Consider the following 142204-nt stretch of genomic DNA (forward strand, 5'->3'; position numbering starts at 1 on the left):
ATTATACAGAATAATTGTAATTTTTCTAAATGTATGTTCAAGTTGCATTGGCCTGTCCTGGACAGAAAGTCTCACCAGCTGTTCCAACCTTAGAATGGCAGATTTAGGCTTATTTCAATGGGAGAGGCTCATGTGAGGTGGACATTCTTTTACTTCGTGGCTCACTGTGAGGCCTTAAGCTGAGAAAGTACTGACATGTTATACATTTCCTGAATCCTCAGAGTCTAGAGAGTTTCCCAGTATCAACCATTTGTCTCTGTGATGTTCCTTGAAGAAACAGCGTTAAACATAGTAAAACTGTTTTTGTGAAAATGGTGAAAAAACGTCCTCAGGTTTGTGTTTGAGGAGCTATGGTTACCACGGTAATAGTCACAGAGTAGTACATTTGGGTTCAAATGAAACATGAAAATGTCTTCTTTACAATGATACCAAATACAATGTGTAAATCAGTATCTAATGGGCTGGAAATGGCCTAAACCAAAATATGGACCAGTGTCAAAAGCGACTTTTTTGACAAGGGGGTGGTTCGCTTCAACAGCTGAAAACTATGATAAAGCTGTAACTCTGAAAAGGCTATCATACAAAAATATAAACCTCAGACATGGACCTGCTTAAAAATCAATGATAGCCTTTGCCACCTTTTCGGTACCGATATGCCAGATTTTGGGGTTTGGCCCATGGACTATATAGGAATACATTGAGAGAGGCCAGCATCTTTGGTCATTTTGCGTGACTGAACGCACGCACAAAGACAAGACAGGTACATATCAACTCGTCTAAGTTCAGGTAAGAACATATCTCAGTATGTAAAAACGGTGGCTTGTTCCTTTTCAACTGCTTGCTTCAAAGCCTTGTTTAAGTGTAAGCCTAGCATAGGGGTGCCCTCAGACCAATTTTGGTTGGCCCTATGGCTTCTTCCTGAGTTGACACACACATCAAGGATTGTAGATTAATACAGTCTAGATGAATACAACCTCAATACCTAACATTTTAATGTGAGAAAGAGTTGCATTAAACTTCCAAACCTGAATAAAGGAAGGTGCATGGTTCAATCTCTGCGAAATGCTCCCAATTTAATATTTCACTGCATTGCCCCCCCTCTGCCGGATACACTTCAATACATGATTAAACTTCAGCTATTCAGAGGGCTTTGAAAATCATCACATCATCTCGCTTGTGTTTCTGAGTTTCTTTTCGATGAGAATGTATAAAAAACAATGGCCGGAATTGTATTCAAATCGAGTAAACAGTGCTTCAGACAGTGCTGGAACATTAACCCGCTGGAAACTGTTTCCATAGTGCTGGCTATGAAAACTATTTATTGGTTGTTTTGACAGCAGTTAGCAGCATTTGGTTTCTGGAGAACGTCTGTTACCTTTTCAGGTTTCAACGTAACTAACGTCTTTGTGTTTCCAACTTGTTTTTAGTCGTCTACAGTAAATGAGCCATAGCTATGTATTTCAGCAAATGACCTTAAGCGGCATATAGTTAGTCACGTATTTCTTTCTTCCATTCTTCAATAAGAGGTGGAAAATTCAGGCACTCACACTCAATCACCTGGCCTTTATGATGTCACAGGCTGTAATACCACTAAATGATGTTGCCAAAGCTCTGCTGAGGTCGTTTGCCACTGCGTAACATTTTTTGGAGGTACTGACAAGTATGCTAGAGACCCACCCCCACACCCCATTTGAAATTGTAAAAATGAAGCAGACCGTGCAGGGGCGTGCTACAGAACAGGCAGCCCTTGAGCTCCGCACGTAACACCATGGATAAAGCATGGAGGTTTGTTTTTCTTAAAGGAGGCCAACTGCATCTGAAGATTATTCGATTGCTACCCCTAAAGTTTGATTATGTAGTTGGTTGTAATGATGGTGGATTCTGAAGACATTTTTGTCAAAGGTCAGTAAAGGGCTAATGCTGTCTGTGGAAAACAAAAGTGTAATGTTGTCTGTAGAAAGGATATATATTCAGCTTTATGTTATGAGATTGGGATTGACTCATCCAAAGCTATTTAAAAAAAAAAAAAGTCTCAAAACTTTCTTAGCCCGCTGTCATCAAGCTTGACTTCCAACTCGGTCCCCTCTCCGCGGATGATGTGGCTGTCCTGTGAGTGACTGTGATGCTGTCCAGCGCTTGACCTTCACACATGGGACCGCCCCACACAGCTTCACACTTGTTTCCTCCACTTCCTGCCTCTATGTGGGCCTTGTACAAGTCCACAGAGTGTGTTTTGTCTGCACTATATTTACAGTAGATCTGACTAGCGCTGGGCCAGAAACGGACGCCTAATTGGTACAAGGTGGAAGTGTTACATGACCCCTCTCAGTATGAATGAGTTAAAATCACACTGGGAAGCTTCACAGGGGGAGCCAATGGAGATAAATCCTCCTCCACATTAGAAATAGCGCCATAAATGTAAATAACTGAACTGAACTGACATTAGTGTTTACTGAAAGAACATACGGAACATGTAATGAGTCACTTTTGGCTCAATAAGCACGTATTAGACTATTGCAGTCATTTTTTAGTTTTCATGTCACTCGGCTCATAATGTATCTTACACAATGGTTCTTGTCCTGTCTGCTTTTCAGTAGTTGAAAATTGATTCACCTTGCAGTATAACAGTGTTTTTTGGTTGTTGTTTTTTGCAACAGTGGGTAATACACATATTTGGTAATGTTCTTACTTTTTTTTTTAAAGCACTTGAGTGTCACAGAGATCTAAAAATGCAAAATCGGATCATTTAAAGGGGATGCAGAGGAGCCTGAATGAATGTGGATTGTAAAGTCCCTGTGTCATCCCAGGCCTGAGAGTTTACTGACAGTACATAAGAGACCGGAGCAGGTCTGGATAGTCTTCAGCCTGACGGCTCTTCCTCTTTGTTGACGGGAATCTGATGGTGCACTGGATACAGGTCAGCTGGACTGGAGCCATACTCCGCTCATTGTTTCCTTTTTTCTCCTCCAGATCAGAAGCGCTCACCATATATCCCTGGACAGTCTGCTTTTCTGATATCAACACTCTCAACAATACGCAGTTTTAGGAACAAACTATGAATAAGACCATTTAAAGTTGGAGAAAAAAAAGAGGCAAAACCGAACTACTTCCAGCCTTTAGGTTAGGGATGCTCAATTATTCCTCAAAATCAAATATGTCTTACTGTGGTCTGTGAATGACTTTACTGGAGTGACCCCTTGTGGCTGGACTTCATCGCAGGCATTTCACCAGTACATTTCTTTTTTTTTAAAGGGAAAAAAAAAATCACAGTGATATTTTTATTAGTACTTGATGCAGATGTCCCAGAACAAAAGTATTTATTGTCTCATTCAATAAACAAAAGACAACCAGCATACAATATACTCTACAGGATACAAGCATGGGCTTTTGGTCAGAGTTATACAGGAACATGTCATACGAACAACTGTGCAGCCTCTCTAGGCTTTTTGAAGTGATCCAAGAGCTTGCACAGTTTCCCATCTGTCAGGAGGCAGGTAGCAGTACAGGGAACAATAACAGAAATACTCAGGATCACTGGTCTGTGCAGCCTGTGTTGGGCGTTACAGTTGCAGCGTGTCTTTTACCATTTGTTTCCCATGAAAGCCACATGGAAGCATTTAGCTAGCCTAAAGCATATCAGTGCAGACCCACAACATTTGCTACTTGTTTTCAAAATCAAAGCTAATATTTTTTTAATCTGTAATGTGCACCTGTATGTGTAGACTTGAAAGGACAATGTCTTTAATCATTATTTCAACTGAACCATCACATATGAATGTGAAGAAAGAAATCGGTCTAGGACAAGGGTGTATGTGTCACAGGCAGTGTTGGGAACGTTACTTTTAAAAAGTAATTAGTTATAGTTACTCACTACTTGTTCCAAAAAGTAACTGAGTTAGTAACTGAATTACTCTATAATAAAAGTAACTCGTTACCAGGGAAAGTAACTATTTGTGTTGCTATATGTCAAAGAATTTTGTTTTTTTGTTGTTGCTGTTTTCACAAGTCAATTGAAATGGTTAGAACAGACAGGTGTTCAAAGATGTTCAAAGACGTTCATAGTAACTGAATGAACTGAATGGGGGGTGAGTGGGGGAGGCCCCTGTGACTGAGTGGTATTGTATTTGCGCCGCTGTTTTATTAATGTAGGAATATGGCCGTATTCAAAGAGAATGGGGAGGAACAAGAGTAACATGTGCCAACGATCAGGGCAGACTTTACGCACAAGCATGATGTCTCTCCGTGAAACAATCGACAGCAAATATAAGTTTACATGCCCCAGAAGGTTAGTGGCCTTGCACTGTTCTATGGAGCGGAGAGCGGGGAGAGAGGAAGAAGAAAGGCGCTGAGAGAGAGAGGGAGAAAGACGTGTCTCCACCGCGTCCACTGCGTCTTTGGGTTAAAAATAAGTTCCAACACTACTGATCAATGATCACCAACTTTATTCTCCCCTGCGGCTGCACCGCGCTGTGGGGATGACAAGCCGCGGGTCGGGGACACAAGTAGTTTATGGAGCAGAGAGCGCGATGCAGTACTCTGCACGGACAGTCAGATGTGCGTGTTCTGCTCCGTCAGACTCCGCCCACCCTCTCCACTGCTCTCCCCATGCTGACACCGCGGCGCTTCATTCAGCCCAATTGTAACGTGCCACTTTGTTTACCCAGTAACGATAACGGCGTTGTAACGACGAGGAGAGTAATGAACTAGATTACTCCGTTACTGAAAAAATAACGCCGTTACCTAACGCCGTTCTTTTAAACGGCGTTATTCCAAACACTGGTCACAGGTGAGTATGAAGGCTAAAGTAATTGACACAAATGCACAAAGCAAAGACACTGCAGTGAAGCCTCTTTACTAATACAAGTACAGACAAATAAAGTAATGGATGAAGTTGTACACTAACCCGCAGCTTGTAAAAGACATTGTTTTGATTTATCTGTATATATTTGCAACCACTAGGTTTTTATCGTCCTCATTATTACTTCCTGAATCAAATCTAATGTAAACAGTGGTGATCCGATAAGATACACCTCATACAGACAGTGGTCCCCAACTCTTTGGGACATCCTCAGTAGCGGTACTTGACCAACCACTAAAATCTTAGTTGATTTCTTGAATATACAGTCATTTCTGATCTTATAACTTATTATTTGTTAAAAAGCTTGAACGATGCAGTTAACAATTACAGGTTAATAGTGTTGATCTTTTGGACGCAGATATTTTTGGGGTATCCGTTGAATAGAATGCTGTTGAAGGTGCACTCAGCTCTAAAAAGGTTGGAAACTCCGATATTAAAAATACACAATCAGTTTTTAAACTCCGGTTTAACTTCAAAATATATATAGCACCTTCTAGTGGTTACTTCAAAAACACACACATGATTGTGTATAATGTAGCTTGATTTAGCAACAAAGCCAACAAATGAATTTACTGGTGATGAAAAGTTGAAACAGAACATACAGTATGTTCTGTAGGTATTTAATAAGCACATAAATACGACAAACGGTAGTAGATATCACCAGACATAAAAACATGAGCCTTTACAGCAGACAATTGGAATTGCTTGAGTAAGAAAAGACATTTGACTTGAACACATGTTCTTCATCTCCACCACTTCTATAACTTGATTTTAGTTCATTCATCCTCTGTGTACTGTGTATCAGTCAGTCAGTAAATATTCTCTTGAAAATCTTCTTAATAGTGTTGTTGGTCTCCAAGTCCTCACTCGTCTCCGGCTGGAAGGTTCTCCTCAATCCTCTTAATGAACCTCATACGGATTTCAGTCACATTGTCCCCTCTCAGAGTGTCCTGGGCAAACCTGACATCTACAGCCATTTGCACCTAGAACAACAAACATAGATGTATTTATACCATACACATCATACACTAAAGCACATAAATAAAACAAACGCATTATCACTGACAAAGCTGTGATGGCATCTGTTACTGAGCATGTAATATATAATTAGACAAGTGATTTTGTTCCCTTCTTAAAAGTTAATATTCATAGAATCTGGAAAACAAGGCAAATAGTGTGAGAAATGTGAAAGCCATATGTTGTTCTTGTAGGTTGACCCAGTCAAAACTGGTGAGTTTAAAACATGGTTGAAGAAGGTAAGAACTATAGCGATGTGGCGCCAGATGGAACAGGAGAGTAAACATATTATAACATTGTGACAACCATCAATCAAAAGGGTGATAATGCGATGCCTCGTCATGTTTAAAGGTGTTGGTAGAGTTTACCATTTCTAAAGCTCCTCTGAGGATGCCACAGAGCAGGCTGGAGTAGACGAGTGTGCTGTGGTTGTCCGGAAGCTCAACAAAATCCACCAGTGGGTTGCTCTCGAGGATCAGCGAGAACTCGTCACCAGCTGGGCTCCAGTTAGTCACACTTGGAGTTATCCCCAGATACATTTTAAATGCAACCTGCAACAACCGATCAACAAAAAAGTGAGAAATACAATCCACATCATGTTGGTGAGCTTCAAGATACAGTTCAGACACAGTTACTGCTGCTCCACTGAGACACAGAAAATCATAAATCAGCTTAGAATGAGCATCTAGACAGAAACAGAACCCCTGACCTCTTGCATGAAAAACATCCCAAGTCCTAGTTGTCTTCTCTCAATTGTGCGCGCTTTAATATAGCGTATATCTTGCTTTGATTAAATCCAATCTTGTCTATTTACCTTAGCGATGACATCAGCCGTTTCTCGGAAATCCTGACACCTGCCAATACTGGAGCGCGACAAAAAGTCCTCAATCAAACGGACGCCAATGTTATAACCCCTAGAAACAAGGAGGAGACAATGGAAAACAAGCCAGGACACATTACAACCTTTTACTTGCAGATGAACAAGAAAAAAGCTCCAATATTTGTTCCAATATTCTGTGACATAATGATGCAAATTGTTATCAAATATTTCCTAAAACAAGAACTGTATTCTTAGTGTCTCGCTGATTATTAGGAGCACATTTAGTATCCCTCACATGTTTATTAGTTTTTTTACTTTTATTTATTTTTGCTCCTGTGACATGGAAACAAGTAAATGTTTTGCAGTGTAGCTTTAACTTACAAAGGCACATACTTCATTACTGCTCTTAGTGTATACATACATTTTATCTAACTGTTTGTTGACTTCCTCATCATTCTCATAGTCTTTGCAGAGCTGTGTGACCAGGGCCCCATAGGTCAGAGTGAACAGTTCTGAGTTCTGCAAGAAGAAGAACAAGATCAACACAAATCCCATTCACAGTTGACAGGTTACTAACAAACACTGACAGAGTCCGATTGTCAGAGTTGCGTCAAATGGGAAAACTGCAGTATATGCTTCTGCAAAGGTCAACTACACGTTTGGTAACATTTAACTAAACGTGGACCAACAGTAACATTTATTCGGAGCAAATAGCAAATACAGTCTTCCATACAGCTTAGTATTATTAGCATGCTATCAGCTACACAGGCAAAGGCTCGTTTAAAGAGACTTCCTACCATTTTCTTGCTGTCTGTCGCCCGGTTGGATTGCCTGGACATTGTGGACTGTGTTGCAGGATTACAAGGTTTGAAAGATGAGAGGAAATGCTTTATTTATTTGCTGGCCACTGAATCTTCCGCAATCGCTGCGCTAATGCAGTTAAGAGCGTCACGCGCACGAGGAAGGGAAGTGTAGTGCTTCTGGTCTGACAAAATAAAGCCCAAAGACATGAGGTAAAAGTCAACAACACTTGACTATTTGTGGCAGGCTATTATTGAGGTGTTGCTCTTTATAATATGTAAGGCATTTGATAATAATATCAAACATTTACCCTTCCCAATGTCAATACATTGTGCGATTGTAATGGCACAAGACTTATTTTGAAAGAGTTGTGAGCTGCTTTTACAGACACTGAGCGCACCATTAAATTAAATGTTTTTCTTCTTTGAAGGAAAATGCTTTTTGACAAATTTCTACAGGTTCTCCGATGACCACAAGATTCTAATGAAAGATGTCAACAATAACATAACAATGTGTGGTTGGTTATTGTGCTCTACTGATGCGTGTGCGACCTCTGGTGGTAGTAAATTAAGTCACATCCTATCAGAAAAAAACAAACCAGGGATACTTGCGATTCCTACAATAGAACAGATATTGATTAAAAACATTCGCAATTAAATGCAAATAGGCTATTTTGTTGAAGCCTGTGTGTTGTGTGTGTGTTTATTTTTTGTTGGTAATCTCCACTCATAATTTGGTGACTCATAGATAGAGACATGAGTGGGTATTGAGGGGGGCAGAGAGAGAGGCTGGACAATACAATACACCGGGAGGATACGCCGTTTAAAGAAGACATTTTGAATCACGTTTCTTTTCACGTTTTGCCTGGATCAATCGGCTGCTTCTTGAGAAGCGCGCGCTGGTTGGTTGAAGGCGGCCGTCCCATTTGCGCGTGAGAAACGCGCACAGCTTTGTGGCGAGGCGAAGAGGAACAACGCACCGCAGTGGATCCCTGCTTCATTTTGAGAAACTATCGTCTGGATTGTGATAACAGAGGTGGAGGCGGAAGACTCGTGCTACAATGACGGGCAAATCTGTGAAAGACATTGACCGATACCAATCTGTCCTCAATTCTCTCCTAGCGCAGGAGGAGAATAAATTCTGCGCGGACTGCGAATCCAAAGGTAAAGGTACTAATTTGTATTGGTAAAAATGAACCGGTGTTGTCGTTTGCACAGTGATGCTTGTCCTCGACTGCTCAGTTTAGAAGCTACGCTCAGAATGAAGACATCGGCTAATGTCTCAACCAATAGGATCATAATGAGTACCGGGCTCGTGGCATGGCTACACCTGCCAAGCTGGAGTTAAGAAGCCTGGACGAGTTCATTCACTGGCACAATGAATACACGCGTAATGACAGTGTCTGTGAGTGACAATAAGTTAACGTGTCCTGGGGTTACACTTATACCTGACCAGACCGGTGGACAAACTGTTCTAGATTAGGTAGGCTCTATATTCAGAAGGCCAGCATCCTTGCATTTACAGCTGGTATCTAATATCTAGGCTATACATTTGGGGGTTTACTTGTACACTGTGAAGAGAGGCTAATAATGCTAATCTCATACATCCATGATCAGTCTGTATAAGCTTTATGAGATTTATTTCATGGGCGAGGCTATTTATTATTGTTTTGTGGGGATACTGCAGGAAATTAAAGTCTTCCCTGTTTCCTGTAGGCCTTGAACTGTATCATCAACTTAAAAGGCAGAACCTGTTCTGCTTGAGGCCTGTACAGGTGTAAACATTGCTGTTTTGAGATAAACAGTCATCTTTGCCAACACAGGTCATTTGCATGGACAAAAGGCAATATTTGCCAGTTTAGTTCTCAGAATAATACAGTTCCACAAGAAATAACAATAAACGTAACATGTATTTGCAAAATATCTTTTTATTTTTATTTAGATCTTTCAGTCTGTTATTTTCGGTACATGTGTGTTTTTCTTTTGAATCAGTTCACCTTGCCAAACTAGCAATCTTGATCCCCACCATATTATATTCTGGAGAGGAAAAGCTTTGAAAACTGCACGCCTGTCTAATGGACTTTCTTTTTTTGACCTCACACTTCGATAGTTTCACTGTGCTACAGTGAAATTTGATCTCAGACTGTCATCTTCCTGTTTTCATACTTCTCATTTAGTCTCTGTGGGTTCAGCAGATGGATGTTGAGTGCTGCAGCCAGGTCTAATCACTGCAGATGGGATTAAGTGGCTAAGAGAAGAAAATAGCCGCTATGCACATGTATGCCCCACAGTCAACAAAGTACTTCTGAGTCCAACTCACAGTACTGCACACCAAGCCCTTCCACTACCACAAATTACATTCTTCATACACATTCATTCAATATTTTCTTGTTTGAATTATCTGAGGATGTTTATCAAATTGCAAACTTAGTTCCATGTGCATACATTACAGAGGCAGGTTTGGGTTGTCTTGTTGACGAGACATGCAATAATGCTGCTAGAAAGGACCTTATTTAGCTTTATAGTTTACATGCACTTTTAGATCGCTTTATAAAACAGCCTTGACATTGCAGTAGCATCCGAGTAGCATATGCAGGCTGTTGACATTAGTGATGTGGCAAGTGTAGCAGGTGTATCCATCCTCCTGTCGTGCATGTGTACACACACCGCAATAATAGCGTCTCGTCCTGTATTTCCCATCATTGTAATTGTGTTTATGTGCTGCGGTTGCCATGGAGATATCGCCTGGCTACACCAAAACCTGAGTTGTGCTCCCATCCTGTCCAGAGCCGTCAGAGGAGCAGCAGGTCCCAGGGCTCAGCAGCAAAAAGTGACGAGTACGCAACACGTTGTTGGAAAGTACATTTTGTCATAGAGAGACATACAGGAACATTATAAATATTCTAGCAGAGACCGAGACAGTACAGTTCCACCTTTCCCCTGTTTATATTTTTCTTGACACTTCCTCTATCTTACCGTGTTGAAGGCCACTGGCAAAAAGTGAGGTGTGAAAGAAAAATGTATTTATTTGTTTACATACTCTGTTCTCTCAACATATTTAAAGATTCATCATTATCTCAGTAACATCTGCAATACTGGGGCGGAGCGATATAGAGGGGGAAGAATCCTCATGTAGGTCAATCTGTTTGTTTGTTTTGGTCTTTTTTGGCGTTGTTTTTTTGCCTGTTAATCTAAAATAAATATATGGCTTTGTACGGTTCCATATACTAGGTTGTGTGTGTGTGCCGTAATTGCTAGATAATTGGCAGTAGTAGACCATGTTGATAGTGATTTTGCTCAAATTGGATAAATTGCACACTCCTATTCTGTGATACTGTATCCACCAGACTCATTGTGGACTCTAAGTGAGGAACAGCTTTATGTACGGTAAAATGTAAATGATGTCTGTGAATATGATCTTTTATAACACTGAAAGAATGAACTGAATGTAATCCATAGGCAACTGCACACGTGTTATTATGTGTCTACTTGCGTGTGGAAACAAAATCAATTCCAAATTGACAGGCTGTTGAACAAAAACAAAACAAAAAATATAAAAAGTCACTACTGAATGTATACAGCATGAGGGTGATTAATAATGGTGAATGAGGGGTAGGCACTCATAAGCTCTGCTTCAGCCTACTCCTTTTGAGCCTAATTGTGATGAAATGTTTAAATAACTGTAAACATATGAATGTAAACAGCTCAAATAAACAGCTCAATCAATCAATCTTTTGTACATACATAGCAAAGGTTTACTTTGGAATCTCTTCATACATCACTTAACTTTACCAGTCATATTGTTTTCCCATATGGCCCTCTTTCTCACATCATATACCATCAAGCATGACTCAAGGCCTGGAGGACGACCGAGCCACTTCTCGAGAGCCGAACAGTCTGTAGTGGTCACATACTAAATAATGAGAAAGGTCCATCTGCTCATTGAGTCACTGTGGAGCAAGATGGCTGAATATGAACATTCTACTTCAGGGTAAGCTCTTGCATATGGCATGAGCTTTGAGATTAACCCGGACCGGTCACATTTATCCTTGTGGGAAATAGGCTAATGAGTGGCATGCACCTTCCTGTGTTCAATCAGTCATTATAACAATCATTCAAGTAAAGTGGCAAAGATGTAGAGCATACATTGTTTTGTTACAGGCGCTTCTTTATAAAGTTCATTGCAGGTCCCTGACATTATGTGTTGTGATGAATGCAGTGTAATTAGGCATCATGGACACTATCCAGGTCACCTTCACACAATAACTCATCAGCTTTATGCTGAGGCTAGTCTCTGCTTTTTATGACACCCTTTGAACCTAATGCTTTATAGTCTACCATAATGTTTGTGGTGTCCATTTTAACAGTCTTCAACAAATTTTGTTGTCAAAAGCGAGAAGTCGTTTTACGCTAGGACGTGACAACTCCCAGTGTTGACCCAGCCCAGAACAAAGACAATTCTTATTAGTGGAACTGTAAACAAGAAGTGAAGTGGTTTGGGTTTGGGCAGTTCTGACCACTTCCCTGACCCTGAGGAGTGGCCATAGTTTAAATAGGCTTCTAGCTTGTGTTAATAATGATAGTAGCAACCATAATGAACACATCCAATAATCCAATACGGCTATGTACAAACTTTGTATTTCAGTCGAGCAGTTGATTTAAATTGTAAATAACAAGAAAAATGACTTACACAAGCGTTTTAATTATTCATGTCTGAGAGATGCTAGCACTTACAGGCTGAAGTAATAATTAATGAAACATGTCAAATCATGGAGAGAAACATACTTGTGTGGTCAGCAGTGACAATATACTTAACTGTTGATTTAAAAAGACTGACTAAAAACTACAGTACTTTGTAGTGAGAACAACTGAAAGAGGAAGCCAAGAAATGTTACGGGTTCCTCACCGCAAATGTTGACTAACAGAGGTTAAGTTATTAAGTTATTAGTTTGAAGAAGGCTGTTGTTGGGTTGTATTTTCACCGTCTCCAGAACTTTCCATACCACCAACAGTTTATGGCAATAGTAAATCTTTATTTTCTCTCATCTGTTGAGAAAAGAATGTCTTGGATCCCTCTAGTGGGGCTGCAGGGCATCTGCATGAACAAGGTTAAAGCAAGTGTCTGAGGAAGATTAGCCAAGCTTAGAGACAAGTGGTTCTCCACTGTGTGTGGAGGACAATATAGAGAACAGAGGGTTAGACGGTCTGCCTTTAGGGAGTTGTAAATCTGCAGCATTGGCTTGAAGTACGATTGTTTTTATCTTGTTCCTGCAGATCATTGTTCTAGTTCAACATTGAGAACTAAATGTACTGTACATTGAATGGACACATTTGGTAATGCACTTATATTGCTTGTATGAATTGTACTCAGGGTCGGCAGTTCGATCTGTGAACCATTAGCACTGTTGTTGATGTACCCGTGTTAACTTTCTCCCGACCACATATTTACAATACATAATTTATATTTTACAGTTTTCTTTCTTTTTCTTTGCTACAGGACCACGATGGGCGTCTTGGAACCTGGGTGTGTTCGTTTGCATCAGATGCGCTGGAATCCATCGAAACCTGGGAGTTCACATCTCCAAAGTCAAGTCGGTCAATCTGGACCAGTGGACGGAGGAACAGGTCCAGGTGGGTCCGCACTATAATCAATCAATCAATCAATCAATCAATCAATCAATCAATCAATCAATCAATCAATCAATCAATCAATCAATCAATCAATCAATCAATCAATCAATCAATCAATCAATCAATCAATCAATCAATCAGTCAATCACTATTTACTGTACACTTAGAGCTCTGACGTAAAATATAAATATCTCATATATTTATGTATGAAACAAGGCAAGGCAAGTTTATTTGTAGAGTGCATTTCATACACAAGGCAATTCAAAGTGCTTCACAGTTGCATAAAATTACAAGAAAACAGATAAAATCAATAAAATAAATGGGATATTTTACGTCGGATCCAGACATGTGACCAGATGTGGGTGGGGCTGTCCAGCTCTATTCACCTTATTCCGTCCCGCCCCACTTTTGCCTCTTTTTACCACGGATCGGCACTTCTTTTGTATTGACACATTTGGTAGAGCATGAAGTCCGTTCGCCACTAAATGTTTGCTGCTAAAATATGATGCACAATAGAAGAAGAAGAAGAAGATCTTTATTTATATAGCGCTTCCCCCGCTCACTTCCGTCAATAACCTTTAGGAGTTACTGCGCGGACGTTTTACTCCTCGTATCAGACCGCCTCACAATATAGTCCCCCTTTTTATTTGCTTATAAAATCGACATGCTACATTTCTGGGTAAATATACTTCGCATGAAAACACTTCACATAACTTTATTTAAATAGGGAACACGTGGAAGAGCTTGGTAGCTTCTATCGTGAGCTTTTTTGGAGCTATGTGACATGTGGGAGAGGCTGCGTATGTGCTCCGTTTGCGTGACAGAGCGCACGGACAAAGACCAGACGGGGATATATTAACACGTCTAAGTGAGGTAAGAACATATTTTAGTATGTAAAAACGGTGGCCTATTCCTTTAACACGCACTGCCCCGACCAAATAAATAAACCAGGCTAATAGGTTTGTATCAGCTTCATGACTCAATTAAATAACAAGGTCATCTATAATTTTTAGCATCACTGGTCGTATCATGGTTGACTGACTAAGACTGCATTGTTTCAGTGTGTTCAAGAGATGGGAAATGCCAAAGCCAGACGTCTCTATGAAGCTTTCCTTCCCGAGTGTTTCCAGCGTCCAGAGACTGACCAGTCAGCAGAGATCTTTATCAGAGACAAGTATGAGAAGAAGAAGTACATGGATAAAGTCATCGACATACAGATGCTCAGGGTACGCACGGACATAGTTATAATGTCAAAGTTGTAAATAAAATAAAAAAAGATGTAAATGTAATTTTGCCAATGCAGCAATTTCATTTCTCTCCTTTCTTTTGTGGATGTGCAAATGCATTTTCATATTTTACAGAAAGAGAAAAGCTGTGACAATATACCAAAGGAGCCAGTGGTGTTTGAGAAGATGAAATTGGTAAGTCCATGATTCACTCATAGCCTGAAAAAGTTTGTTTTGACTGAGACATGTATTATCTTCGACAGAAAAAAGACACCAGCCCGAAAACTGATTCCCAGGCAGTGACAGACCTTCTGGGATTAGGTACAAATCTAAACTATTCTATGTAATTTATTGTATTGTACAGATATATTAGACTTATTATTGTGCAAATCTATGTCTCAGATGCCCCAGGTCCCTTTGTAATAAATGGTCAAGTTGCTCCTTCAGACAGTTTTGAGAGCCCAGCCTTAAACCACACAGGGCTGGATCTATTCAGTTCTTTACCACCATCCTCCACAAAAGCAACAGTAAGACCAACACTTCATTATTATGACATACAAAAGATCCTTTAAACATATCAGTGACTCTTTCCTCTCTTTGGCCCTCTTCAGCCCATCTCCAGCTCCCTGCCTCACAGTCGAGTGACTGCATCAGTGCCTGAAAACCTCAGTCTGTTTTTAGATCCTGCTCCAAAGAAAGAAGAGGTCAAGAAGCTCTCCAAGGACTCCATCCTGTCCCTGTATGCGTCAACTCCTTCAGTGCACGCCAACAGCATGGCTGCTCATGGTGAGGGTCGAAAAGTCACTTCTGCCACTGTTAGCCTAAAGAGAAATTACACAAAACATAAATAAACCCTCCTTTATCCACAAAGAATGACCTGGCTACACGTGTTTCTCATTTGATTTGCAAACAACCTCTCGTATTCAGTCATATGTTTGTGTAAGCTTACAGTGTATTCTCTCTCTTCCTGTTATGTGTCTGTGAAGGCTTGTACATGAACCAAATGGGCTACACTGCTCAGACATTCGGCTCGTACCATTCCCTTGTCCAGCATGCGCCGATGGGAGGGGGCGTGATGACGTCACAGATGCCCATGATGGGACAACAGCAGAGCGGGATGATAGCAGCTCAACAAAACATGCTGGGAGCGCAGAACAATCTAATAGGGCAGCAGAGCTGCCTTGTGGCAGGCCAGGGGGTCCTGCCACAGTCTAACTCAGCTCCATCGCCGTACATGAGCGGGATGGCCCACGGCATGGTGTCACAGCAGCAGAATGGGATGTTAGGGCAGCAGCAAATGTACGGACAGCAGGCCCAGCAGCTGCAGTGGAACATTGCACAGGTGAATTTTCTAATCTACCATTTCTGTAAGGCTTTAAAAAGGTGTATGTTGTTGTTTACTGAGCTTGTGGTATCTACTTGTTAAAATTACTTTTAATAATGTTTTGCAGATTTTTGTGTGTGTGTAGAATCCATACTAGCAATGCTAAGGATTTGATTGAACTTATTGTGTACATGATTCGCAGAGCCTGATAAAGAGCACTATTTGGGTCTTTGCACATCCAAAAATAGTGGTGGTGCTTTGATAAAAGATGTCTTTGGGGTTTTGATGTATAACAGAACATTGTATGCTGAAATTCCCAAAGCTTTACTGCGCAAGACAGGCGGAAGCGAGGCATGCCTGATCCATTTTGCCTCGTCAGAAATCCTGTCATGCAGTGCATATTCATTCTTTCTTTGCGCAAAAATTGGGTTCACACTGGCCCCAAAAGTGCCGCTCTCGGGTCAAGAGCCTGTGTGACAACACCCTCAGAGTCACCATTTCTATCGCATCTTCTGAGAGGAGAAAATACTCACAAATCCAAATAGTGTCTTTCTAATAGCACAGATGACAAACTCCAATCGACGTACTGATGGGTTGAAAGATGCAGTAAAGGAGTGTCTTTGTCTTTTTCTCAGCTCACTCAGCACATGGCAGGCCTCAACGCGTACCACAGTAACGACATGGGATACAACAACCAAGGTGGCTCAGCGGCGCCGAGCTCGGCGCACATGACCGCACATGTATGGAAATGATCTGTTTGGGCCGGGAAGCGACATCGTGGCACACAGGTAAACTAACTTTGTGATTCTACGGCTGAGACTCACCATCGGACAACACCAGAGGAGCAGGGCTAGAGGTGGGGTGTCCTCTCCTACCTCCACCATGAAACCTTTTAAACCTTGCAGTACTGCGTTTCTGGTCTGTCCACATTGTCCGCTGTGTTCTGCTGAACTCAGTGCTTGCCTTTGATAGTTTCAAATTATTATTTTTTTTCAAATGAACAAAATCATTTGGGACTTCACACTGTATTTTGCACAATGATTGAGATTTCTTTTTGCTTTGTTGTAACCTGTCAAACTGAAGAATATTATGGATGCATATGTACTTGAGTGGTTTGATGCAGCCTAGCCTAGCTTAACTCAATGTGTGCCTGAAGTGCAACGTTTTTTTTAGTATGACATGCAATACATCACTAACTAATTTTGTTGAATGCTTTTACTGTCCTGCATGTTGTTTCGTCTTAGTCCTTTTTTTTCTCTTTACGTTTTTGTTTTTGAGCTTTGCATGAATCTGTCTATGCAGCATTTCCTTAGTTTGCTGTAGCAAGTACTTTTCATAAGCAATACATTTTACTCAAAAATAATTGTCATTTCAATTCAATCTCCTTATTTGGTCTGTCTGTTCACAAAGCACTTTTAATATTTGTGTATAATACACAATACTAGGCTAGGTAAGGCTAAATCCACAAATCGTTAAAGGATTATAAATATTCTGAAACTACTATGCTATAACTCTTATATTTACTTTAAATTTATATGTGGATCCACAGCTTGCATTCTATGGGATCTAAAAGGGCTTGTCCTTAGTTCTCTATTAGCTATGTGTAATCCTGAAGTCAATTTGGCACGACCAAAGAGTCCTGGTTTTGCAGTATTCAAAAAATATTTATACTTTATAAGTTATAAGGTTAGCATATAAACATTTTGCTTTGCAGCGCTTTACCTCTAACCATAACCACTCACAGTTATGTCACTGTGCTGCTTCCATAAAGGGCCAGGCGCGTTGCTGAAAATGTTGAAATGTCTAACAATCTACCTGTCTAAAATGGAGACCTCATCCCCTGTTGAATGTGTGTAAATATCTAAAACAGGGCACAACGATGCAAAAATGAGGTATTTTCTGTGAATTGCATGAATGTAAATACCAATCTGACTGTGTCTCTGGAATGTGTATTTCTGAATGTCTTTTTGTGTCGAGACCAACTCTGGACATATCTTGAATGTGTACAGCGTAAAATTGTGATGCTTCTGTTTTTGAGATTTCTGTTTGATTGTCCTTTAAACATTTTCTACTGGTATGTGTCTTATAGTTAATATTATTACAAGGCATACTCTCACAAACAATTATTTATTCATTGCTGCAAATAAACAGACCCTGAAGACACAACCTTGTATGTTTGGGGACAAGACAAGTCTACATAATGGGCAATAATGCTTAAGTTGCCATTGTATGCTACAGCTTGACATGAAGGTAAACACAATGAATGTGTGCCTCTATTTAATGACAAAAACTGTGTTTTTTTTTCTTGGTCTTCACTTCCTTGGACCATCACTTGATGTGAATGTTTCTTACATTGGTTTCAGAAGGGTTATTTAAATTGTCTCTCACTTTCGCGGCATAACTGTACAAGTAATAATATTACAAATATATTATTTGGCTTTAACTTGACTGTGTGTGTGTTTTGTACTACAGGCAGCAAGACATGAGGTGCTGAGAACATATAATACTTCATAAACTATATTATGCCATATTTACTTCATCCCCCTCACATGGTTAAAACAAACACAGCACAAGATTGGTGATTGAAATAAACTTTATTGACATTGTGTCCAGATGTCCAAGGGCATGCAAATACAGGCTTTTGAATCCCCCGTTTTTCTGTTTGGTTCCATTTTCTTAGAAAACTACGTGCACCTTAGGTAATCAATTCTGCAGCGTACAAACCACAAAAATACCAGTTTTACATTATCAAATACTGCACATAGAAAACATTTACAAAGCACAGGTAAAAAATTACAGATTCCTGTTCCTTTTAGCCATAAACAACACCTGCATCAGTCTGCTTTGCTGTGCCATTGTAAACATGTCATAAAGACTTTTAAATGAAGTATCATAGCCAATTAGAAAGAAGCACAAAGACCAGGGTGAATCATCTGTGCCTACTTTTTGTCATTTTTGCTTGAGAAATAGTAATTTTTGTGCTTGGCTGGTTTCTTTTGAGCGTCTACAGAAATCACATTGGCCTGTAGTTTGTGCTGACATCACATGACATTTTAAGACATTTATAGTATAGACGAAATTATCATCAACAACAAGCAGCTCATGATTTAACAAAGCAACAATGAACTGGTGGCTGTTTTGATCATGTTTCAAGGCTGCTACATTGGTCAGAAAAGGCAAGTATTCTATTGAATGTTATGCCTGTAATAAGTTTGGAGCTGATAAGGCTCACCTAGTGTAGCCAAGCCCCCAGCTACGAAGCAAGGAAAAGGTCAATAATAACCGACAGTGAGAGGCTACAGCCGAGGCTTATTGCCACCATAAATATTTCAAAGAATGGAAGGCTAAGAGTATGCTACCGTAAATACAGCACTTTGTAGTGAGTACAATTGCATCATTAGAAACTCCACGTGGTTGTTCAATGTGTTATACTCATTGTCATATAATCTCAAAAATACTAAACTTCAACTGGAAAGTATGTTCATAAATAATAAATATGGTTATATGTTGGGAGTGTGCATCCTCCCGCTGCAAATGTGAAGTAATAAAATCATTGTTGCAGGACAGAAGTGATACTAGTTTCAGACTGAAATGGAAATATAGGACACACAAGTATAGTACAGTATATTTAAATTAGGGTCATACAGGACAGCCCCTTGAAAAAAGTCAGTAACAAACAATATGACAAAACCTCCTACATAGTCCTAGCTGAAGAATTAGTAAATACATTCAGAAAACTATGTACACACATATATATATATATATAGTTTATATAAGTTCATACAATATTTCAAGCAAAATATATTGGTCAGAAGAACCTTCAATTGTGTGCTACAATATTGAAACAATGTCCACACAAATAAGGCCATTGTAAACTGAAAAAGCCCTCAATTTTGCAGAAGGTTTGCCACCCTCGCCGTGCTCAAACATACACGCTCTAAATAGCTCTTCCTTTGTACAAAAATAAAACAGAGACAATTTTTTTTCTTTTCTTTTTTTTTTGCACGATAGAAGTTTCATAAGCAAGCGTTTTACATTCCAAGTACCCTCAGCATTTTAGAGGCCTCATCTTGCCACAGGTTGCTCTTTTGCAACGAAAGACCCGTCATCAACGCACGTCTCATGATCTGCACTTTCTCATAGACTGCAACCAGAGGTTTGTGTGCATTAAGCTTAAAAAACAAAGGTCAAATCACAAAGCGTTGAGCAGCAAAGTCTCTCAAGCTAAAACTGTAGTGATATATTTCTTTCACTGCAAATTGGACAAATGTCAAGAACTAAAATCACACAAAATCAAATGAGAAAATCATTCTATAAAAATCAGGAAATTACTTTGGGCAGCGAAATATAGTCTTCTATAAATAATTTGATTAAGCAAGTTATAGCTAAAAGCTTCCAGAGCTGTGCAAACATTTCAAATGAGAGCCTCACGTTTATAAGTATATTAGAATCAGACGCTAAATTGACATACTTGGCTCCATCATAAATCCATATATTAATCTAAACATACATCAGCAATTTCATTTTCTGTGGGCACATTAGCGGAGGAAACACATTTCATATTCACTCATTAATTCTGCCTTCTTCTTTTAAATTTTGCTATATAACTTCTTCCCGGGACTCGTGGAGAATGTAGTTATAGCATTTATTACATAGTCTGGAGACCCCTTATCATAAAGCAATCACTCAAAGCCCTGTGTTCAATTCTTTAACCAGAATCTCTCATTCCAACCTCAAAGCGTACACTACCTGCTGCTCTTTAGGAAACATACACACAATACAAAACGTTCTAGTGGTCTCTCCAACCATCGACTTTTTATATCTGCCCCATAAAATCCAACAGAACTCCTTCAGACAGCGTCTCTTCCTTTATGCAAATAAGTGTCGATATTTTTGGTGAACACTATACCACAAAGGGGCTCGCCTGCAAATACACCCCATAAAAAGTGACTTGTTCTTTAAATATTAAGTCAAATAATAATGATTCAGCATCAAACAGGTTGCCACTTGCAAGAATCAAGTTTGAAATCAAACGTGTACAGAGGTTTAAAATACCATGCCAGCTGCTCACAAAAATATACAGAGAGAGAGAGAGACAGACAGAGATATGTAGATAGATATAGATAATAGATAATAGAATAGGAAGGTTGAAACAACAGCAAGCTCCTTCCATAAGTTCAAGAATACCAGAGAGAATTCCCTTTGATTAAATTGTGTTAAGTGATATTTCGGTCTGAGTCATCCTTTTTTTCTTAAAGAAATGCAAAAGAACACGCTCCTGTAACTTGAAAATCAAAATCAGCTGAAATAATCATAATGTGAACCAAGTGGTTTCTCTTTTGATCTGGCACCATTAAAGAGATTTATATTCTGATGTTGAATGCTTTGACTCTGACTGTATTGTCCTTATTTACCACATAGTCACATGATCAGTAAAAAGCACAATGCATTGTGGCCAAACAGAACAAACATAATCTCTGCAGCAGCGTTTGTCATGGAAATACATTTACATAAAGTGCCTTTAAAAAAAAAAAACATCCAGGTGGTTTGATAGAAATGCTGTCATGCTGATACCCTGCTGGCCAGTTCACACTGACAGAAGTCAGAAACAATGTACAGTATATTCAAAAGGGCCTTAAAGGTTTGAGTTGGTGTAAACTTTGTGCATATCATCAGGTTAATCTGTCTAATACTTTCTTATTTCAGATTGTAGAGTACAAAAAGATAATGCCATTGGTGTAAAACTGAAGGCTACGCCTGAGAACCAAGGATTGTAAAAGCCTTCAGACTAGAGCTGCAAAAACCTTTGTTCTGTGCACAAGAACTCTTCTCATTGTCCTGCATGTGGCAATGCAATGGAGATATCTGCCATCATATCTTTTCAACACTCTTCACTAAAAATATTTCCAAAAGCAAAAGAAAGTGCTGCTATACACTTTTTACACTGATCAAGGCAAGCTAAAAATATTTAAAGCACTTAAGCACTTTCCAATGTCTCTAGGAGGATAGCAAGCAAACATGCAGAATTCAGCTGGTACATGTACAGCAACACAAATATCGAGTATATCCACTCTGTGGTGAGGAAATAATTCAATGGCAGAGCATGTGGCTACTTCACATAATATTCATTATGTGGATAAATATTTAAGCCATGCCCATGTTCTACCTGTTAGGGTAAAGAATGCTCTTCTTTTTTGCATTACATCTAAGTCACAGACTTTGCTACATATCCATTTTATACTACTACTCATCTACAATAGTAACAACAATGACAATTGCTTTGGTTTTAAAAAATAAAGTTTTCTTAGTTTGGCATAGAGTTTATAAATTGGCATTTGGACGGCCCTGGGATGAGATCTGAAAACTCATAATGTTGACATGGCATCAGGTGACTCCTTGTTCGAAATGGTGAAATGTTAATGCTACATCTAATTCAGTGTGACCGCTTTCAGAAGCGGCTTGTCAAAGTCAAGACAGTGTGATGTGTGAGACTTTAAACACATACAGTATAAATGTACAGTTCCAGATGGCAGTACATGACATGTGAGTGTGCATCTCCCTTTGCAGGCCCTACCACGGCACAAGTCTGTGTCGATGTCTAGGGGCAGGTCGGGCTGGTGGCACTCTCCAGAGATGACTGAGAGAGGCGTCTGGTCAGGGGACCGATGTTGGGGTCTGCCAGAGAGGAGGTAGGGAATAGCTTATACCAACCACTGACTGTGGCCGACAAGTCCAAGTCCTCCAGGAGGATCTGGGCCATTCCCATGAAGCACTTGTGGTCCATACGCCCATAGTCCCCCCATACTATTACCTGGCAACCACATATTTTATATAATTAGCCAACATAAAATGATCTCATTACATTTTAATGCAAACACATTTATTAGTAGGAAAAGGATAAATCTTTACCTGCACAACCTTGCCCTGAGGACTTTCATCAAACAGCAGAGTTTGCTGGTATGTGGGGTCCAGGTTTCTCTTTACTACTTTGGTTTTCTTCTTTGCCAAACACACTCCATTTTCCAATAGATATACCTTCACATAAGTTGCTGTGAAAACAACAACATAAAGTGAGCAGTAGTATCTGTTAGGGAATTTAGAAATCCTTTATTACCTGGTAAGTTCTTGGAGCCCTGTTTTGGGGTCAGGCTTCTGGCTTGAGTGACCTCCACCTCCAGTTGTCCTCCTCGGTCCACCATCCCAACATAGACGTCCCCTAAAGGAACAAAACACATCAATGAGCAACAATGTCTCATGCCCTGTCATCTTCAACAGCAGTGCTCCAGTACGATCCAATTCATAACCACCAGCAGAGGGAGACATAACAATTTCACACCACAAAGCTTTTTCTTCTCTATTTCTTTTTTTGGTTTGAAGTTGATAACCAATGTAATTTGTTTGGGTTTCATTTGGTGGATACATGAGTGTGCTTAAGGTGAACCTACACACTGCGGGAAGCTGTTTACACATCTCCCTTCTTGGTAAGATAAGAAAGAAAGCAAGATAAATAGAATGCGATACATAGGGTAGAATTACAAATAAAACTTGATTATTTTATTCAAAGCACAAGATAAAAAACATTGCTGTATTGATCATATAAATCAATACAAAAGACAAGACAAAGCTAGATGTCAAGTAGATGATTGGAAGTCTTTCATGACATACTTGTCATAAAAAAGAGCAGGACTTAGGGGCTCATTTGCCAAGCGTTTGCTTATGTGCAAAACAAGTAGAACGTGAAAAAGAGAATAAGCATCAGATCTGGGGCTCGAATAGAGTCATGCATGCTATTTCAAATGGTAAATTACGTGTCTGTGGTCAGTCTTTTGATTGCCTTCATGCAATTCTCCAGCTTGCACCCACTATTCAGCACTGATCTTTATAAATGGCCCACTAGTGTGTACAATATGTCAGAATGTGGTCAGTCTTACCTTCATGTCCTTAAATAGCTACAGATCTACTTTATCTGTTATTTGTTTTACTTGATGGGCCAGTTTGCTGTGACTTTGATGTAAAAAGAGTTTTTGCTGCCATGTTTAATATACGCACAAATGTTTACAGCCCATCTATGGCAGGAAGATTCTCGATTTGCAAGTCTTTGTTACCCATTGCAAAAGTTGGAGTGTGGTTGGATGCTTACCCATGGGGGGTGTAGCTAAAGTTTGCCGACCCACAATCTGGGCAGGACCTAGTCCATCCAGAAAGTCACTGAACTGCCGGTCTGGTGCCAGTCGTGGCGTAGGGAAGACAAACCTATGAGAGAGAGACAAACAGCGATCAGACATACCGGGAATAGCTGAAGAATTGTATAAATGTTTGGTTACTCACGTTCCATCTGAGCTGTTCGAGTTGGTGCTGCCATCAGTTGAATCCTTGCTGCCCTGCCGCGTCACTCTGCTCCTCATCTCCACTGCAAAACCAGTCTCTGTGCTCCGCCGGATGGTGCTACGTAGCTTCTTTGTCCCATTGTCTGTTGAAATGTCATGAATTAATAACATGAAGTGAAACAAAGCAACTTTTTAATCTTAAATTAATTATTTTGGAGTCATGTACACTCTTACTAGTATGAGCAATGAGTGTAGAAAAAGACCTGTTTTTAAGTTTGTTTTAGGTCAATATGCCACACAGGTAAGGTGAAATAAAGTCCAAATAAAAAGTAAGATGTGACATATCTTAGGTTTGAATGTGGGGCCTGCATGATAATATAACACAACCACATTTTGTATAAAAAGAAAGTGCACAAGCAAGTGCTGAGCCAAAAACTGAAAAATGACAGACACAGGGGGTGAGAAAGATACTCATGCAGCGTTCTATTTATAATCCGGCAGAGTGTGTGTCTGGACTGGCGCACGTGTGTTTGCAGCATCACATTGAGACAGACCACATGCACCCGCTGCCATGGCAACCCCCACCTCAGATCTGGACCAGACAATGCCACCTGAGCAATGGCGCCATGGTGACAGCAGTCTTGGCCGTCATCGTCTCAAAAAACACACTTAATGACACTGCGGTTTGCCATTAACTCACACTGGCGGTCTTAAAATGTTCCATGTTATTCAGAAAAAACTGAAAACCCTGCAGTTTGAAGTGTCCAGGTACACTAAAATCGTTTACAACAGGTGAATCCTCCAGCCAGGTGACACTGATCACCAGCATGGCTCCACATTGGAAATGGGCCCCCGGGCGGGCACTGCCGTCGCCCACTGCTCTTTATAGTTCGCCCCAGCGGCATCAAAGGATGGGTCAAATGCAGAGGACAAAATACCCTACCGGGACAGTAAAATTCACCTTCACCTTCACCTTCTCTCCAATGTTGATGCTCCTGGGTGTGTTTTTTTTATTTAACCAGGTAAGTCCCATTGAGATCTTAGATCTCTTTGACAAGAGAGACTAAGATGTGGCCAAGATGTGCAGCCAGCAACACTATACCAGCAACATACAACCAGTATGGTATGGTATGGTATGGTATGGTATGGTATGGTATGGTATGGTATGGTATGGTATGGTATGGTATGGTATGGTATGGTATGGTATGGTATGGTATGGTATGGTATGGTTTAGACAGGGACAGAGCACAATTTAATATTGACCAAAAGGAATGATGCATTGTTCCAGGTTGTAGCAAAAATGCTAATTTCCACCTGTAGTCCCTGGGTATGTTGATGGTACAGTACAGAAACTGATTTTAAATGTAGATGAATATTATATTATAACATTTTAACGTCATCATTAACATACATTTGATTTACATACGTTTGAAACATTATAACATTTTCTACCAATCCTTTTTCTAGGTGAACGGCCCTCATGACGTTGTTACAGAGTGCATGTTTGAATTTCTAGAAGCCATTATGTTTCCATTCATTTGAAAAAACATACACATCATTAGTTAAAACATTCACACACAAATGATCTGGACTGACCTCACAAGAGACTTGAAACTATTTTAAAAAATTAAGTGATTTTAAGTCCTTCTGCAGTAAGTTCCATGTAAATGGAGCTGAGTATCTGAAAGCAGTCTTTCCCAATTCAGTTCGTGCTTTAGGCACAACATAGTGCAAGTTGTCATTAGAACGAAGACTACGCTGACTCTGCTTCACTTTTAAAATACAAGATAAATAAGAAGGAAGCCTTCCAAGAAGCACCTTGTAAATAAAAACATACCAATGAGAGAGTCGACGAGCCTGAAGTGCAACCCTATTCACTTTAGAGCATAACAAACAGTGGTGAGTAAGAGGTCGACTGTTGCTTATGAAGCGCAGAGCCCCATGTATAAACTGTCCAACATCCCAAGACACTGTACAGGAGCATTCATATACAACACATCACCATAGTCAATAACAGGCAGGAATGTAGCTTCCACCAACCTCTTCTTTACAGTGAACGAAAAGCAAGGTTTATTTCTATAGTAACATCCTAGTGAAACTCTACACTTTTTGATGACATTTTGGATACAATTTAAAAGACAATCTATCATCAATTTTAAACCCAAATACATAAAACTCGATACCAATTTTCAGGCCAGATTTAGTGTAGATTGTCAAAAAAACAGATTTTGTCTTTCAACAAGGAGATAAACATCAGTTATGTTTTTGTATTCAGAAAAATCTCTACTGTATGGAAAAAGGAGAGGTTTACAACTCACGTCAGGATCGAGTTTTAGAGTAAAAAACTTAGCATGAGTTAAGTTCTCCTCATGCAGGTTCCAAGCCATTCCGAACCTTTGAAATGGTAAAATGTAGGAGTTAACAAAACTCTATTGTAGTGGCCATCCATCTTGTTATTGGACTTGATATGAACACTTGTTACTGGCCCCTCCCCTCTCACCCCCTCCGAACACAGTACGAAGCACCGCGAATCTGCTCCATCCTATTTATCCCCCTCCTCCTCATCGGCGCTCTCCCTCCGTGTGTTTCCATGGCAATCTGCTCTGCATTGCACCAAGAGCAGCGGCCGGTGCACAAGCCTTCTCCCCCTCTGTCTTCACCGCTGTGGCCTTTGAATGACTCTCACTTCTTAATCACACACTAGTCTGTTCTCTAACATGGAACTGGACCAATTAACAATCCCTTTTCCCTATATTATACCTTAACCTCGTATTGTATCGGACCGCCTCTATAGCTTTGTTCAGACAACTGCAAGTACCGTATATTAATGCATACTTACATAACATTATGTACCACTCAACAAGTTCAATAGGGGCGTCAACATTATTACGTAAGGTACTGCTTACTGCATTGGATGACATGTTTCTTTGGGCCAACAGTGCCACAAGGTTGTGTGCAGTGTCTTCTTGAAGTACAGTCGCTTTCTCATCACACAATAGCATGCAAATACATACACATATAGCAACAAAGCGAGGCTTGACATCAACATTAAACAAGAGTAATACACATTGCATATAAAAGGAATTAACTAATGCATACAGGGGCAATACTCGTGTGATATGCAGCAATGAGCGTATGTTTGTGAGGCTCGATTACCATAAAACATCCCTGACATTTTGGAGGGAGCACTGATGAAGCCCCTCTCATTATATCCTGTAATATAGAAAGCTGTTTTTAGACTCCCCGGTCGCGCTGACGTGCCTATTCGATGCACCGGTGACGGCAACAATCCGGCTAGCATAGCAACGGTAACCAGGCACGGGTGTTAGGGTTAGATAAAAGATCTGCTGTGGATCTGCGACAGTGGTACCTATGTTAAATATGGATAAAGAAGATGCAAGGTAGAGCGTTGGGATTAATCTGCGTCACAGAAGTGTGCTAATCCAAATAGCTTAACTGTGTAATTGACCAATGCAACTGTACAAATACATTGCAAAACACTCTATCCAAAATAAATATATCAGTTTTCATGATACTTGGTCTGAAAAGTTTAAAAGCCGCTGTTAAACTGAAGCTAGAAATATCTGTAGTGTTGGAGCTGTGAGACATTATCAGTCCATAATCAAAAAAGACAAATTTGCTTGGGTCGAATTCTGTCATAACTTTTACCAATTTTAATAGTCAACCACTGATTATTGATTTTGGTTAATTTTCTTGCCTGAACATAAATCAACCCGGTGGGACTCAAAAGAGAATTCAATTGAGAAATAAATATGGTGGATCTGATATCAAGTAATTAAGAGTCCAGGGCCAATGTCAAAGTTGTTTGCCCAGGACCGATGTTAGGGTAAGGGTTAGCGTTAGGCTGATTGGCTGGCTGTAACATTTGTCCTGGGCAAACAACTTTACTTTAGCCTTGGACTCTTAATTACTTGGTGATATCAGATCGACCAATAATTACGTGGTGGTGACAAAATGTATCAACTTTAGCACTGCAAGTGTCAGCAATAAAACAATGTTGGGGTGTCTCCCTCATGCTTGGAGATGAAGAAGAGGAGATGGAGATTCTGAGGAGGTTTATGGTTTTGCCGCTGCGGTGGTGTCAGGGCAGGATCAGGAGTGATTGGCACAGGCGTCAGATTCTTTTCAGATCAGGTTGGATGCATGCAGCTTTAAAAAAAAATTTTTTTGGAAAGATTCTTATCTAGAGTAAGTTATTCAAAACTGCTGTGCTGCCAATCAATGTTTGAACAGAAAAGCAATGGCTGTGTAAATGTACCACAGGAAATCTGTGAGGACTGTGGCACGCACGCTGCAGTCTATAGTGTAATCACATTCAGAGGTAATTTCGCTCTGATGAGCTCTGCAGCTAATGGGCTAATTCTGTTGGCAGGAATACTTCCCTGCTTCATTAATGTTGTTTATGCTTTATTTCAGAATAATAATGAGGGAAAAGGGTAAGGTTTGTTTCTTGAAAAACAGCATCAGCAGCTACGTATATTGAATATTGATTCTTATAATGAGGAAATAGATTATAGTAAGGATTTTCAAATATCATCAGCTGGACTGTGTTGATAATTGAGTTGAGAATGTTTTGCTTCTATTTTCAGAAGTTTCTTCTTCCTCTTGTAGTTTAAAAATGTTAAAATGATGTATTTTCCTCCTCCTACATGTTCCAGCCATATCCTAAGGTGTAGAATGAGCTCAGACCTATACCACAACTGTCACTCAAAAAGTTGTTAAAGGAATAGGCCACCGTTTTTACATACAAAGATATGTTCTTACCTCACTTTAGTCGAGTTAATATATCCCCGTCTGGTCTTTGTCCGCGCGCTCTGTCACGCAAACGGAGCACATACGCAGCCTCTCCCACATGTCACATAGCTCCGAAAAAGCTCACGATAGAAGCTACCAAGCTCTTCCACGTGTTCCCTATTTAAATAAAGTTACGTGAAGTGTTTTCATGCGAAGTATATTTACCCAGAAATGTAGCATGTCGATTTTATAAGCAAATAAAAAGGGGGACTATATTGTGAGGCGGTCTGATACGAGGAGTAAAACGTCCGCGTAGTAACTCCTAAAGACTTCCCCCGCTCACTTCCGTCAATAACCTTTAGGAGTTACTGCGCGGACGTTTTACTCCTCGTATCAGACCGCCTCACAACATAGTCCCCCTTTTTATTTGCTTATAAAATCGACATGCTACATTTCTGGGTAAATATACTTCGCATGAAAACACTTCACGTAACTTTATTTAAATAGGGAACACGTGGAAGAGCTTGGTAGCTTCTATCGTGAGCTTTTTTGGAGCTATGTGACATGTGGGAGAGGCTGCGTATGTGCTCCGTTTGCGTGACAGAGCGCACGGACAAAGACCAGACGGGGATATATTAACACGTCTAAAGTGAGGTAAGAACATATTTTAGTATGTAAAAACGGTGGCCTATTCCTTTAATTTGGGTCCGAAGTGCCGTCATGCACGAGCATGATATAGAAGCTGCAGTTACGTAAAAGACCTGAGGTGGCAGTAGAGAGTATAAAATGACCAACTTGCACCTAGTCCCTTAAAGACTGGTAACTCACAAGCTAGAGCCCTTTTAATGTCCCGTCCTGAAGGGAGAAGTCAGGACAGTCATGACTGCAACTATTTCTTATTTACACAAAGGAACAGTTTCATAAATGGAAAAAGTCTTGGTTCTGGGCTGGGGTAGTCATTGGGTACCATTTATTAACAAAGTGCAAAGTCCTGCTGCTCCTGTGATCATAGGAGTCAATTGTAAAGGGAACACAATTTATGTCTGAGCCCCCCACTCAGATGGACAAATACTGTATGAGTTCAGTTCACTATACAATAGTTTTGCACTGTTGATCAAAACTGGGTCAAGCCTTAACAAACACACTGAACCAAGATTTAAACAAAACCTGACCAGGAGTGAAACTCCTTTTCAGCTATTGGAAAAGTCTGTCTGTTTGTATTACAAAAACAATCCTTTGGTGGTGCACGACACGTAGAGGATAACATTAAATCGCTATTTATCGTACTGGGTCAAGCTGTTCAGTCGTACTATCTCTGTCATTGACTGTGGTGCTCAAGCGCCCACTCTCAGCCACAGAATATTTGCTTGCTTATCAGTATGACACTCTGAGAGGGTATTTATCCCTTTTTTGTGGAAGCATAGACAGACTTGAATGGTAGGACTAGCGCAATGTCTCGAGTTCACGTCCCCGGGTCTCGCACCGATGGTAAATAAACTTCTCCTGTATAAGACATCCAGACTGCTGCCTATTTTTCATCTATCCTCTCGAACACCATTGTTAATTCTCTAACAGTGCATAAAGCCTTACACAATGTTTTTTTCCTGGGAGCTAAGAAAGAGGAAAGTGTCATGGACTAAACATCAGGAGCCCAATGGCAGCAATAACACCGGTGCTATTTTTGGTTCCGTCAATGCTGGCACCGCAGCTTCCCTAACATCCACCGATCTGCAGGTACACTACAGTTCCAACAGCCAAAATAGCATCTTGTGTAATAGTTGTGTGTGTCCCTATCTGATGTACACGAAGAGGTAAGCCTTGTCTTTGCACTCGGAGATTATCCTGCTCAGGAGATAAAACCTGAGTGAGTCATCCATTAGACCTGAGATACTGCTGCGTTTTCCCTTTACCACAACTAATAATAGAGAGCAATAAATAGCACACACAGACAGCTTCAAAATACGCTCCACACTAGCACACGTCTGTTACAAAACAGGAAGACAGTGACACTCGCAATAAGACAGTGGCTGGTTGAATTGTACATAGAGATTGGACGTAACGATGACAATGGGCTTCCAGGTTAGAGACTTAAGTCATGAGCCCACTTGATGTGCTTCGCTGCTAGATACTGAAAGTCTTAGAGAATAAGTATACCTCACACCGTTATAAAAACAGCATCAATGAATAGCTCAAGTAAAATTTTGCCATAAAATGTAACATCAAATATGGTGAGAAGGTCAGCTTACTTCAGTATTTCAGGGGTGTTCAGTTGATTATATTAAAAAGGTTCACCACACAGGACAAATATTTCATGTTTAACCAAGTACAGTCTTCCATAATATTGACAATACAATGGGTTCTTGAAGTATTCATACCCCTCTATGTAACCCTCCAATGTTAAAATTATTATAAATATTTTCATTCTTAAAAAAAAAAAAAGAAAGAAAAACTGCTGTCCATGACACACTTTGAGGCAGTGACTTTTTTGTTTTGGAGAAATTTGCATATTTTGCCACAACCTAAACCTTTATGAATGTTTAAAAACAAAACAGGTAAAGTCAGTTTCTCCCGAGTCCCAATCCTCTGCTTATACCTGCAATACTTTAAAGTAATTCCTCCATTTAAGGCCATCATACCACAGTGTTGCTTTCATTGGAACACGCTCAACCAGAGCGCAGTGCCTTGGCCTGGTACAGAAGTGTCCATGGTGTTTTTGAAGCCACTAAACGTCACTGTGATGCTGCTCTAACGAAAGGTTTGATTAGGCTCCAGGAATCTGCCACACACTCCCAGAACAGAGGTGTCTCGCATCATGAGCTCCTCACTGCAGCAGCTCCGGCCAAAGCTACAGGCAACACGTCAGATGGACAATGCTAGTTGTTAACAGGTTTACTTTCCAACCCAATCTGCAGTGCTGAAAGAGGTGCTAGAACAACAAGTACATGGACTTTTTTCTGGTAAGAACGAAGAGATCTGAATATTTGAACTGGGTGGCCAAGCAGATTGGGTTGCACAATATATAACCAAATTACTGTTAATCGTGATAAATTATGACGCATTATCCACATCGCAAGAAGATGCAATTGCAACATCATTGAGGGCTCCTATCTGAGTTTAACACATTTAAAAATGTGCTTAGGTTCAGTTATGCCATGATTTTCCTCGTTTAGTTCCATTGTGTCTTGTTTTGGTTGTGAGTAAGCATTTTTAAAGTCCCTTTCAATCCTGAGCCGTCCTGTCCAATACAAAAAAAAGTCACACTGCATTAGCGCTCTCCAACAACAGTAGCATTTTGCGCAACAAAGGTATATCTTACTGTTTTGGATTTTGGTTAACATGGTGTTGTTTACTGTATCTTTCTTGAAGTCTGAAGTCAGTATTTCTGAACAGAGAGAACTGTATTGTCCATAATGGCTGATCAGATCACAGATTACTCTGAGCTCAAGCAAGACAACCATCAGCATGAACACACGTAACAACCAAGAGAGACATCAAGAAGCAGGAAGGCTAAAGACACACTGTTCTATAAAAGGTTATCCTTAAGTTCACTCCAGGACGAAACATCATGTCCAACAGGAATGTGCACAAGCTGACTAAAGAAAGAAGCAGTGAATTGAAGACTGAGAGACCATCAATACTTTTCAATGTATCAGAGATAAAACATGAGTGAACTTCAACACAATATATTTTCTATAAAAGAAGTATTTTAAACAAATAGAATTTAGGAATGTGAGGGGTCACAGTGACGACGGTCATCAGATCCACAAATCGCGGTCTTTAACCTAGATTTAAAGATATTCATATTTGGGACTGATCGTATTGCATTTACATGCAGCAGAGCGGCTCAATGTTGCTTTTCCATATTTAGTCTGAACTCTGGGCTTTACTAACAGAACATAAACACCAGAAATAAAACTTTAAAAATCTATTCGATGATGAACTGGAAGCCAATGTAATGTTTTGTGGACCTGTGTTATTTTCAGACCTTTTAACTCCGGTAAGTACTCGAGCCGTATTAGATGTATTATGTTTTGTTTTGTTTTTCACTGAGGCCTGTCAGTGGACCATTACAATAATCAAGCTTGCTTGAGATGAAAGCATGTATGAGCTTCTCCTGGTCGAAGGATGTTTAGAGACAGACTTTATATCATTATTGGATGCCAGGTAGGCTTATTTACATGTTACCTTTTTGAGGCACAAAAGAGATTGTGAATCCTTAAGTCACTGACCTTGTTGATTGAGCTGCTGTGTACTCTTGCTCCACTGGGATAGACCCACGATGGCCACCATTTTGGCTCCCAAGCTGGACCTCCTCTTCTTGTTTCCGGACAGCGAGGCTGTGTCGGGCCCTCCGCTGCTGGGGCTCTTCTCCAGGTTGTACATTGCCCCTGAGATACTGGAGGAGCGCACCACATTCAGACCGCCAACGCTGCTCATGGTGATGCTGGTGGAAGGCCGAAGAACAGAGGCAGCGCTGAAGGAGACAACAGAAGATTGATTTAGGTTCACGTGACATCATGACAGCCAATAGTTATGGTAGCTACTTTTAAACTGCTTATTAGTTTAGTTTGACCTGTTTTATGGTTCATATCTCTGCATTAAACTAAAAAAGGTGGTATAATTTTCTAAGAGATGTGTATTAGGAGGCAGTAGCGTCATTCAGGTATTTTCATTTGAAAGAACTTTAAAGGAACAGGCCACTGTTTTTCCATACTGAGATAATGTTCTTACTTGAGCTTAGACGAGTTGATGCAGTAAAGTGAAGTGCTCGTAAGGTGATATTACGCCTTACAATATAGTACCCCTTTTTATCCACTTAGAAAATGGACATGTTTAATTTTGTGTAACTACACTTGGATCGTGTAAACGCTCACGCAACCGTATTTAAATAGAGGAAACGTGGAAGAGCTTGGTCGCTTCTAACTTCACCCCCATTTGGCCCCATAGAGGAGAGGAGGAGAGGCTAAATGCTAACAACTTCTTTGTACACATCAACTCGTCTAAGCTCGGGTAAGAACATATCTCAGTATGAAAAAGCGGTGGCCTGTCCTTTAAACCATAAGTTTAACATGGCAGGTTTGTGGACCCAATCCCTCAGAAACAAAGTAACAGAGAGGAGGGAAAACATTTGAAATATATGTTTCTTTGAAAAATTATGCCACCTCTATAGAGTTACATAAGCCCTACACTAAATCTGACATGTTATTATCAGCAAATGATATAATGTGAACCCAACTTTATATCTTTATAATGTATGTTTGTAATATTTCTAACATATTTCTCTCCATTCACTTCTTAATATACGAAATACAACTAAGGTCAAGTGCTCGTATAACCCTGGTTCCACATTCTAGTTTTTTGCCCCCAATAACTGGAACAAGTGGCAAAAGTCACTGAAACTTCGAACCTTGATTACTTTTTTTGACCCTCAACTTCTCCCTAAGACCTGTGGTTACTGATGAGTGAATGTTTTTAAACATTATTTAAAATTTTCATGTACAAAAAGTATCCCATAAAAAGTATGATTACTTGCGCGTCCACCCACGTAATTTACATGTTGTGCTGTCCATGTGGTCTAACCTACATTGGAAAGACGACCAGGAAACTAAGTTCTATCCGCAGAAGTGATGGAGACTATCCAGTGGCTACGCCCTTTAATGATAACAACAATGATATTAGCTTCCTCAGATTTATTGGCATCGAGAAAGTTCCCCTACCGCCTAGAGGGAGTGACCAAGCACCTAAAACAGAGGGAAGCGTTTTGAATTTAAATGATGAAATAAACTTGAAAATTTTAATTCGAACAGAGATGTGTGTGTCGCAGATATTGCTGTATTCTTGAATGCATATGGTGGATCAGGTTCTTTGATTGTATTGCCTGTTTGCTATATTTAAGGCTTCAAGTAAGTGTGACTTTTAATAGAAATAGTATGACCCTCACATAATGGATTAAAGTCTACTTGATAGAAGTTCTGATGTCCCTCTGGTCATAGAAGCTTTTAAAGACAGATCTTAAAGGTTTGTTCACTGAGGTTTGCCCTTTTCTTTGTAGTACCAGCAACATTTCAAAGGAGGATGAGATCAAAAGCGCCAAGCCATAACTTTTTCACCAAACAATTTTGAAGTGCATGACCAGAGCATAAAGGTTAGGCTGTGTCTGTGTAGCTAGATGACTGTGGATGTGCGCCTCGCCAAAGCAAACCAGTAAACAGACCAGGCTACTTTCCCATTGAGCTGCTCTGTTTGTTTGTGTATGCATGTGTGCACATGTAGCCATCTGTTGGACCCTCACACCTCAGCATGAACTTGGCCTTTTCAGAGCGTTTGTGCAGGAGAGATGTTGCAAAAGCACTGAGCCTCTTCTGAGGCTGCCGAAGTACATCCTCACAACATCCAAACAACAGCGATATAATACTAGGGCTGCAGAATTATATCACGGAAATATGAATATATGCATAATTATACCAGCAGACATGCCATTGCAAAGAAATGTACCCGACCAAAATTATGTCAAACAAAAAAAAAATAACAAGTCTGCTGGAAAAGCCAAATGGGTTTTGTGGTTGTGGTGGACGGTGGTCGATAGCAGTGGTTCTCAAACTATTCTGTCTCACGTTTATTTATACTCCAAGTACCCCCTACCTCGAGGAGCTTGCCAATATTACAAAGTGACCAACTAAACTAAGATTATTCAGTATATATTAGTATTAAATCTTTTTTAATTCCCTGGTTGGAAAAAGCTAGTCAGGGCACTGTACTATTAACTGTAGGTGTACAAACTATCTGGTAAAAGACAAAATATGAATATGGAGATTGATTAGATGAATCATGTGGATCTTTGCTGAAATGACAACTGTATATGGAAGAACAATCGGACATGAAAAATAATACTAATAATAATAATGGCTTACACTTGTATTGCGCTTTACAAGCCTGTATTACCACGCTCCTCAAAGCGCTACACTGTCGTCATTATTCAATGTAGCCACAGCTGCCCTGGGGTAGACTGACAGAACCTGTGTGTGCCATCGACCCCTCCGACCACCACCACTCACTCACTCACTCACTCACTCACTCACTCACTCACTCACTCACTCACTCACTCACTCACTCACTCACTCACTCACTCACTCACTCACTCACTCACTCAATAAAAAAACATACAATATCTGTATTGCAAGAAGCCACAATATACCTCAAAACCACTAACGTCAACAATCTGACTGAGATCTACACAGAACTTATAAACATACAAAGGTTCAGTTTTAGCTCTAATTTTCCTAATTTAGTTCCATATTGGCCTAATTTTTAGTCCTGATTTTGTGTTTTTCAAAGTCTTGGTTCGAGACAATTTGCTGAATAACAAATGACCTATGATTTTTGTTTGAATTAAATGTAACACACCGTATTGAACTTTGAACTTTTATTGCTATTGTTCATATTGTGTATGAAATGAAATGCACAGTATAAATAAACATGCCTTGCCTTACAGCTATATTGCACAACCGTATCGCATATCGCAAGTTCTTTCCATATCGTGCAGCCCTACATATTTCCTTATCACTTTTCACACTAAAATCTAAATGTTTATAGTTTGCTATATTATGATGCTATGATGCTATATTATGATGAGAAGCATAAACTAATATTATGCTTCTCATCAAAGTATAACTACAAAGTCTAGCGTTATATTTATATTTGCATTTACATTTACTTACAAATGAAAAGGTAAAATGTAAGGACGGAGCTGTTAAACATTCATTCAGCCTCCCGTTAAAAGTTTTGCTCTCTTGAAAAAGGATTCTCAAATGCTCCCCTTAAATGCTACATTTGGGCCAAACACTGCAATGGAACTGAAAGTCATCTGGATGTTTGGGTCAGAGACATACAAATGAAATGATGATGATATAATAATAATAATAATAATAATAATAATAATAATAATAATAATAATAATAACAATAATAACAATAATAACAATAATAACAATAATGAGTGTTGCGTTTACTGATTAAATGGGGAGTTTAGGTAGGTGACCCAAACCTAATTTGCTTTCAAAAATACCTGCTGCTTTTACTTAAGTGCGTAGAGACTGATACATCATAATAGACTAGAATCTAGATCATAGACACAATCTTGGCTCGATCTTCAATTCGCAAAATAAAGTAAAACATTGCAAAAACCGTATGCATTTAAACAAAATGTTAGAAAAGAAAGGCCGGAAGAGAAATTAGAATGTGAAGTCAAGCAAACACACTGGAGATGCATACACTGTCAATGTATGGACGCTGCGACCTATGTGACATGATGACAAAAATTCATATGACGGAACATGACCAAAGACCTTTCACTGAGAATTGATGAAAATGCTTTACTCTGCAAATCCAGCTAATGTCTCTATTAAAAAAAAAATTTAAAAAAAAAAGAGCCTCCTTTTCTCAGCGAACAGGAAAGCAGAGCAGCAACTAGCAGAAACAGCCGTATAGCGCACCTTGTGCAATGAAAAAAGACACTCACCCGGGGAGCGGCGAGGCAGTGGGGAGCTCGGAGGTGGTCAGACAATACTTGGTTTCTGTGCTCTGAGTATTAATGTCATCGTTTATTCCTGATTTCACTGCCTGGTGTGGGGATGGTGGAGCTCTTGGTTACACTGCGTCCGAGGCGCGGCTGAGAGTGCAGAGTCAGACGCGGAGCTGAAGACAGGAGGACACAAGAGAGGAAGGAGGGGAGCGAAGGAACAGGGCGCCCACGTGTGGTGGCATGAGGGACGTGTATAACAGCAATAGAGCTGGATAGATTGATTTTAGACTAACCGTGAAAAAGATACATCAATATTTTAATATTTGCAGCATTTTGATCTAAACTGGTAACGTTTGAATTAGTTTAAAATCAGTTACCATCATTTTAGTTGGCTAAACAGAGCTTTTGAGGGGCCAATGTAGATAAACTAAACATGTGGTTTCTAGTTAAACAATAGTTTTTACCAATGTTTGTGTTGATACCTAGTGCAAGCATGAATGTGTTATAAAATCTATCCATCTTCTTCCACTTGTCCGTTGCCAGGTTGTGGATCACAAGCACCAGCCTGTTGGTCTCTCATGAGGGCCTTCAGAACCGCTCTTTGTCTGACCCGTCACCTAGGACATGTTTGCCATGGGAGACCCTACCGGGGGCACAAAGCCCCCGACAAGAGCTCCTAGGATCATTCAGTTAATCAAACCCCTCCACCACATGAAGGTGGCGGCTCCAGGAGCGTATAAAATGAATGCAAGTAATAGAATAGTAATCCTTACTTCTTAGGCACAGTATATTACGCAAAACACTTCAAGTTGTAAAAATAATTTATTGACTTAAAAACTAAATATTGTTTCAACAGATCATTATATTGTGCTATACATGGTTTGTTGCAACATGGTAAATAATTAATTGCACAGAATCACAAAACCAGCAGATTAGCAGGAGGAGGTTTCAGGGGAATTTGTCCAAGGGTGAATCTTTTGGCTTTAAACTGATTAATTTCTTCCGCAGTCAAACTGGTTTCAGTAGAAAACAAGTCCGAGGCTCCACCGGCAGGCGCAGTAGGGGCTGATACAGATGCACTTGGTTGCCCGAATGCATTGGTTGTTCCAGAAGGGGCGGGTGTTTGAGCCCCAAAACCAGTGCCAAATGCTCCTCCAGTGCCGGCAGAAAAACTAAAACCAGATGCCGAGCCAAAGCCTGAAGGAGCTACTGCTGTTGTTTTGTCTGAAGCAGCGAAGGTAAAGGAGGAAGCAGGAAGAGCAGGGGTGGCTCCAAAACCGGAGGGAGGCTGTGCTGTCTGGGCACTGCCAAAGCCAGACGGAGGAGGAGCTGACGCAGAACTAAACCCGGACGCTGGAGCTGCAAAGCTGAAACTGCTCAGTTGGTCAGATGCCCCAAAACCTAAAGATTCAAAAGACGTTTTAAAATGTAAATGTATTAAAAACACTCTACATAAGTATAACATAGCAATAGAGTAAGCCTACAGACATTAATCAAGACATCAGACAAGTGCCGTAAATAAAAATGAATATTTACTTTTGCTACCAAAGTCGCCTGTACATCCTGTGTTTGTTGAACCAAAGCCTGCTGAGGAGCCTTGTGATGAATCGTTATTTAGTTCTTGAAGCTGCGAAATAAAGATGGCAACTGATAAATTACAAAGTATTACAAACTATAGTATAAAATGGAGTTACATATTTAGTGTCTCACCAAAGCTGCTCTGGTTGTGGCATTCATTATTTTGAGCTCTTGAACTCTACTTCTCCACTGGCTGAGCAACTGATTCACACCATTGATCTAAAAGGCAAACAGAAAATAAATGTTTAGGAATTCATGAAAAATGCCAATAAGTCTTTTTTTTTTTTTTTTTTTTTAAGAATAAACAGAACAACTGTAGACCTACATAGCTCTCCAGATTTCCAGACGCTCTTGAGGTGTAATATTCCAGTCTTAGCTGTTCTGGGGAGAGATCTGTAAATCCTGCAAGGAATTTGACAGACCTGTAATTGTGATGTAATGCAACAATAACACATAAGTATTGACAAGAAAAGTGCAGTTGTACAAACCTGATAGTGGATTCTTAGAAGCGGAGTAGGTGGAAAAAGCCCATTGTCCTGAGCTGTCCCAGATCTCCATGTCGTTTTGAATCACTTCACTAAACAACATACACAAAGATCAATACTATGTTGCATTATAAATGTCCAGTTCGAAAACCTGAACAAACAAACCATTTTTTGTCATTGTCATCATCAGTTGTTGGTGTTGCTCTCGCTCCTTTATTAAATGTGCTTGGAGTGTCAAGAGCTGAAAATCGATTTTGTGAAAAGCTATAATCAGAGCTCTTGATGTTTTCTCTTCTCCCAAATCCTCCACCACCTCTGCCACCCCAGTCAGAGCCACCACCGTCTCCTCTGCGGCTCCACTGATCATTTTCCCGAGAGCCAAAAGAGGAGGGCTGTACGTATCCTCCACCACCTCCTCCTCCTCCTCGCTGTTGGGAAGGATTCACCCAAACTCGATTCCCAAAACCTGCTAAGAAAACAAAACACCCATTTTACTTGTAATTGGGTAATTTAGCCGCTTTACCTCTGCCTTAACCGAGCACATAAATCTCCAAGTTCAGCCTAAGGGCCTACACGCCATTTGAAAGCTTTTTTGCTGTATTTTTGTTGCATTATTGACCTGTTTTTGTTGTGTGTTCAAATGTGTTTTTGTAACTTTTTTGTTGAGTTCTTGTCTGTCACGTTTTTGTTGTGTTTTCATCCTTGTTTACGTCTCGTTTGCATTGCTATAATGGCGCGTATTTTCATCACAAGCTTTTAGAAGAAGTCAAACTGGAGAAAATGTCCTTGGTTCAGGTGGGAGTTAAGAGGTTGACATGCATTTTTTATACCTATAAACCTTTGATTACTATAAAAACCATCCTAGCGAACCCACCTCCTCCTCCGCCGCCACCGCCGCCTCGGGACTGCTGGTGCTGCGGTGGTGGAGCACGGCCGCTGCTGTTGAAGCCACCGCCACCGCCGCCGCCTCTTCCTCCACTGGGATGTTCATTCCAACACTTGTCGCCATATCGACAACGACCTTGAAGGAAAAACTGACAAATTGTCATTTTGTATAGCGAAACATTGGTTATTCAAAGCCAACGAGGCCACTTATCAGTACTGCGCGACTGAAGCGTCAGCGCCGTGGATTGTTTGGGCATCGCGGGTCGCATGGTGATTACGTCACCAACACCCTGAACGAAGCCAAACCAAACCACAGCGCACTCTTTCGGTTAAATTATGGGGCTTACAACTTTACGTCCATAGTTTAATCAAAGAAAACAACCATTTCCATATCTGTTTCATGTAACCCACTTTTACAGCAATGTTTTAATAGTATTCCCAAATCCCATAAATTGGATCAAGCAAGCGTAATTCATTCTCTCCCCATATTTCTTTAGGAAAATGCACACTAGGGGGCACACGAGACTAAATAGAAAACCACTGTCCCAAACATTTAGGGTTAGATGACTAGAAAAATCGACAATATAGATTAGATACAACAATCTAATATGTTTTTGTTTTGTTTAACCCTGCTGAAAAAACAGCCCGGACCAGCATGGATAAGCACAAAGAGAGACAAAGTAGGAAGTTTTAATAACATAAAAGACAAAATAAGATCATCCTTTATTGATCCCACAATGGAGAACTTCACAAAAACCTAGCCTAGACTGTGGCATAATAATAATGATAATAATAATCATAATCATCATCAAGTTTACTATTGTTTTGTAGGCTATGATGTATTTTTAATGCATTGTCTTGAAGTCCTGTATGTAAAAAAAAGGTCAATAATCGTGAATTATCATCAAATTGCAATATTTTCTCTCACAATAATCGTGACACCAAAATTTTAAATCGTGACATAGCCCGGGCAAGCACCTATGGTGTCCTCATTCTTTGTCATTTCAACCTGGTCACCCAATAAAACACTGCACTTAAACTCAAAGGTCCAAGAGTCAACACTATTTTCACAATTTCACACATACAATTAGGAAATCCATTTGTCACCCATCATGTAATGCTTCCTTGTGAAAAATTGACTCCCTAACTGCTTCAAGCTTGTCAAGAGGGGTCCATCCCCCTCAACCCTGAGCAAACTTAAAGGGACTGATTTTGTTTCAATTAATGGAACATAATTTGTTTTATCCTCTTATATTGCAAACTCACATTTGTGGAGGAAAAACAACATTGTGTATAAGCATTTGTATCAATTTCATGAACTTGCAGGACAGTGTAACATTTCTGTGAAAGTGACCCTGCATGATGTGAAATGTGACTATAAACTCGTCAGGTATCAGGTATAGGGCCTTTAAACCAAGGATAGCTCACAACATAACTAGCTCCATCCTTTAAGAAGAGAGAGCGGACCATTAAGTGCTGATAAACTAGTGCTCCTGAACTAGATACAGCCATCGCACAGGTTTTCCGACAGCTGCATATAACTATATTCTCTTGGTTTATTTAACTGCTAGCCCATTACTAGATAGGAAGGGAGTGACAGAAACTGAAGTTCCAGCAAATGTGGAATGAAACTTAGAAAATAAGTATTTAAATGATGATGTCAACATAGTTCTGTTTTCTAATATTGGTGTTTTAGTTACATCATTATCAGATCATCTATTTACAAAGGCTATTCAAACATTTGAGAACTCAAAAAAGTAAAATAAAAATGGTTAGATTTCTGGTGCTTATAGCGGTGGCCTCTGCTAATGATTAATTTCAATTCAAGAGTGAAACTAACTAGGCAGCAGTGCTGTGTTGGGAAAAAAAAAATACAAAAAACAGTCAGGCAGGCATTTATTGAGTATAGTGAATGTCTGAGTAATCTAATAAAAATGGGCAAGTGTAGTAGAGATCAGCTTGGTGATCTAAAATTCATAATTACAGATACATAATGCAGCAAGGTAATATTTACAACATGTTTTATATTGGTCATCATAATATCCATATTGTACAACATGTATACAACAATAAAGGTACATTCATCATTTATCGTATGCTTATGTGTAAATTTCTACAAGCTAAAAATCTACATCAGAAGCCAGATACAAAATGTGCATTGCCAAATCCTTACTCAAATTTACCGATAGTTTATCTGATTTACGAATATTTTATCAACATAGTGACAATAAAAGTAAGTGCAGTAGATAAAAATAACAAATGAAATAGGCAAATATTCAATCGTATAACATTTTTGTTGCAGAGGCCCAATCAATGAGCCTTGATCCATCTAGATGCAACATTGTGTTCTTTCTAAGAAGTGATCTTCATCAAAATATAACTTTTTGCAAATGTTAAGACAACAGTCAGGTCCTTACAATGAAGAGGTGCAATTTTTGTGGCACTGAATTTGCACAAATATTTTCAATTTTTAGTTCCCCACCAAATGAGGAGGCTAACTACGATTATTATTATTGCACAGATCACTGCCAGAATAAACATCTTCTTGCGTGACTTTTGCTGTGAAAAACGAAAAACGTTTTGTTAAAATGAGTAACGGAGCGTTTTCAACTCTTACTTTGATGAAAACTCACTTGGTAATGGGCCGCTCTCTGAAGCTGCTCTGTTCCCCGCTCAACATGGACCTCGGCATTCTCCACATTGGCCTCAATGCTATCTGCAGAGGGCCATATACATACATTAATAAAATACAACTGTATTGATTAAAATACACAAAAGCAATGCACCCTTAAAGCACGATAGAGAAAAGGATGACCGTAGTGAAAAAATATAAATGAATAAAACAAAATATAAACTAAATTGTCAAAATGTTTGCAAATGAAGTTTATAAGTACATTGCAAATTAGCCTTGGCTATAAATGTTGTAGTGTGCTACTTGTTAATTGTTCACACTTCATCCCTATCAAATAAATAAATAAATAAAGTAACACAAATAAACATATATTCTTGTTACTTACCAATCATCTCTCCCTGGTCATGGATCATCACTGCTAGGTCTTTGAAGATCTGATTCACGTCCAAAATATCAGACTTGAAAAGAAGAAAATACCATCAGAGGAAATATTGGGATAAAATCTAAATAAGGAGCCCAAATTCATGCATTATGATCAAAACTATAATTATAAGTAGTAAACGCAAATGTAAGTCACTTTCATATATCACATATCACACTAATCATGCACATCATCCATTCATTTAAGATTAGCTGGAACTGTGGTCTTTAAGTGCACATTCACACCCAAACACACTGCGTATTCATTCCCCGACAGGTATGATAAGAATAAAAAGTTGCATTTTGAGCCAGTTCTGTTTAAGAGTTTTGCTCTTTACATAAATATGTGTGCCGTGTATATAAGAAACAAATACAGCATGTGACATACCTCGAGCTGTCTAATGTTGGTTTCCCTCTCTCTGATAAGCTCCAGGTCCTCCTCTGTAATGGCTACCTCTTCCGTCTGAGTAGTCATCTGGCCCCAGTCCTCTTGACTTGAAACAAACCAAAGAATATGTCCAACGCATGGTCATTGGATAGTGCAAATCTAGTACTTTACAATTTGCTGAGAGATCACTGTAACCACCCAAATAACTCTTCAAAGTACACTTTCTTGTCCATGGTTGTCCTTATAGTATCTAAATGTGATGTTGTTTATTAGAGATTAAAACTATATTGTTATTTATCATACTGCACGGTCAAACCATCTCTGTAGAATAGCCATAACACTGAGTCTTAAGCACGGTTTGTTTGGCTTGCTTATCAGTTTGACGCAAAACCAGCCAGTGTAAGTATCCCGCTTCATGTGAAAGCCTCGCCAGACTTGAATGGTCAGACTAGTACAATGTCTTGAGCTCAAACATCTAGAAATAGCACTACCTGTCAAATGACACGAGCTTCTCATCTCGAAAGGGGTCATCAGCCTAAAGAAGAAAACGATTTACAAGTTTGTCAAAGATCATGTGAACCAAACACAGGTTTTCGCTTTGTGTCTCCCACAAAATCCGTCATGACTCACTGAAAGACGGGATCCTGCCCTTGCTCGAGCTACAGACTCCTTCTCTTTTTCTGCTGCTAGACGCTGGATGGCCTGGAAGTTGTTCAGAGCTGTTGAGAAATCGCTCATAAGTCGCTCCTTTTGAAGTTTGTGCTGCCTCTGGTTGATGTCAAAATAAAAATGGAGGCATGAGGTGGAGAAGAGAGGTGAAGACGAGGGCCAAACAAACGCCTTAAATCAGATAAACTATTCATTGTTACCTGTTCAGAGGGGGATATGGGTAGTGGAATGGAGCCTAGTTCCTTAAGGTGCTTGTTGGTTTCTTTGGCAAGTTGGTTTGTAGAGTGTTGTATCTGTTGCCTAGAATTACACAACATTTACATTTTATTGAGACAAATCAGACAAACAATAGTGTGTTTGGTGAAGAACAACAATATCTGACAACAAAGTGCAGCAATCAAGTTTTCACACTGTCTCTGGTTAAGTTGATCTCAACCTGAGAGCATCTAAAAGTCGACATGATGCATAAATGTTTACGTACAACTGCTCCTGGAGTTGAGTGGTGTCCTGTCTGGTCCCCAGTTGGGTCACCATACTTTTTATTTGTCCAGCTGTAGGGGAAAAAAATATATACTTCAGTTGTACATCCCACACTATCATGAGGTACGTGACAGTAGCACAAAAACACACTGCTGCTTTTTCACAATCATACTTACTATTCTGTGTGATCTTCTGTATGTTGGAGCTGCATGTCTGGGTCAGGGAGTGGAAGTCCCGTGGGACAGCACGATAACTGTCTGTTTTACTGTATGACATCTTGTCACTCTTTGAGCTCAATGATTTCTGTTGAGCTTAGCTGCAAATAAATACAAATATACCAAAAGTCTTAGGATTGACAGGTCTGTGAGTCAACGCACCTCCAATAACAATTAGCCACTGTTGCAGGAGACGGAACACGAGGTAGAAATAAAATCGAGCAGAATTAAGAAGAGGTGGTATAAAACTAACTTTTATAAAACCCCGTTTCCAAATGTCCTAAGTGATGAGTGAGTTACGCCCCTATTAGCACAAAACAAACGCCCTGTCGACTAATAAAGTGAACAAACAGAATGACATCGGATCTGAAGTGCAAACATTGAGAAATGCCTGATCATTCCCCAGTAGACCATAACTCGACTGCAGACAAAAACACAGTTTTCCTGCGCTAAAGACAAGGCAATAGCTCCTCCTGCTGCCCAGCTGTTAGCTTCAGAGCTACTGATGCTAACTGTCAGCTTGTCGTTGACAGGTACTATCATACAGTCTACACAGAATATCAGCTACTTCAGCCAAGTACATTTAACTAAACAATAATAAGGTTGATAATCTAAACGATAAAGCACTTACCTGTTCTCCCTTCTAAATTCAAGCATAAGTTTAGTGTTGTTAACACCCAAAACAGAGCTTCCCCAGCAGAGTGACGTTGCGTCTGTTTTGTTCTACGGTGAAAGTTTCCGCCTGTGCTGGTCCCACAGGCTGCACTGCCCCCACCGGAGCGTGTCACTGTGCTCGTGGGCCTCACGTGCCCAGGCCAGGGGTGATTTTAGACCACAGACTGACCAGCGTGTGATTCTTATTGATTCAAGGTGAACATATTTCTGTGTCACTTGTTTGATGTGTTGTTGTTATTATTATGAGGGTTCAATATACTTTCTGCTATCTCTAGTGCAGCCATTTAAATCCGGAGACAGGCCCCTTTAATCCAGGGAGCCCCAATAATCATACTTCACTCGATTCTATTCAAAATAATTTATACTATATTATAGCTTAAAAGTGCATACAAAATAACAATGACTGTTTGTGAGAGGTGGTTGGGTGGGTAAATTGCAATTTGATTTTAATCTGTGGGAGTAGCTAAAAAATAGATGAAAAGCTCTCTGTACATTTGATTTGATCTTGATTTTATTGATATGATCTATGATTTGATCTGATACTGATTTACAACAGTAAATTCTAACAAATAGTCCTAGATAAAGTTTTTTTTTCTTTGTGTCTTTTAAAATTTAGACTTGTTTTGTTGACCATTTATGGGGGCCTCCAAAATGCCTCTGAGGCTGCAGTGGAGAAAACAATAGCGGTATATTTTGAGGGTAGAGGTAGAGGCAGCCTAAACTTTGTGAGATTAATGTTTATTCATATGCCTACCTCATCTGTGAAAATTATATTGTTGTGATTGTGTGTCATTGTCACATTTTGTCATTGCTTTTTAAACATATTTTACTTCTGTATAGTATTTAACTATTATTGTTGTCTTGTTGTACACTATACCCATTTAATTGTACTCATAGGCATAGAGTAGACATGCTGTTTGCCTCTTAGCACAATACAACTGGTTAATCATAAAATAATACTTTTGGTAAATTGTAGCGTGGATGTACATTTCATTCTAAATAGAACCCACAGCATTCCGGACTGAGTCAAAACAACAACACTTGTCGACAGTCTTCTGTAGCTTCTGTTGTTGCTTCCATGCTGACATGTCAGCTGCGTAACCTGGAGATGTCTACAAATGCACTGTTTAGGGATAGTCAAAGGTTATCTGAAATTGAACCAGTATTGTGTGCTTTCAAAGGTATGAAATAGTCAGTTCATACCTTCAATTGAAAAAGATTTTATAGGCCTATGTAGATAACACTATCCATTTGTGCAATAGCGTAGTTAATCAGGCCCTCTGTGAGCGAAATGATGTGCACTCCTCCAATATCAAGAGATTGCTTGAAATTGTATGAACTTTAATGAGCTACTAATGAGCTAAACTTTTTTTTTTTTTATCTAACCAAATGCATTGTGATTTTGATGTTTATCTTGGACAGGTTTCTACTTCTCAAGCTCAAAAGGCCTTCAGACAGTCAAAACCAGCAACACCTGAAGTTAAAACAACAAATTTGACCATGAGTACCATAAATGACACAGAGATGTCGTGTGGGTAAGTCGGCAAGGGCCTTTGTTTGTTGTCTTGGTTCATTTGGAGAGATCATGACACTATTATAGTGCAGGTCGATATGGCAATAAAAATCCTGATATTGTTCCTCATTTTTATTTTCAATTTCATATTATTTTTTCAAATAAGTATAAAACAAATACTGTACACATTGCCTTTGCTATCATGATTCATGAATACAGACAGGAGAAACCTTTTTAATGAACATCTGCTCAAATTAAAAAAGGAAAGCTTTCATAACGCAATAGTTTAGCGAAATAACGCAATCATTATTGCGAAATAACGCAAGCATATTTGGGTCGAGAACAAGGCAGCATGCTGCATCTACGGCGTATAGACTCCATGACACATGTGTCAAACACCAGGCCCGCGGGCCAGATCCGGCCCGTGAGATGGTTTAATCTGGCCCCTTGTAGAGCATGGATTTCTGAGTATGTAAAACAAAAAAGTAAGCCTCTTGTGCGGAGTTATGCATTTTTAAATCAATCAATCAATCAAACTTTATTTATAAAGCGCTTTTCATACCGAAAGGTATCACAAAGTGCTTTACAGATTACAACATTTAAAACAATGCGCTTGGGACAACCTCTCATGTATACACATTTTATATATTAGGATTAAATAAACAGATTAGTCAGTTAAAGGCTAAGCTAAAAAGGTGGGTCTTGAGCCTGCTCTTAAAAATGTGAACGTTCTCTGCAGCCCTGAGCTCCTCCGGCAGGTCGTTCCAGAGGCGAGGGCCGTAATATTGGAAAGACGCCTCACCATGAGTCTTTTTGTTGACTTTAGGAATAACTAGGAGACCTCTGTTGGAGGAGCGAAGGAGCCGTGAAGGTTCGTAAGGTAAAAGCAGTTCTGAAAGATAAGAAGGACCAAGACCATTAAGACAATTAAAAACCATTAAAATAACTTTAAAATCGATCCTGAAACACACGGGGAGCCAATGCAGTGATTCTAAAACCGGTGTAATGTAAAGAAATAACCAGAATGCTCACTGCAGCCATAGGGAACAGCTTCAATTTAAAAAAGGAAAGAATTCCACACATGTCCAGTAGAGGGCACTGACATAATAAGAGATCAGGATATGAACAGCACATTATTGCCACGTTATAAATGGTCAGTCTGCCTCAAGGCGGCTGTGGCAACAAGAGTAGCTTACCACAGAGTGTGGAGTGAGTGAATAATGAACACTTTGTAACACTTAGAGAAACGTGTGACACAGGCTTGTAAAGCGCAATAAGTGTAAGCTGTTATTGTTTATTGGGCCACAGTCCTTTACAATATTTGCGGCCCGCGGCTCCGTGGGGGCTGAATTTTGGTCCACGACCCAAATGAGTTCGACACCCTTGCTCTAGGCATCCTCCACACACAATGGAGCATGAATGGGGGAATTTTATTTACCTTTATTTCGAATTGGGTTTAAAATTAAAATAATTAAAATTAGTGCTGGCCAACAGATCTGTTATTAATGTGGCTACGTAACAATACTACAACCTGGCGGTTCTGGTTGAATTCATAACCAAAATTAGTTGTGTTGAAAAAAATGGGAGGCTGGAGTGCTACTTGGATGTAAAAAAGTTGTATAAACTAGTTGTTGTGTGCATGGTTCTGGACAGCTTCAGGGATACTGGTGAATGTATGCCAAGTGCAGAGAAAATGGTCTACGTGTGAGAAAGGAAGATGTGCATTATCCTCAGGGAATTGGATACAAACGGTGTGTCCAGAGGGCAAGCCAGGAGACTTCAAAGAAACTACTTTTTCAGAGGACCTCACTTTATCTGGCATATTGACTCTTACGACGCCAAAAGAGCAATGATCCAGAGGCAAAGGTGTGCACGCAGGGGCAGGGAAATGGTCGTTTTCGTACTCAGACAGGCCAAACTTTTAATTCAAGTGTAGCCAACACTTCTTGAGAGGATGGATGGAAGCGCTGGAGCATTTCAGGACGAACTTGGTGCCTGCCCGCGTGCTGGTGCCTCTGACACTTAGCACTGGTGTAGTGGGTAAGATGCGTATTTGGGGACTAGCGACAACATTCACCCCTGGGTTGGTGGAGAGTTGATCGTAAATTCAGGCCAGTTTTGTGCAGAGACTGACTGAAAGTTGCAGGTGCAGAATCTGTACGTATTATGTAGGCTATGGGGGCCATGGCACCTGGGCTGCGCAACATAGGAATCTGGGACTGACACCTCTACAGTCAGTTAGACAGCATTAGGGGAGTGATCTCAGGACCTGGCTGTGGTGAGCTGAAATCCTCTAACATACTGTTAGACTGTTTTAACGTTAAAGGCGTTTGGACAAGGGCAGCTTCTAGTATTTTTTGATATATATGATGTTAGCAAAAGAAATGTAGTACGCTTCACTAGTCCACATAACTTTATGCTGAACAAATAATCATGATCTAAGTTTAACGTAATGCCCACTAGAAAATGTTTCAGAAGCTCTTAGACGACGTTCTTTCTTGTTCGGCTTTAGATTTAGCTACGCATGATTTCGCAAACGCGTGTCATGACATTAAACATTTATTGTACACAATATGTCATTCACAGGCAAAATCGCTATCCAATATAGTGACTGTTTTCATCTCCACATCGGGGAATATCAGATATTCCCAGGATGTTCCGAGAGCCAAATAAACCTACTCTGGCAAAAACAATCTGGGGCCACGCCGGCTTGAATCGTTCAGGGAGAGGTCGCACAGATAGTTTTTATAGTTAGTTAGTTTGTTCGTTTGTTCGTTTGTTCATTCGTTCGTGGCACTTTAAGAACTACTTTCGCATTTTGGTTGTTGAGAGAGATGCACACACACTCTATCAAGATTGTGAAACTGCTATAATCAGCATTAACTCGACGATGAAGTCTGGTATTGCAAAATCCGACTTGCAGGAAACTGAATGAATCATAAGCTTGCTTCAGTTGGTCGATGATCTGTCTTGTTCGCTGTCTTGAACCAAAGCACTCTGTTTTAACTCCAGGGTTTGCAGATTTTTTTTAAATGTTGTGAAGTTGTAAATGTGCATGGATTTTGGACCAAGTGACATATTTGCTCTATGCCAAATATTGAATGTATGACATTTATTCCATAATTTGGACCTACCTCATAATTTAGGAGCACCACGGTAGAAATCTCCTACAAGCATCTTAAAAACAGGGTTCAATGTTAATACCTCTACAATATATTAATATGTATGCTGTGTGCTATTTCAGTTCATCTTCTATAACCACACATTTTAGATAATAATTGATATACTTTCGCAGTAAACTTAATAGAAAAAATAAGGGGATAGGTCTGCATTACTATTTTATGCTATTAGTTTCTATATTTACAAAAATTACAATTTGTTATAATTTATTTACCGTAAATTAACCAAGAGATTAACCGCCTGAGATTCGGAATCCCAGATAGGAGCCTATGTTGTTTGAGTTAGGGTGAAACCGAGCACCTGGAGGAAATCATGCCGACACGTAATTGTTACTAGGGCTGCTCGATTTTGACAAAAAAACAATTGTTATTTTTCAGACAAATATTGCCATTGCGTTTCGATTTGCAATTTGCGATTTTCATATTGATACATTTAAATGTATAAACTATTGAAGGAAGTCATGTTGCTTTTAGACTGTCAAACAACATATTGCTCAGACCTGAACTTAAACAGCCACATCAAAGCAATAACTTTAGCAAGTTTTTATCATCTGAAAAATAAGATCAGAGGAATAGTGTCAAAACCAGACTTAGAGAGAAACATGTATTTGTCTCCAGCAGGTTAGACTACTGTAACGGCCTGCTCACCGGCCTCTCTAAACGAGCTATCAGACAGCTGCAGTACATCCAGAACACTGCTGCTCGAGTCCTGACAAGAAAAAGGAAACACGACCATATTAGTCCAGTGCTCCGGTCTCTGCACTGGCTTCCTGTCACTCAGAGAATAACATTTAAAACAGCTCTGCCTGTGCACAAGTCTTTTCATGATTTAACGTATGAACTATCTCGGGCCCTGAGAACTTCAGGGAGGGGTCTCCTGGTGGTTCCCAGAGTCAGGACTAAACACGGCGAGGCTGCGTTTCAGTTTCACACAGCTAAAACCTGGAACAGTCTTCATGAGGATGTGAGACAGGCCTCAACTCTGACAATGTTCAAATCCAAGCTAGTAAAGCTCCAAAGTATTATATGGTAAATGGTCTCAACTTATATAGCGCTTTTCCACCTACATTAGGCACTCAAAGCACTTTACAGCAAGGATCCACTCACCCATTCATACTCCCATTCATACACCAATGTACGCAGACACTGGGGGCAATGTGGGAGAAGTGTCTTGCCCAAGGACACAACGACAGTGTGCACTTCCAGGAGGTGGGATATCCGCACATATATCCGCACTCTTGCTTTTTACTGTTATTAATTCATTTTATATGTCTATTTTTTTTCATTTGATTTTATCTGCTGTCTTGTAATTTTATGCAACCATGAAGCACTTTGAATTGCCTTGTGTATGAATTGTGCTCCACAAATAAACCTGCCTTGCCTTGGCTGCCTTGTGGTTAGGTTATTGCAGTAGTCAAAACCTCAATTACGATTTGATATTGATAAACCTTGCAGCCTTAGTTGTTACTCATAGCTCTATATGATCAGGAGCCCACAGGCCGCTGGTTTCTCCTTGTGAGAAAATCTTTCCTGTCTTGCACATGCATTGCATCTATTCATAAAAAATGTTTTAATGGACGATTATTTCAATAACTGATCAGTGATTAGTTGGTAATAATAATAAATTGTTTTTTCAGTCGAATAATGAATTTTAAAAAAAGTCAGTTATTGCAATAACAGTAACATACTGTACGTTCAGTCATGAGAGTCATGTGAGGGAATACTTTTTAAAGCTAAATCTACAGATCCCAGATACTTCAAAATGTAAACATTCAACTTTTTATACAAGACCCTATACTTGGAGCAGAAGTGAACGGATCTATCAAAACAGAAACACAGGCTCTGAAAGTCAACACCAACATCCAACATTGAAACTGTCTTTTTTATTTGGCAGGCACCGCTTACTTTTTCTACTCAGTTTGGACAATGGAGTTTTACACATATCTGAATATTCAAGGTAGTCCCAAATATCTGCTGTAAATTAAAACTAAAGCCAACAATTACTTCAACAAAACCTCAACCACTGGGGCTGCATTATTTTAGAAAAATGTTATTATTTTTTGATGTTTTGTTTACATTTGCAATTTGTACAGTGAAGTTAATTAAAATCAGTATTCAACATGACATACAACATGACATTTGAGATTGAAACATGATCTGCTAGACCAATGCAAAATCCCATTTATTCAGACTATGTTTATAGAGGTCTAAATTTCAGGGTCAGCAGGTTTTTAAACATTTCAAGCCCCATGGAGACAGACTATTTTGTTGTATGCAAAATACTAATCAAAGAATTGTGGTCATTGAGATTCCAAAGAATTTTTACTGATGAACACATGGGTTTTCCCTCATCTCATGCACCAGGCTGCAGTAACTGATGTGCAACATTATTCTTCTGATTGCCACCATTGAAATTGCTGTTTCAATTTGATAGGCGCAGCAATAAACAAGATGAAAATAATTGGAAACATTTGCCGTTGGGGTCAGTGAGCAAAAACTTAACATCAAGCCCTGATTACTTCAAACTGCTGTTGCAACCAATGGTTTATCATGTTTATTTAGCAAACAGATTCATAACAATCCTCCAGGAGATCCCCGTAGGTTTCCTGTCCCGGCGGGCCCTTGTGTCAGCTGAAGGGGCAGTGTCCAGCTCCGGCCACAGCTGGTCCATCAGTTCAGGAGCAAGGGGGGGAAGGACAGCACCCTTCTGATTAAATGAATATCAATTGGACCTCACAGCCACGGCCAAGCTGCCACCCCTCCACCTAACGCTGTGCTGTGATTGGCCGAGAGGAGACCAACCTGCTAGCGGCCGGCGAAAGCTATCAGCGTCCGCTCTGTGACAACAATGAAGCTGAATACCTAATGACGTGTATCCCGGCAGAGGTGTCCTGCTAGCATCATTCTCAGAGTGGCTTTGGACATGACCAGCAGCCTGCCCTGGCCCCAATGCTGGACCAAGGAATAAAAAAAGAAGAGCAATGCTTTAAGAAAATAACATCACATTTTTAGCTTTATCACCAAAGAAGAAACACTGCTGAAGATTTCTGACCACCACTTTTTGGATTGGATTAACTTTTTTGAATTCTGGGATTTCCCTGTGAAGAAGCTTTAACTAAGACTGAACCAAGAGAAGGATCCAACATGAAACCAAGGCTCTGTGTCACCTACCTAACAGTTTTATACTGTTTAAGTAAGTCACTTCTTTTATTTTATCTTTATATATTGTCTACACAAAACGACGACTTCAAACTATTTCAATCAGGCCAGACTTGACTTGACTCGACTTTACTTATCAGACTTATGACTTGTAAAGAGTGATTTCATATCAGCATACGGATATCTGCAATGTCTATGCATATTTCCTCTGTTTTTATAGTCAGCTATTCTTTTATACACTCTATAGTTTGATAATACAAGACCACATTGTACTTTCCCCACATACACATTGTTTAAAGTTGACAACTTTGTGTTTTCTGTTACTGATACTTTCACTTAGTAAATGATGGTATTTGCTGTATGTATCACTTCTCATTTTGCAGGTTTGTGGTTTTCATAACTCTATACTTTATACAAACAATAACAGAAGCAGTGATATGCAGCCAATTACACACCAAACATGTATTCCACTCTTAAAAATATATATATATGTGCAGTAACTTTTTTAGTTCTTCCAAGCTACATGGACATATATGAAATATTTGTGAGGTTTTTCCATCCAGACAAAGCGAACCCCCGTCCTGAGCCCAGACCACAGTGAGAGGCAAGGAGTCAGTGCCCTCTGACCTTTCAAGGGGGTTGGGCCTGGTCAGCTGTAGGATGGTGATATGGTGATGTGGGGGGCTGAAATGAAAGGACAAAAAAGACAATAGCTACGTCTCCTGCCTGCCCCGATGACCTGACCCTCACACCCTCATCTCCATAACACTACCCCAGTCTGTATTCAGATTGGGGACATGTTCAAGATGGGTGCACAAGGACTAATCCGGCTACAGCTGCCCAGGATGTGTGTCCTTATGCATATTACACACAATGGACACATGAGGATATTGCCCTGTGTGTCCAAATGTGTAAAAATATCTCAATTTCTCTACAGATAAAGGCTGTTTATGGCCAGAATTGAATATTAGAGAAACCAACTTTTGGGCCAAAGTAACATGACAACTTTAGTGACTAGGTCATCTCTGTGTACTTATTATCAGCTGTATGAAAAACACAGCTGACAATAATTGCATATAATAATAATAATTATCATTATTTAGTTATTTTTTTTAGGTTTAGTCAATATAGAAACTAAATATTCCCAGAACATCCTAATAAATTATATGTTTTTAAAGTTACTCCTCTCTATAGGGTTGTAGCCCTATAACCCTATAGAAACAATTAATGTCATCTGAAAAATGTTGTGTTTCCAGGTTTGTTCCATAAACTGGCGCAATGAACTTGAAATATGAAACCCACAGTCAGTATAATATTTGCATAACTGCCCAGAGTGGTTCTCCCAGTTAAGGAGCTACTCTGAGGGAAGCCCTGAGGCCTTCAGTGTTAAGCATAAGCATTTTCAATAACAGCCTGACTGCCCATGTGCAACTGAGATCTTTATTTTATACTGGAATCCATCATTAATTGGGTACAGAACAAGTTCATATTAGAGTTGACTTTCTAAAACACTGTAGTGACTTTCTTTAAGCCACAAATCATTGAGTCCTTAAAGAGATGTTTATGAGCAAAGTATCACTAAATGTGTTTGTTCTCAAACCTCTGTCTGTTTATATGTGGGGGTCACAAAACTGTGAAGTTCAAGTGAAACAGGTCTAAACAATAGCAGCAGGGATGTTGGGGGAGCACCAGTGACTGGACACAATCTGCCCCCTCCCTGATCTGCACATCCATCCTCTTGGCCTGGACTCTCTCATGACCCTGAGGGGCTCAGCATTATGAAGAGGCTGCTGGGTGGGGGTTGCTGGACAACTGGCTTGTTTAAAAAATCTCATTATAGCTGCCTTATATTGAACACACTGAGTGCTGTGCACTTTATCACACCCCATGCAGCTCAAAGCTCGTTGGAACTTGTAGCAAGCATTTCAATTATTTGGCCTGAAGGTGTTTTTTGAAGGCTGTTGTATTTGGTATTGATGAGGTGTGATGCCAACAACAAAAACAATGTTTTAATGCACAATAACAAGTTTAACAAGAACAATTCTAGTTTTATAGTTATTGTATAGCACAAAAACAAATTGCACTGCTCCTCACTTTCTTGACAAAAAACAAAAAATGTATTTGGTTAATTCAGTTTCGGTTAGTCCAGTTCAGTTGTCTTTTGTTATTGAGAATGTAATTACATTTTTTAATTTAGCATAGTTTTCTGATGACCACCTTTTTAGAGCCAGGTTTAGCACCATAATCTTAGTACTTAAAATGGTAAAAACAAACCAATAAATGGTTTGAAGATGTCCATACTTAAAAAAAAAAAGAAAAAGGTTTGTTAATATGATATGTTTTTTTCTGAGCAAAGTCAAGTTTAACTATGCTTTCATTCACATAAATGTCAGACCAAAGAAGAGCCTACATAAACATGTCCCTACACAGATTTGAAGACTCTATTCATCCTTATGGGTAGAGGCCAAATATTATGGCTGGCCACATTCAAGTTCAGCTGCAAGCTGGAGTGTGGGAAGTGGTATAAAAAGATGCAGAGAACAATAGAGGCTGTTAGGATCTCACAGCTGAGATGGGACCGAGTGAGCAGATGCAAAAGTCTAAAATGGCATTGATAATGAATCATGCAAGTTCAAGAGCAGGGGTTTGCTCACAGCTGTGAGAGAGACACAGGCATTTGCAGCTGATTTGCATACAGAGACACCAAAACAGGCAAGAGAAAAGGAAAAGAGTGCAAGTGTCACAGAGGTCAGGAAGGAGAGGGGACAGGGGTGGCATGGGAAAGTCACCTCTGAAATGAAACTGAAAGGACTAAGAGAGACCAGGGGGTGTCGCAGGCTCAGGAGGGGGCAGATGGTGGTCTTGGACTGGGGTGGTGCAGCATATATGACTAATACAGAGGTTGCGGGGGGTGGAATGCAAATAGGTTCTCACAATTCTATTGTCGCAATCAACCCCCTGCTCAATGGAAACTTTTTGAAATTGACCTTCACCACATCACAATGTTCTCACTCAGCTCAGACTCAGGCCATTGTTGCCAGTCAGCCTGTCTGCCATGATGCATTCAGCAAACTTACCATCAACCACAGGACAGTTCAAGTTCACTTAGATAGGAAGTGGCTGTGGTGTTGATCTACAACATAACATATATGCCATGGCCATAACCTCATTCTGTATTTCTTCTTCTGTGTGCAGGTGTTTCCTTAGCCTCAGAGCTGTCGTTCTTATTGGAGCCCAGCGATGTGATTGCAGTGCGAGACCGTCCTCTGCTGTTGGACTGCCAGGTTCAGGGAGAAGAGCCTATAATGGTCACATGGCGCAGAAATGGTGCGCCCGTGCAAAGCAGTCCGAGAGTTAGAGTCCTGGAGAACGGCACGTTATTTATCCAGAATTTCCAGAAACGTAAAGAGGGCAGTGACGCGGATGTGGGCGAGTACGAGTGTGCTGCCCAAAACCGATATGGCTTGCTGGTCAGCCGCAAAGCCAAAGTCCAAATGGCATGTAAGTAAACAATGCAGAATATCAGACTTAAAATCTTTGATAATACACTGTGATAGCCAACATGTTTCCACACACAGTTCCCCTGCACTTCAACATTCTTTCTTTATATCATATCTTCATTCATATATCAGGTTATACTTATTACATCAAAACACTGAAAACACAATTATTTTTAAGAGTTTAAACGGGCAGCAAGATATGATTTGCATGAGGGCCATGAGACGGTTCCAGTTCCAGTATTGAATTTAGCTTTTTTTTTCTCCAGCTCTCCCAAAGTTCCACACTCATCCGGTGTCCATGAAGGTGGACGAGGGAGGGGTTGCCCGATTTCAGTGTCAGATCAATGGGGTACCTGAGGCCAACATCACTTGGGAGAGAGACAGAGTCCCCCTCAGCACTTCTGATAAGAGGTAACACACAACTGCTGCTAAAAAATTGTGATAAAGTGCACAACAAAGAAACTAAAAAACGTCAAACTCAAGTCATGGTTCAGGCGTTTTATTGATATGTGAGCAAAGCCTTGGTGGGATGATTTGAAGATGAACGCTTATGTAAAACTGTGTCCTCCAGGTACACTCTCCTCCCGATGGGTGTCCTGCAGGTGACTGGTGTGAGGCAGGTGGACGCTGGAGTGTTTCGATGTGTGGCCACTAACATCGCTAACACCCGCTACAGCCACAATGCTACACTCAACATCTCAGGTACACATACGTAAACCTATACAGTCACGTTGGTGCTGCTGTGCAAATTAAAAGCGCTACACTAAGTACCAATATGAACCTCTGTCTTTAGATGGAGCTGTTAAAACCTACAAGGAGCCAGTCATCCTTTCCGGGCCTCAAAATCTGACCCTCACTGTCCACCAGACTGCCATCATGGAGTGCATCGCTACAGGAAACCCAAAGCCTATCGTTTCCTGGAGCAGGCTTGGTACCACTGCAGATTTTTTTAAACTAATATTCTAAAATGAAAAAAAAATAAAGTAGGTGTTGTCTTTTATGACTGCTTACTCACTTTTTACTGTCTTGTGTGCCTCAGATGGCCGGTCTATCGGAGTGGAAGGCATACAGGTTCTCGGTACGGGGAACCTCATGATTTCGGACGTGTCACTGCAACATTCGGGCGTGTACGTGTGCGCTGCCAACCGCCCCGGAACCAGAATGAGAAGAACTGCACTGGGGAGACTTGAGGTGCAAGGTAAGGATGTTCAAACACTACCTGGCATCAAGTGTGGTTTATCCTCCTTACGCTTTAGCCCTGAATGGTCCTGATGTAGCAATGCTTTAGGCCTGGCTGAGTCCTGTCTTTCCGTTTTAGGGCATGAAGGTTTGGTTAGCCTATAGTACCAGCCATAGTACTCAAAATACTGTGTGTTAATTCTGTTTATAATATAGCTGGGACTAAACCCAGCATAACCGGAATATTTGATAGTAGAAGAGACAAATTCATCATATCTGACAAAAACAACAATCCTTGATCTTGACAGATTCAGTCATGAGATTGATTTTTCTTTTTTTGAGAATGGAAATATCTCTTTAACAGAGAATGTGCAGAGTTTATACTATAACAAGCTTTTGCCCATGGCTCAAGACTAGATCAACACAGTGATCCCACATTCACACCCAAATCTGACCTTGAATATGTCTTCAATCTCACTTTAAGAACTTTTGCTTTATGATTAATACGAAGAGTTCACTTGCGAAAACAGATTATGCTATTGAAAAAACTCAACATACTGTATGCTTGAAAATGTCTCTTTACATAGCAGTGTTTTTCATTACCAGATTTGTTTCAGCGCCACAAAAATATAAAGTCACTTGTTAAATTCACTTTAGTTTCATAAGTGAAATCTGGCAAGTACAGTAACAAATATCCACAACTGAGATATGCAAAGGAACTCTTCATATAGACTAACATTTGCATAACAGTGACCTGCTCAACCTCAATAACAATTATCATATTTATCACACTATTTAATTGTAATAGTATGCTGGAAAATTATTTATTGTAAGTAAAATGTACTATAATACTGAATGTAACCGCCTTGGTTTATTGGACCCATATCACATCCATATGCAGTCAGCACAGGGTCAATAGTCAAGCTGCACCTTCTCTCCTCACCTTTGCCCCCGGTGGGTGGGGGTAGCAGCTGGGGTGTGATGCTGGAGCTCCCTCCCCACTGGAACACCACTCTCAATTTCACTGCAACAATTAAGCACGGGGGCAGATCGGTTTGTGTTTGAATGGGGATGGGCTGCCCCGAGTGACGTAGGCTCATCCATCAAATACTAGATGTTCATACGTTGGGCCGTCTCATATTTCTCTCTGTCATTATCTGCTCTTTAATTGGCTATCCAGAGAGCAGCTCATTAGCAGGTCCCATCCCTGAGTGCCTCACCTCTGTCTCTTTTCATTTTATTGGCCATACCTGGTATTTTGCTCTAAAACATTTGTTAACAGGGATATTATGCTGCTTATCTGTGTTTGTCTGTGTGGGATGTGTTTGAACTGAATCAAGTAAAGGGGTTTCAGGGTGCGCTTCAGCAAAAGGTCTACATTTACTGAGTAGGTAATAGAGCTTAACTTCAGTTATGGCTCACATTCACACACAAAGCAAATAATGCATGAAGGAAAATAAAATACCAAGATGAGTTCCTGGTTATATATCACTATATAATTGTAGATGAATGATATATATATACACGTATATATAGCCTGTATATTTTTTGGATCTGGAGAGAATTAGCATTATAGAAAGTATTTGAAAGTTGAATTAATTATATGGAAAATAGTATTTGATAAATGAGGCTATTATGCTAAGATACTATCACTTTTCACTCAAGTGAACCAATAACAGAGGAACAATAGGTGTGCATAAATCAATTCCTCATGTGTTGTTGGTGATTGGTGTCTTGACTGGATCAATAAATACTTCCCTCTGTCAATCCTGAGATTGGCATTGCCTTTGGTGCAATATTGTCAAAGTGTGGGGGTGATCTCAAATACATGCATTTGCTTATTGATCTTTTTCTTCATTATTGGGGTTGAAACAGAACAAAGAAGGATCTTTAGGCTTTGATTCATGGTCAAACAAACACAGCTTTATTTGTGGAGCACTATTTACTACTACCACCATTACTATTACTACAACTACTTTGGAGTAGTGTGTTAATGCGTAAAAAAAACTACTTTATCATACTTTATCATATTATTTATTAATCTTTTCTTTACAAAACAACAACACACTTAACAAATGCCATCTGTAGGCATTTAGTCAAGTTACTGCCTTATGTTGTGTGAGCTTCATTTACAGGGAACTGTGGCAAATATATAAAGATCTGATCACATTTGAGCAATACCGAGTTTAATTTGAAAGTACTTGCAATGTTTCAGTTTTGAGAGAAGTTCATGTTTGGGATTCAAGGTGCTTCACAGTTACACTTCTTAGATACACATGCACTGTTAAAGATACTTATTTTGGGCCCCCTCTTCCCCCATTTGTCTAAAAATAAATGTAGAACTTAGTCATGTTGGGTGAGGGGTGAGAGTGACGTGCAGCCGGTGACCCTGGCCGTGACAGAAGGAGCGGGTGCCTGTGTTGGCGCCGCCGACCGTGCAGGGATGGGGGTGCTGCCCCTCTCAGGGTCAATTAAGGACGGCTGAGAGATGAATGAGGCCAGGCAGGGGTGTCACCAAAATCGGTACAGGCACAAAGAAGGGTCAGGCCTTTGGAGGATGGTCAGTTAAATATGGCCGTACCCCGCCCCTGCTCCATATGCCTGACGCTCAATGCGCTCAGATGAGATGCACAACTTTTATAATGCAGATCCCACTTCCCCATTTCTCACATTTTATATGAGGGGTCTTTCCCACAGCCAGAGAATATGTCGGCCTCTGTCTCTGCGGGGAACTTTAAACACGGCTCACAAATCATTCATACATGTTTATACGCAGACACACACTGAGACCTTTTATGACAATGTAGTGCTGTCTAAGTAAATTCTACAAAGGATATCTTAATGCAGGGAAACATTTGTATACTGTTAAATCTTTCAAAGAGTAACCACAAAAATGTAAACTTACATACGTGAAATATAAAGTACATTTTCTGGCTGAACAATTTGACATGTTGTGATATCCGACCAATATTGCAGTACTTAACTAACTCACTCCAGCTCCAAAAATGAGAAAAATCCTGACTAAAACTGAACCTTTGTGCATTTTTTAAGTTACCATGCTTTTCTGATAGAAGACCTCAATGATCTTGCAATATATTGTGGCTTCTTTCGATATACAGATTATGTCACTTAAAAACAATCATTTTGCCACATTTCGCGAAGAAATAGATATTAAAATATAATTATGAAAAATAGTAATAAACATAATTTGCACAAAGTAGTAAAGTAATGCAGGCTGAAATATATTTTGGTTGAGCTATACTGTTGGGAATCTGGTGTTACTAAAATAGAGCTTTTTGAGACTTTTGATAAGTCTGAGTGATCTTTTAACGCTGTTTGATTTCTGTAAATAAGTGGGAAATATATCAGCCAGGAAGTTTCTCTGTGGTTGATGTTGTCAACCACAGATACAAGCTTATTCTTAATAAACCAAATGCAAAATTGATTTTAGTGCAAGTGACCTCAACATTGTCAGCTGAAATGGATCTCTGACCACAGCACAAACAAAAGGCCTTAACAACATTAGCCCTGAGTGAAATTCAAGGTCAACAGAATCACAGATCAATACTGAGTATAGATCCACAGAGGGACAATCAGCTAAGGACGCTTGACACATCCAGCAGCAGGACAGCTGAGCAGATGAAGGGGTGGACAGCTCCTCACAGGAGACTTAATGAACACAAAGCGCTCCCAACAAAACCTTTAAAACATCTACTATAAAACCTACAGACTGGATCAGAGATATCAAAGTTCCTTTCTGCCTAAGCTGATATTGGATTTTCCTCACCTACTGTGGCTATCAGCAGGGACACAGAGGTAACACGTACTCTGCAATATTCGCCGTGTGTCCATAAGCTCCTTACTCTGTCCACGCTTAGCATCTCATTGATCTATTGACCCTAACCCCCAGCGTGACCCTGCACCCCCAACCATCTCCCTACGAGGGGGTGGCGGCAACAGAATAGCCATTTCAATAAACACATCTATCACAGCAGCCATGGATTATTCTCGTTTTAGGGTTCCCTTTATTTGTAAATGTGACTAGAGTAAAAGAAACAGATGCACTATGTTTTACAGGTTCGACTAGTTTAGCTTTTCTGTATTTTGTGTGTTGCTGTGCCCATATTTGTTCGGAAATGTATTTGCGATTATTTTAGAAAGAAAGAATATGCTGTATGTTTTTTTGTTTTCTTGTTTTTTTCATTTAGAAATATTGATAATTGTTTTGACTCTGTGATAAGTTAGTCAGTGAGACAAATTTCAATGTAAACATGAATTCTGATTCTGTCCTTGTCTTCAGCTCCTCCTGAGTTCCTGCAGTGGCCGCAGTCTGTGTCCAAACCAGCAGGGGGCAGTGCAGTGTTCACATGTGTGGCTCAGGGCGTCCCAGAGCCTCATCTCATCTGGCTGAAGAATGGCAAAGTGCTTGTCCCCGGAAACAACGTTAAACTGACTAATAACAACAGGTAAATGTGGTCACGTTTGATGCCAATATGCCTCATTTTGTCTTTGACTTTGCCAATTTGCCCATAGTGCTGCTGAGATAAGGGGGTTTTGTAGCCAATGTCCAGACATTTAAAGCAGCCTGAACAGTGCCTCATTTGTAAATTAGTAGTTTCAGGAACACTTTTGGTCTGATGTGATGGATTCGGGGGAACAGGCCAAAACATTTGCTGGAACAATCTCATTAAACCCCATTATATCAGATCAAATCTTTGCCTGGTCCTCCTAATATTTCCCGGATCCTTTACCCTGAAAAACTGAAAATTGGGGGAATGCGTTTCCCAATGACAATACACTGACTTACCAGACTTTAGTATATATTGTTATAACTTGTTGTGTCTCGTAGTACCCTGGCGCTGACCCGTATCGGCTCTGAGGATGAAGCCATTTACCAGTGCATTGCGGAGAACAGCGCGGGCACTAACCAGGCCAGTGCTCGTCTGGCTGTGGCCCAGGCCAAGGACCTTCCATCGGCCCCTCAGAGCCTCACGGCCAGCGTCCTCTCCGGCAACACCATCCAGCTCACATGGAACCAGCCGCCGCCCAGCGTCACCGACAGCATCATCGGCTACGTGCTGCACATACGCAAGATGGGAGGTAAGTACAAGTACAAGCACAAGGTATGAAGTAGGGCAATGGTAGTGGATCCGTTCATGTGACACTCTAAAGAACCTATTGGGTTTGAAATATTTGTTTTGGCCAAAAAGGTTTTTTTTTTTTTTGTAAGTGGTGCCTTTATTTACTTGCAAATGTTATATTGTTGGTAGTTTAAAGAAGTTCAGGTCACATGTTTATTACAGCATATTTGTGGGCCCAATCCTTGACAAAAAACAATTAGGACTTCCATTAGCTCCTGTCCTCCATTGGAAATAATGACATCGAACTCAAAAACGTTGTAAACTCAAGCAATTGAAATGCTCTTTTTTTATAGAACCGGACAACTTGGAGCTGCAGGAGGCCATAAGCAAAGGCAACTTTCAACATGACTTGACCAACCTGGAACCAGCCACAACTTACTCCATCTACCTGAAGGCTTACTCGACCATGGGCGCCAGCGAGCAGTCCAACTCCGTGGTGGCTACAACCCTGGGAGGAGGTGAGAATGTGTTAACCTAGTCGCCATACACAGAGATATTTAAATTGTCTTCCAGCAGTAATATTATAAGGTAAATGGAAGTTTGTCGTAGTGTGTCTGGCCTTTTGCTCAGTAATGTAACTTGGGATAGGCTTAAGCTTGCTCAACCACTAATGACTTTACCACATGATGCTGTAAAAAGGCATACATGCTTTTTACTGCATACTTTTCCTTCCATTTACATTTTAAAAGAATACATGAGTGCTATTTGGACTACTTATTTTTTTTAACTTTTATTATGTTTTTGCTACTTTTGCAACTTACATGGCACATTCTTGCTATTGTCCACCATGTCTTATATATTTCACTTATGTCTCCAGTGCCGGGCGCCCCCACTTACTTCACCAAGGTGGTAAACTCCACTGCCGTACAAGTGCTCTGGCAGCTTCCCTCTAAACCAGGCAAGATTGAGGGCTTCCGGCTATATTACCGCAGGGTCCCCAGTGCCGACTTCCAGGGGCCCATCCAAACAGCCTTTCATGTTAATGCCTTTACCATCACAAACCTGGGTGAGTCTGTGACCAGGAATATGTGGCTCCAGTTGGTAGTATTAAGTTGGTAATGAAGTGCAATAACTTTTTCTCGACCTTTGTGCAGAGCGTGAGGCAGTTTATGAGATCAAGCTGGTGGCCTACAATGGCAATGGAGAAAGTGACAGCTCCAAAAGACTGGTCTCACTGGCGGAGGAAGGACCCAGTGCCAAAACCACTGGTGAGTTGAGTCGTATGTGCGAGAAATACTTTGCAATGTTGTTATGTTTGTAGCTATAGTCGTTCTAACTGTGGTCTTGTGTGTTTAAGAATGCCAGTGCCGCGAGGGAGAGGCCTCTTTGGGCAGTGTTGTAATTGGTATTCACATTGGCACAGCCTGCATCATCTTCTGTGTTCTCTTCCTCATGTTTGGATATCGCAGAAGGTAATGTTTATACTGTATATCTTGCATGTTTCTCAAGTTGGATATGAAAAATATCTCAACACTCATATCTAAATTGTTCTTCCCAGTTTGTTTTGCAGTAAAGGAACCCAGGACAGCTGGTCTGTTCCCAGAGACAATACAGGACTCAATGGCATTCCAAAAGGACGAGCAAATGGATCAAAAGTGGAGTCACAGCCACAGGTATTCATTCTGTACCATGTGCCATATCTCACTGCATTACTGTATTTATTCATGCTCTTTATCAGCTTGTTCATGAGGGAATCATGCATCTTTTTTGTTGCCCGCAGGTGGCGCAATGTCAAGTGGTTATAGAGCGAAACGCAGCAGATTTGCCTGGCACTGGCACTGGCTAACACTGATCAATAACCCGACCCCCCTCCCCTTACTGTTCCCTCCAACAGATACCAATGACTAATGCAGTTCACTTAAGGCTTTGGCTAAGAATATTATTTTCAGCTCATGCTGCTACCTTAAATCCCCATTCAAAGTAGTATTGTGCTCCTACTGCATACAGATTAGGAACACCTCAACCCTTTGCTACCTCCTTTCCTCTGACCAGTCCTACCTCAAACCAAAGTGAATGCCTCTTTTGCCTGTGCACATGTAAATGTGCATGTTATAAAGCCTTTAAACAGACTAAGAAGCTGTCAAAGCTGTGCTTATGTGCACCAAATATTCTGTGTCACTTTTCTCTGGGTGTCTGCGCCTAACCAAAATAATATTTTTATTCAGATGTTTCCAGATAAAGTGACATGTGAAAATGTGTGCTGTATTTAAAAGCCAAATGATGCCAAATATTCTCGCTTTATAATGCATTGTAATGCATTATGTCGAAATAGCCTCCAGTCTCTCTGCAATAAGAAAGGGATAATACATAGTGGCCTTTGCTCTCGGAGATGACAGTCTTTTGCCATATGAAGGAACCATTTTAAAGCCATACTTTTCTTCCTCACCTAACTGCTGCTCATCTCCAAAGAACGCTACCTCAGTTTGATAAGAATGTCTAAGAAGCCATACTGTTTTGCTGCTTGCTCTTAACCTACCTCAACCAAAAATACAGCAGGCCCACCACTGATCAGTGTTAATGCCAGTGTGCTGTGTCAGGCTATACCTTCTGCCTGTTGATGGCTCTCTGATCACCCCTGAGAGTACCACCCTCGCACTAAGCTGCACTGGACCTCCTGAGGACTGCTGCTTCAGGAAACCTTTTCTACAAATGTGTGCTTCCTCTGTCACACATCTCAAACCCTATATTCTGCAGAAGTATACGATGGCCATACGGACCTATGTGTGCTTGCTGCGTGCTTGAAGCCATTGGTATCAGGTTCTAAATACCTGACAACACATAAACTGAAGAGAGGCCAAAACTTTGTTCTTCCTCTGGACCGGCGAGCCATATTAACCCTATACATGCCAAGTGAGTTGGCAGCAGAAAGTGAAGGAAGTGAATGTGTGCCTGCACAGATGAAGCTTGTGTTCTATTGTGCCAGCCTTTCCAAAAAAGACTTTTTACGAAAACCAAGTGACACCCAAAGATGAATACTTTTGGATGGTTTTCTTTTATCTTTTATAAAACTGACTAAAGTAGCTTTTCCACTGTTAGAATTTTGTAAAGTGCTTTAACTAAACTCAAGCCAAATATTTCTTATGACTTCAGATTACAACAATTTTGTCTTTGTAAATTTTAAACACCAACAACTTAATGAGAAGTGCCCAAAAAAAAACTAGTACATTTTAAATAAGACCATGTATGTGAAATATACTTGGAACAGGTGTCACATTGCCAAATATAAAGCCTGATGAATTGTAACCAAAAGAAACAATTTATTTTTACATTCGTGGTCTTCAAACCCTTCACAACCAAAGCACAAAAACAGCCGTATAGACATTGAGGAGAGCGCCGTTTACACATTTTCTAAGCCAGATAAAAACAAAAATATACAACACAATGACAACAACAGAGTCGGTACAGTGTTGTTGGATAAAATGTGTTTTGCTTTAAGCTTCTCCTCAAGGCTGGTAATTGTTCTAAGGTTCACCAAAAGCAGTTTTAACAAAGGATTGCCAATATTTTTTTTTATATTGCATTACTGCGAGCTGTAAAACCAACATGAAACCAAAAAGTGTATTTGAGATGAAAGACCTATGAATTTCTAGGTTTTGTAGTGTGAAATGTGTAGAGCTTTAAATAGTTTTAAATAGAGCTTTAAAAGAATTGTCTTTTTTCTTTTCATTTGAGTCTCTTCTGTTATTTCTGTTCACGCAAAAGTTGCCAAACTTTTTCCCTCATGAATGTTCTTGTTATTAGAATTTTATAACATGCTCCAAGTTATTTTTTTTTCTGTCTGGGTAAGAATGGAGTTTATGTCTTTGATCTGGAGGTATGATTTTATTATCAAAGGCAATCTGTTTAATTATCTGACAATAGACAAGAAATAACTGGTAAAAAAATATAAAAATGTAGGTATGTAGGAACTGGCAGCTTGTACCAACGAGAAACAATGCTTTAAAAATGATGTGAAATGCTATGAAGTGCTTTACTGTTTTTCAGATTTTCACTGGTCTGTTGTGACCAAATGAAAATGGAAAGTCTCAACATGGTCCAGATTTAGACGACGCGAAATGGACACGAGATCTGGGCAAAGTCCGAGACCGAGCTGTGATGGAAATTATGTCACCAGGCATAGTCTGACATCATTATAATGGTGTTTATTTATTTATGTAGCATTAGGGCATAAGTTAAAGATAGTTTTAAGTTTATTATAAGAACAACAGCAGCACTTCAGACTTATTACACTTAATACACTTGTGCATGCAGACCAAGTCCGTAGTGCATCTTTCATTTTACCCTGAATGACCGAGGCACTTATATAGAAAGCACTGTTTTTATGATTAAGCTAATATAATTGGTTTATAGTATAAAAGAAAAGTAGTATAGTTTAAATGGCTTACAGGGCAAACAAATGCTGTGTCCGGTTCGGTCTCTCCTTTTCTCTCGTCTCTGTCTGGACTGTGTTGCGCTTCCTATCTTGCCTTCTACAAAATGCCTGAAACCAAATAAAACCAACTGTGCTCAATGAATCTTGTCTCAGTGTGAATTATGTTTGATATAATATTGCACATACTTCTGAAAGCAAGTGTCAGCACTTGGGAAAGAAAAATAACTATTATCAATGGTACAGAGGGCACAAGGGAGGACTGTATACCCACAGTCCTGATTCAGTCTTGAGTAAGACCTGGTGCTTATCATAAAATTAGACTTAGTTTAGTCTAAGGTTTAGGTTTATTTCGGCTTTAGACCTGTAATCTCAGTGGATATGGGTCTACATATTTCAATACCTAGTCAGTGTTAACATTATTGCAGGTCTATTACAGTGTATTAAGTATTAGACGTCTCTTTTCTGTTTAATCACTATCACTGAAAATGAAAACAAACAAAAAAACTGACAGAAGAGACACTGTAATCTATACAAAAAACACCATTAAGTGTTCCACCACCTAGTTTGTTTCACAACAATATTTAAGATTGTAAATTTGGAGGAAAAAAGACTCATAATTCTCAATGAGATGCACATAGGAAATTGTTCTTCCACAATGTAATAGCCCTGTGTTTTGTATATGAACAGGTTTTATTGTAAGCAAACAAAAACACCTGGAATCATCCTCTGTGGGCATGAGGAGTGAAGAACAAAATAACATTAGTGATTATTTGATTTTCAGTTGTGGACCAGATCTTTGTTTATGTGAATGAGTTTGGTAAAGCTGTGTGGACTTTATAAACACACATCACATCATAGCATTAATATTCAGGATACATGCGTGAAGAGTCAACAGCATGGTTAATAAACACCCCAAAAGTAGACTATTGTTTAGCATAATTTCTGCACTTTGATGTGTTTTCCAAGCTAGAGTGTTTTTGTTGTCGTTTTTTCTCTGAACTACATCACCACCATTATTTTCAATAGTGAACTGCAAAACAATCTCTTAATTATCCATCTATTTAAGTCATGCCCAACAGGGGTAATTTGAATCACAAAGACATGTCTAGAAAGCTCAACTCTTCCAACTTTAATAGATGTGTTTATTAATATTACTTTTCAATCAAAACTGCAATTAGGCAAAGTAATTCAGAGTGAGAGCACTTGGTTAAATTGAGCTACGTGCGCCTATTTGAGGTGTATTCACGCCATCTAGTGGAGAGATTATGTATTCTTCTCACGAGATAATTCAAACAAAGGTCACAAATTACATCAGTCGTCTATTAAAATGATCGAGAATTATTATCATTATTTATGTTTTCTGTCTTTATATGCATCTTTACTCACGTATGTTGGTCACATTTCTCACAGATGTTGACCAAGTTGTGTTACATTTTTGATCGCCATGTGAAACAATAATGAACTAAATATATTGATTTTCGGCATACTACATTTGAGGAGGCCTTTCTTGTAAGTCAACTTTAAGCTTGCTATTTTGGAACAACTTATTTTATATTTCTTAAATGTGTATACGTATATGAATGCACATTTATTAAATATTTGTCACCGGACATAAACCAGGGGATAAGAATCAATATCAATAGCTATCAATTTGTGCAGCGGTGGCCAGAGCAAACTCGTCTCCGCAGATATTGCCACCAGATGGCGCCATGGTTTTGCGCAGCACTAATTTTTCAATGGCCATATATGACCTACATAGTTGGGTTACATGATTAGTTTACACTGAGGGCCTTATGGACCCTATTGATGCATAGGCTATATGTGCCTGTTACAATGCTCCATGGGCCTAATCTCCACCAGTTGGCAAATATAACTGTCCCCTAAAAAAAACCCAAATTAACTCGGTAGCTTTCGACAAAACAAAAAGCCTAACTTTTGTGGTCACTTAAATGGAATAAAAATGTTCAATCATCCAGGCAGACAAGTATGAGTCCAGTGAATCAAAAAAGCTGGACATGCATTAATACAAAAATGACTGACTTTTCAGGATGTATCCAAGTCCTTTAAGTGCTCAAAGTTGTGAAAGGAGGGTTCCCTGACTTAACAGCACATGTTAAATAAAATAAGTGTACATAAAATAAGTGTTTCTATAGACTGCAGCCTGTATAATGTTGCCAAAAGCTGCACGCAGGCGGTGGCAGAGCCTGCACTTCCGCAAGAGTCTCCTGCCCGTCATCTGCTTTCACGCGGTGCAATATTCCTCACATTTCCCTCATCCGTCAGTCTGGGTCAGAGCGTTATTGTTACGCGACGCTCACTGGTTGTAAACAGATCTGTCATTTCGAGTGTAATGCATCCATTCCAACCCCGATCGCAACGTACAGCCTGTGTCAAGTTTGTCAACATATTTATGTTTTATCCCCGATGTTCGGATACATTTTCAGCAGAAAATCTATTTACAGCAACAGACTAACAAATCCTACTATGCAACACAAGAACCAGACGACAAAGCACGTACACCCTCTACAGACGAAGACGCGTAAACCTGCACTTGACATAGCTTGCTGTCATGGTCGAGCCCTATTGTGCGAGCCTCTATCCTGCTCCAGACACAGACAACAACAAGCCTACAGACCAATGTGTCGTCTCTCTCGCTACGCCGTGGAGCAGCATCCAATTAACCATTCGACTGGCTCCGCCGACACGGGATACCAAACCAACCAGGGTCCTGTCTGGGTTTTCTGTGGAGCTGAGCGGCCAATCGCGCGTCAGCTCGGCTCTGCCACAGCGCGCGCCTGTCCAATGGGTGGCGCGTCTGGCACGAGCGAGGGGCTGGGGGTTTGTGTAGGCCCAATAGGCTGTTCAGTGCTGCCTGCCGGTGCCGGGAGCTGGTGGTGAGGAGCCTCCGCAACGACAGGAACCGGACCGTGAACCCGGAGACTGTACACACAGAGGGGCAAGACGCACAGGTGAGGCCGAGGATGTGCGCGCGGCCTGGTCCCGCTCAAATATGACTGTGATCGTAGCGGCGCGGCGCGTGTAACGGTGTAAGCGCTGTAGCTGTTGTGTTTTCTACCCAATTCACTAGTCCGACAGACAATAGAGGGCCTTTGCGTTGCTTATTTATTGATTCGGGCTGACATGTTGGCCACCACCAGCAACCGTCGCCGACAGCTGGGCAATTCCTTTTAAACCCCGCGGTTGTTCCTTGTTGTCAGCAGAAATGTGCATCGATATGTGAACCTTGATGCGCCCGCGTTTGGGTAGATTCCTCACTGTAAATGCAAATGTTGTGACGGCATCGCGATGAAGCGTCGTGCGGAATGCTTCATTGTTTGATCCACTGTCTCTAGAGGTTAAATCAGACCGAGGAGCGAGGCGCCGTGTCCAAAAACCTTCCCCTGCTTGATATAATTCAGGAGCATCGGGGTTGAAAGGGGTTTGGAAAGAGGACGGGGCGAAGTGGTGGGACGTAGTTTGGCGGGTTTAAGCGCAGCGAGAGCGAGACCGGGGGTTGATGATGGCTTTCAGCAATTAGGAAGAAACATTGCAAATGCATCAGCCATTTACGTAGCCTCCATATGCACCTAAATGGCTGCCTGGCGCCTCACAGCATCAGGAGCGCCTTGCTGGTAAGGCCGTGCTTTATTCACGTCCACTGTTTAATGAGCAGCACATAAACGCAGCGGAGTGACGGTAGAGTCCCCTGAGAAGATCAATATGAATATGTTCAGCCTGTTTTTCTGCGGATAGTTGTATGACATTACGTCCTGAGGTGTGCCCGGCATTCCCCCCAAAAAGAGGCACACTGAGAGTTAGGATTTCCCTCAGTCTTATTTCTAAGTTGGTTTAACGTGGATAACTTAAGAATAACGGTGAATAAGCCCAGGGAAGATGAGGATTTTTTATTTTTTTTTACATTTGCATTTCTTTGCTGCCATGCACTTTAGAGGTCGTGACATTGATTCCAACTTGTTCTAGTTGTCAAACTTTTGGGAAATAATTATTTCAAAGTCTTGGTTGTACTATGTCAAGGTAATAAGCTATATAAGGTATAGCCAGACTTTAATACTGCCAGCTCTACTGTCATATAGGCCTACTGGCTCCATGAATGAAAGGTCCATGCCTCTCAAGTTTGTGAATGAACTTAAGTATTCTCAATGAAGGAGACTGACAGGGCCCTCACATAGCCACACAGATGTGGTGGTTGCTGATGTGCCTATAAAAATCAAAGATAGTTTACACTTCTGACTTGTGTCATCTGGGGATTCACTTATAATGTTATATGAAGTGCAATAAAGGCAGAAGTAATGCAAAGTTAAGACATTACTGTCTATAAGCATTAGCATCATGCTCCTTTATCTTTTCAAGACAGGCATGTAATATGCCTCAGAGTTGGTTGATCTTCTGCAGAATACTATGTAACAACATGAACATAACTATGTGCAGGAGTTGGTTGCAGACTGCGGCTGCTGTCTGAGGAGTTTCTGGGTTAGCCACCAGGTGCCATGACGCTGTGTGCTGGATAAAGCAGCCACTGTTTCAAGACACAAAACATATCAGGGACCTGTATTATGGAGATCCTGAGACGCATTAAAACATGAAACAATCGGACTATATAACAGCAGGTTAAACTCATCAGGCATGACTCGGGTATGAGCTGATTCAGCATCGCAGCGATGTTAGAAATAGCCGCAAACAACTGCCATCTTTGTGACCAGCCCGCGCTGGCAATCCATATTTACAGATGCCATAGGCTTAATTATTTCCATATGAGCCACACCAAGTCTACGAAAGCTGCTCCATCGGCCGCAGTCCTTTCGCCTTGTGGCCTAGAGCCACAAAATTACCTCAGTGATCAATTTCTTCCATGTTTTAGCCTCATAAAATTGGGGAACCTATAGGTGTCATCTTACACAAATAAATGGGGAACTAGTTTATGATAGAATTACGGCGCAGTAACAACAGAAAGTATGAGTCACTGTGGTGTGTGAGTTGGCTCCCATTTGCTCCCTCTGGTCCCGTTCAAACCAGGCATTAAAATATGTTCGCAGTAATCAGATCTCCAGAGGTCGCATTCATTTCAGGTGTGCTTGAAATCTGGTGTTTAAATTGAATATACAGCTACACAAACAAAAAAAACAACATTTAAGCCCTGAAGATGACCACTTCAGGTTCAAACGCATTGACGTCCGATTTTAATCTCAGAGTGCTTAGGTTTCGTAACCTCCGTGCCCACCGTACAGTTTTTTAAGGTGTTCATTGCAACATTTCAAGAATCTTTAGCGTTGTGTCAGTAGTTTTAGGTTATAAGAAGCTGCAAAACTTTTTTTTTTTTTTTTTTAACTTTTTTTTTTTTAAAGGTTGAGCATAACACAGGGCATTCTAGGTAAGTGTTTAGAAGAACACAACATACTCAAAACATACTCAAATCAAAAACTCAGTTGTAAAGCATCTCTTACTTTAGTGGATTATGTTGAACTGAGTTGATGAAAATCCAAGTTTGCTGTATTTTTTTAAATTAATCTTAACTTAACTTTAGGATCTGTGTATAATGCGTGAGCATGCCCATGACCAGCTTAAGTGGTGAGATTGCTCTCTATGTGGTGGGACACAGTTCTCACATTGTAAAGTGATGCTCATAATCTCTGACTTCTTAGCTGCTGATATAGGCTAGTTAGAGTTGAGTAAACTAGGTACAAAAAATCCTTATAGACTGACTGACTGACTGACTGACTGACTGACTGACTGACTGACTGACTGACTGACTGCTAATCACCTGTAAACCTGCAATGGTGAAATGGGAGCCTTTCATTATGGAAAAACCTTTGTTTCAGTTCTAACAAACTATTTCCATATCACCAATAGTTGGCTTCTATGAATGTTTATTATTTTTATGTTGCATGTCCAAAAATAAATTCTACACCTCAGAAAATCCAGGACAGCTTCTTTTTTAAATCAACCACTGACAACTTTGCGGTGGTTGTGGTTTGGAGTGGACATATTGCCGTGAATTAGAATTTTTTTTTTCCATTGGTGTCTTAAAAGAACACCTTGTTCCAAAGGTATGTGGCTCGTTGATCTGAGAAGCACAGTTCCATTGAATAAGTCTAGTAGCAGTGATAGTAGTTGTCCCTAAAATACCCAGAATGCAGTTTAATTATGCATTCTCTCTGTGTTATTTGGCAGGGATTAGCCGATTGGCTAACAGCCTGATCTGAACAATTGATGTCTATGGAGATATTGATTGTGCTCCTGGCTGCCATGTTCCTCTCCGTTCTAAGATGTCTGTTACTTCTGCCTCGCGCTCACTAAATGTCTCATGTTCCAGCTGCTATTTTTCTCTCATTTGACTGGAGAAACGGTATGCCCCACCCTGTGGTCTAAAGTTGTGCACTCAGCCTTGTCCCAGTGCCAGGTCTTAGAGGAAGACATTTTCCTCTTTGTGCTCTAAAACACATGGGCCGCTGCTCCTGCCTCTGGCCCTCTGCTCCCCTTTAACGTCTCTCATTGTCATTATGCACTCTGCAGAGATTCATATTTATTCACACGTTTTCATGGGCTCTGGACAGATTCGGTCAATAATCCTCATAAGATGAGATACCTGTCCTGTTACAACTAAAATACTAAATTAGCGTACATGGCTCATTTTATTCAAACTGGTTTGTATGCGTGTGTGTCTGTTCCTAATTTTCATTCTTCATTTCATTTCATTTCATTCAGTCACAAAGTGTTCACTTGATGGCATGTGGTGCAGATATCTTAAATAGGGCAGAGTAATACTGTAGCTTAGGTTCAAATATTACAATCACAGTGTGAATAGTTGCAATTAGCAAACTCTGTCAGCTGTTATTATTTGAGAAATATAATGTCTTCTTAAAAGTGGTTCCCAACCCGGGGGGAGCACCTGGATTTGCAAGGGGGCCCGGTGCATTTTCTGGTCATAGTGTCTGGGGCTTCTAGGAAACCTCTGCTCTATACTGGTTTCCAACCTGGAGCCGTTTGCAGGGGATCCCTGGATAAATTAAATAGTTGCCAGACCTGCCAAACGTCATGCGTTTTCAAAGACATGTAGTCTGGGAGCGAGCGTGATCGCAGCGATTTGCCGGTGGGCGTGATTGACAGACGGGATCAGCCATTTAGAGAAACCCTGGATATGACGCAGTAACAAGCTGCAGGAAGCCTTTTCAGTAAACATTTACATCTGCCAATGCAACGCTGTTTCTTATTTAAAACAGACGAAAGAGCAGAAGAGAACAGTGCATCAGTCGCAGCACACGCCATCTTTAGCAACATCCGTCTCTAGGTGGATGAACTCCCGCCTCTCGGGCTGTGAGTGGTCCGATACAGCTGCCCAGACGGTTCTTCTTTTGAACCGAAAGGCGGAGTGTCTGGCTGGCCAGGCAAATTAAATATAGCTTGAAAAATTCCAGAAAAATGATTGGAAAATGAGCATGTGTGCAGAAAACACTCCGAATTGGTTTGGTTTGATTTGTTTGAAACAAATACTTATTGGCATTTATATTTCGGATTTGATGCATTTTGTAGAGCCGCTGATTTGTACCAGAGCTGTGTCTTGCACAAACAGGGGGCGCATTGGGGGCAAAAGGTTGGGAACCACTGCTCTATCAAAATATCCAGCCTCATTATATCTAATGTATGCTAGTAACCCTGAAGTTAGACTACTGCAAACGTTTTCTGAAAACATGTGATTCCTGTATTAGTTTAGCTGCAGTTCATATTTCAGCTCCTGAACAACGTTCAAATTTGCTCAGCGTCTTGAGTTTGAGTCCGGATTTTTTTTTTTTTTTTTTGTCCCAAATCGTTCAGTCCAGATAAATGCAGATTTTCTAATTTGATTGATGACATGAAAAGCCTCTTGATTTAAGTTAGTTCTTGTTGTTCTGTACTGAAGTCAGCTGTAAGTATGACAGTGCTGGACCCAGTAGGACAGTAGTGTTTCTCAAGAGGCTCAGGTCTCTTAGGCCTGTTCCCTGCTGCGCTTTGAGCCGCACTGCTTCCCCCTCCACTGCTTTGCCCTGCTACCACTGTGCATGGACTGTTTGCACGTATTTCAGCATAAACCGGTAATGTAAATGATCATGTAGTTTTACAAAACTGTATAATTGCAGAGAGTGAGATTGAGTAAGTAAACGTCTCCAATTCTCGTTAAATCATCTCATCTCAATCATCTCACCTCATCTAGTCAAGTTAATTTCACCACTACTTGTTGATAACTGAGAGATAACCGAGGTACTTCATAGTTCATTTAGATCACTTTTCAAACTTCATCACTTAATAAAATGTTTGTCTCATGGTTATCGCTGGTTATATAAACCCAGTCTAAAACAGGATTATACGAGGTCTACCTCGGGCTGAATTAGGCTGAAATAGGAGCAAACCAGCAGTGAGCAACATAAAGGCCAAAATCGTAAATAAAATTGACAAGAATTGCCACCACCATAAGCAGTAGAACAGTGTGCGGCATTCAGTTGCTTTACTTTAACGCAGTAATCAGATACATAAAATAAGCAGTGACTCTTTGAAGAACATTGTCAAGTAATGTAGACTTCATTGTCCTTGTTGGGACGCCCTTCTCCAGATCTTGAGACAGGCCTCACAGTCTCAGTCAGAATCACCTGACTGAAGAAGCATTATAACTGGTACTTATTGGTGCGTGTTTCGGGCTGATGGGGGAAACCCAGAGGAGACCCACCAGGAGACGGGGAAGAGCACGCAAACTCCACGCAGAAAGCCCCACATGTGCAGGAACTGAATCCGCGACCTTCTTGTTCTGTGTCAACTTGGAGGAGGGTCCCTCACTACATGGCTCACCTCTTAGCATTTTCTTTGTTGTTCTTTTGGAAGCTTTTTCTGATTCATTCTTCCACTGGGGCTTCCCTCTTTCAGACTTTTTGAGGACTATTGAGTTGGAGTCAAATGGTTTTAAAGCTGTAACTAATTGTTTTGATCAGATTATTATGATTATTTCTTCTTAATTATGTGTTGTTACAGATTGATTATAAGTAACGAGCAATAGGGGTGCACATTATATCAGATCGCGATGTTAGGTGAAGCCACAATATATCACAACGTCACCAAAGATCGAAAATTTCCTTTAAAAATGCACTGGATTTCCAAATTAGTAAAAGTTTTAGTTAAACATTTCCTGATTTTGTTACATTTGAGTCTTGTCGTGGAGCTGGTGTGTTTTTTTTTTTTAAACACAATTTGCTGAAACATATTGTGTTGAAATAATATCGTTATCGCAATACTGCACAGCGGTAATATGGCAAGTTACCGCAATATCGTGCAGCCCTAATGAGCAAATCAGTTGGAGAGGGTTAAAGTTAAAGCTCTCACACTAAATTATCACCAAGGAAAGAAATTGGCTCTCCGAGTACCACCAGAACTAAACCAGGTCAAAACTTATACACAATCAGAACTGAACCATGTCTAAAAAGGGATTAAACAAAGTCTAAATGGCTCTAAACCAGGACTAACTAAACGAACTAAATGTCCCAAACCTCAGTTGACACACAAATTAAACAAATACAACGTTTTAAAATGAAACTGCAAAGAAGCCGGAGTTACTACCTGAAGCAGTCCATGTAGCACCGGATATGATCAAAACACTGCAGTTTATTTGGAATGTTTCTTAATTGAAAAACGTATATATATTAGTGTAATAAGTGTCAAATTAATCAAACTATTCAATTAAATATTAGTAACCGGATTTTTTTAATGGTTTTCCTCCTGAAATCATTACAAACGCTGATGTTGTTTGCATAGGTATTTCTGGGAGTCAAGACCAGAAAAGTTTGGGAATTCCTCAGTCTTTACCAGAAAAAGCTAAAACTATGCCACTTGAGGAACTGTCTCAACTAGGTACCGTTACACAATACCAGTCAGGTATTGGAAAACAGTTCAGGTACTACAGGTACCTGTAGGTTCCTTTTTTTGAAATATTTATATTATAGAAATGCCACATTTTCTCCCAATTTTCCCCCATTTCTTCACAAATTATTCCCCAATTATTATTATTTTTCCATTTTTGCCCAATTTTTCCCAAATTTACTGTAAATTTGCAGATCTTCCACTCATTGTATTGTTTTTTCTTGTTCTAGACGAGAAATATTTTAGTACACTGTAGGTATAGGAAAAGTATCTTTCAGGTATCGGTATCAAAAACCAAGTATCGTTAAACCGTACTAAACCTGACTCTGTACACAATATATTACAGGTATAGTTCTTTTGTCAAAAACAAATTGCCTGGATGCAGTTAATAGCTGTTCTGCTGTGTTAAGTAATTGAATCAATCGCTTGTAAATTATTTAATCCTGACAGTTGATCCAAGCTGTTAGTATATGGTAAAGCACATGTGGGTCATGTGTTTACACACTCTCTGTTCGGGCAACACAATAGTAGACTCTATTATTGCATTTTTTTTACCAAACTATATCGGTATGTTTCATGCAATAAGACAAAGCAGCATCAAAAGGAGGCTAAAATTGAACTAATCATCGTTTTGTACATCTTTAAGACGTCAAATGTTTCAGTCGGATGGATGAATATATTAGAACTTGTGGCTTTATGGATATTGCTTCAGCTAATGTTGACCTATTGCCCTACCTCAATACACCAGAGCCACATGTTATAATAGATTCCTCTTTTAAAAGTTGTACAAATTACAGTATAGTACAGTTTGACCAATGAATGAGCAGGAACTCTTCTACTATAATTGTATTCACTGAATCTTTTTTTTCTCTTCTAAAATAGTCACTTCTAGTACTACAAGGCCGTGAGAGACGACTGCCAGCACTTACAACCTTTTGGTAACACTCATTCAGAGACACTTTTACCTTAAAAACCCTGGTGACAGCAGCTCTGAAGTCAATTCCTCCCAACACACAGCACCGTGAACATGTAGACATTTGGCAAAGCCCAGGTTTGAGCTAATTGGGTTTTTATTAACATTTTGAGTGGTCTCATGAGGACTCTCTGGGTGAATATTAATTTGGATGTATAGTATTGGAATGAGACGTTTCCTTTTCGCTGTCTGCTCTTTGTCTTCAGGTTCACCCCCCTCCCCCTCTCGATTGGCCCCCTACAACCCCATCACTCCCCCCGCCCCGGCCCCGTGCACACACCCACACCCCTCAGGCGACAGCAGAGCAGGAATTGATTAGTGACACGGCTTAAAAATAGACGACCGGTTGTCATGGTTACGCCCACAATGAGCTGTTGTCTAGTTTAATAAAGAGCAGCGTTGTGCTGAAGGTGTGTGTTGCTCCTTACAGGCAGGTGAGCCGCGCGCGCGTGTGCTTCGACCAACAGCTACCAGCTTCAGACGCCGCCATCTGATTGGCTGGAGTCGGCATCCCACAACTATCAAGTCTTACGCGACCAATTACAGCTCTGTTGCTATGGCCTTCGTTGTTATTGGCCTCACCGGCGTCCAAAACTCGCCATTTACAAATAATGATTGTTTTTCCCGCCGCATCTCATCTGCATCCCTGCTGGTTCCAGACGCAGTGTGTGATTGGTGCTAATCACAACGTTGACCATGTTAGCTTTAAAAAAAAGGTCTACCTTTGAATTCACGTTCTCTTCACAAATGTTTTTTTCCAGCCCAATTATAGTCCATTTTTCATGTCCTTTGAACACCTACTTTCTTTCCCAATGGCCATTTAAGATCTAGTCATTTTCAGCAAGGCAACAAGTAAAGACTTTATTATTATAGATGTTGTTTGGTGAGTTGGCCTGTGGACTTTGCTGTTGTCAAATCACTGCTTTTGTTTGGGTCTTCCCAATCCTATTATTAAAGGGAAAGTAAACATAATGATTATATGGTGCATAAAACTTTGAAAGACAGACACTTTCAAAAAGTATAATCTTTTCTTTCTGTTTTTCAGCGTTGTCAAGCTCAGAACTCTAAGTGCAGTTTAAGTTTCAAGTAAGTCCCATCGAAAAGTTCGCTTTGATATTATTCAAAGAGCACCAGCCAGGTAGCTGAATTAAATCAGGACTAGGCAAAGACAAATGGACTACTGGACTAAGCACCCAAAGCAGTTGTTTAAATTGCTCCCAATGAGAAAAACATCTTCTATGGACTGTTAGGGAGAATCCTTTGCTCGACCATGTGTGTCCATCTCACAAAGCCACGACTCAAAACTATACTTCAAATCTGTAGTTGACTTTGTGAAGGTTATGTAGAAGATGTATTTTATTTGTATGGGAAGGTCTGCTGACGGCTGGAGACATAAAAGCCTCTGAGGATGAGTGTAAAAGCACAGTTATGAACTTTACGACCTCTGTATCGTAAGACTATAGTATAATCCACACGTGCTTCCGTCTCACACCTGTTGGTTTTTTCACTTGTGTGAGTAACGGTAGCAGTACTTTTAACACAGTGGCTACAAATGGCATGCATTTGGCATTTTCTTCCTCACTTGTTAAGTTCACTAAAGCCCTATTTTTGATTTTTCATAAGGGCACAGACACTATCTCACACTTCCTGTTTATATAAAGTCCCCATTATCATAATGCTCCTCTGTATTTTAGATACAGTTCTAAAAGGAACATTAATATGACAACGTTCTTTTTTCACACCGAATATATTTTGCTGAATGCCTTCAGTTTTCTTGGCAGTAGACGAACAAACCAACACATGATTGCAGGCCTGTCTCTTAATGCAAGGAATGTGCTGAATGTGTCATAAAGGGAGGCACCTCAGGCAACATGTGTGTGAACGGTGTCCGTGTAGATTTCGACACTTTGTCCAGTCAGAAAGCTGAGCTCAATGTGACTTCAAGTTGTTCTTGTGCCATTATCTGTATCACAATGACTTATGGGAGTCAATGTTGTGTCCAGAAAACATCTTTATAAAGGTCCAGTGCTCGGAATAGAAAAGAAGTGCTCTCAGATTTTGAGAATTTGCTGTTGTTGAATGTCGTAAAGCCTGTGTGTTAACTTATAATGATCTGATGTAGCTTGTGATGTGAATATGTTTGTTCGGCTTTCATTTGTCCAGGAAGTATTTATCGTAGTGAGGCTAAATCGGCTAAACTTGGACTGGCTTGGTTGAGTTGAGGAGGTTTCGCTTCTATTCACAGAAGCTTCTTCTTACCACAAGCTTATTTGGCACGTGGTCAGTAATTCTTGACATATTTTAAATCTCTGTTATTTTCATTTGTTGTCTTCTTATTTATCTTTGCACATTAGATAGTATAGACTGTAAGATGCCCCATTGTATTCACTTGAAAGATTGAGAGAGACATTTCAGTATCATAACACTTGTATTTATTTTGAAAGTCTTTAACTGTTTTGAAACAAAAAGTGGAAAAAAGTGCTGACATTTGTATTATTGAGATGTCAAGAAGTTAATTGTGTAATTACGAGGAAAATGTGTGAGCTTATTCAAATTGCAACTCGGTGATTTAACGCGAGACAGTTCCACATGAAACTACAATTACTGATATCTCTCTTTTTAATGTTTATCTGTGTAAGTTTTACTGATTAAGGCTAATTAGATTGATTAGATAATGGCATAGTTGGCATGTTGAGACAGCTGCACACTGGCTCTGGCCTAAACCCAGACTTAGCACTGCGCAGTTAACGCTGGTGTGAATGGACGACAGGGCATTCAGGGTTGGCAGTTGGCACATGTGGTTTCCTCAGTAGCTTTAAAGCTGGTGACATAAGGACAGTAAGAGTCAGTGCAGATGCAAATTAATTTAATATCCTTACAGTTAGGCAAACGAGATTCAGACGCTCAGATCCATTATTTAAGAGTCGTATTAATTTGGTGTTGACAGGATCGAAAGGCGCGTGTGCAGAATGCTATTATTAAGACGTGTGGTTGGTTTATTGTAAGGAGGACATTTTAGCAGCAGCCATCTGATCGACAGGGCGCACTGTGCATAAAGAACATGGTGTGTGTGTGTGCGTGTGTGTGAGTGTGTGTGTGGGGGATGGGAGAAGGGAATTAAGAGTTGGCATTATGTCAGCAGAGAGCTGCCATCTCTGTCTCCGCTCTGCAAGTGTACACACACAAGCCTCTAGTGTGGGCATACAGCACAAGACAAAGACATTTCCTCAGTCCTTTACTGTATCTTCAAAGTGTCACTCTCTACTACACCTCCCTCGGATCTCTCGCACAAGTCCTGGATGCCTGCACATACATGCCTACACAGTGAATGTCCGCCGCTGATTGGCCAGTGTAACGTGGACAAATGAAGCCCTCCGCTGTAGCCACATTTAAGGGGCCCCCGAAAGTAAGCATGTGTTTATTTTTACAGTGAAAGAGGGAGAGCGGCTCGAGGAACTGGGGGAGGGTAGAGGAGCAGGGAGGGGTTTCTTTGTGGTACTTTACAGCTGGGGCATGAAAGGACCTCACAAAATCTTGCCTACTGTTGGAGCGCATTAAATATTTGGACGCCATCAATTAAACACTTTCTCGTGTAACACGGGGTCTGCCAGGCGTCTCACCGGCCGTCAGCACACTTTACCTGAGTAACTTTTGTGGGTCGGCTTATTCCAAAAATGCGTTACGAAAGCGGCCTGCGTCAGTGTCCGGCATCTTTTTTATCTCACCTTCTCATTGTCTTTTCCTTTTCTTGTTGCGTTTAGGTTGGCAGAGCCCAGAGGGGTTGGGTGGGTAGTTAGTCACGGCCCGAGGTGGGAGGGGCCTGGAGAGGGGATAGAGGGCGGGGCTGAGGACCAAGACCCGAGCAGAGCGAGTGTGCGGCTTGTGTAGCAGCTGAGTGAAACAGTCATTTTATTATGTAAAGGCAGTCGGCGATGGTGGCGGAGGGGAGAGGGGAGGAGGGAGGCAGGGGGGGGGGTGGGTGCGAGGTGCCAGTTGGTGACGTCCAGTTCAGAGCCACCCGTGATTGGCCCGTCAGCATTCTTCTAGGCGCTCCACGGCTCATTAAAGGTGGAGGCTTAGCGGCAAGGTTTTTCTGTCAGCAAATGGAGGCGCAAGTCCGCTCCCTGCTGCGTCACAAATGAATTAGAGACGAACATAGTGTCAGGGAGGGCTGTTGTGTGCCATCATTAAGACTCCTCCTTGCGCTAAAGAGGCTGCCAGAGATATGAGCCGGATAACGGAGACATCAGAGGAGTGGCAGACCCTGCATCCTTCTCCAAATCTACAATGCACTAGCGGAAATGATACGATCAGATTTGGGATGAATAATTAGGAAGCCGATTAAGTAACAAAAGGAACAATTAGACGTGCTTGATATCTTACTACTGTGAAAACAAATGCTGTAAATTTCTGTCTCAATCAAAAATACTTGTAAGATATCTGAAGATTTCCCATCCCTAGTGCTGCAGGTTTTGGCAGGTTTTATAAAGAACATTCAAAACTTAACAGTCTCTCTCAAACATGTGTCTCTCTCTAACTTTTTGTGAATAAGCTTTGAACCACAAGTAAGAGCAAACTTTGAAATTGGTGTCATTAACTCATTTCATTGGCTGGTAATGAACTGCTTACTCTTCATTATTTGCTGTATCCATCCTAACGCCGGGTGTTGCTGGAGGCAGATGGAGTCAGTGGTTGAACCCAGCTGCAGAGGAAAGTGAACAGTCCTGACTGACTGATTCGCTGCAGAGCTGGTTTAACCCTGGTCGAAGCAGGGCGCCGTGTTATCACTTTCTCTTATCTTTACTACGGACAGACAGCTTTACATAAGATGTGGGTCAGCTAATCAAAATTGAAGACTACTAGGCTTGAATTAGTTACAGATTCTTAAGATATTTCAATGACGAAATAATATGTTGTGAGTAAAGTCAATCTTGTGCTATGAAGCTTTATAGTCATAGCTGATCACTACATTATCTATAGCTGTGGTCACCAGTAGATGGTAATATACTGTATATCTTTGGCCCAGTAGAGCTCAACCTGAATTCATAGACTATGGCCTTCGGGCTGGAAATAGTGAGTTCCATGTCGCAACAGTCATGATAGACCTTGGAATAGTTGTAGTAGTAGTAGTTATATTATTCTTAAAGAAAAAAAAATGTAAAATATAGTTTACATACAGTTTTATAGTTTATTTTTTTCCCCTTGAAGAATAAAGTCTGTAAGCACTGATCTACAGTATCTAACTGACATTGATCTTTATTGGGTACTTACAGCTTTTGACATAATGGTCTCAACTTATATAGCGCTTTTCCACCTACATTAGGCACTCAAAGTACTTTACAGCAGGGATCCACTCACCCATTCATACTCTCATTCATACACCAATGTACGCAGACACTGGGGGCAATGTGGGTGAAGTGTCTTGCCCAAGGACACAACGACAGTGTGCACTTTCAGGAGGTGGGATTCGAACCCCTGACCTTCCGATCATGAGACGACCCGCTCTACCATCTGCGCCACTGTTGCCCCCATATAAAGTGTCTTACCGAGAGTCCTCTAAATTGATTAAATTTGAAAGTCTTATTTTGTCTTGTGTTCTCAGGATGGAGCGGATGTCTGAGGAGGCGCTCAGGCTCAACCTGCTGAAGAGAGGTTTGGACTCTAGTGAGCGTGATGAGGCCCTGGCCAAGCGTCTGAAGATGGAGGGCCACGAGGCCATGGAGCGCCTCAAGATGCTGGCGCTGCTAAAGCGCAAGGACCTTGCTGATCTCGCAGGTCTGGATGTGGCGGGGCCTCTGGGAGACGGGAAGGGCCCTGGAGCCAGCACCCTGCACCATCAAAGCCCGATGGGCACTGGCTCTTATGAGGAGAAGATGAATGGAAGCCTGCGACTCGGGGGACACGGAAGCCATGTTGGACAGACCAAGAATGGAAAGGAGAATATGCTGGATGAGCCAGTGGATATGAGCGCTGGGAGAAGAGGGTGAGAGCTTCAATGGTTTACTTTAAAAAGTGCAGTAAAAAATTCAAAAAACATGATAACATGATAAACTGAATGAACTGCTTTTTTTGTTGGTGAAATGGTTTCATTTATTGAGTCTGTAAAAGTTGAACGTGTGTGAACATGTGAAAGTAAATGTTTCTACTTTTCTCACAGTGATGCAGACCATGTTAGAAGAACTCCGTCACCAGACGTTATTATACTGTCAGACAATGAAGCATCCAGCCCCAGAGCAACCCCGCGCCCCGACGAGAAGATGCATCGTGTTAATCTTGAATTGTTTAAGGTACAGCCCTGTATATGTTATAAGTTAGTGACGACACAAGTTAGTTAGTTAGTTAGTTTTCATTTCAAGCACACAATGAAAAAGTGTACAGTAAGTCTTAGTGATAACTGCAAAATGCAGGCACATATCTCTGTCACTAATAGATAGAGACTGTAAAGAGATTTTACTACATTCTTGGTCATAAATTAGCCTTGACCCAGGGTAGAAATTTCTGAGTTTTCTCCAATTATGGAAGCAGGGATCATATACAATAGGACACATAACTCAATAATATCACAGTGAATTTGGCTGTGGCACAGTTTATTTTTCATAAATATATATGACTATATATAATTAAATAAAAAATGTATTCATTAAATGGTGTGCAAACTATGATCATCACTATTGCTGCTCAACTGAGTTGCTAAACAATTTTGTATAAATAATCAGAGCAATGCACACAAGGCTTGTGTCTAAACAAATGATATATTATTGTTCGCTGGTCATTGAGGCCTCTGTTTTCGCGGTAATGAGGTAGAAAATGTCACTGTTTTGTGATGCAGGGTAAGACTGGAGAGGAGAGGCAGCAGATGATCAAAGCCTTGAGAGAGGAGCTGCGTCTGGAGGAGGCCCGTTTGGTGCTGCTGAAGAAGCTCCGGCAAAGTCAGATGCAGAAGGAGAACATGGTGCAGAAGGTGAGTGTGGCTGCTTCTTTTCCACTGAAGGACCGCACGCTGCACATTGGCCATGATCAGGGCAATGTACCTCAGCATCATGAGTTCGAGTCTTGGCTCCATCAATTTTCAGCATGTTTTTCCCTTCCCCATTTCACACTTAAACTGCCCTATCTAATAAAGCCTATACCAAAAACTGTTGGAAAACAAAAGGAAGACATGGTTCCTTGCCAGTCTGTCAAGATTGATTAATTTTTATACTGATTTTAATCACTGAAGGAGAGGGCAAGTTTTAGAAACAACAATATCTGATTATTTAAATGAATTATGTGCTCCAAAATGATCTAATACTCAATAGTCATTGTTCATCTTCAGTCAAAAGGCCACAGAAAAAGAGATAAAGCTGGTCACATTAAAGGTATGACTCTGTATAAAGAGAATTTGAGGTTTTTGGGTGTTTTTTTATAAGACCGTTTTATAAATGACACTTTGACTCTCAAGAGTAACGTTTATGTGAATGGATTATAAAATTATACTGATCATGCATTAGACTTAATTTGTGCTTTTCCAGATGCACAAAGATGCTTTTGCAATTTTGCACACTATTCATTCACACTATACTTGGTGGTAAGCTACTATCACAGCCACAGCTGCCCTAGAGTAGACTGACTGAAGTGAGGCTGCCAACCTTCATTAGGCTGCTTCGGTAGGCTCCTTCGGTAGACTAATTCGTGAGGCTCCTTTATTAGGCTCCTTTATTAGGCTCTTTCGTTTAGACTCCTTTTGTTAGGCTCTTTCGTTAGACTCCTTTTGTTAGGCTCTTTCGTTAGGCTCCTTTATTTGGCTCTTTCGTTAGGCTCCTTTATTTGGCTCTTTCGGTAGGCTCCTTCGGTAGACTCCTTTTGTTAGGCTCCTTCGTTAGGCTCCATCGGTAGGCTCCTTTGGTAGACTCCTTTTGTTAGGCTCCTTCGTTAGGCTCCATCGGTAGGCTCCTTCATCAGACACCTTCGTTAGACTCCTTCGTTAGACTCCTTCGTTAGGCTCCTTCATTAGGCTCCTTCATTAGGCTCCTTTGGCAGATTCCTTCGGTAGGCTCCTTCCGTGGACTCCTTCAGTGGGCCCCTTTGTTAGGCTCCTTCGTTGGGCTCCTTGGGTAGATTCCTTCGTTAGGCTTCTTCGGTAGATTCCTTCAGTAGACTTTTTCAGTAAGCTCCTTCGGTAGGCTCCTTCCTTAGGCTCCATCGGTAGACTCCTTCAGTAAGCTCCTTCGGTAGACTCCTTCCTTAGGCTCCATCGGTAGACTCCTTCAGTAAGCTCCTTCGGTAGACTCCTTCAGTAATCTCCTTCGGTAGGCTCCTTCCTTAGGCTCCATCGGTAGACTCCTTCAGTAGGCTCCTTTGGTAGGCGGTATGGTCAAAAGGGGTCTTAAGTATTTGCAGTGGCCGTGGAGAGGGTTGCATTCGTGATCTGTGGAGTCAGCTGTTTGTAGTTTGTTGACAAAAGTAGTCAACTATAAATCTCTCATCATGCAAAACTGGGGATTGATGCTAATACTGTTAATTTCTTGTTATTTTAAAGTCAGGCGATTAATTTAATCATATCATTTTAACTGGATTTTTGTGAGTTAGCTATAAGTACATGCAAATTGTAATGTCATGCTACTTCCTTGCTTTACAAAGTATGTTACCCTCATTTAGCCATATTTGGTCAGTTTCACAAATAATTAGAAATATTTGATGGCTAATAATTGTACATGTTGTGATCAGGAGCTTTGTTGTGCCTGCAGGTGCCTGTGGTCCAGAATGCTACATCTGCACAGCCTCCACCACTGCACAGCTCTTCAGGACTCAGTAAGCTGCCTGTGCGCCCCGGCATGCACAACCCAGAGCCCCAGAACCTACGCTCTGCTCAGGTATACTTTCATTTATTATTAGCCATCACATTATGACATGTGTAGCCTCCACTTAAAATGCCAATATTTTAATTCTATTTCCATATTGTTGATTTTTATTTTTTTTTACAACTATACAACTGTTAATTGACATATCCTTGTTTTACAATCAGTGAGTATAATGTATATATGAGAGGTTTGCAGTGGTTAATGTGGGAAATGTTTCAAGAGAGAAAGGCACAGCAGTGATCTGGTGATTGATGGGTTAGATTGGGGGGTCAAGGTTTATGTTAGTCAATACAACAGATGATCAAATTACTGTTATAGTGAATCCTGGGTCTGCAAGAAAGGCATCCGAGTAGGCAGTGTATTAGTTAGTATTAGTGTAGTAATTAGTTTGTTACTGGTACAGCAGGTAAGTACTGCTCAACATGTCCAGTGGCGCTGTATAATATTTTTTTGCCATATGGATTTTCACCTTCTAAGCGTTGTCCTTGCAAGTGTGTCTTGCTAAATATTGGGTGTAAATTGACTGACAGATCTAGAGCAGGCTCTAGTTGTCATTATGGCGTTTCCTTCTGCTGAGGTCTTTATTCATGCATGGCATAGCCTCACTCCTCCATTTCATGATGAGCAGTATTAAATATTCAGCACATCTTTGTGTTTGTGTATAGAGAGCTCTTTGTGTAGTGGATCATCTTATTGGATAAAGCAGAGTTTATTGTGTATATGCTGCCCCCTGGTGTCCACAGAATGACACTATGTCGACCAGAGATCAGTCAATTGTACCATCTTGTCTATGGTTTTCATTAATATTTTATTTCATAACCTCTAAACCTTAGTTATTCTGTGCTCATTGTGTTAATTAGTTTGTGCTTGGTTGTTTGCAGGGTCACACAGTCATCAGGTCAGGGGCCAATGCCAACCTGCCTCCAATGCTGATGTCTCAGCGAGTGATTGCACCTAATCCTGCCCAGTTACATGGTCAGAGGGGACTGTCCAAGCCCGGCATGGGCCGCTCCAGCAGCATGGCTAACGCAGTCAGCTACCAGGTTTGAGTGCCTTCAAATATACATCTTTGATTTGTGTGCAATTGACAAATGTATTTATTAATCCTTTTTAAAAAAGTGTAACGTTGTGATGCCATACACAGCAACAAGAATTATTATGGAACTTTTTTTTAAATTCTTTGTACTTACAACAGTAGTGAACTTCTTGCCTGAATCAAACCTGAATGCTCAGAGGTAGATCAAAAATATCAGAGTACAAGTATTTTGTGGGCAATCCTTGTCACCTGTGCACTGTTAAGTGTCACTACCACTACCTGTGGACGTCCTTCAACCACACCTCCCTCTCATCACCTCAGGAACTGCAATCCTACAAGCGTTCAATTTTACACAGTTTGGATAAATGGTCCCAAAATCTCCCTTCCATAATAATTCTCCACGCAGTGTAGACAGACGTTTATTTACATTTTCTATGTATTTAAACTTGGTGCTGCTGTGTCTTCGCACAAATCATTAGGGTCAATCCAGAGGTATTAGAATTACAGCATCGCTACAATAATAATAGATTTTATTTACTGCCAACAAATACAAATGTAACAAAACATTCACAGCAAAAAAGAAACACTGAAGCGCAAGTGCTACAATCCTCACGCGGGACACACTAACCTCGTTGAGACAATGTATAAAACAGATGTGTTTCTCTGGGCAGGGTGGTCAACAGGTGTCTTCTCAGCACTCCAACTCCAGTGCCATCTACATGAACCTCGCTCACATGCAGGCGGCAGCAGCGGCTGGAGCAGGCGCTCTGGGCGGAGCTTCTGCTGTCAGCCCGTCCACCATAACTGACCAGGCCAGCAGCCAAGCAGCAGCCAAACTGGCTTTGAGAAAACAGCTTGAAAAAACCCTCCTGGAGATCCCTCCCCCTAAACCCCCAGCCCCCCTCCTTCACTTCTTGCCCTCTGCAGCCAACAGTGAGTTCATCTACATGGTAGGACTGGAAGAAGTGGTGCAGAGTGTCCTTGATAGCCAGGGTATGTATCCATAAACACTTAATTTCCATGAAGCATTACCATGCACAAGGTTTAGCAAGCGTCTGTTTTGGTGTGGTAGGTAAATTCAGAGGGTCCTTGTCCCGTATGGAGCCATTCTACTGCGCCCAGTGCAGAACTGACTTCACACCTCACTGGAAGAGAGAAAAGAGCGGAAGAATCCTGTGTGAACAATGCATGACATCCAATCAGAAGAAGGCTCTAAAGGCTGAACACACCAACCGACTGAAGAACGCCTTTGTTAAAGCCCTGCAGCAGGAGCAGGTCTGTCTTCTCCATCGTAGAGCTTTTGATTTATGCTCAGTTGATATCAAATTTGGGGCAAAATATTTGAAAATTATAATTTTTCTAAAATCTTCCTGGAATTTGGACCAAAGCTAAACTTCTTTCTATAACAGGAGATCGAGCAGAGACTGCAGCAGCAGGCCACGCTCTCCCCCAGCTCCTCCTCGACAGGCTCCAACTCCTCAAAGACCGACTCAATGCTTCGACACCACGCACTCCGCCAGGTACTTCACTGACTGTACACCTAAAGTTCCTCCACATTCAATTTTGTCTGTCTCTAATGTCTTGGTGAATGTAGAGGCTTCATGCTTGATCAAATGAGGGAGATGGAGTTGTACTTTATAAAATAAGGCAGTAGTTCTAACCATTCTGAAAGAAATTGTGATACTTGACTTCATGCATTTTAATTTGAGATCATTTCATTTTGCTTTAGTAATGCATTTAAGTTTGGTGTTTCTGGTTCAGTTAGACATAATTTAGTCCAATTTAGACCCGGTTTAGTTGTGATTTGATGTTGATTTAGGCCTGTACGTCTTGGAAGGTTAATATATGAGGTGGTACTTGGTGTAAAAACTTTGAGAACAACTGCAAATATGGTGTATCTGCGTCCTTAGGCATCCCAGCCTCAAGCCCAGGCGTCCCTCCAGCGAGGTCTGTCGAACTCTGCGCGGGGCGTCTTGTCTAATTTCGCCCAGGCCTCTCAGCTCTCTGTGGCCAGCAGCCTCATGGGTATGACTAGTGCCAAGCATTGTGGCAGTGGGAGTAGCAGTAGCAGCAACCGGCTCCAGCATGACAGTCATCGTCAGATATACAACATCCCAGGTAATGGCCACTGCCTCAAAGCATAGCACCCAGTGAGTCTGACCCTTCTGCATGCGCTAATGTGTCTGTGCCACTCCACAGGACTAAATATTGCATACCTGAACCCAGCGGCTGTCGGCGCCCACAAGAGCTCCAGCCTTGCAGACCGGCAGAGAGAGTACCTGTTGGACATGATCCCACCACGCTCCATATCTCAGTCCATCACTGGACAGAAATGAGCCCGTTTATCCTCTGAGCCACACTAAAGCACTCCCAATCAGCCAAACCCCAGCCTCCCGACGCATGCAGTGCCTGTCGTGTGCCTACCTAACCACCCCATCAGTTCCTACTCAAAGTCACTGAATTGTCCAGGCATTTCTTCAAGTTCTTTACTGGAGTTAAAATTATTTGTCCATGTTATAATTCTGACCCAAACCCCATTATTCTCATTCTTAGTAGCACTATTATTATACTTATAACCATGTTTTTTCCTCAGTTACTATTGTACTCACTATGCTTTCTGTTTTGTTTTCATTTTTTGCTATACTATCACTTAACTTTTTGAAGTGATGGTGAATCATTGTAGGTCTGCTCAGACCATCGTCATATAGGATGTCTTCTCCGCTCTTACAGCTTCAATGAGTGTTGTTAGGAACAAGATCAACAGGGTGCATTCTGGTTGCTATGCAACATTTAACAATCTGAAAACATTTGACCATTGTGTTTATTTTTTTGAGTTTATCACTGTCAAAGTGAACAGAAATCGACTATTTGTTAGTGACTGCCCACTCTGATTTTAAGGAAACTGAAAGGCCATCAAGAGTGCCAACTTCGTTTCTTACAGAAATCCTGTTTTATAGTGACAGCATCAAAGCTTGTCAACTGGAATATGCATCAACATGATTCCTGGATGGTACAAGATTTTTTCTTCTGTGTCTGTTTGCCTCTTGTTCAACATGGCAATGTTATGAGAGGGAGTTTCTGATGGATGTACCATCTGGATGTCACTCAAGCTGCTCAGTAGCAGCAGACCTGCACAGCCCAGTGCTCGATGATCTCTTAAGGAAACTCATCAGTGTTTACATGAGCAGTGGTGTCACTGAGATCGTCACCTCACCCTACAGGCTCCGCCCTCTTTTTTCACGCACCTTTGCTTGTCCAGTTTGCCCAGTATGCACGGACTGGCCCTTTGATCTCAGAAGCTCCTCTTGGCATATGTTCTTTAAAGGACTCCAATCAACAGGTGTTTGCACATCGGTGCACACAAAGTACTTAAAGCCTCTATTTCTGGGCTTGACTTTATGTAGATTTCTTTATTTTTATTTTTATTTCTTTTGCCCTTGTCTTTTTTCAATGATTTTACTTTTTGCGGCGTCTCTCCTTATGAAGGGGCAATCCTGAAAGGAAAAAGTCCCTGGAGACGGTAATAATCAACAGCTGAGGACAGAAACTATTGAAATATCTGTATGAATTATGTATAGTCACTTAGATTCAAAGAAAATGTGGACTTTTTATCTTTTGTGAAAGAGACATGGATCAATCATTGTGTGTATATTTATACACACAAATTGCCTCACTCCAGAGGAGCACTTTTCATATTTCCAATTGGAAACTTTTTTTTTAAGTAAAGAATGTTACAATTAAGTCCAATTAAGGTCTGGGTGCAGAGTGGATTGTGCATTGTACCATGTATAGAGGATGAATGGTTTTATTCTTTGTCTTTGCAGATGTTGGATCTTGTGTGTTGAGAGAAAACGGGGTCTGATGTCCCAACTACAGCACAAATTCACCCCAGAGTCCCATTTACCCAGAGTCCTGACCGGAGCAATAACTCAATAAGCAACTTCCCCACACTGTCTAATCAATGCATGTGGCTCCCCACCAGATAGCCTGTTTTACAATGAGATTATGGTCATTTACATAAAACAAAAACGAGGCTGGCAATATCAAGGGCTGGCCTTACAGCAGTGCAAGCCTTATTCAGTATTTGCTCTATGATTTCTTATTTGACTCCTACAGATATTGCCAAAGTCAAGATTGATTTTGGTGGGTATAACCATAATAATACAACTCCTTTATATATTGAAAGCACTTAAATAGGTTGTAGTTTAAAATATTCAAGTATTATAGACAGTGTGGATGCAGTTCCCCTTATCTCCACTAGGCTGTGTGAGTGTATTAGTATTATACAGGCCTGGTGGGACTGTGGGGTGAAATACACTGACCCTGTTATGTTCAGTATGAATCAACAAATGGTGGGCTCATGTTTATTTAAAATCTGCCGGGAACAGGTTAGATATGTTTAATGGCCACACACAAACACATTTGTTGTAGCCAAGCCCAGTCAACATGGTGACACTATGGTGCTGGCTAAGAAGTCACTGCAGTTTATTTCCTGTGCATGTGCACAAACAAGAATGTATGACTTTTGTTTACTTGAAAGCAGCTCGTCTGGTATTTTACCTCTAAAACCAGCATGGACAGGTTTTATTGTGGCGCTAAAACCTGATGTTGCTTTAGAACAGTGGCTCTCAGTTGGTGTCGCTTCGGGACCGGCCACATCAAAATATTCATTTCTACTTTTAGTAAAAACATTGTGCAGTGTGGCCCGTTTGTAGTATATTTATATCTAAATACAGTGTTTCTCCGGAGAGTTCTGTTAATACAAACATTGATCGTTACAATTGATCAGCAGTCATCAGACAAAGGCATGGGACCCACTAAAAAAGACAGTAACCCACTTTTGGGTCCGTAAGCACCTGTTGAGAACCACTGTTTTAGAATCAGATCAACTGGACTTTTGACTGTTGGAACTGTCTTTCAATGTTCAGGTTTCTCAGTATTTCCTCTGTACCAATGCCACGAGAAATTATGATAGTGTTGTTAAGCCGTGATCATAAAAGCTGGGCCTTGGCTCTACAGTTGTGTTATTGTGTGCTCTGCAGTTGTTGGTACTGGTTTGTCAGGATGAATAGTCTGGTTGAAACGGCCCAGACCTGTTGATAAAAGCCTCACCTGATGTTCACATCCCACTAGAAACTCAGATTAGACCCCAGGTTACACCTTTTATTTTCGGCCAAGAAAAAATAATATTGGCGTAAACGAAACTAGTCGGAATCAGATTCCACTATTTCTTCTTCAGTGTAAAGTTTTACTCGCTCTCTATTTGGTTTTCGCAATGCACTGTTCATGCATCTCGTTCAGCCACGAGCTGAATTAAAACCCCTTGTCTCCTGCTTTTCTGTAGATGCATCAACAAGCTTTTTATTGCAAATGTGATCAAATCTCAACTTAAGTTTTCAAAAGTTTTTCTTTCTTGTGTATTGAATGATTTGCTTTATTTTTATTGCAGTTTAAAAGAAACAAATTTATTGAGTATGAAATAAATGACACGATATTTGCTAGGTTTGAAGTAATAAGGACTTATTGTACATAAACATTTTTCCTCCCTTGTACTGAAAAAAAGAAATGAAATTGTTGTATATTGTGTAGAAAAGCAAACAAAAAGCCATGAATATTGTGAATCTTGTCATTTCGTTTTGTGATCACTGTGTAATATTGTGTAACATATGTGCAAAATGTTTGGGATTCTTTTTCCTCCGGCTTTTGAAAGCAATCTCCCTGAATGCATTTGCTTTAGTGAAAGTCTGCTGGATTATACATCGGTTCAGAGACTAAATTTATATTTCACACTTCACCAGATCATCCTCTCGTGACCAGTCTTTCTCAGATTAACTTTTCTGAACTTCATGACAATGTCCATGGTCACATGTTTTCTCAAGGCTGTAGGGGTACAGTGTTACATTTATTTGGCTGAGTAGAGTGTGACCATGTGACCATAAGAAAAATAACTTGTTTCTGATTAAACTGTTGCGTTCAACGCTCTGAATCACCAGTTCCCAACCACCAGCTATTTTACATAGTTTATAACTTGTACATTTATTTGGTTTTGTCTGATATATTTCAACCAAACATTGAGGAAGACACAATTTTTTTTAAAAGTTGACTCTTTGATGTCATGTTGCTTTGCTTACATCAATCCTGACCTTTTGCACATAGTTGATATTTAACAGTCTCAAAAATATTAAAAGAAAATAATGCTGTTTGAATACTGCCAGTTGTTTGCCAATTATGCATTGATTGAAAAAAAAAAAAAAAAAAGCTAATTTTGGAGGAAATAACTTTGTAATATTTATCTCTTGCAAGCTATGTTTAATAAAGGTCAAAACAATTTGCTTTCATTTGTGACGTCTTTGCTCCAAGTCATAATACTGTATCTGTACACTTGTTTTTACAACCAGCACAGACTGAATGGGCGTGTTTGTCATGTCATACACTGCACTTTGTGGAGACGCATTAATAGGTGAAGTGAAAGTTTTTGTCAGCAATTGATTGTTCGATCAAAGCAAAATTGAAAAATGTGTAGTCTGCGTGTGACGCTCCAGTCTTTCATCTTTATTTGACTCCAGTAAAAGAAGTCACCCAGATAATTACTCCAGCACATTACAAGTTAAACAAAGGTGCTATAATACTACTTCACTGTGAGTATTAACCTCTTAACCCCCACCTGAACTGAGCACATTTTCTTAAGTTTGGCTTTACCCAAATCTTCTTCTTGGGGAAAAAGAAAAATGGGGAGGAAAATACAACAAAAGATCGACGTAAATGTGACAAAAAATCTATGAAAAATGGACAAAAATGCGACAAAAAAGAGGTGAAATTCCTGTGATTAAAAAAACGATGAAAATGTTACAAAAAAATGACAAAAAGCCATAAAAGAGCAACAGAAAAGTGACAAAATATGTGTGACGAAAACGCAACAAAAAAGCAATGAAAAAAAAAGTGAGAACAACACGGTCGCAATGTGAAGAAAAAGATCAGTTGGGATGAGTTTTGTAGGTCTTTCAAATGAAAGCCAAGACATACACAGTCTCCGGTTGAGAAGGTTTTAGATTTGGGCAAAGCCGAACGAGAGAAAATGTGTTCAGTTCAGGTGAGGGTTAGGTAAATGTGCATAAAAGTCCAATAAAAGAATGTAAAAATAAATACATTCACAATCATCTTCTTTAGAATACACCATGAAATTAGACAAAACAAAGAATTCTTTTGAGGAGAAAATGTATTAAAGGTTCAATGAATTTGGAGCTGTGTTTCTCTTTCCTTTCATTTCCCCTAAAGGTTCTGCATGAGGCGGTTTACTACAGAAAAAAAACAAAGCAAAAAACATGTGAAAGCGTTGGTTTTTCGGTGTATGTAAAGGAGCATACCAGGAATAAACACTCTGATGGTTCACTGTGTCCTGGCCACAAAGGGAAAGCTTGCACAACTGTACATCTGAGTGTGAGTCTGAGACGCCTCTGACTCATGGGAGATTTCCAAATACCCAAGGTTACAGTGCTTTTCAGGAAGTAAATAAGGTGCAGTGCAAGACGTGGCCACAGACAGCGGCAGAATACACCCAGTGGGAAAGGTCAGGCATAGGTATTAAAACGTTTACATTAAGCCGATTATTGTGAGTTTTTTTATATGTGTGTTTATTTATTTACACTGCCTGACCAAAGAACAAGTCGCCTTCGAGACTCAAGTAACTGCTATAATCTGGGGTTGCTGCAGTGGGTCAGGTCTAGTTTCAGCAACACTGACTACCTGAGTATCCTGAATGACCAGGTTACTTCATTAATGAATTTCTTCTTCCCTGATGGCACAAGCAAGATGACAATGTCTGACAAGGATTCATAGTGCTCATAGTGAAAGAGTGGATCAGGGACATCCCTGTATTTATTGTTTACTTTAATCATCTGAGCCAGTGTTTTGAGGGATATGGGTAAACCTGGGTGTACATGAGCACTGCGCAGACGTTACTTGGAATTATTTCAGATTTAAAAAAAAAAGATGAACAGTGTCACTCTATATAAAGGGCAGTTCTTTCACACTCTGGGGACTGCTTGCCTAACTACTTCCAAAACATTTGTGGAAAAGCAAACCACTGTCCATTATTTGTACATTTAATGGGCACAATTGTGAACCCTGTAAATTCAGATACAAGAGTTTTAAAAACAGATATATTAGTTGTCTACTTTCTAAAAAACGATAAAGGAAGTCACTAACACGGAAGGGAACATTGGTCAAGATGTGAGGGTTGCCGGTTCACTCCATGCCTGGGAACCTATACTGTTGTCGTGTCTTTGGATATATTTAACTGTTACTTTGAAAGTAACAAAACTCCGCCGCCCAAAGGCATTTGGTCGAGGAGTGGATATGTGCCTAAGTGTTGGGAGAGGCCCTCAAATAGACTGTAATGATGAACACTTATAATCATTTGTCTGGCCCGCCAAGCTACATACCTTTCCTATTCTTTACAATGGCATACTTTTACAGCACAGAAAGCAAGAGTGAGTGGCTGCCCAGGCTAAATAATCATAAAGAGATTATCAGCCCAACGAGATGGCAAAAGATTCCAAAGTTTTTATATTCAATCCTTTACTGACCAATTTGCTCAGATTAACCTTTGACCTTGTTCTTCCATAAGCCCCATTCTTTAAGATCACAGTGTCTTTAGACGTCCAGCCCTGCACTCGTGATCCCACGTGGCTTTGACTTACATTTCCTGGTTAAGGTCATTTAGTGGTTACTCTCGTCTCAAACTGACAATCAGAGCAAGTTGTTGACTCAAGGTGCAGCCAGCCACTCCCCTCAGTCAGCCGCCCGGTCCAATCCCACAGGCTGCTCCAACAGGCCCCTGCATGCAAATAGACTCCGGAACAAAACCTACATAGTGTTCCATAGACTATGGCGTCATACTGTAACTTGTCTTTGTCCCGACCTGTTTACCCCACACAAGACTGTTGATGTTGAAAATATTATTAAGGAAAGTGTAGGTTGGGAATGCAATGTTCAGCAACTTGAAAAAGAACAAATTGTTTTTTTTGTCTTTTGTCACATTTGTCGGTCCAAGCATTGGATGGGCTACCGGTTGTTTGTTGTAATTTTGCTTTGGGCTCTGTTTTTTACTTCAACTGAGCCGAGTGGAACTGTCTAATGTAATTAGTCGTAATAACTAGGCACGAATGGAGGGGGGTTAGGGTCAGGGGTTAGGAACGGCATATACATTCACTCACACAGATCTCACACATATTTTTAGAAACTAGAAGGCCTTGGCTTTCAAATGAGGTGTCGCACTGGCATATAAACTGTCTGGTCAATACGCTTTTAGATTTGGACATGCATAATTGCTAACCCTAAAACTAACCCTAGCCCTAAGGTGGCAGGTAACAGGTTAAAGGTGATGGTAAAGGTTGTATCGTCTTGTGTGTGTGCTGAAGGGCATGTGGCCCCAAACGTCACATAGACCTAACTTAATGGTGTAAGAAACTATTAAAAAATTGGGAGCTTTCACTGCTGTGCGGACCCTTACTTTAAATCACTGTATTCTCATTTTGGATCCAGTGCGCAGGTTTCACAGCCTTTGCATGTGCGTGCCTATGTCTTTTTAGCCAATGGTTGTATAGCCTACAACATTAGACTAAATAGAGGTACAGTACACCTAAAAGTAAAATGGAAAACTGTTTCAGGTTTGACAATAAGACATTTTGGCTCAAGCCCCATCCGTGATCTGTTAAACTAGTGTTTACAGTCTGTATACGTCATGAACACAATGGTCCCCCTGAAGTGGAGAGAATAAATAGCTGTCATAAGTTGACATGAACAGCATGCATGCCTCGTGCGTGAACAAAAACCTCAACCAATCACAAAGCTCAGGCTCATGTTCAGCCAATGTGGTCTAGACACAGGGATAGTGTTTGTAATGTGGGATGAATTTAATGAATCACTCCAAGCAACATCAGGCAATAAAAGGGCTGGGATAAAGATTGAGAAACTCCACAGCGACATGACTGACTCAACTTATTCAAAAGATCCTCCAGTGTCATTAGTTTGTTCATGGATTAATCACACTCAGTTGTTTACTTGCTGAGGTGAAGGTGAGCACCTTCGGGCACAGTCGCAGTGGAACACCATGTTGTGTTATGGTGCAGTAGCAGAACAGGTTTGTTGAGAGTTTACTTAACAAAACAATGGAGCCACAGGACCATGAGACTGACCCAGGATGAACTATTCATAACTCAATCATGTTATTTCTAATCAGAGGTTTTCTCAAGAACAAGAATAAATGAATATCCAAATCTCTGGATATTTGAACATTTCCCCCATGCTCTTTTGTGTATCTAAACCAAATTATGTTTTGTGTTTGCTGCCATACTGTAATCACATGATTACTCAAGTGCATTGTACAATTTATTCCAAACATCAACTCTAACAGAGTAAATTAATCAGCAAATATAAAATTATAATATATTTTCTCGCAAAGTGACTCCGAGCCCAAAGGTCCAGTTTCTTATTGGGTCCAGGTCTCCAGCACTTATTAAAATGTGGACCAAACTTAACACATACATTATATTGTCTTCAACTAAACTTTTATAATAATTCATGCTTTTCTAAAAGACGGTATTTGTTAGGTTGGAGAGGGGGTTTGAGTTGTCAGTGTGTCCACTTAAAGATTAAGGGTAACACATTATGGACATTTTGGGGTGGGTATTTTGCTCGAATGTTCTGGTAGTGTCGACTTGTCCATGATGTAACCTATACTGAGTAATGCTAGTGTTATCTCAGTGTCTGGGCCACCTTGGAGGGTATAGGATGACAGATCACATACTGCTCTCATAATGCATCTTTTACATATGTGGCTGGCATGTTTATGAAGAGCCACACCAGCAGCTCTTTGGCTTGACCATATCGTGTTCGCAGTTGTGAAATGAAATTTGAGTGGGTATCTAATAATATCAGTGTTGTGTCTGCACAATCACGAATTATCTTCCATTTATTATAGTGCCTCTGTTCTGAGATAACTTTAGATCACTCTGTTTTATTCTCTTGGTTAGACTTGGGTGTTTGGGCTATTTGTATGTCGAGAGCCTTACACGGGTATAAGCCCCTGTGCCCACTTGCTATTCAAATCATGCTGTCATCCTTACTATGAAAAGACTGTAAGAAAAGCCTAAGTTCCTTGAGCCGTGCATATATTTTCAGCCACATCACTTTAAAAAAATATATATATCTTGTATTACACTGGAATGAAAGTAACCAGTCATAAATACAGACCAATATTTATCCATTTTTTTTAGCTAATAATTTTGAATACTCTTTAGATTTCTACTAAGTATATAATGTTGTTTTGCACTGCGGAGTTAAAGTGGAATTGTGAGGCAACACTTTCCTCTGTGTTTCTTGGAAAGCAGGTTCTACACAGACGCTTATGTAAAATATTTTCCAAAACATGTGTAGAGTCTGATAATAATAGCATTTGCCACTGACCATACTGTTGTGTTAGCACCATGCTCTCCATCCTTTACTCACTAGCACTGCTGCTAAATGCAAATGGTATGTGCTGCCTGGACAAATGTGTGGTGCGGCTTCTCAGTTATCAGGGTCAGGTCTCCTCTGCTGCACGCCAACACGTATTCTGGTCAAAGGCCTGCTGAGATTGGCAAGTTTTCACTGCACATTTCCGCTTATGAATGCATGTGTTGAAAATAAAACAATGGCATGTTCTCGATAAGCAGGGAGTCAATGCATGAGGTCAAGTGCGAAAAGCAGAAGTGCACATCGAAGCAACATCTTACAAAAGTGTGCAAGACTTCTGCTGTGTTGTCCCTGCGAACCTGTACGCTCTTTAAGGTCCTGGCCGTATGTCCAATGGTATTGATGGCCTGCAAATGTCCATGACCCAGTTACAAAAATATATCACTTTTTTCAGTTACTAAGGGAATTACTTTCACAAAATACAGTTATATATTTGTCATTACAACTCAAATATGATCAGACCACATCAAGTTGGATGTTGGTGTATAAGATCTGCAGTTGTGTGTAGCAAATGTCGCCAAAACAAATCACAAGAGAGCAAAGGAAAAGGAAATGTTTGACTGCATTTTTGCTCAGTGGCAGCATTTTGACTATTTTCAGTTTGTATTTTGCCAAAAGTAACTCAGAAGTAGCTCATTTTGAAACAGTAATATGTAATACAAACTAACTATTAATATATTAATATACATTAATATAGAATTTTAAAAAAAAGAAGAAGTGTAAAGTAACTTGCCCATCACTGTCCCTTAGTCCATTTCCCCTTTGAACTCTCCCCCACTTCTAAATACAGTTTGTTGTGAGCCTTCTACAGTCCACAGCAGGCGCTGGTGCCACTCAAACTAAACTTGCACCATGTTTGCAATTGTAAATACACAACAACGACTGACCATCCCGTTGACGTGATCTTTATAACAGTCCTTGTGCCAGAAAACACATCCTGATTCACCACTAAGGGATATTTGAGCCAAAATCCAGTGAGGCCATCTTGAAATGTATAGGTGTAGTGACCTTTAAAGGCGCCATTGTCACAATACTGCCCTGTTAGTGTGCAGTAATTTAATGTCAAATAATTGAGATGATAAAACTGCAAATCACTCACATTTAGGCTCATAAATGGAAGCAAAATTTTGTGTTTTTCTTTTCAAATAGCTATTTAAATGTTTATAGTTATTTCATGTTCACATCCAAATCAGAGAAGTGTTTGGGGGCTCACCTCCTTCACATGAAACAAACGCAGGACTTGATATCAATGGGTTCAACATTGTATGAAGTATTGTAATTTAATATTCGGACTGCAACGCATTGGATTTGAGGTGAGAAATCGTGAAATGCACGGGAAGATTGAATAGGAAACAGAAAAAATCCTCCAAATGTTGATTTACTGTTTTAGAATTAAGTCAGCTCTGGAACCTTTGTCTACAGTCACCTCATTGGACAAAATATAATTTCCTTTGAATAATTTTCCCTTGTAAGTCGAAAATGTATTGTGGTTATGGACTGTCACCAGTCTCAAACCCATGTCATGAGGTGCAGTTTATCTGTATGCAAAAGGAGATAAACACATGAGTAGAATTGTCAACAAAACTTTATTACGAAACCCATAGGGTGCAAATACAAAAATAATTGGTATAAATGACACATATCAAACATCTCTTCTTAAATCAGTCTTGAACAATGATACAACGCCATAGAAATACAACAGCTGATACCACCTAAGAGGTAGTTCTCACAGAGAAATGTTGCTCAAGCACAGCAAAACATCATCCGCATAAGTGCCTTCTATGACCTGGAAGTATAAACATTTATGAATCATTTGTTTGGCACTTGCAGCATAACTATCAGAACAGCTTAACGACACAGGATCTGAAAATAACATGCAAGGCTTTTGTACAGAGATATCACTCTTACATGATCCAAACAGCAGGCAATGCAGCAACTTGAAAAGTGCAAATAAAATATAAATGCTCAAAAATAAGTGCCATATGTACAGTACATTAGTTACAATGGGAATCCTTTTTTTCTTTGTTTGCTTGATTTCACAAGCCCTGCATACAAAGCATTTTTACAGTAACACATTGTTTTCACTGAAATCCCTTTCCATACAGGCTGGAATGCAAAAGCATCAAGGTAGTGTTAGGCCATGTCCTTGTGCTCAAAATTTATCCTCACTTTTCTGCCCTCGAACAGCTCAGCGTCCCAATGGGACATTGTTGCAGTCCGCCAACATCAGCTGTATAGCTGCAGGCCCAGGCGTGAGAATCAGCAAAGACAAACGCACTCTAGAGCTGGAAGTCTAGAGCTGGAAGACAGAACAAGCAAGCCCTTTCTCCTGGTCCTGTGTCCATCTAATGTCCAAGGGAGTGCATTCTTTTGCTCCTTCTAAGTGCTTCTTTTACGGTCCCTTGTACTGGACCAGTTTGTCCATTAATGTTCAGCACACAGGCAGCATGCAGGGGTTGCTATTATACCCCTCCTCCGCCTAAAATAGAATAGAAAATTCATTAGATCACTTACATAAATTCAATTTATTAGCAGAGTCCTTTGTAAACACTTACCTCTGTGTAAGCCGGCGGCGTGGGATACTCGAAGTGTGGCGGGTTCATGAAAATAGGACTGTCATCATCAGCATCAGTGTCATCCAGCAGTGGTGTGAGCGGCTGGTCAAGGCTGCAGTCCCTGGAGATGTCACAGTAGCTCGGGGGGTTTGAGGGCATGCGAAGGGACACCCAGCTTTGGGAAGAGTTGCTGATTGAACCCTCTTGACTGCTCACACTGTTGCTGCGGCTGCCCAAACCGGCTGTGCCAATAACCAATGGCAGCTCCAGGATCACCTTCTCACTCCCAGGGATGTGGACGTAAATCTAAGAAGTAAAAACATAAATAATGTCAGTGACTGAAAGAGGACAGTAACTGATTCTATAGGATTGTCTGCCAGGGAGTAGTAGGGGCTTACCATGAGGGCATACTCCACACGTATCATGTTGCAGCCAAGCATGGATGGTTTGATCTTGGGCACCCTGATGGACTTGCCTTGCCAGGCATCGCACATGCCAGAGATGATGTGGTTTCCCCTCACTGCGGACAACTTCTGCCGGAAGATTTTAGTGCGCCCATTTGCCAAGTAACTGTGCTTGGCAATGATTGCTGCTTTGGGCACCACAATCCTGGAGCAGGTGTTTTCAAACTTTGCATTGATGCAGATGTCTTCTCCCTCGCAGAAACCTCGACGATCAATTTTGGCATTCAGTGACACCTGGCCATCTGGGATGAACATACAAGTGACCTTCTTTTCTTTGGAGCCACCTGTGGGGCACTAATGGAAAACAGCGAGGTAAGCAATGGTCAACTAAGTTATGTCATGTGAGCTTGTCAGACATGTGCACTCACCAGCAGGTCTGGAGTGTTTACATCCAGTGGCTCCTCCACCTCAAATGTTTTCTTGCACTCAAGGACATGCTGCTGTGGCCTCTCCAAAGAAGCCTTTACATAGTACTGGACGTAACCAAACTTCCCTTTGAATGATGACACCAACTGCCTGTAAAGAGGATAAAAACACAATAATCATAAGTAAAATAAAGTACACCTGCTTGTAAAATAGACATTTAAAAACCTTACCCAGTCTGAGGAAGCTCAAATCCAAAAGAGTATTCGTACTTGTTGCCAGGTCTCAAGATAACAGAGCCATCAGAATCTGCAAAGACAAACAATTACTTGAATTTCAAAGAGCTTTACATGTTTCTGCCCATTAATTATATTGGTCAGTAATTGTTCAATGAGAATGAGAAGCATTTTCCTAAACCTACAAAGAGGATACAGAGCATAAAACTAGAAGCAAACCATGATGAATATTTAGTGTCATGCATCTGGTCACATCCAGATCCCTCTCCCCTTCGGTTCATCTGTGTGTACTGTGTTGTGTAGGCTTTGAACGGATGGGGTTCTTACCTGAGGGTTGACTGTCCAGTCTCAGCACCTCCTCGTGCCGAAGGTACTCGGCCTCTTGTTTGCAGCGCTGCTTCCCTTTGGCATAATCCACTTTAGCGCTTCCATGGCCAAACACTTTCATGGAAGAAACACGAGTTATCTCGTTGACTTCCACTTCCACGCGTCCACATATTTTGTCCCCGCCGCAGTAAAATGTCTTGCTTGGGTCTGAAAAAATGATCTGGAAAGTTTTTATCCTTTTCGTCATCGCCACCATGATCGCGTTTCCTTTACTTGAGAAATTACAAGATGCGCAGCAAGTGCGAACGTGAGCTGTTGAGTTCTCTGACTGAACTTTGCTGTAAACAAAGGCGGGGTCTGGTTTTATATGATAAGGCTGAGCTGCACACGAGAACCTAGAATGGACAGTATGGCTCAGCGCATGCACACCGCTCCGATTGGTGGAAAAGGGGTGTTTTTATCGGCGCTGGCCAATCAGAGCGCAAAGGCGACGCGTGGACACCGCGTGGTTGGATGAATGTAGAACGTGCACAACATATGCTCTGAACACAGGAAGTTGAAAACGGTACATTGACTGGTAGTAAACAAGTAATTATTTCTGATCACAGTATCAATGACTCATTGTCAGGTTCTAACTTACCAAATCTCATAACAGCAGACCTTGAGTCATAAATACGATAAAAGTGTTACTTTTGGTAAATCAACCTCGCCAACTGAATGTAAAAGGACCATCTGACCTTGTACAATGAACGTGGCCGTCACATGTGTAAAGGCTCTGACTTAATTGTGACGGCCACGTTCGTTTGATAATGTAGGTTTTTATATATTACAGAAAACCTACATTATCAAACGAATTTACCCGCAGCATAGACGTAAAATATCTCATGCAAAGCCCCTTGTTCAGTGTTCATCTTCTGGCCACTATTCCTATGCCAAATTCCTGATTTGTGAATGTTCAATGGAAATAAAGCCATTATATAGACAACATACTATACCATATGCCCTGGCTTGAACATTTTAGGAAACTGCATTTGAAAGTCAGTCAATAACCTAAAAGGCTGAATAGTTTAAACACCTATATGGAGGAAAAAAAAAAAAAAAAAAGTCTGGAAAAGTGGGACATAGCTACAACACAACCTTCCACTCCCATTTATGTCTGGTTCCTACTGAGCTTTATTCCACTGGAGCAATAAAGATGCTTAAAACCTATAGGATACATGCAGAAATTAGTTTAAAGTTAAATAAATGTTGACTCAAGTTACCATTCTCTTGTTTCTATATCAGCAATCTTGTTCTGACCCTTAAAAATCCCAGGGCTCTTTTTAAATTTGGAAATCACTGTAGGTCAGTTTCCATCAGACCAGTTTCATTATCACTTTTTAGATGCATGTGGATACACCATTACTCATTCAGGAAACCCCCATGGTTTTTTGAGACTAATGATCTACACTAAACATTTAAAAGAAAATAAACTTCAAATGCCAGGTTTAAGCTATAAACCTACTGAAACCATTTCTAGTAATTCACAACGAGACGGGATACTTTTAAGTTATTTTATTGAAAACAATCTGCTCAGCATGCAGGGTCTTCTACAGCCTGTAAAAACAAAAAATAAATGTCAGTTTGATGCCCTCAAACTTCCTTCGATCACAATAGACATGGTTTGGTGCTTGTGCCAGTAGAACATCCTAACGAGTGGTTAGAGAAGTCCATTGGATCATTGCTTTCTGGTCATGTCCACAGCAAACCAGGAACGGATCTTCCTGGCAGCCTTGGTATATGACCAAACTAAATACAATAAAACCAAATTTACTCACCGATAAAATGTTATAAATCCAGTTCAAACCTGAAACAGACAAAATGAATGAATCACACTGAGCAAATAAACGAGAGAGAAAAAAAAAAAGGGGGACTTGCAAGCAGCTGTCTCAACAAGTTTACCAGGACTCTACACACACTGCATAGAGACCAACGATGCCAAATGCTGAATTTTTCTCGCACTGGCTTATGAACAAACCAGCAGATGGCGCCACTGGCTGCAGATACCACGCAGTGCTAACCGCAAAAAGGCCATGTAGACGAACTTACCAGTGACTATCCCATAGGCATTTCTTCAAACCGCCGCTGCCAAAACAAAGAATTAATTTAGACTTCAGACAATAGCCACACTGGTGAAATTGTATTGAGTTTCATTGCTGGGTCTGTTCTGCAGCATTATCCCACATGCTCAATGTAGTGATCACATGGGTAAAGCGAGGCTACAGATTTTCTTTATGAGGCGTTTCCCATGATGCTGTCTACTGAGAAGATGAATCAGGACCGACCTCAATATGTAAACGAGACAGACAAGCCTCAAGAACATGGTATTACTTACGGGTAATTCATCTCACCAGACCTTCTAATGAATGGCTGCCATTCAGTTCCAGTGGCCTCCGACAAGTCACCGAACGATGCACGTCTTTGACAATTGTCCTGTTCAAGAAAGAAACCACATTTTATAAAACTACTATCAGAAGCCCAAGTTGACCTTCGGAGGAAAAATCTTCATTTGAGGAATTCAAGTCTGTTTGACTTCAGACAATAGGCACACTGGTGAAATTATATTGAGTTTCATTGCTGGGTCTGTTCTGCAGCATTATCCCACATGCTCAATGTAGTGATCATATGGGTAAAGCGAGGCTACAGATTTGCTCTTTGAGGCGTTTCCCATGATGCTGTCTACTGAGAAGACGAATCAGGACCGACCTCAGATTTCACAAGTTATATCTTGACAGGCATCTCAATTACTGAGGAGCATGGCTATATTTTAAAAATACATGTTTAATGTAAAGTAAAGTGTCATTACTCACATGATAGCATGAGGATCAGGGTTCCAATGTTCAACCTACAACAGGAGGACTACATTAACATTTATATCATATAACATGCACAGAGCAAATAAGCCAGCATGTTCAGAAAGGCACATTTTCTTCCCATACATCAGAGCAGTTGAACATATTAGGCAATCATCATAACAAAGCTTTTAAAACAATAGACGACAAAGGATTTGCCTACCGGTTAGATCACACTTTACATCCATCAGACAAGGCAGATCGGCTTGAGGATCCCTACAACAAAAAAAATACTAAGTACAATACCATCTGTGGGCAAGATTCAAAATTGAGGAAAAATACAATTGTCAATTCTCACAAGTAACACTGCTGCAGAACATTGACAGCAGTGGGTTGCAAGAGAACTAACTGCTCTGTGCACAGAAAGAGCACTATGGCCTACCAAAAAACGGCCACAGATCAAACTGTGCAGCAATACAAGTTGTGTCCATAGAGACAAGCAAAAGCAGAAATACTAACCATTTTATATCAGGGAACCTTAATCATATTGTGGCTAGCCAGGAAGGCTTCAGCGAAAACAGGCCGAGTGTGGGGCTTCATTGCACACATTTGTAACCATCATATGGGAGCAACTTCCAGAAGCTCCACTGATGGAACAGATCTTCGGAAGGCAATTGCATTTTCCACAGTGTTCCTGCAAAAAGAATGGCGTCAATTAGTAAAGAGCTATGGGGAAAAAAAAAAAAAAAAAGACTGCTTGAACAAACAGCACATGTTGCGGTTTTATAAAGTAACAAATGAAGCTATCGTGTGGCTAGAGGAACAAAGGGAAATACCATATATGTCCCAGGCCTCATTGTCACCGTTCAGCAACACATTGCTGAGGTGAAAGCAAAACCTGAAGTAATCTGGCCACAGTTTTAGTGGAATGAGCCCATTTACAGAGGCCAATTCACTGGCTGATCAACTGTGGCGCATTCATGGGGCAAGGGGATTGATTGTATTGGCGCCATAAGTAATATTGCACATTTGATCAATAATCCACAAACTACATCGACGTATTGAAGTGGATTGTTAAAAGGTTGGCTAATAATGCTGCGACACTAACCCTGCAGTAGTAGGCCAACACTAGACAGGGCGGCGAATAAACGTGGTGAAACGAGATCTTTGGTCAGAACTGTAAAACTACACTTCGACCATGAGTTCAGCATATACTCTCATGATTATAAACACGTTAACAAAGTTTAGCAGTTATTTTACCTCAAATGTTCCCATGGCGTCAGTTCACATCAGATACTGCGTGTGAAAGACCTAACCGCGTGCAGTGGCTGGGCTTATAAGCACGCGTTGCGACGTTTCACATCCGTTTGCGACACAATGACGGAATACGGCACCTTCTTACTAGAAGCATGAACACTTTTATTTGAATTAAATAGAAATCCTGTGCTGAGTGAACTCTTTATTTTTTTGGGGGTAGCTTTTGACCCTTTTTAATTTGGGACCACATGGTAAGTAGATATTTCCAAAGGCATATAAGAATAATCCATAAGATTATCTATTTCTAACTTTATTTACAGATGCAGAGAGAAGTTTACTTGGCTTACTGTTGGATTTCTCCTCCTGGTTTGGGATGAAGTTGGACAAAGCTCACTTTGGAAAGTCAGCAGGTATGCAGGGCTAGTGTTGGTGTAACGCATTACAAAAGTAACAAGTTACAAAATATATGACTTTTTTCAGTAACTAAGCAATACAACATATTGATGTATTAGTCATTACAATCCAAGTAACTCGAGTTACAAGTGCTTTTAAATGTATGAATGAAAAATGCCAAACCTTCCCCAAATAAAACACAGCAGACCAAATCAAGTTGGACACTGGTGTATAAGATCTGCAACTGTGTGTAGCAAATGTGGTCAAAACAAAACAAGGAAATCTTTGACTGCGCTTTAGCCAAGTGTTGTTATATTATTACTATTTTCAGTTTCTAATTTGCCAAAAGTAACTCAGAAGCAACTCAAAGTAGTGTAACTCAGCTACATTTTTGAAACAGTAATATATGTAACATATTACTGTTACATATAATGTAGTATGTTTTAGAAACATATTACATTTTTAAAACTGTAGCTACTTATATAGAATGTATTACAATTAAAGAAACTTGCCCAACACTGGTTATGTACACGATGTGATGGAAGCTTCCAAAGAATAGCTGGGTGTCTGATTTTTCCTGTTCAAACTATGATGTTTTTAGTTTTGGCCAAAACTTGTGTCTAGCTCTCAGTCCCTCCTGCATATCCAAATTGTGTAAATAGATCATTTGCACGTTTCACGCCCATGTACAGCTTTGTGTGGTGGCAAAGTGAAGCAGTATAATTACAGGATTTAAAAACTATGTATTATTCTTCACAATGTTGCAACTTCTTAACTAGTAACAACAACTACTACAACAACGCATCTTGCAGCATGATAGTGTTGATCTGCAGTTACTTTGTACTATTCAAGCCTTGCCACTGGAGGGCGCTGTTGACTCATCCTCCTCCTGTGGTCCTGGAGGAAAACCTCTTTTGGCGCTGACCACGGATTTTGGGGGAAAGTCCCTCAGTCGTTTTCCACTGGTCGATCATACTGTAGTAATGTCCCTTAATACAATAAAAGGCTTGATATCTTTGAGACAAAATATTGCTTTTAATAAGTCCCCTCTTATCGAGCAGAACATTCAACTTGTTTTGTTGTTGTGTTTTGTTTCTTTGGAGGGGGGGCTTAATTGTATTCAGTGAATCAACACATGGTGATTCATGGGATGGGATATTGAGGGTTAAGTGTCTTTTCACTAGCTTTTTGGTCTTACGACGTTGCTCCCATTGTAATTTGTAACCGGCTTAATACTCTTAGGTATGAGGATATGTGTGTCACAGGTTAGAGGCTCATCCTAATAAAGTTTACTTTTAATTAGGATATGACAGTGCTGATGGTGATTAAAAAATCCCCAGTCTGTCCGAATAGCAATATAATGTTATGGTCACAACTGGCAAATTGCATAGACCTTGTTGTTTAGCAGTTCATGTTTGAGTTATATTGCTCTTGGATGTGTTTAAAATAGGCACTTTGAACAAAATCTTGATTTCAAACCACAAACTGCAATCTAATCACAATACAGAAACATTGCAACTGTTTAGTTTGTTGCATTTTTTCACTTCCAAATCATTCAGCTCTACCTTGCAGAATTTAGTTGTTATTTATTAGATACAAATTAATTTAAAAGTAAGAGATCCATATCATGATGCAGCAGTTGTACGTTCTATATTGTTGATACAGGGCCTTGGTGGCAGTGTGACACACAGTAAATTAGGGGTGACACTGGCTAAATGTTTGCAGATGAGTGCTTCCAATGCCTAATCACTGTAGTAACAAGGGTCAGGGGGTGAGCCAGTGGGCCAGGCCGCCCCAGGCATTAAGGTTATTAATATGACCTGAGTTGTTTATTTCAGAATCATCTATTTGTGTGCGTGAGTTGATTTGTAAGCCAGGTCCCAATTGTCCCTTGACCGCTCGCCTGAGGGGCAAGTGTGTATGACTGCTGATCTCCCTAACTCCACTTAATACAAGCTCATGAACTTTAACCTCCTCAAATCCACATAGTCACTGTGGAGGGGGAGCACAGCAAAGCAAAACCACTGCGTCATAAAAGTCCCTGGTTAGCGCTGTGTTACTGTTGCCACACAGACCACTGTCACACATGTGGAACCAATGTTGGGGAAACAGTGACTTTGTACCATGTGGGAAAACAAGTCACATGGCACTTAGAAACAATGCCATTATGCATGAAGAATACAAAACCAAAAGCAGCTGTTTTTGCTTCTTTTTTCAGATCTTCATGTGATTTCCATACAGAAATAACTGTCCTTTTCTCTGACCCTCTGTTACTGAAGGCAGAATCTTTATGGCTGAACTAACCACAGGCATAGCATCACTGGATCAGTCTTAGTTCTATCCGCTCTCAATACACTCTCGTATTATGTAAGTGGAGGCACTGATGGTGTCCACTGTCATAGGAATTGATCAGTCAAGCCTCCAATGTGTTGTTTATAGTTGGGCTCAAACCCGATCTCCTGAACATGTCTGTAATCAAGACTGATCTTGCATTTAGATTTGGTCATGGATCTTATTTCAGACTTGAATAGGAAGAGACAGTTTAATCACCATGGAGCAATCAGTATTGAAGTCAATGGAAGATAAAAAATGTTCTTGTCCATGACCTGTAGTCCATCACAAAGTATTAAATTAAATAGAACCTCCTTAAAACGGCATTGTACTTTGAGGAGGTTCTATTTAATTTAATACTTTGTGATTTTATTATTATATATATATATATATATATATATATATATATATATATATATATATATATATATATATATATATATATATATATATATACATACATGTGACACATTACGTACATTAAAAATGTAATGTTGTTATTTTGTTCTCTTGTAAAATCAATCTAATAATGTCTATCCTGTGTCATAACACATTTGTTAAAAAACATTTTTTTTCTTCACTTAAACCAAGTTTAAATAAACCTGCTTTTCATCCATTTAGGAAATTCCACAAAAACGATCTGGGATAGAGTGGGTCAAAATACCACACATCTTCAGGGAACACCACAGGCAGATATTTCCGGGAATTTCAGCCCTGTGCAGCAGCAGCTCATTTTGCTCGATTCTGCAGCTCACTTTGAGATAACACAGGTAGCTGAGCTTTGTGTCTCCTCTGACTGCTCCTCTCTGGAGAACCAGAAATAAAAACAATGGAGCGAGTGAAGAAGAGAAGCAGAGAGTAGAGGGCAGAGGGGAATAGAGGGTGGAGAAAACCATGCATTTTTCAAATGGTGAATAATTTGTCTGGCCTGACATGATGCTGCACAGGACCACTTCCTGTGGCTCAGGTTTCAGGCAGCTCTCAGTGTAAATGTGACGAGGAAGGGCCCTCCTTCTGCACCTATGCTGTGGAATACAGGGGTCCAGAGTTGGATGAGACTTAGAGTATGCACTGGAAAAATAATTAGACGTTAGATAAAACAAATGGTATTTTTTGTTATGTACTTTCTTAGTCATCTTTTCAAGTTTGTCAGCGGATGAGCACATAATATTACATAACAACCAGTGGAAGCCATTTGAAAACAAAGCATAAACATTTGAGACCAGCCAAAGGAAAGAGATTCTACTCATTCTAACCCCTTGAACCAGCTTTCGTCTTATGCAGAGGGTATGCAGGTGCTTGGTTTTCATGTGTGGTCTTTGGGAAGAGAAGTACAACCGACTCTAACCTAAACAACCTTGTACAGACATTATGTTTCCCCTCCCTTTAAATTAACATTGGGCCAGGCGTTTAATAGCACTGTTGATATCCCCTTGGTGCCTTTTCCTAATAGCTCCTGTTTATGTTAAAGCTGTGATTTAGCCGGCCGCCGGTGTGTTATTGGTTCAGACAGTTGGTTTCCTCCTTCTACCTGCCTGAGTGCTTTGGTTTTAGCTTGGCTTTTGTTGAACGATCACATGAGTTAACCTGCTGTAGGTGTATGAATGTGCTGCGGTTTGTGCAAAGGGGGATTTGTGGCTGGAGGCAATCGGACCTATTCACTTAAACACTGTAACTTTAATGTCAACCAGATGAGCCAACTATTTATAACTCTCCCAACAGATACACATGTTGTTATTCTGGAAGTCTTTAAAAATTCTAGTTCTTTAAGCTGTTCTTTATACTTTTTCTTTTTTTTTTGCACAATTCTTCTCTTGCCTCCTGTTGTGTGCCCAGGCTAATTCAAGTGTTTGTGAGTTGGTACTAACTGAGAGCCAGCCCAAAAGACTAGAATTATGAGGTATGCAGGGCTTTTTTATGAGACGTGAGGAAAACATGCAAATGGATCATTTAACACCATTTGACAGGCCAGTAAAACACCAGACAAGCCTTTTTTTCAGGTTGGGAAACAGTGAGAAAACAACCACAAATCAGATAGGTTTGTTGTGTAAAATAAAAGCTATTTAGATGCTATTTGATATTGATGTTTACAGTGAGCCAAACAGAGGACATTGTTCATCGATGGCAGATGATACAAAGCTCAGTTGTTTTGTCGCAATAGTTTTAAGTTTCAAGTCTGAGTCAGAGTCGAGTTGGAGTTGGGTATGAGTCCATTTTGCACCAAGGCATTTGAGTCATCGTGAGTCAAGAAGTTATAGATGGATTAAGGTCAAAAAGACAATGCAGCCAAATCAAATGAGTGAGTTAAGTCACAAATATAATTTCATAATTTGCAATAATTTGACTGCTATACTAGCCTGGTAAACCACATCCACTTCTTTTCTGCGCTAAAGAAGGTGGGTCTGGACACACACAGTAAACAAGTGACTGATTGGAAGTTGAGGCCAAACCAATCACAACCGTCACAGGGAATTGATAAGGTTACGTCACTCGCTGCGGCACTATGTTGTAGTTCTATCAACAATGAGTTATTAGCCAAAACTAATCATGAATGATTTTGCCTCCGCGCTCTCGTCAGTTTACAATCAGTTCTGATTTTCTGAATTGGATTAAAGCTGTCGTCAAGTTCCTTGTGTGGAATGGACAGGGAATAGTATGCTTATGCTGCTTTATTCGTCTATATGTGACTATAATAGAATCAAACACAGCTCGTACAGCAAAAAATTGTAAGCAAATTGTGTAAAAAAAACACACACAAACAAAACAAAACAAAGCTAAAAAAAGAAAGACAAAAATAAATTACGAACTTAAAATCGAACTTGTGCAAGCAATGCAGCTCTCCTGTCACCCAATATTACTATAATGATAATTTGGTGATATACCCTTAATACAAAGAAAGAAAAAGCTAATTACTAATTTAATGTCATAATGACCCACTACTGCTTCAGCTGTTCCCCACATAACATTGTACCTTGTGCCTTGTGCTGGGCTCTATTCCAGACATTGCACACGATGCAGTAAGTCATCCGTACCAATGAAAGTGACTTTCGTCTGGTGCTGTTTTGATAAGCTATCGTTAAATAGTTCTGCACACTTTTGTTGCCTTAATGGAGCAGAAAAGGCATACAAACACATCCCATGCTTAGATTTACTACTCGATGTCTACGAGTTATGCAACTGTAAAAGTGGCCCCATTATTTAAGGTATGAACATTCAACAAGTCCTCTTTGTCTGACCACGATTTTCATCTTTTCCCCAAAACAGTTACGGCTGACAGCGAAGAGTAAATAATCAGACCAGAGTCCTGTTTTTGTGTTTGTGTGTGAAGGTAAACAAAAGGAGGGCAGGGAGAGAGAGAGAGGAAATGAGACGTGGGCAATATTAAACAGGGCTAGAGGAGATTATGTGATAGATAGAAGTTGGGGAGAATGATTTATGCAAGACGGAGAAGTAGAGACCACCTTAAAGAAATGAGGAGGTGGGAAAAAGCAAACACTAAGACACAGACCAGAACAACTTATATTGTGTCCATTCCATTGCTTCTTTTAGACCAAAAAGTCGATTGCCAAGTCCCGCCTTTTGCAATTTCCTCTAACACATAGCAGATTTGAGAAGCATGTTAGACCTTAACAAAGGTATGCAATGGTTGCCAAAAAAGTGAGTTGTCACCAAAAGGTTTCTTGCTTTTCTCGGGCCATTTTTGCCTCGGAGTACAATTTGCTGTGACATTGTGTGATGCGTTATGTTTTTCACTAACATCTGTCGTAAACTGTGTGTGAAAATGATGTCTCCAGCCATCAGGGAGTAAATGAATCCATTGATGGAATAACCTGATCATCATACTGATCATACTGATACGTCAAACTTAGACTTGACCAACCGCAACACCTCATTCACACTAAAAAAGCAGCGAATAAGGCAATACAGTGGAAAACTGTTTTTTTTACAAAGTCATTGTTACTCTTCGATGACGCCCGTATCAATTTGACTTGTCCAAACCTGAAGCTTTAGTCTGCCAAGTCATCTTACTCATGTGTTTGCGTTTGCCAGCAGCTCACAAGTGGAGGCCCTGGTCTCTATAAACTACAAGAGTTGTGCTCGTATTGCTTTCAACAGGGGAAACGTGGGATGATGCAACGTGGAGCCTATGCAGTACATCTCCGTCAGTGCTCCTACCATTGTGCGAACAGCTTCTCTACCACAGTGTTGTGCGTGACAAAGGGCTCTCTTCATGCCGCCCAGTTCACGATACGAAGCCATAAAGTAAACAATTGGCAAAACCACTTAAGCTTTCATCAATATGCCCTTTAAAGTCCCCCATTTTTGGCCAAAATTAAACATTCAAACATCTCAAATCCAATAAGGAGACTTCGTATAGGGCGCAGTCTGCTCAGTAATTAAGTTAGGAGCGCTAGCCTATGTGTTTGACTGATCCATGCCGTGTCAATGATAAAGTGTGTGTGTTTTGTATTCCTAAAGCAGGGCCACTGTGATATTGTCTGGTATGTGGAGAGTTATAAGAGGCTCGCGCTTAACTCAATCTGCAAGAAAAACAGCCCAAGGCACCAGCACTCGGGAGAATTGCTATATTCCTCGTCTTCCTGTTCTTTGGTTGTCTTCCGTCGTTTCTCACTTGTTCATTCCTCAGCGTTTCAATGTGAAAATCCTGTATTTTCCGACCGCAAGTAAGATGTGTATTCCCTTATGGCGAAAAAAAATAGGGAACTTATGGGTCATTTTGTGGAAGTGAACGCGGTGACTCGAGGTCCGGCGGGGCAGGGGCAGGGTCGATGGTGAGAGTCAGAGGTCAGAAGGAATGGCAGTGGTGGGCACCGTCCTCAGGGGGTGGTTCACTATAAGAGGTCATTGTGTTTGTCACTCTATTATAACACTATTTTACTAACTATATTTGACTATACTATACTTGAGTTGACAATAGATGTTGTTGTAGATTAAATATTGTGTGAGGCCATGAAACAACAGGGCTACAGACTATAAGTTTGGGCTGCACTTTAGGTGCTCTAGGTCCAGGACATGGTTCAGGCACACAACTTTAGATATTTCCCAAAAGCATTGTAAAAACAGTGTTTAATGCCAAGTATTCAACAATACATTCACCATCTATGTTTGTTATTTCAATTATGCTCAATAACCTCACTACATTTGACATAATATTAAATATAATTTCACAATGAACGTATTAGAAAAATAAGAATAAAGGCCTGTCTTGCCTTTATAGGTCATAGATATAAAAAAAAGAATGCACTTAGGTCTATTCCACTTACAGGGCAATCATCCAAATCACAACCGTAGAAAATATTTAGTTACACTCAAATATGTCTCATACATAGATTTCCATACTTTTCTTTACGTTTAGGCAACAATACCCTTAAAACTCTGAACTAAAGTGGCTTTGGACATACTGTATTTCTTATACTGGCTTTATTATTAGTATTGAATGTTGTTGTAAATGTTGTTGTAAATAAGGGGTCACTTGCATATACAATGCAAATAATAGGGGTCACATACAATGCAAGTGACCCCTATTATTTCACGTGCACATTTTTTTTTAAACTAACAGTTTAGTGTCATGTATTTGTTATGTACATGTACAATACTTGCACATACACACTCGTGCAGAAGTCATAGCAGTTCACCGTACACAGGGGCACACACTCAAACACACAAACTGTTTCAGGTTTAGATGAAACACAGATAATTAGCTCTAATGGAAACCAGACCTACAAATATCCCCCCCTCTCCCTCTGTGTTTCAGGCCCACTTCCTCTCCCCCTGTCCGTTTGCGAGCTTGTTACTTCATAATAGGATACTTCAGAGGAGTAAAGGCACCACTAGGCTGAAAGAAGAAACTAACTTAAGGTAGACTGGACTAAACAAGTCAGAAGTCATTTCAATTCTAGACATCAAATCTTCACCCACACGACGTCTATGAGATGTGCAATCAAAGGTCGTGGACTATGGTGGGCATTGGAAGAAATCAAGAGACAAGGTTTTGCCAACAAACTGGTTTACTGGACTGAAAATGTGGCCTTAAGCATGTGGCAATATGGCCCTAAATACGGTATATGGAGAGTTGGGGGTGGGCACTTGCCACAAAGAAGCCATATCCCAAATTTCTTAGAACCTGTTTGAGAGATGTCCAAAACCATCTGCTGCTTTTGAAGGTTCACACTCAGTCATTCACTCATGACAAGACTGACCAGTTGGAGAATGGATGGGGAAAAGTTTTTTTTAATGAACAAAGAGCTGCGTTAATGTGCATATGACAGTTTTAATGCTTTTGATGATATGACATATTTATATGGATAACATCAGTTGCAAGTTCATCAGTTGCATAATTATCATTTTATTTCAGTGAAGCAGAATTTTTTATAAAGAAATGTTGGCAGAAAATGTATTTTTATTGGAACTTTTAAGCTGCTGACAGGAAGTGACATAGTGGAAGGTAAAGTTCCATAGCAGTTTGACTCACTCATTTCCCATTGATTTAACACGGTCGGCACGGCAACAGTTTAAAATTGTTCTCCATCTATATCACTTCCTGTCGGTGTCCAATAAGGAAGTGAGACTACTAGACACAAAAATGGCCAAACTAAAGAAAGCTGGGGACTATCTTTAGCAAAATCTTAAATATAATTGTATTAGCTATGTTTTTGCGAAAATTGTGTCTAATGTGTCATATGCACTTCAAAGAAAAAAAGTAATGAATCATGATATGGCGAGCATATCACAATTACATTTTTATCATCATATCACCCAGAGAAGTAATATAGTCTTTTTTTCTGGCAGTAGTGAAGAGTTCACTAAACTATGTTGACCCAGTTTGTATCTCTGGTGTTTCCAATTGTTAATGATCAAAATATATACCTTGGCACGATCATCAGAATCACCAGTGGTTCATCTTAGACACACTTCAAACTTGCAAATCAGTGGAAAAGTAAATATACACAATTGTTCTGCTCTTGTTTAATAGAGATGATTGTTGTGGAGTGTTTCTACGATGTCTATGATGCTCATGTTCACCATTGATAACCAAACGAGTAGAGGTCATCGCTGCTTTACAACGTCGGCATCCGATACATGTAAGGTAAACAATTTATGTACAGATTTACTGCTACTGGCCATAATAAAACACAAGATCTGCTCCTTTGACTCGTGGATGCGTCCAAGGACTAGGAGCCAATAAAAAACAAGATAAGTGTGATGAACGAGCGAGAGAGAGTGCGTGTCTGTGTCCATCATCAAAGACCCAATAAATCTTCGCACACTTAAATCTAAAGGACCAGATGCCTTCACACTGATAACAAGCAGTCACCCCATTACCTTAGACATCAAAGAGGGTGGCGGGAGCTCCTTTTTCCTTGCTTTGCCGTGGAATGCGTGTCCCTGGCCCGTTTGGTAGGCGTGAGAAATCTCCCTGTGTGTCTATAACCTATATGTGTGTGTTTTGAAGCCGCAGAGGTGACATTCCTGTGTGTCAGAGCAACAGCCTCAAGTTTAAGATAACACGGCCACGGTGATCTAAGGGTGGGAATCGATTCCCCCGGTGGCTGGCCAAGGGCCCTGGGTCAGAGCTGATGGCTTTACCTTCCGCACGCAAGAGCCAGTGGTGCAGGATCACGGCGCTCGACTTTCGGGATCGTCCCTCTGAGATGTGACGAGATGAATAACCTGCAGCGAATATGTCTTGAACCCAGATCCCTTATTGCTGTATTAATTCAATGAAAGAATGAGTAAGTGATGTGTCAACAAATTTCACAATTCATAGTTTTATGTTGCTTTGAAGAGGTAACTCAAGCCCTCTGCTTCCTCTGGTAGTCCACACTTCACTGTGTATAGTAAATGCCATGTGCTGCCTGTATAGAGCAGCATTCAAACAGAAAGCATTGAATTGCAGTGTGACAATCACTCCAAATTTGCGTGTCGTCAAGGCTCTCAGCACAAATTGATTTTACGTCATATTGCCCTCTCCGAAACGAGCATAACAGCTGTTTACATTGAAAGACTTAAACGGTCAAATGTTGTTTATCTCTGAATTTGTCTTATACGGCTATAATGATATTTTAGAAAGAGATAAAAGTAGGATAAGTAGCAACATCTATATTCAGTCAAGTCAATTATACAACTCCCACAACATTGGAGAAAGCATATTTCAATCTTAATGCCCTGTCACCGTGCAGTTTCTTTTAGTTTATTAAAATCTTTAACCGAATGTGACCTGTTCAGCCGGGTTTTTATGAATAAAGACACACAGATTTCAATAATTTCTCCCCGTAAAGCTCAACCAGTGAAATATCCCTTTTTTTTCCAACTCTTTGATACAATTGATGTGTAGTTCTTTACTGTATACAAATAGGTTTCCCACTATAGTCTCATTTCTGTGTGTTCCTCTCATGTTATTTTGCGGTGCCCATAGTTGCCATTATGAGCCGTATCCACCCAGTTATCTGTCAGCTCTGGAGCGACGGCCGGGCCTTAGCACCTGCACAGAGAGACTCCCATGTTGACCTGTGGTTCAGAGGACATCTGGGAATATCATGCATGCCTCCCACAGCTCCACAGCCGCCCAGTTCAAACAGACCACCAGCTAATTATGGCTTTCCCAGATCCCTAAGCTCAAGGAATCACTGCAGAATAAGCCACGGCTATGAGATGTTTTCTTTTGCAACCCCCCCCATTGGCTGTGGTTTAGTTAACTGGGGGCTCCTGCAACAACCAGTGAAAATAAACTTGCTCATGTAGGCCCCAATATGAACACTATACACAGGGAATAGCGCTTTAGGAAATATAATTTGTATCTGCTCTGACAATCATCCCTGGCTTTTAAATCCTCTTTTGTTTTTTTGCAGAGCACGTGCAGTGACCAAGCATCTTGTTTGGAAGAGGTTTTACATTGGATGACCAGTGTGAACTCCCTTCATAGAGACTTTGGATGAACCTTGCGACTCTCCGTGGTAAGATGACACCTCTAATGCTTTAATACGACATCTGCAAAAAGGTTAAGTATAAAATTCATATTTATTCAAAGTCACAGAATATTTACAACACCATTTTTCCCCCAAACCTGTGTAGAAAAAATAAATACTTTGCTGATAAAGTGGAATGGGATTGTCATTTCTCTCCATGTAATAAAGCACTTCCACCGAGTCTGTTTATACAACATTCATAGTCGCAGTGGTCTTCATATATTCACGTTTGCCTGGTCCTATAAGTGCTCTCCTTGCAAATATTTCATGTCTGCGCAGAGGCATGTGTGAAAGGGGGCCTTCGGGGGCCCACAGCTCAGTGAAGCCGGGCCTGCAGCCGAGTTTGACCTGCCTCAGCCTGACACCGGAGTCCGGACTGCTTGGTCTGGAAGATCTGTGAGCAGAGAAGAGAGTACATTTAGTTATTTGTAGGCTATTCATAATGAGACATATAAACATGGGGAAACTACTTTGGGGATGAATGCTACATATTGTCATTATCAAAGACCTACTACCATAGCTTTTCATTTGTATTTCTAAGCTTCACAACTTCACGACATTCAACATTAATCACCAAGAAGATATTTCATTCCCATACACGAAATAAATATAATAATATAATCAACTTACCGTGCATTGTTTACAGCACGCTGCTAGTGGGATGTTGTTGATAGGGACCACGCGCCCCCCATCCTCCAAACCGAAAACGCGTAGCTCAGTCGCTCGTGCGCCACGTAGCTGCAGCTCGAACTTCGCGCATCCAGTTCGTCGCTTTGGAGAACTTGGCACAAGAAGTCGATGTAACGCGCCGCCAGTTTGAGAGTCTGAATCTTGCTTAGTTTGTCCGAGGGCAGCGTGGGGATGATCTTTCGTAGCGACGTGAACGCCTCGTTGAGCGACTGTGTGCGTTGCCTCTCGCGGATGTTGGCCATGACGCGCTGCGTGTGGAGGTCATCGAAAGAGCGCGCGGGGCTGCTGCTGCTGCTGCTGGCCTCGCTACCGCTGCTCCCCGCGCTCCCACCTCCGCCATCACCGCTCTTTCTGTCCTTCTTCTTCCCGAGGCTCGGACTCTGTGCTACCGTCGCCTCCTCCTCCTCCTCATCATCCGTGCTCCTCCGCGCCGCTCGCCGCTTTCTCGAGCCTCTTCTCGGAACTTGACGGTCCGTCTCCTCCTCGCTGTTCCCCGCGCTGTCCATTGGGGAGGGGTCCTCTTCCCGCATCCCAAACTATAGCGATCCCGAACTTTACTTATTTTGGAGTTTGACCCAATGCCGTAGCCCACTCCACAAACACAATCCAGAGCTAATGTTATGCAAATATTCAAAAGCCACAGAGAAGCAGAGGTGGCTGCCAGACAGGAGGACCGGGGCTCTTATAGGGGAGCGGGCAGGAGGATTTTGGAGAGCGCCCTGATTGGCCAAGCGTCAGCGTGTAACCCAATACAGCAGCAAAACCAGGTCTCGTTATAATATCAGACATACTGGGGTGGGGAGTGTGTGCCAAAACTTTAAAACTGCCCCCAACTTTGTGTGCGTTGTCCACATAGAGCCTCATCGCCACACCATAAAGTGTGCATGCTTATAATTTATTTCAAAGATGAATAATACATATGTCAGCAAAGAAACAAAAGCAAAATGAGGGGTCAGCATAGTAAAATAGGCCATGCATTTTCAGGGAATTGTCAGTTTTAGGTACATAAGGCTCTTAAAACAATAACAACAACAATCAAGATCATAATAATAACGTCTCCACACAGCATATAGGTGCAGGTCTAGACACTGCTCAATTGGTGAACCTCTCCTCAGACTTGCTTAAAGCTCAGGAGGCCGTCTCAGCAGGAGGTCCGGGTCGTAGAAGAGCGAGGTGTTTATTTTCCCGTCGGGCCCCGCGTTGAGGTATGCGCTTAAACGGACCTGACTCCCGCAGGGATGTGGACACCGCGGCTCAGGTTTAAAAGGCGGGCCGTTCCAGGGAGCGCGCAGGGCGGATCTGGGTGCACAGCGGGGTCGCTTAAGGCGGAGCAAGACAAACACAAGTTCTGTGAAAGACAAGGAGGAAATAATAGCTGCAAAGAGCAGTTGGGGCCAGGGGCCACTTAAATTGATCAAACTTATTACAGAAAAAAAAACTTTGTAAAAATGTTTTTAAAAAAAATGCTCATAAAAAGGCAACTTTTAAAACGCACCATACGCGGCCCGAGCTCAAAAGGCATGTCACTAATCTGTGTGAGCGTCATAATTCAATTCACACCTCATCGCCACAGATAACATCGAGCTTCATTAAGTCACCGGTGGATCTGACTTTTAAATCCTCTTAATCTTAGTCTCATTTGCACTTGTTAGCACTGACAAACCCCACACGTTGCCACAACTCCTGCCTACCAGGCTTACTAGATAAAATAGGCCTAAATCTAGTTAGCCTGGTTCTTTAGCACATTTGTGACGCACCTGTTGGGCGCATCTGGCGCTGTCCGAGGTGCTGAACTCACACCTGAGCGCGAGAGGAGCTTTGAAATGTTAAAAGGACGCTTCAAATCTGAATATAATCAACATGCTGTCAGTTTAATGTTGCCCGTAAAGGCAATATTAAAAAAATAGAAAAAAAAAGAAATAGGCTATCCCATTTACCCATGTGTAGCTAATACCCTGCTGTTCATATCAATCAGATAAATAAATAATATAGCCATAATAAAAAACAATAATAAAACGTGTCACTTTTTGCCCAAATTAGTTGTGTAGGAAAAGTCATGAGTCACGTGTTCTCGAGCAAGTCCATCATGAAGGAAATGTAGATCATCGCGAGCCGCAGAGTCTCGATTCGGGACAGTCTCTTTTCATAAGCGAAGGTAGGGACTTTCCTCCTGAGTTCGTCAAAGGCCTCGTTAAGACTGAACATCCTCTTCCTCTCGCGCACGTTGGCCGCTTGCCTCTGCACCACATTGATGATCCTCCTGCGTTTGGCCTTGCTGTGGAACCGCGGCTGGTCCTCGTGCGCCTGCCATTTTGGCGGAAAATCCATATTGTTCCCAAGTTCAGAGTTTAGACGCGATGACACTTTGCACCATTCCCACTGGGTCAGCTGTCTATCGCTAAATGACTCCTGCCCTACGCGCAAACCACAAGTGGATTTAAATCCGGCCAGTGCGCTCCAGGGTGAGATCCTTTTTGGCTCAGGTCCAAGGGCTCATTCCTGCTGTTTTAATAAATCGAGTCTTTCATGTTGTCTCTGGCTCCACCATCGAGTCATCTCTGCTTTAGTTGACTGTGCGTAAAGTCTCGTTATATCCCCGCATATATAGGTCTATTGAACTATGGAACTAGAGCCTCTCCAATCGACGATGCGTCCTCCACAGCCCTTAATGAGCTTTTGAAGGACGGAGGCTCTTGACTACGAGGTCAGTGCGGTTTGTTTGCACTGTCCTCTAGTCTTTAGAGGCTAAATAATGACACTTTTACCACTTAAACAGGCCAGGAGACCAAATAGAACATTCCCTGACACTCAAAGCTTTTCTGTTGCAAATTGAAGCAGATATCTCTCCGTTCCCATGGCAGGACAGAGTATACACAGGGCACCTCCAAGGAGGGGCTTGGTCAATAGGAACCTTTTATCCGACAGCTCAAAACTTTTAAAGCGATTTTGTGAAGTGATGACTGAGTAGAGTGAAATGAGACAGACAGTCATTACACGCCTGTGACTGGAAATGTGTCATTATGGCCAGGTAATGGTGCTTTTAACAATCCACTTAAGTGTTTTGTGATCTATTTTTTTATGTTTTACACAGCCTAGTTCTGACTCAGCTGATCCAAAGGAATTTCCAAAGTAGCCTATGATATATATATATTTGTTCATATAAGCTCTGCACTCGATTGACTCTCAATATAAAAAATACTTTTCTCTGAGTCATGTAGTCGAAACTTTTATTCAAACTTTTATTATCTCTGTAAAAAAAAAAAAACACTAAACACAAAACTTGCAAAGCGTATTTTATAAAGATCTTGTGGTTTGGTGAGCACATTATCTTCAGGCTAAATGTCATTGGATGTAATAGAATGTTTTTTTCTGGACGTTTGTCTAATTTATTTTATATTGGACATTTTGTTGAATTAAAAACATCTTAATTCTATAATAATAATAGTTTTACACCAGTGAAGTGGTGTTTTTATAAATGAAAAAAAGGATTGAACTGGGACTTTCTCATGGCTCATATGTACAGTATGGTTACACGGCTACAGAAAATGTACGTCTTGGTCACAACCTGTGCCCATAGCCAATAAGGAAGTGGAATAATAAACAACAGCCAAACGTCAAACCAAGGAAAAATGTTTTGCAAAATCTGAAAGATAATTGTTTTTACTATATTCTGGTGAAATTTCATATGCTCTTGAATGATTTTATTCACCATTAAATCATTCTCCTGCACTGTAAGTACATCATCCAAACCCTTTGAAATGATCTGCACTAATCTGTCAATCTGATTTAACCCAGTCACTTTCAGAGCCTAATTTAAACATATCCTCTCCATCCCGTTTCTCTGTTTTCCAGATAAACATGATGGGACATTCTGCCGGTCGTCTTGGAAACGCTGAGAAAGCACAGCTGGGCAGGAGAATATGAGGTAATCTCACCCTGGGGCTGCTGGGTAAATATTGGTCTTAAATAAGAAGTAAAAGCCCCAAAAAGCAGCACACACCTACAGAGTTTATGGTGGAAACACACAGGACGGGGCTCGTAATGACCCACTTCCCGCTCAGCGCTCTTATTAACAAGAAAACTAATGATCGCTCGAGGTGCAACCTGTTGTTTGGACGTGTAAATAGTGAGATGATCAAGTCAGTGTGAAACCGCAGCGCAGTGATGCCACACAACAGAATCGTTTAACAATGTGAAAGATGTGCAGTGCTATAGGCCAGGACACACAGGTGGGTATTTGGGTCAATACAGGCTTTTCTCAAACAAGAAGCTTCTTAAAATCATATATGAAAATTGTAAATAGTCTTTTTGGACATCGAACTTCTACTAACTGTGGAAAAAGAGTAGGGGAAGTATCGGGAGTGGTCCTCAAACTGTGGCGTTGATGCAATTAAACAGACAATTCTATTTGTTTTCTTTCCTATATATTCAGTCAGCCTCTTTTTAGAAGTACTTTTGGCATGTTTAGTATTTGCCTAGGCCTTGCTTCATCCTTGTCCCTTTATAGACTGGGCTTTGATCTGGTGCTTGGAAAGGGAATTTTATTGCAGGTGGCACTTGGTGTGAAAAGTTTGAGAATCACTGGTATGAGGAATCATGGGGACCTCCTTTCTTAAATAAACAAAAAATGACCATCACTTTTTATAGAGCACAGTTTTCATCTAGTACTAACTAGATTTCAAGCTGCCCATAGAAACTACTATATTACGACAAGCTTTTCTGTCCTGACACAAAATCTCGATTTGTCATTCAGACCACTGGATTTTAGCATGTATCAGTAATGTATTCATATTTTCATAATGTCATTCTATTGCAAGCATTTCTCCTAATGAGTCCAAATGTAGAGTTGTCAAGGAAGGCCGGAGACTTTGGGTGTTGCCTGATGAGGAGAAGTTTATTTACTATTTGTACGGGACCCGGAGACATAAACTTTCAACGCGTTGTGTTATTGGTTATTCAAGTGTAACTATATTTCAACAAGAGGAGGTTTGAATATACAGGGCATAGGGCAGAGATGGACTTATCCAGAAGGAATGTCAACAACGAGAGGTGTCCTTGATTGGCTGTGCAGGGGCTGGATTCTCTAATAATCTCTAATCCCTTATTTATTTTACAGCGACAAAGTTTTGGAACACAAGAATCCAGTATTCCTATATTCTTGCACATAAAAAGTACCCAAGTTTATGTTGATTTGTGGTTGTTCTTTAGGCACATTGTAGTAAACTGTAGAGCCCCTGACATTGCCCCCATACTGAGCCCATCCATCACTAATACAGGACAGTATGTTTGTAGGTGGCTAGGGATGGATGAATTTTAGTGCGTGAGTGATCGGAAACACAAATTCACCAGTGCATTTTTTTCCCTCCAGTTTTGTAGTTAGCCGCAGTTAATATAGAGCTCACTGGAGAACGCTAGTGTCCAGGGTGCTCCTCAGACGCTGCCAGATCTGTTCTCACTACGTAAATCTTTGTTCCTTCCTCCCGCTCTGGCTCCGTCCACCGTGTGCTACGAAACACGGCCAACTCGCTCCCACCACCACAGTAAATCTGCAACCGGACACTTACAGTCTCTTCTTTACCCTTCCTTACGTCTCGGGGTGCAACAGGATTGATCAACTTTACTTGTTTTTTCCCCCCCCTCTGTATTTTGTGAAAGAACATTGGCCGCTGCAGTGCACTCATTAAAGTATGCTAATCTGTTTCTTAAATCTAGATGTGGAAGACAATAGAAAACAGTGGGAGTAGGGAAGATGAGTTTAACTTCTGACCTGTCCGCCTCTTCTTCATCATGTCACTCCTGCCCGCTTCCACACCCAGAAGTCACAAATCCCGCCCTCGTCTTGAATCCTTTCCCGTGATTGGTGGTGCGTTTGAAAACACCAGCCACTCGTGTGTTGTTTACACAGCTGGGTGGCCAGTGAAAGGTAAGAGCCCTGCATGCGCTTCAAAACTTGGATAAACCCCAAAACCACATCATATATCTCAAACCGCCCCCCCCTTTTTTAACCAAAGGACTCTGCAAAAGGCCCTCGGCTCCTCCTTTCCTCACTTCCCTCCTTAATCCAAACGTCTTTCCTCCCCCCGCTCCACACAAAAATGTCACAGTGCGGTTCCCCACCCACCTTCACTCATGTCAGCACTTTGTTCTATGTTTATTTTCACTGCAAAAGCCTTACAATCACTCATCGCCAAGTATTTCAGGGTGCCATGTTTCATTGACGATAGGAGTGGTGCTTACAGATTATGGGATAATGAGGATGATGATGTTGGTATTACTCATCCCAATCAACTATGGGTTTGAGTATAGTTGCTGTGCAATGAAGATTATATTCCAAGTCACTTGAGCAATTCATTCACAGTCATCTAAAAACAATGAATGATAAATAAAGAAATGCCATCCTTGTAGAACATGTAGAAAATGAAAAAATATATAACATAACTAGTTTTTGCTAATATATAAAAAATATATATATATATATATAGGGTATACACACACTTTCATTTGCAACTAAAATTTAAGTTTTAATAATTAATAATCTCACTTTTAGGGTAAAGTCTCAAGATGGGAACAAATCAGCTTATATTGCATCAAGATATATCACCATAAAATGTTTCTTGTGCAAATATACATTATGGATTTGTACTAGCATACTGGCATGGCATTCATGATCCCCATTATGTTCTGCCTGTAGGTGGAGCTGTGAGCTCCTACAGTTGCCCAGTTAGAATAAACAGGTGGCTCTTTCAGTGGAATGTCTTGTCATTAGGGTCAAAGGGGAAGTTTTCCCTGGACTCCAGTAGAAACACCATAATGAATTGCAGTTTTTGTCAGTGGTCTGTTTTTTTTTTTTTTTTTGTGGCTAGCCCTGTAATCCCTATTTGTTGTAATCATTTGTCTATTCACATGTGCCTATTGTGATACGATAAGTCATATCATGAAATGAGCACTTACGGTATATATGGTATTATTTTCCCTTAGTGAAGTGGATCATTCAGGACTGGCTTAACGTTCTGTTTGCATAAAGCCATGGTAGCAGCTCTGTATATCAGACAAGAAGAGCTATGATCTAAGGGAAACTCTTGCGTTGTTTTTCTTTCTGAACACTTTTTGACTAATGCCCTCTGTAAAAGTGAAGCTGAGCCGTGCGCCAGAGCCAAACGGTTCACTGATCAAGGGAGCTCCATCTTCTTCTTAATGTCTTTCTAAGTGTTTTTCCACCAACAAGCCCAAATGCTCATATCGTCGTCATTGGTATCGGCCACCCCTGTTACGCACAATCTGAAGAGCTTTGATGAGGTTGTCATAAAAGTAAAGAACACGAATATTTACGTGTGTCGTGGGTGTTATAACACAACTACAACATGAGATCATATTTTCCAAACTCATGCATTTTTCTCTGTTGCTCAGGGCTTATTTATCTTTCTGTGGTTTGGGGAGGGGGCTGTGACTGAAGCTGTTGATATGCCATGAAAAGTTAAAGTTCCCCGACTCTCTCTCCTACACTGTCTCATCTCAGAGGGTATGAGGGAGGAATACATTTCTCTATCTTGCACTCCGACTATAAATCAGAGTGTGTACATAGGCTTTAATAGATCAGGCTTATATTTGGTCTCTCTCTTTCCAAAACCTATGAAATCTTCATAATAGTGACAGACAGACATCACCTGACTTTTTGTCCTGTCCCCCACACATTTCCCAAGAGTTTTGGGTGTAGGAGCCATTAACCACTGAATATTTTAAGTCCTATTAATTAACTTACTGTAGTTAGACCTGGTAGCCCCAAAAGCTATGTTGTTAGGTTGTTTTTGGACACAACAAATAATAATACAACGATTCAAGGAGCCTGATTTTACTTGAATGAAATGTATTTTGTCCTCCCTTTAGTATATTGTAAACTCAAACGTTTGTGGGGAAAACAGCGTGCATCAAACTACAAAACATTTGTATACATTTTTATGAACTGGTTCTAGCATTTTGGTGAAAGTGACCCTGAAAATTGTGAAATGTGCCTATAAATGTGTCTCTGTAAAGAATTTGGATGCTACAAATATATTAGGAAAGTAACTAATGCGTTTGGACCCCAACCAACATTTTTAATTCAGTAGCTAGCTCCCCTTTCGTTGTCAGGTAAATCAGACAACGAAAAGGACGAGCTTTTTTTTAATAAAAAAGCTCGTCCTTTTTTAATAAAAAAGGACGAGCTTGTGACCACTTTTTGCAGGTTTTATTGGGATTCTTTCATTGGCAAGAAATTGTATGACCCCTTTGCAAACTGCCAAAGACCATGCACATAGATTGCCCTTTGTGGGCTGCTGGTCTTTATCAAAAGTCACTGTGAGGATGCTGACAATACAATGGCTACAGTTACAATGACAAAAACAAACTTCAGTATACTTATAAAAAAAGTCATGGCTTGTCATGATAGATTGAAGTCAAGTCCGGAAGCTATACCACTGCCCTACGGCATATCAGAGCAATTATTCTGAGTGGAAAAACAGTTTTACTTCTAGTCCCAAACTATTCTCCTGGGCATAATATTGTGACAGGAAACACCCATCAGTCGTCGCCAGGGTTACGGAGGGCAGGACCATGGGTGTCGGGTGCCCTGGAAACACAACTAACTGTGGGAATAAGCCTCAACAACCTAGAGTAACGTTTGTTTTCGGGGTTAATAGTGTGTGCCCATTTGAGCTTGTACACAAGACTTTAAACCTCTCGGGGCATCCCTATGTGCTTTTTTTTTTCCTACCTGAGGGATGGAGCTAGACGCGTGAAGGAAAGCAAAATTGCCAAAAAATTACCCCGAAATTCCTTTGAAAATGCCATAAAGTGATTTCATGGATGTCAGTAGGCCTTTAAGGGATGTGCTTTGATATAACTCAGCCGCATTGGACGATATATAGCCACAGTTACACAGCTCTGACTGGTGGAACACTTAGGGTTTTATGATCCGCTGCCATTTGGGGCTATGGGACGGAGCAGTGCCGACCACATAACTAATTAGGCTTGGCCAAAGAGGGGGGGAGCGCAAAGACGGGGGATTTGTGGATAGAGGTTTTTGCGTATGCGGCATGTCTGCTCTAAGTGTGTGGCAGTGGTGTCCGGGACATGGCACTGCGTCAGTTTGTTCTCTATGACTCCACACGCTCTTTCATGTACAAGCTGGAAATTTTGAGATAGAGGAAGAAACTCGCAAAAGGGTACTTCGCTAGTGTGCCAGGACAGCACAGTATGGTGTAGAAAAAATTTAGATTATTGGTACAGAGGGCCCAGTTTCACTTAAAGGACAAGCTCAAATTGAGTGTTTAAAGCCCTAAGATATGGTTGGTGGAGGTTTATGGGTTGCATGGTCAACAACAATTGAATTAGATGTCACATTGCACCTAAAGGTAATTATTGTAGGTAGTGCTGTGGTTTGAAATAAAAAATAAAAGTACCACAGCACTAGGACTTGGGAAAAGGTGTTTATGTAAGTTGTAGAGAGTTCTTATGTTCATTTCCAATCTGGTTTTACCCATAAAATCTGGCAACTGTAAGTCTGGGCTCATTCTGGTCTCTGATTGGATAATCATTGTGAAAGGAATAAATGTGTGTCTATCAAATACATGCCTTACCTTTAAAACTAACAGGACTAAATGTTAAAAAGAAACATTTAAAGTCACACAGTTATTGGTATATCGTTCATTCTTAAAAACACCCATTCAACAAATACAGGCCTTGTCCTATTGTCTCATCTCCTTGGTCTTGCTTTCTTTACTCTCTCCATCAGAGGATTATGAAGATAAACGACCAGGCCTATGATATGAGAGTCCAGTGGCAGGACGGGGAGGTGGAGAGGGGGGGGTCCCGTAGTGGAATGTGTGTGAACTGCACACCGCCTCAAATAAATCAGGGAGACAAGTAGAAAAAGAGACTTGAAGGTGGGGGCGAGGCAGGGGGAGTGATGGGAAAGACAAATCGATAAAAGGGGCTGAGGGTACAGGTGCAACAAAGGTGGACTTGAGTTTGCGAGACAAACAATGAAGGGGAGTAAAAAATGTTGATGGGCATAAAAATCTATTTTTGTGATAGAATGTGTTGGAAAGATTATGATAGAGACTGACTACTGAGTGTCAACATCACCAAATAACAGAACTAATCAGTTTTAGTTAAGGCTTTGTGGCTTAGGAAAGAGCAACGGCCACCTTTTTTTCTTCAAGAGACCTCAAGAGAAAAAACAATAGAGCATATTGATACAATATTCAATACCGTTTTAAAATACATTTTTGCTGACATGACAATTTCATTTAAATAAGATAATTGGGAGCCTGAAATCTTGTCTCACTTTCAATGATAATCTTCAAATATGTTGATGTACATGATCCTCATGTAATTATCTGTCACTCTGTCCCCTTAAAGCAGATTAAGATATGCTCTGAACTAATTAGGTCCCCCAAAGAACACAAAGGGATTTATGCTAATCCAACATGTTACAAATGTTCAGGTTAAGCTTTTGTATTTAAGACTAGAAAAATACGACACTAAATCAAAACTAGAACTCTTTATTAGACCTTTGATTTAACTGTGGCTTTTTTGGCAAGAGAAAATAATTGTCCATTTTGCCAATGTCGGAAAATACTGCTTTTAAATTGAATGAGTCCTCTGTTAAAGTGTATCAAACAGGAGCCTCAAATTCACAGCAAGGTTCCTGACTGTACTTTAGGGCAGGACAACATTTTAGGGAATTAGCTCCCTCTTCAGGCAGTGTCAGAGTAATACATTCCAGTACTTGGTAAATAAATGGTAAATGGCTCCACTTTGTATTGGATTCTGAGAAAAGTCCCATTCTCCATAAGGCACCATTTATTGTTGTCAATGCCATACATAAATTTACTATATATTTTTGCCTGTTATTCATAGTCTGTTTTTAGCGCAATGAGAGTTTTGATCTTTTTCTTACTTGGCATTTCAAACTCTGGACTAAAATGGGAGTAGCTTTCACTTTGGCGTTTCCTCTTTTGGCCAGACTTGTCGCTGAGGTATCCACTGGAGTCACTGACGTGGACCTCCATAGACGACACCACCACGTCCTCTGGCTCGTCCTTAATATGTTTGTCTTTCTTTTTCTTCTTCTTCCCCACATTACCATTTGTCTCGTCCATTGTCCTGTTGGACTCCATAGTAGTGTCCAGTGCTGTATCTTGTCTGGGGGTGAAAGCGGCAGTCACTGGTTCCTCTGCTTGTTCTTCTTTAATCATGTCTTTTTTCTTCTTCTTTTTCTTCTTCTTTTTCTCTGTGTTACAATGGGTCTCATCTATTGTCTCGTTCATTGTCACATTAAGCTCCAGAGTTGTATCTAGTGCTGTGGCCTTCTCTGGAGTGGAGAGAGCTTCTTCTTTGATTTCGTCCCTTTTCTTTTTCTTCTTCTTCTTCTTTGGAGTTTCTTCGGGAGGCGTGACTGTGGGCTCAGTAGTCTGTGCTTCATCGGGCTCGGGAGTCTGTGCTTCATCGGGCTCGGCAGTCTGTGCTTCATCGGGCTCGGCAGTCTGTGCTTCATCGGGCTCGGTAGTCAGTGCTTCATCAGGTTCATCTGGCTCCTGTACAGTGGACTGCACAGTAAAAACTGTGCCCTCAGCTATAGCCAGCAGCTCCTGCACCCTACAAAGAGAAACGAAATTAAAGATGTATTAGTTATTTAAAAGGACATCTGGCCCGTAGGATTTATTTGACAGGACAGCACAGAATGACAGGGGTACAAGCGGGGAGAAATATTCAGCAAATTGTCAGAGCTGCGACATAAACCCACGGCACAGAGGTCAGAACAGTTGTACATGGCAAGGACTTTGGATTTATACCTTTTGGGCAATCATATAAGCTAATATTCTAGAACACAGTAAAAGGAAAGAGTGCCACCTTGTGTCAAAAATGATCAAGTAGGGTTTTCCTTAAAACCCATCTTTTGATAATCTTCCACTTACAATTTGGCGCAATAATACGGTTTGTGACCATAAAAAAGACAATACATTAATAGGTTCCCTCTAAACCAGGGGTTGGCAACGTCAGGACCGGGGGCCAAATCCAGCCCTCCACACAGAACCTCTGGCCCCAAAGATGATTTTGAGAAATATTATTTTGCAAATATGAGATCAAATACCTTATTGTACTCTAAATAGCTTTAGTATTTTTTAAATATCCTAGTAGAGCACCCTACTTGGTCATATACATATAATGTAAAACCACAGATGTAAAACATTGGCAGTAGCAGGAAAAAAAAAGTTCTTTACTTTAGGATACTATGAGGAGGTTCGGCCCTTAGTGTTTTGGCAATGACTAAAATCGGCCCTCCACAACTCAAACTTCTTTTCTGCGCAAAAGAAGGTGGGTACAAAGTAAACAAGTGTCTGATTGGCGGCTAAGGCCGAACCAATCACGACCGTCACAGAGAATTGACCTGGGCGCGTCACTCGCTGCGCCACAATGTTGTTACTTCAATTAACTAACATTAGCCAAAACTTATCATGGATGAAGTTGTCGAGGATTTTGCCTCCGCGTTCTCTGCGTGAGTTCATATTCAGTTCATATATTGTGAATTGGACTACAGCTGTCGTCACGTCCGCTAATTGCTGATTGGTTTATTTCACTGACAATCTGTGTGCGTTAAGCCTGCCCGTTCAAACTGCTCCAATTGCTCCGTGACCAGACTAATTCTCTGCGTGTAATGGACAGGGAATAGTATGGCAGAGCCAGGCAAGGTCCGTGTGATTTCGGTCATGTACAACTAAAAAACAGTTAGATTAATGAATTTATCATGTAAGTTCACGATAGTAAGTAAATAATTAATCTTTATTTGTGAAGCACTTTTCAAAGAAAGGCGTCACAGTGTTGGAGGGAAATAAAGAACAATTGGAAATAAATTCCACAATGAAAGATTTTATCTATGATCTAAACACTTGCCTGGTTCTGCTCAGTCGTCCTCTGATGAGCAGCACTCCTGCAGTGTCTGCATCCAGGGCAGTCACATCAAACTCCAACTCTGAGCCGATCTGGGGTCCCGCATCCCTCCATGTTTCCATAGACACCAGGTTCGGTTTAGGCATACTGGCATTGAAGCAACCATGAACCAAGCAACCCACATGACTCGCCCCCAGCTTGTTTACCTTTCCCTAGGAATCAAAACTTTCTTTAGTGAAACTATCACTCAAATCTGAATAGTCACAATATACAATGAGTAATGTGAGCACAAGGCAAAACATGTCTTACCAGCAAGGTTTGTCCTTTCTTGGGCTGAAACACGACAAAGTTGGCCTCGATGTTCAGGTGGATGTAGCCACTGTCGCCGTAGATATCGCCCTGGTGGCCCACTATCCTTATGTTGTCATAGGCTAAGGGCACTCCGCTCAGACTGCAAGAAGAAACGTGATGTGAGCAGGGTCAGGTTTCAGACAAGACTGAAGGCTGACAACAGTATACAGTTCTCTACAAAACGCTTGTTTTACCTCTGTGAGAACTTGAGCAGCTCCGCGTCTAGTTCCTCCCTGATTCCTGTTCTCTTCTTGTTTAGGTACACGGGTGGGAGAGCTATGTGCCGACGGTGCGTGTTCATGACCAGACAGGAGTACGGCGCCGACAGCAGCTCCGAGGCCGCGGCGAACGACGGCACCGAGGCCCCCGTGTCAATCCCAGGACCAGTGTACACCGGGTTCGGGGTGGAGGTAACGACCACACCGTCAGGCATTTTCACATGTTTGGGGTTGTCTTCAGCATGCTGAGGGTTCGCCATGCTGCGTGGAGAAACAGGAAGAGCAACAAGAGATGTTCCGCCTTCACAAGAGGCGTCACTTGTGCACGTGCTGCCATCCACTGGGAAGGAGTACGTATTACAACTTGAAAACAGGTGTTACATTAGGTTAGTATTTTAGTCATTTCAGTAATAAAAGAGAGGTGAAATTGATACGAAAAAAGTCACATAAAACATCAAGATTTAAATAAAGATTTTACACAAAATCAAAGCATGTTTCTTGCATGTTATGCAAGAAAAATGGCAGAGCAACTTATGTGTCGAAAACAGTCGGGACTTATGTGCAGGTAATGTATAAATAGTGTTTTTTCCCCCATAATACATTAGTATTATTATATACATATATTGTGTTCAACAAGTTTAGGGGACAAAAGAAAATATGTGACTCATCAAGCATATGTAGAAATGTAGCGACTTTGTACCTCTTTAGCTACTGAAATCCTTGCATTAGAGACAGCCACTGATACATTATGGTCTGCATTAAAAGTGCTGTACAAATATGGTGCTCTTGGAGGCACCATGACCCACTCCTGTCTGCTGTCACTGATAAATAGTGAAGAGGATTCTTAGTCAGCAACAACCCCCAGAGTGCACCCCATCACACACGTACACACACAGATTGCAATGGTGCTTTCAGCAATACAGTAGTTAAACACTATAATGAGGTATTGAACACTACCGTGTTGCCAAAGCTGCAGCTCAGCTTATGTATTTGAATGTAATAATATTTCCTTACTGTGGACCTTTTGCCTGGTAGTGCATTTTGTTCTAATGCTTGAAAGCTGCCGTTACATAGATTTACAAGCCCTGCTTAACTTTACGACCAACAGTGAACTTAGATCAAAGCTGAGGAAATCACGGCGTTAAATTGTTGTCTCAAAGGAAAACTGTAAGTCCCTAAATCCTCCCGTCCATTGATTTTCCTGACAGTATATTATGCATGTTGCTCACCTGTGTGCACTTTTTGATTACAAAACCAATTAAGGTTTCAAGTTAATGAAAGTACTGGCATCTTACATGAGCATTACAACTTACTGAGCACATCATCAAAAACAAGTTGAAGTAAAGCTGAATCCAGACTGGGAAGAAAATGAGGCAAATGTGTCCCTTTAATTGAGTACCATTTTATAAGAAGCATTTATAAAAATAATTTCAATTTATAGACATGACAATATACACTTACATACATATTCAGGCATTGATATACAGTATCATGAGCATCACTGTTTAAAATCATTCCATTATGAGACAATGGATACATACAGTGAGCTAATGCAAGATCTGCATTCAATACATCCATAGCAAGAGGAAATAGCTCTTCAAACAGCCACATGCTTCTTTGTGCTCATCACTTTGAGGCATCTGATTGGATAAAGTTGAACCTTATGGGTAATAGTTTAAGGTTGCCATATAGAGGTCCATTACCCCACTTTGGTTTAATGAAGCATAAAATATTCATTGCATATTTTATTCTGTGGTTGATTGGCTAAAGGGTGGCTTAACTTTAGCAGCAAACCAAAGATAATTCGAGGAAAGAGGCCTGGGTGCACTCCTTGCAGTCAAGATCTACACCACAGAGGGAAGATTTACATGCTGCTTATCAGTCTTAGATGTGTGGTCACGGCGTTGTCGCTGTGTGGCCGTTGTAGGAGAGTGGAGGAATGCCGTTACTACTGCAGTTGTCTAGGATCTCCTGTTAAAAGTTGTGAAATAAAATATTGTTGAATGCTAGCAATGGTATACAGTGGGTTCAGGAAGTATTTATACCAATCTATTTATTCCTATGTTCTGATGTTGAAATCTGACACTGAAAATGTTCAAATTTCTTCTTTTTTTTCTGCGGATACTGCATACTTTTGTTAGTACCTTTTTATTTGTTTTTATTTTTTTTATAAACTGTATTGTTTTTTACAATGTATTTACATTGAGTAGCCAAAGCTGAATTTTGTACAAAGACATTAATGACTTCAATATCAGACTGCTTCATGAGAAAATAGAAATAGCCCACTTCATACTAAAAAAAGCTGCATTTTGCTCCTTACATGTCCCTTGTCAGTCATCTCGTGGGAGTGGTGCAGTGAGTGTTCCCTTTCCAAAAACATCCTCTGCTGTTCGGAACTGGCCAGTCGGCAGGTGAGCCATGTCGACAATGTGCAAGACGATATCCCTGAAGAAGACACAGAGGGTGACACAAACAATCTTTCGGTCCAACTATTTGATGATCTCTTGTATTAATATTTTACTTGTAGTCTATTTATTTTATACCTGTTTTTTCCAATTTGGAAAACGATTTTTTATTTGTCGTACAGTGATGTCCATTTTACTTCCTTGCAATATAATGCCTTTGCAGATATTTTTTTTAAAAATAAAGGGCCACGTGCACCGTATTTATAGCGAAAAAAGACAAATTGTCTCGTGTAAGCTTATAGTTATAAACATTACCGTGCCATTGGAATGCATTGGTAAAGTTATTAACTAGTTTGAACCACAACTATTTAAATTACACAACTTTCTATACACAGCCCCCACCAATATCCACAAGAATCATTGTTGCATTATTAATGATTTGAAAATATAATAAATGAGGTCAAGACACACACCAAAAAAATTGCCATTTGGACCCTCATGGTAATTCTTAGCAGGTTTTAATACAGAGCTACAGCAATTCAAACGATTATATGTCAGTAAAGGGGACACTTTAGTCTTTACAGTTACTAAACTCTACACTTGAGTAGAAGTCAGGGCACCAGACAAGAACAGGTTACACTTTATATTCAATAAATCTGATATTTTTACCCAGGCAGGCGAGCGTCATTGCAGCCAGGTGGACTGAATGCATGGGGTTTGGCCTTTTGCTCAGTGCACGAACAAACTGGAAGTTAAGGATCCCTCCAATCAGACCGCAGATGCAGCAGGCTGAAAACAGGATCATCTGGAAGAGAGATGCTCGAGTGAACGGTCAAGTTGAAATTTATATCCTAATTTTCAAACTGTAAACAAACAGGCAAACTGTGATGAGAGATGGGATGGGAATTTACTACTGGACTCCCATCTGTTTTGGGGGTGATGGCCTCGGTGATGAGCAATGCCTATCAGTCAGAATAAATTGTATTTCCTATTAGAAAATCGGATCTGGCTCTGGCAATGCGAGCACTAAAAGTATGCTTACATCACTGCGCCTTCCTGATGTTTTAAGGGCAAAGTCTATCACAAATTCTCATTGCAACCACAGAACATAGCTCAACGCCACCAAGAAGTTCCCATTGGTGAGAAACAACAACGTTTCGGTTTTGCCACCAGCTGCTTTTGGTGTGTGTGTGTGTGTGTGTGTTGTGTTTTGTTTTGGAAGCTCCCACTTTTTCATTGCCCCCCGGTGTGGGTGCCTCTAACCGCATGGAAAAAGGGCATCTCCGGTTTCAGTCATTACCCGCTGAAGTGTCGAGATGGGGCTGGCAGGAGTCCGGAGCCTTACCAACCTAATGCAATCACTGTCCCAGAGGCAGACAGCAGGATGCAAGGAGAGCTCCACGATACGCGCACGAGAGGAATGTTGGAAAATAGCAGCGATCAAAACACGCAGCGCTATTAAATCAGATTTTGGATTCGGAGCGTGAGGTTAAAAGTTTTTCAGCGATGAGATGCTAAAAGGTTGTTGTTACGGGAGATTGTGCTGACATTGATCTACAGAAGGCAAAGACGTACATAGAGGGAGAGAGACAGACAGGGAGAAACATGAGGACTCGGGAGGAGGGAGAGGGAAGCTAAGCAACAAAGAAAAAGAGTGACAGAGAAAGCAGGAGAGGTGACGGCTTGTCTCTTCTGCTCTGCTCCAACCACCTCTCACCTCAGGCTGCTGTGTAAAGGCTAAAGGCATTTTAAGTCGTCAGTTGAAAAGAATATCGAAGAAAAATAACAAAAGACATTGGTTCAGTGATTGATAACATGCATTTTCTTTCGCAGGAGTTGCAACGGTGAATCATCAGCCTAGATCTAACTGTATGGCTGTTTCGTCTTCTCCTTCTTAAGCAAACAGAAGTGAGATTTGCACTGGCACGCTTTAGCAGAGGATTAAACAGCTCTCTGGCATTCTGTGGTGATAGGCAGTTTCTTATTCTGAGAAAGGTGTACATCTAATCTTCCTGCTTTCATACGAACTTGAACATAGTTGCAGTGTGTGTGGATCCAACAGAAAAATGTATAGGAGAAATCATATTCAATAGAAAGCCTATGCAGCAGAAATACAGTACTTACAATAAGCCCCGTTCTCTTGCGAGCACACAGCAATCCACACATCCCACAGAGCAAAAACTGTAGCGACAACAGATGCACATTAGTCAGTCAAGAAACTTTTAGAAAGAAACAACTCAACTCATTTTATAGTTTGAATCCTAAAAGTAGCTCCGCGCAGTTGATGCAAAGTGAGACAAATAGTGTGTGTAATAGTGGCCTCAGGGCAAACATATTGTCCTCCTGGATGTCAGTGATTCAGACTGATCTCGAACATCTTGGTGCTGCATCAGCATTAACCTGTCAAGTGTCAAACTTACTGCCTATTGTTTTACTGTAACTAAAATAGAATTGATATATACTGTATATTAATATATAGGCCTACATATATATGACCATATATATATGGATTTCACATGTGCACATAGCGCTCTGTTATTTGATAAGAAACATGCTAAATGCTGTTAACAAAAAATAAATGACAAAAAAGGAGATGTCACCTTTGGATGACCATGGGGCAGAAGTGGCTGTATCAGCAACTGGATGAGCATGCAAGCACATGCTGTTTGATTCAGCACAGTGGCATATCTAGGGCTGTAAATGGCAGATGAACGACACATTTTTGGGCTCAATATTTATCATCCGTACATTAATTTACGGATGTAATTTCTGTACTATATTTATCATCCTAAGTAGGTTGTATTTTATTGTAATTCATTATTATAGTGGAATATTTTGAAATGAAGTATTTTTCAAACCAAGCTTATACTGTCATTTTTAAGTTTTAGAGTTAAGAGAGCAATAGTTTTGTGGCTCAATATATTGAACTTCAGATTCTGTTATTGTGACAGGCATATCCCACATAAACTTTGACCATATAATCTCCAATACTAAGCTTAATTATGAAGAGTAAGGTTTATACTGGGAAATACTGAGAATGTTATTATCTAGTCTGAAAATCAAGCTCCATAGCCCTGCTCCTGCTGCTGTGGCTGCTAACTTGCTACCTTTTAAGTGTTGTAGCCTACATTCTCTTTATAGCTCTAGCCTACTGTTTTAGGAGATTAGACTATAATGCAACAAAAAGTTGAAGCAACAATAAAACTGTTACCCTACTCTGGAAGTTAGAAAGTGAGCACTACTGTTCCATGCAGGACTTACACAGAGCCCGCTCCAGACCGGGGAAGCGTCGCCCTGTTGCGGCTTGTGCTGTCCCCGGACAGCGCTAATTCCAACTGCTCCCAGGACGATGCTGGCCACACCCACGCCCACCTCCAGCACGGACAACAACAGCAGGCTCCATAGAATCTTCCGACTGGAGCACATCGTGCCCCGGGCATCGCTCCAGCGGCGGAGGCGGCAAAGAGACAGTCTGCTATTCCCGCTTTGTGCGCGTCAAGTCCGGATGCGCACAGCCTACGTCGGACAGAGCAGGTAAATAATGAACGAGAACTGTGTCGAAAAGAATTAGAGAAACTGAAAAGCGGTGGGCATAACAGTTTGTCCATTCACTGGCGCTGTCCAGGTCCTGACTGTGACTCTGTGCGCTAAACACGCGCTCTGCTCTAATGCGGGGGTCATCTCTCCTCTCCGCTCTGCCCGGTCTGCAGTCAGGAGCGTCTACTCCACTGCAAGTTTGCTGTTGCTTACGTCACGCTGAAGATGTAAACAGACTTTTGCGATGTTAATTTAAAGCCTAGTCAGCTCAGCTATCAAGTAGCACAGATACGAGCTCGGTATGCGTAAAATCAACGCATATTTGACATATCGGCAAAAAGATTGAAAATATGACTTATTGTTGCTACTTTCTATACAGTAGCCTACACAGTAGTATGCTAAGTCTACAAAACTACACCCAGTTAAAACAAAAAATAGTATAGCATAAAGTCAAATATGGGACACATGCTTTTATAAGTGAAGAAGATTCAAATAGAGCTGTTATTTATTTGTTTGTTTTCAGCATTAGTCCCTTTCTGCTGAAAATAGATAATTGGACCAAACCTTTGCAAGGCTTTATTTAGTTGGGCTCATGCATGTTTCATGACTTTGTGGCTGTATTGTTGGTATAATCAAATGCACTTATTTTAAGGCTTGTTGCTGTTAAATTGTGCTGAGACGGCTGAGGTTAATGCTGGACACAGCACTATGCAGCTCAGTGTGTGCCTCATGTGTAAAGCCTTAGTGGTGATTCTCTATTGGAACACAGCATTAATGACATGGCGTGGTTTATTTTACTGTTTTGTGTTATGCCTCTTTCACTTGAAGAATGTATTTAGTTTCTGTATTGCTGCCTAGTATTCTACCATACTTAATCATATTTTAAGGAAATTCATTTACAGTGAGTAAAAATACACAAAGACAACAATGACCAACAAACAGATCCAAACGTTGACAACATGCAAAGAACAGGCCTGAGATCAAACCACGGCCTGTCAACTTCATTGTATAAATTATGTTTAAATTATGTTAAAATCATTACGCTCTGTAATAGCCCTCGCTGACAGACCAGCTGTACAGAATCCAAGAAATCCCAATTGGCTACTTAAAGGAGCTATGCCAGAGTTTTTTTTTTTTTTTTTTAATTTTTGTATCCATGTCATGAACTTGCCGGCTAGTTTAGTAGCATTTTTTTGAAAGTGACCCTGAAAAGTTGTGAAATGTGCCAATAAACATGTCCCTGTGAAGAATTGGGATGCTACAAATATGTTAGGAAAGTTAGGAATTAGTTTATACCTCAACCAAGGTTTGAAATGGAAAAAAAAATCAGGTAGAGTCTTTAAGAAAAGGAAAAATAATGGACGTCACTGTTTGTTTAATGACACAAATGACGTCCTGGTCCTGTTTTTTGACTGAAACTCTAAACAGGATAGTTTGAGTGCGACAATATTTGATCTGCTTTATCCAGATCTCGAGCAAAATAAATGTCCTGCAGACCCTTCAGAGGAATGTCTAGGATTTTGCTTGCGACTGTCCTTTTTTTTTGAGGGAGTTCTTTTGCGCCTCAGTTATGGCCCCGTACCAAGAGACAATATAAAACGTCAGAGCACTCTCCACTAAAGCACTATAAACCATTTTCAACATGGTTCTGTCCGCCTGAAAGGACACCAGTGTCTTTATAAAATATAGTCTCTGTTGACCCTCTTTTGTGATGTGGACTGTTTGTGTCCCACTTTAATTTGTTATCTAAGATCACACCCAGATACTTGTGCTCAGACACAGAATCAATGACTTCTCCTTTTGTAATGGTTGGGCTGTGTGTCGACTCCCGCCTGAAGTCGATGCTCAACTCCTTCGTCTTTGCTGTGTTCAATAGGAGATGGGAGTCATCACACCAGGAGATGAACTCATATGGGACAGGGCCGTGTTCTATCTCATCCTCCCGTAGCAGGCATTTCATCACCAGTGGGGTTAATGCTATATGGCAAAGGTGGTGGAACAATGTGCTGGTCCAATGAAGACAAACAAATCAGTGAAGACAGGGCACAGTTGTTCGGCACAATGTTTCAACAAGTTACCTCAAAGGTTATCTGGGCCTCGACTCTTGTGCCGATTTATTGTTTGGAAAAGGAGACACAAAACCACCTGACAAATATGGATAGTGTGAATGTCCGATGTCACTGGGTGTGCTTGATTAAGATTATGTCCATTTTCAAAACGGGAGAAAATGTTATTAAATTAATTGGTTGAATGTCCCTCCTCTCCCCTCCTATAGCCCCGCCATAGCTTCACCCTTGTGAGGAACCTTACTTTGTTACATA

General features: G+C 40.6%; 11 protein-coding genes and 1 long non-coding RNA gene across 13 annotated transcripts; 4 read left to right on the forward strand and 8 right to left on the reverse strand.

The window, feature by feature from the left end:
* Positions 1-5328: 5328 nt before the first annotated feature.
* Positions 5329-7664, reverse strand: trappc3 (trafficking protein particle complex subunit 3). The gene is made up of 5 exons (XM_079571489.1): positions 7493-7664; positions 7117-7214; positions 6690-6789; positions 6244-6426; positions 5329-5841 (listed from the first exon to the last, which is right to left on the reverse strand). Exons 1-5 carry the CDS (start codon positions 7532-7534, stop codon positions 5722-5724), a joined length of 543 nt encoding a protein of 180 aa, XP_079427615.1. The 5' UTR covers positions 7535-7664; the 3' UTR covers positions 5329-5721.
* A 618-nt stretch (positions 7665-8282) lies between these two features.
* Positions 8283-20024, forward strand: smap2 (small ArfGAP2). The gene is made up of 9 exons (XM_079571294.1): positions 8283-8659; positions 12993-13126; positions 14188-14352; positions 14488-14547; positions 14616-14673; positions 14755-14879; positions 14964-15138; positions 15339-15694; positions 16312-20024. Exons 1-9 carry the CDS (start codon positions 8557-8559, stop codon positions 16426-16428), a joined length of 1293 nt encoding a protein of 430 aa, XP_079427420.1. The 5' UTR covers positions 8283-8556; the 3' UTR covers positions 16429-20024.
* A 1000-nt stretch (positions 20025-21024) lies between these two features.
* Positions 21025-37460, reverse strand: rims3 (regulating synaptic membrane exocytosis 3). The gene is made up of 7 exons (XM_079571325.1): positions 37276-37460; positions 32988-33232; positions 24005-24146; positions 23817-23929; positions 22791-22892; positions 22586-22725; positions 21025-22487 (listed from the first exon to the last, which is right to left on the reverse strand). The coding sequence occupies exons 2-7, from the start codon at positions 33193-33195 to the stop codon at positions 22275-22277; spliced, it is 918 nt and encodes a 305-aa protein (XP_079427451.1). The 5' UTR covers positions 33196-33232; positions 37276-37460; the 3' UTR covers positions 21025-22274.
* Positions 37461-38100: 640 nt separating this feature from the next.
* Positions 38101-40483, reverse strand: nup42 (nucleoporin 42). Its single transcript, XM_079571403.1, has 7 exons — positions 40216-40483; positions 39507-39807; positions 39345-39433; positions 39182-39258; positions 38989-39075; positions 38815-38905; positions 38101-38679 (listed from the first exon to the last, which is right to left on the reverse strand). The coding sequence occupies exons 1-7, from the start codon at positions 40388-40390 to the stop codon at positions 38195-38197; spliced, it is 1305 nt and encodes a 434-aa protein (XP_079427529.1). The 5' UTR covers positions 40391-40483; the 3' UTR covers positions 38101-38194.
* Positions 40484-42200: 1717 nt separating this feature from the next.
* On the reverse strand, positions 42201-45783 carry LOC306973667 (syntaxin-12-like). Its single transcript, XM_079570656.1, has 10 exons — positions 45658-45783; positions 44992-45126; positions 44817-44886; positions 44536-44635; positions 44297-44434; positions 44158-44201; positions 43667-43772; positions 43244-43316; positions 42860-42942; positions 42201-42785 (listed from the first exon to the last, which is right to left on the reverse strand). Exons 2-10 carry the CDS (start codon positions 45089-45091, stop codon positions 42690-42692), a joined length of 810 nt encoding a protein of 269 aa, XP_079426782.1. The 5' UTR covers positions 45092-45126; positions 45658-45783; the 3' UTR covers positions 42201-42689.
* Positions 45784-53502: 7719 nt separating this feature from the next.
* Positions 53503-65431, forward strand: LOC306973738 (immunoglobulin superfamily DCC subclass member 3-like). Its single transcript, XM_079570741.1, has 14 exons — positions 53503-53590; positions 56752-57057; positions 57323-57467; positions 57628-57758; positions 57850-57987; positions 58096-58254; positions 62536-62701; positions 63085-63335; positions 63670-63834; positions 64194-64382; positions 64471-64596; positions 64674-64788; positions 64875-64989; positions 65097-65431. The coding sequence occupies exons 1-14, from the start codon at positions 53542-53544 to the stop codon at positions 65160-65162; spliced, it is 2121 nt and encodes a 706-aa protein (XP_079426867.1). The 5' UTR covers positions 53503-53541; the 3' UTR covers positions 65163-65431.
* Positions 65432-70571: 5140 nt separating this feature from the next.
* On the forward strand, positions 70572-94774 carry gatad2b (GATA zinc finger domain containing 2B). The gene is made up of 11 exons (XM_079571107.1): positions 70572-70717; positions 84221-84601; positions 84776-84905; positions 85448-85579; positions 87345-87470; positions 88340-88501; positions 89166-89487; positions 89567-89769; positions 89904-90014; positions 90405-90612; positions 90694-94774. Exons 2-11 carry the CDS (start codon positions 84222-84224, stop codon positions 90828-90830), a joined length of 1911 nt encoding a protein of 636 aa, XP_079427233.1. The 5' UTR covers positions 70572-70717; position 84221; the 3' UTR covers positions 90831-94774.
* A 6841-nt stretch (positions 94775-101615) lies between these two features.
* Positions 101616-104311, reverse strand: txnipa (thioredoxin interacting protein a). Its single transcript, XM_079570742.1, has 6 exons — positions 103954-104311; positions 103624-103699; positions 103396-103543; positions 102962-103321; positions 102564-102869; positions 101616-102487 (listed from the first exon to the last, which is right to left on the reverse strand). The coding sequence occupies exons 1-6, from the start codon at positions 104207-104209 to the stop codon at positions 102440-102442; spliced, it is 1194 nt and encodes a 397-aa protein (XP_079426868.1). The 5' UTR covers positions 104210-104311; the 3' UTR covers positions 101616-102439.
* A 3863-nt stretch (positions 104312-108174) lies between these two features.
* Positions 108175-124370, forward strand: LOC306974196. The gene is made up of 4 exons (XR_013793610.1): positions 108175-108292; positions 108362-108451; positions 119636-119740; positions 124295-124370. It is a non-coding gene; the product is annotated as an uncharacterized lncRNA (long non-coding RNA).
* twist1a (twist family bHLH transcription factor 1a) lies at positions 119842-121087 on the reverse strand. Its single transcript, XM_079571348.1, has 2 exons — positions 120383-121087; positions 119842-120146 (listed from the first exon to the last, which is right to left on the reverse strand). The coding sequence occupies exon 1, from the start codon at positions 120970-120972 to the stop codon at positions 120406-120408; it is 567 nt and encodes a 188-aa protein (XP_079427474.1). The 5' UTR covers positions 120973-121087; the 3' UTR covers positions 119842-120146; positions 120383-120405.
* A 6595-nt stretch (positions 124371-130965) lies between the features above and the next one.
* Positions 130966-134235, reverse strand: polr1f (RNA polymerase I subunit F). Its single transcript, XM_079570382.1, has 4 exons — positions 133918-134235; positions 133682-133823; positions 133366-133584; positions 130966-132108 (listed from the first exon to the last, which is right to left on the reverse strand). Exons 1-4 carry the CDS (start codon positions 134199-134201, stop codon positions 131332-131334), a joined length of 1422 nt encoding a protein of 473 aa, XP_079426508.1. The 5' UTR covers positions 134202-134235; the 3' UTR covers positions 130966-131331.
* Positions 134236-135492: 1257 nt separating this feature from the next.
* Positions 135493-140031, reverse strand: tmem196 (transmembrane protein 196). 2 transcript variants are annotated; one of them, XM_079570285.1, is made up of 6 exons: positions 139608-139773; positions 138947-139040; positions 138471-138527; positions 137016-137151; positions 136262-136386; positions 135493-135912 (listed from the first exon to the last, which is right to left on the reverse strand). In XM_079570285.1, exons 2-6 carry the CDS (start codon positions 138995-138997, stop codon positions 135838-135840), a joined length of 444 nt encoding a protein of 147 aa, XP_079426411.1. In that variant the 5' UTR covers positions 138998-139040; positions 139608-139773; the 3' UTR covers positions 135493-135837. The 2 variants fall into 2 exon arrangements, with proteins under 2 accessions (XP_079426411.1, XP_079426410.1); XM_079570284.1 differs by lacking the exon at positions 138947-139040 and having other exon boundaries at positions 139608-140031.
* Positions 140032-142204: the final 2173 nt, after the last annotated feature.

This window comes from Gobius niger (genome assembly GCF_951799975.1).
Source record: "Gobius niger genome assembly, chromosome: 14".
NCBI classification, from domain to species: domain Eukaryota; kingdom Metazoa; phylum Chordata; class Actinopteri; order Gobiiformes; family Gobiidae; genus Gobius; species Gobius niger.

Excerpts from the sequence above, each read along its gene's own strand:
- trappc3 (XM_079571489.1), bottom strand. The coding sequence starts at position 7,534 with ATGTCCAGGCAATCCAACCGGGCGACAGACAGCAAGAAAATG. Across the intron at positions 7,215-7,492 it reads CGACAGACAGCAAGAAAATG|AACTCAGAACTGTTCACTCT; the intron begins GTAGGAAGTCTC and ends TTCTTCTTGCAG. Across the intron at positions 5,842-6,243 it reads TCAGAGGAGCTTTAGAAATG|GTGCAAATGGCTGTAGATGT; the intron begins GTAAACTCTACC and ends TTGTTGTTCTAG.
- nup42 (XM_079571403.1), bottom strand. The coding sequence starts at position 40,390 with ATGACAATTTGTCAGTTTTTCCTTCAAGGTCGTTGTCGATATGGCGAC. Across the intron at positions 39,434-39,506 it reads GATGACAATGACAAAAAATG|TGAAGTGATTCAAAACGACA; the intron begins GTTTGTTTGTTC and ends TATGTTGTTTAG. Across the intron at positions 39,076-39,181 it reads CTGGAAATCTGGAGAGCTAT|ATCAATGGTGTGAATCAGTT; the intron begins GTAGGTCTACAG and ends TTTGCCTTTTAG.
- gatad2b (XM_079571107.1), top strand. The coding sequence starts at position 84,222 with ATGGAGCGGATGTCTGAGGAGGCGCTCAGGCTCAACCTGCTGAAGAGA. Across the intron at positions 84,602-84,775 it reads ATGAGCGCTGGGAGAAGAGG|TGATGCAGACCATGTTAGAA; the intron begins GTGAGAGCTTCA and ends CTTTTCTCACAG. Across the intron at positions 84,906-85,447 it reads TTAATCTTGAATTGTTTAAG|GGTAAGACTGGAGAGGAGAG; the intron begins GTACAGCCCTGT and ends TTTGTGATGCAG.
- polr1f (XM_079570382.1), bottom strand. The coding sequence starts at position 134,201 with ATGGCGAACCCTCAGCATGCTGAAGACAACCCCAAACATGTGAAAATG. Across the intron at positions 133,824-133,917 it reads CTGCTCAAGTTCTCACAGAG|TCTGAGCGGAGTGCCCTTAG; the intron begins GTAAAACAAGCG and ends TTCTTCTTGCAG. Across the intron at positions 132,109-133,365 it reads GCAGAACCAGGCAAGTGTTT|TACATCTTTAATTTCGTTTC; the intron begins AGATCATAGATA and ends TTAAATAACTAA.
- txnipa (XM_079570742.1), bottom strand. The coding sequence starts at position 104,209 with ATGGTGGCGATGACGAAAAGGATAAAAACTTTCCAGATCATTTTTTCA. Across the intron at positions 103,700-103,953 it reads ACTGGACAGTCAACCCTCAG|ATTCTGATGGCTCTGTTATC; the intron begins GTAAGAACCCCA and ends TTGTCTTTGCAG. Across the intron at positions 102,870-102,961 it reads GTGTGGAGTATGCCCTCATG|ATTTACGTCCACATCCCTGG; the intron begins GTAAGCCCCTAC and ends TTTACTTCTTAG.
- LOC306973738 (XM_079570741.1), top strand. The coding sequence starts at position 53,542 with ATGAAACCAAGGCTCTGTGTCACCTACCTAACAGTTTTATACTGTTTA. Across the intron at positions 58,255-62,535 it reads GGGGAGACTTGAGGTGCAAG|CTCCTCCTGAGTTCCTGCAG; the intron begins GTAAGGATGTTC and ends CCTTGTCTTCAG. Across the intron at positions 63,835-64,193 it reads GGCTACAACCCTGGGAGGAG|TGCCGGGCGCCCCCACTTAC; the intron begins GTGAGAATGTGT and ends TTATGTCTCCAG.
- tmem196 (XM_079570284.1), bottom strand. The coding sequence starts at position 139,772 with ATGTGCTCCAGTCGGAAGATTCTATGGAGCCTGCTGTTGTTGTCCGTG. Across the intron at positions 137,152-138,470 it reads GCAAGAGAACGGGGCTTATT|ATGATCCTGTTTTCAGCCTG; the intron begins GTAAGTACTGTA and ends TCTCTCTTCCAG. Across the intron at positions 136,387-137,015 it reads AATGACGCTCGCCTGCCTGG|GGATATCGTCTTGCACATTG; the intron begins GTAAAAATATCA and ends TGTCTTCTTCAG.
- twist1a (XM_079571348.1), bottom strand. The coding sequence starts at position 120,972 with ATGCGGGAAGAGGACCCCTCCCCAATGGACAGCGCGGGGAACAGCGAG.
- smap2 (XM_079571294.1), top strand. The coding sequence starts at position 8,557 with ATGACGGGCAAATCTGTGAAAGACATTGACCGATACCAATCTGTCCTC. Across the intron at positions 14,353-14,487 it reads TCGACATACAGATGCTCAGG|AAAGAGAAAAGCTGTGACAA; the intron begins GTACGCACGGAC and ends CATATTTTACAG. Across the intron at positions 15,695-16,311 it reads TGCAGTGGAACATTGCACAG|CTCACTCAGCACATGGCAGG; the intron begins GTGAATTTTCTA and ends TCTTTTTCTCAG.
- LOC306973667 (XM_079570656.1), bottom strand. The coding sequence starts at position 45,091 with ATGTCATACAGTAAAACAGACAGTTATCGTGCTGTCCCACGGGACTTC. Across the intron at positions 44,435-44,535 it reads CCATATCCCCCTCTGAACAG|AGGCAGCACAAACTTCAAAA; the intron begins GTAACAATGAAT and ends GACATCAACCAG. Across the intron at positions 43,773-44,157 it reads AAGCTCGTGTCATTTGACAG|TCAAGAGGACTGGGGCCAGA; the intron begins GTAGTGCTATTT and ends GTTTGTTTCAAG.
- rims3 (XM_079571325.1), bottom strand. The coding sequence starts at position 33,195 with ATGAGCAGCGTTGGCGGTCTGAATGTGGTGCGCTCCTCCAGTATCTCA. Across the intron at positions 24,147-32,987 it reads ACAGCAGCTCAATCAACAAG|ACAATGGGACAAAGAAGCTA; the intron begins GTCAGTGACTTA and ends ACATTTCAACAG. Across the intron at positions 23,930-24,004 it reads TCGAACAGCTCAGATGGAAC|GTTTGTCTTCCCTACGCCAC; the intron begins GTGAGTAACCAA and ends TCTCTCTCATAG.